The following is a 111,065-nucleotide window of genomic DNA, read 5'->3' on the forward strand; positions in this document are numbered from 1 at the left end:
AGATGGGTGCGGTGAGCACAACTATGAGCCAAATATTGTGGGGCGGGTACATTTTGTATGGGAAGAGCCCTGGAGTCAAAAGAGACAGGAAACTGCAGCGGGCATTTCAGAGATGCCAGACCTAAGGGTTCCATTACCTTGACTCAATGTGCCACAGTCATGTGGTTTAAAAGTGGATAATAAAACGCTGCGTTGTTTTTCTTTCCTTTCTGGTTTCTTGACTCAAGAACTGCCACAATCCTTTTCAAACTTTCCTCTGCAACAAAGAGCGCGCTTCAAGCTGAACTCCACATTTCTGTTATCGAGGGCGTTGGCCTTTTGTTTCAAACGCCCACCTAAGAGCCTGAACTCCGAAAGAACTGCCTGCCTAATTCCCCGGGCCCTCAGGGGCGGTTGGCCGTGGCCCGTCCTTTGGCCGGGACAGGCAACGAGGACCGGGGCTCAGTTGCCCTTGGCGAAATCTTTATACCCTCCTCCCTCCCTCCCGCCGCCTGGCGCCCAAGGAGACACGAGCGCCGCGGGACGCTTGAAGCGCAGTTTCAGGCGGGAGGCGGCCCCGCCGCGCGCGGCTCCCGCCTCGGAGTCGGGCAGCGTCCTGCCGCGCTGTACCCGTGCGCCGGCCCTCCCTCGGCGGGGAACTGACGCCGCCTTCGCCTCTCTTTCCTCACCTCCCCATCCCCGCTTCAGCGCGCTCTGCGGGCGCCCCCTTCGTCGTGCGGAAGGGACAGGAAAAGAGGCACAGCCTCCCTCCGCCAGAGGGTGGAGGCAGGAGGAGGGTCGAATCCGAAGAGCGCCCCAGGATGGAAGAGGGAGTCGCCTCGGCGGCGGGTAGGTGCTGCGCTACGCCCCGGCCGCCTCAGACACCGACGGCCCCTGTTTATTATTCGCTGCTCCCAGCTAACTGAATTAGAAAGTGAGGCAGAAAAGGCGGCCGGCCGCGGTCTGACTGGAAACCATGCTGCGTTTTAGATGGGGCAGGGGGCGGAGAGAGCTTAGAAGGGGACGAGGGAGCGGCTGGGGACGAAGTAAGAGGCACCTCAGGAATGTCTAACGCGGTTAGCAGCTACTGGGGACAGCTGAGGCGCCCATGTCCACAGAGAGAACGGGTGACACAGCCGAGGCTCAGCGGGGGCACCAGAGCTGCTTCTGCCTCGTAGCGCGGCGGCGGCGGCAAGGGGCGGGGGAGGGTCGGTTTGCCCCTCGGTCTATTTATTTCTGGGTTCAGCTGCCCCAGATGACCGTCGCCCGCAATTTCACCTCACTTCTGCCCGACTTTGTAGACTTTATATAGACAGTTACTGCAGTTGCTGAAGTTAAGTTACGGTCAAATACCCCGCCTTTCCCCTTAGGGAACTTGGGCAGAAGTGGTGTGCCACCCGCCTGAAATATCTTCTGAGTCACTTGTAGCAGCACGAATCTCTCCATGCCACAGAATTAACGAGTTAATGCTAGCAGTTCCTTGATGCTTGTGACTTGAATAAACGATGCAAGCCCTCTTGTCAGAGACCCAGTTGACTGTCTTGCTGGAGTGGGTCGCAATAAGCAGGCCATGGGCTTCTCTTGTTTTCCAGGCCTTAAGTGCTACTAGAGTGAGACAGAAAAGTGCTAGGTGCTGTACAGTAACAGGGGTAGGCAGAAGATACATCTCCAGATGTTTGGGACTTCAACTCCCAGCATTCCTGATTGTTGGCCTTGCTGCCAGGGGCTTATGGGAGTTGAAGTCCAAAAAATCTGGAGATCTACATTGTGCCCACCCCTGCTGTACAGGACACAGTAGCCCGGATGGAGAGGACAGGTGAGCCATCAGAGGCAGCAGCAACCATCACTTGCCCAGTCCTTGCTGTGCTTGGAAAAAGAAAGGCAGAGCAATTGTGCAGAGACGTCTGCTTCTACAAGGAGAATTGCTTACTCTCATTTACTGGGCAGCCTGGTGGGAAGGATTGGTCCTATAGTGCTTCCTAGAGAGAAAGTGCAAGAAGCTGCTTATACTCACCCTCTCTCTCTGGGTGATGCAGCACAGAAAGTTACTCATAAAAGGAGTAGTTATCTCATCCTCTCACCTGCTCACCTGCATTTTCCTTCTGGGTGGTGCAGTAGTGGGGCCCAATAAACCCAGTGCTCCCCACTATGCTAACCAATGAAAGAGGGCAAGTCAGCGAGTAATTTTCTTTACAGGAGTAGCCACTACCTCCTTGAAATTACTCAGCACTGCCTTCAGAGGGGATTTCCTGCAGATTGGGAGTGTTCTGAGGTCATTCATGGCACATGACGTCGTGGCCATTGAGCTGCCAACCAGCAGCTTCCATCTTGAAAAGCTGCATTATTGGAAAGTCATTTTAGTCCATTTTTTTAAGTTAAAACAGCTTCTAGGCGGTTCCACTGCAGTGTACTGCATTTCTCCACAGTAACTCCTGGGCATGCCTTTGTGACCTGACTGTGGCTTGGCAGTGACATGGTCAAGGGGTGGGGCTGCCCCTTCTCCCCCTTCACTCATTTTCCCCGTTGGCACTACTATCCCCAGGGAGAGTAGCTAGAGTAACTAGCCTGATTTTCCGACTCATCAAAACACTACTGTGCTCTTTCGAGCCTTCAGAATTGTGCTGCACTTCCTTTTTGCCAGTGGGAGTAACTAGCCTCCGTTTCCTCATTGAAAGCCATGATTATGTTCTTCTCTGATGTTTGCATTTCTTTGCTTCTCTAATGTTGTGTTAATTTGCTTCTCCGATGCCGTGTTACTTAGCTTCTCTGATATTTGCTTTACTTCTGCACTTGTCTGATCCTTGCATTACTTCGTCATTTCTCTGATGTTTGTGTTACTTTGCTTCTCTGATGCTTGCAGTAAAAATGGCTTGGAAGCTATAACTCGGTAACTTTGCTGGAATGGGGCAAAATTGGGGTGGTGGGATGCTCTCATGGGGAGCCTTCAGATGCTGCACTGGATAATGTGGGATTTTGGCTTCTCCATGGAAAAGCGAGCAAACAGGGAGCTTATACTCTTTCCTTTGGTGTTAAGCAAATGAACATTGGCACTTTATAAAAGTAGCAACCTATCGTGGTATCAGGATCACGAGAGCAGAGAAGCCTGTCATTCTGAGCAGGTAGAAGTGGCCAGAGAAGGAGAAAGGGGGGTTAGAGCTATAACTACCTGACTGTTTGGTAGTATGGGGCTTATTTGTGCTGGTAGGGTACTCTCATGGGGAGCAAGTATCTAGCCTGCCTTTTGTCATTCATAAAAGTGCTACAGCACTGTTTTTAGCCTTCAGAATTGTTAATTAGTTACTCTTCATTCATAATAATGTAGTAGCAGGGGGGAGCCTGGACAGGGACGACAACAAGCCTCTCTCATTGGTTGAGCAGCCCCTGCTGGGTTGATGACCTTCAGTTCTATTCTGCCCACTTGACCCGGAAGTATGTTGATCCCAAGTGCTGTGTGACCCATGAAAAGTAGAGTTTTAGGTACAGTATACTCCACTTGTCTGGCTTCGTGTGTCCCTAACGGAACAAAGCTGATTTCCTGAAAATGCATAGAATACCCTGATGTGCTTCTCCTTCTGTTGTTGTGTAGATGGCCCATTGGCAACAAGGATTTTGAAGTGATGGTTGATGGCAATGCACTGCCTCTGATACCTCATTAGTCCCCTCCCTCTAGAAGGCTCTACCTGTTTGCACACCTTCTCTCTTTGGGTGGTGCAGCAAAAAGGATTAGGACATTCAGAGGGAGCAAGTGAGCAAAAGGAGGCAGCGACTGCACCTTGGAGAAACGGGCACCTCGTTCTCTTACTTGCTCACTCGTTTGCTCTCACAAGGCAACATGATTGGGAGGACTGGTCATGTTGGGCCCAATCTTCAGCCCTGCACCACCAAGAGAAAAAGAGTGCAGGCAAGCAACTGGGAAGATGAAGTGGCTGTTTCTTCCTTGACCAACTTTCTATGCTGCACTGCCCAGAGAGAGAAGGCAAGTGAGCTGGCAGAGAAGGCAGCACCATGGGCCCAGTTCCAAAGAGGATGAGCAAGAGGGAGGGAGGAGCAGCTACACTCTTCTCTTGCTTGCACACTCCCCCCACAAGTAGCAGAGCTCAGTGTCCTAGGAGGTTTACTCGGGGGGGGGGGGGGCTTCCAGCCTCTGATACAGGACAGGTGAAGGGAGGAGAAGTTACTATTTACTGTTTGTGATTAACTTTCCATACCAGCAACGGTTGCTGATTGGATGCTCTTCCTTCAAAATAAAAGTCATAGTGTTCAGCATACTTTTCTAATAGTGGTGCTTAACATAATGTGTAGTTTAGTAGGACGGACCTAGCTAGCAGTGGGAGATGACATAGGGCAGAACCAGCTGTATGTGTCTTGCATACTCCACTATCAAATAAAGGCAGTTCCAGAATAAAACACATACACAAAATTGTGCTAGAGAGAGCTGGATCCAGATCCAGGAGACAAGTTGGTTAAAGTGTACCGCTTCCATGGACTCATTTAAAGGCTCTGGAGAATTGTTTTTCAGCTTTTAAGGACCTACCTGACCAGGTTCTTGTGAGGAGATTTTAATAAAAACCATATATTAAAATTGCAAATTAAAAGTGATCCATTACTGGAACTGTATTTTTAATTGTATTATATGTGAGCCATCCTGGAATATTTTTTCAATGAAGGGTGGTATTCAAATATTTTAAATTACATAAATAAGTACTAACCCTATACCAACCTCCCAGGGCACTGCAACCTTCTGGGGAGGCCCTGCTGTCTGTGCTGCAGCCTACAGATTTCTGTTTGGAAGCAACACAGAGATGGGCCTTCTCTGTGGTGGTGCCCACCCTGTGGAATGATTTCCCCCCTGGTCAGGCCTCAATGCTGGTATGTTTTAGGTATTTACTTGAAACCGGATATTTTTATTTTAGCTTTTCCCTAGTCATCACTTGTCTTTGAATCAGTGTCTAATATGGTGCTATTTATTGTTTCCTTTTGTAAAATGCCTTGGGATTTGTGAAACTTAGAAGTGGTAAAGATATATTGCTAACAACAACAACAAGTGGCTGTGGTGGTAGTAGTAGTAAAAAAAAAGTAGTAGCTGTCATTCTGGTGCGAGAGGCATTTAGTTACTCAGTGGGGGACATGGAACAGCAGCATATGTTTACGGTATGTTCCAGGAGAGGGAAGCATTAAGATGCCACACTCATTTCATTTTAAAACATAAGTTCACAATATAAGCGTCATTGTAAGACCTGCTGTGTAGTCAGCAACAGCATTTCTTATGGTAATGGCTTTTGACAAAACAGTTTAAAAGTGAAAATGTCTTGTGGCTGCAATGACCTCCTGTCTACATATTCTGAGTCAGAGATTATTAGTAGACAAGCATACCTCACTGCTGATCTCAGCATTTTCTTGTACCACTCAGTGTTATATTTTGTGCAATTTTCAGCTTTGGACATGGACTGAAAAATGACTGGGATTCCATGCTGTAATATAGGTTGCCTAGTAGCTTGATGCAATTGCTATATGGGGTAGGGCTTTTAGGCCTATACTGTGCTTTTTTCACAAATGCATGATGGATTTTAAATTATTTAGCTACATCAATGCAAACCTGCAGAGGAAGGGAAATTTGGTAATTTTCCTCTAAATGTATTCTGTTAAAATGTGAACTGTAATATGGCATTAAAAATGTAATCTGAGATTCTAGGGAACAGAAAATGGTAGTGTCACAGAAGTGCAAATATCCTGGGCAGGTGTACAACAGCTGTTTTACATCCTTGTGTCTTGTATAAATGCTTAGGTAAAGTTATAGGGAACTGACTTAAATTAAACCAGTTTAATATGCTTAAACTAATTTTAAATGCATTTGGTTAAATTGATTTACCTGTTAACTGATTATATTTGTAGCCTACCCTATTTCATGGTTACTACTGCAGAGAGGATTATAGAACTGTATGCAATGAGAAAAGTTCTTAGCCATAGCCTTCCACATAATTTACCTGATTGGAGAGCATGTGGTAGCAGTAAGTGGTGTACTTTTCAACACTCGTAAAATTTTGTGTGAGACAGGAAATCAGTTGTTTGAATTATTTCCCACATATTTTGTTACAGTACAGATGAGTAAGGAATGGCATGTCCTAAATGTGTATTTCTCCCATGAACTATAGTAACTGATAACATGATGGAATTGTAGTGTTTGAAGGGACCTAATGGTCGATAGTTTGTTTAATCAATAGAATGCTGAGTTTGTATGTTGCTTGTATAAATACCCTGATATTACACAAAGGACTATTTATTCTTCTTTCAACTTCCTGTGATAGTTCTTAATGAAGGTAACAAAAACTGGATCTATAAACCCAGTGTACAAAGCACTTCCTTTGAAACATGTATCTTATATCATAGTTTCTGTTATCATATAGCATCTGTCTGAATCCCATAATTTCTGCTTCCCCCAAAAAGAGCTGCTTTTTAATTAAATACAAAATATAACATTAAAATAGTGTTATAGGAAACAAAGTACTGCATGGGGAAATCAAGGAGGGGAACAGAATTAAAGCTGTCCATGTCACTGTAATTCACCTGCCTTAGTGAATTATAATAGTTGTTCTCTCCCCACCCTGGGTTTGGACATATGCCTCATCCAATTGTAACTAAATTAATCAGGTTGATGTTAAGGAGTTCCGTGTGCTGAGGTTTTGTGTTGAATATAACTATCGTGTCTGGAACTTGTGTTTGGTATGTTATAGAACTGGGAAGATATGAAGCAAATTGGGCAAGGGTGTACTGAGAGAGTGGTGTCTGGGTTCAGATCAGGAAGAATAGGTCATTTGTTCTGAGTCTGGAAAGAAGTGCTTGAGTCAAGCTTGGGAAATTAGGAGTTGTGTCACACGTCAAGGACCCAGTGTTCACACAGCACAGTGGTTTTTAAACAGTGCTTCTATAAAGTCTGGTATTCCTTGGAAGCTTACTTGGTGGTTCTTTGATGAGAAGATGTGTAATGACAGCAAAGCTGCCCAAAAGTCAGTTTATCCTCTATTACCTGTCTTTCTCTGAAATGTTTAGCTGCCAGTGAAAAATGTGTCTCCCAAGGAAAAAGGAATTTATATATCCCAAAAGGTATGCATGCATTCCTGCCTAGAGCCTTAGAACAAAGGGTTGAGCCAAGTGTTCCTTAGGAATTTTCAGACTGCTAGTTTGCATGGGGCCATGCTAGGGATGTCCGGCTCAAGTTCAGTGACCGCACTATCTGGCTATCAGGGACATTAAGATCTTTCCTGTATAGTTCTTCTGTGTATTCTTTCCACCTCTTCTTAATCTCAAAGTGGGCCTTAGGAAGCATTAGTAACAACAAAGCTAGTGGAGATGACAGTATTCCAGCTGAGCTATTTAAAATCCTAAAAGATGATGCTGTTAAAGTGCTGCATTCAATATGCCAACAAATTTGGAACACTCAACAATGGCCGCAAGACTGGAAAAGGTCAGTTTACATTCCAATTCCAAAGAAGGGCAACGCCAAAGAGTGTTCAAACTACCGCACAATTGCGCTCATTTCACATGCCAGCAAGGTGATGCTCAAAATCCTACAAGCTAGGCTTCAGCAGTATGCGAACCAAGAACTACCGGAAGTACAAGCGGGGTTTAGAAGAGGCAGAGGAACTAGAGATCAAATTGCCAACATTCGCTGCATCATGGAGAAAGCAAGAGAATTCCAGAAAAACGTCTATTTCTGCTTCATTGACTACGCTAAATCCTTTGATTGTGTGGATCACAACAAACTGTGGCAAATTCTTAAAGTGATGGGAGTACCAGACCACCTTACCTGTCTCCTGAGAAACCTGTACGAGGGTCAAGAAGCAACAGTAAGAACCAGACATGGAACAACCGAGTGGTAAAAAATTGGGAAAGGAGTACGACAAGGCTGCATATTGTCACCCTGCTTATTTAACTTATATGCAGAGTACATCATGAGAAATGCCGGGTTGGATGAATCAGAGGTCGGAATTAAGATTGCTGGGAGAATTATCAACAACCTCCGATACGCAGACGATACCACCCTAATGGCAGAAAGCGAAGAGGATCTCAAGAGCCTCTTGTTGAGGGTGAAAAAGGAGAGTGCAAAAGCTGGTTTGAAACTCAACATTAAAAAAACGAAGACCATGGCATCTGGCCCCATCACTTCCTGGCATATAGAAGGGGAAGAAATGGAAGCAGTGACAGATTTTACTTTCTTGGGCTCCAAGATCACCACAGATGGTGACTGTAGTCATGAAATTAAAAGACGCTTGCTCCTTGGGAGGAAAGCTATGGCAAACGTAGACAGCATAGTAAGAAGCAGAGACATCACCTTGTCGACAAAGGTCCGTCTAATCAAAGCTATGGTTTTCCCAGTAGTAACGTATGGCTGTGAGAGCTGGACTATAAGGAAGGCTGAGCACCGAAGAATTGATGCTTTCGAACTGTGGTGCAGGAGAAGACTCTTACGAGTCCCCTGGACTGCAAGGAGGTCAAATCAGTCCATCCTAAAGGAAATCAACCCTGAGTGCTCATTGGAAGGACAGATACTGAAGCTGAAGCTCAAATATTTTGGCCACCTAATGCGAAGAGAAAACTCCCTGGAAAAGACCCTGATGCTGGGAAAGACTGAAGGCAAAAGTAGAAGGGGACGGCAGAGGATGAGATGGCTAGATAGCATCACCGATGCAATGAATATGAACTTGAGCACGCTCCGGGAGAGAGCGCAGGACAGGAAGGCCTGGCGTGCTATGGTCCATGTGGTCATGAAGAGTCGGACATGATTGAACGACTGAACAGCAACAACAACAAAATGCTAGGGATGTCCGAGAATTCCGCCATGGACTCCATTGAGGCCAGATTCTTTTGAATCCAGCCTCCGGAGTCCGTGGTGGAACAGGTCCGCCTACCTCCGCCTCCCGCTGGACCTGCGTGGAGCTGGATCCTCCTCGCCGGCTGGCTCTCTATAGCACGCGATACGGCTTCCATTTCCGTGCCGTATCGCTGAGCACTCACTGCAGGAAGGGATCTGGATGCAAATGGCATCCGCTATGCCATTTGCAGCTGTAAAGGTCTTAGATTAAGCTAAATGCAGCAGTAAATGGCTGCATTTAGGTCAATCTAACAGCTTTACGGCTGCAAATGACATCCACTACACCATGGGCATCCCTGTGTTTTCATGCGATAGGGTACGCATTTGTATTTACATAGATATTTGCGTAGCCTATTGCGTGAAAAAACAGGGACGCAAATGGCGTAGCAGACACCATTTGCATCCAGATCCCTTCCTGCAGTGAGTGCTCAGCGATATGGCACGGCAATGGCAGCTGTACCGCTTGCTGTATGGAGCTGGCCAGCAGCTCCGCAGAGTCGCTGTAGTGCTGGCCAGCAAGGATTCCGGGGGGGGATCGCCTCCCCGCCCCCCCGGACTGGCAGGTAGGGAATTCGTACATCCCTAGCCATGCTTGCTTATACAAATGTGGTCTAGTGGTTTATTTTCATATTTTCAAGTTACTTTACCAGAATGTCTAAAATCCACATGTCAACACTACCAGCTAATAAGGCAAATTTGGTGTCTCAGCATGCAAGGAAGACATGTGTTCACATCAATAAATTCCCAAACTCATATCTCAATTTCTTGACTTGGATAGCATACCACCTCTGCTTCTTTCTCTTGCTCTCTGCCTAGAAAAAGGTAGCACACTTGAGTCTGCCTACAGAGAAAAAATTAAGGGTGATCTTTGTACATTTTAGTGGTTATATTGAGGGCTGGAGAGGTATATACGTAATCCAGGCTTGTATTTAAGCACTAACCAGAAAGCCATAGGTGACCAACAATTCCATACAGATGTGTGTAAAGAATTCAGGGCAGGCTACTGAGTGGGACTGAAGACTAGGGACACATCTCTCCATTCCTCCTCCACCAGTCTGGAGGAACCCCATCCCCTTGGCTCTGTCCCTCCTTACATGACGCTGTGATCCTCCAAGATGTCTCCTGCACTAAATGCCCTTTGTTCCATTTTTAAATAGATTGCAGATCATAAGCTATCAAATTGCCCCGTTGTGTTCCGCTTCAGTTTCCTCCATGAAAAGAGCAAAAGTGGCAAGAAGAGGAGCGAGATCAATGAAAGATAATGGAAGACTCAGATACAGGGAGAAGGAGGGGGAAGGGGAAAAGGAAGCAAGTGAAAAAGGGAGTCGTTGGGCATTTCTACACCAGCCTAAAATCCTGCATTTAAAACGGGGCTTTCTGCTTTCGTTTTAAATGCAGGATCACCACTGACTCCCTTTACACGCGCTTCCTTCCCCTCCCTTCCCCCTCCTTCTCCCTGTATCTGAGTCTTCCATGATCTTTCATTGATCTCGCTCCTCTTCTTGCCGTTTTAAGTCATAGAATCATAGAATAGTAGGGTTGGAAGGGGCCTACAAGGCCATCGAGCCCAACCCCCTGCTCAATGCCTGACAGATGGCTGTCCAGCCTCCATGAAGCAATTATTTGCATTGGGAGGAAATCCCCCATTGGCACTATGTGTATTAGCTGTGATTATCTATACATTGATTCATGTCCACACTAGGAAGTAGCAACTGCTATTGTGGTCCACTGAGATCAATCAAACATAGGTCTGTGGTCTTTGTAACCTGCTCCAGATTTTGGAGGATGTGTTTTAAAACTGTACTTTATCATTATTTTGACTGCACAGGCTTTTCCATAAATACAAATGCTCTTTGTATTTCTTGTAAGCACCTTCATGTCACAGGGTTCCACAGGGTCCCAGTCCTATTAATGTTAGACATTTGTTGGACAGTTTCAGTTCAAGGTATGGCAGTATAAAGCTCTAGTTTTATTTTTCATAGATATTTTTATATTGATGTGTGCTTGGTGGATTTTATCAGCTTGGCCCCAGATTGACAAAATAGGACAAGTTAGTTCCAACTTTTTAAAGACATATTAATTTCATTGGGACTCATGCTGTGTAGCCATGCTGTATACATTTTAATTTTATTTTAAAATGTTTAAATAGACACATAGACTCTTGTTATTTATTGCAGAAATAGTTGCTTTAATATTTTGGGATAAATAATGTATTGTTTTTGTAGGGTCATTAGATGCAGCAAAATGTGAAAGACTTATGATTTAACAATATCTCTAACATGTGAAAACCACATCATAGTCATCAGAAAGGCTACAGAGATTACTTATGGAGTTTTAAAGGAACTGAGGCTGCAATCATAAATGCACTTACTAGGGAGTAAGTCCCATTGAACACAACGGGACTTCTGAGTAAACATGGACAGGATTGCACTGAGATAATCTCTGCATAAAACATAAAGTAATAGCTGAAGTCTGAGTTGAAAATGATTTTACTAACTCTATTTGTAATTGCAGGTATCTTCCACATCAATGGAAGAGTTGGATCACTCAAGAACACTACATGCCTTTTCCTTCTCAATGGTATCTGACACTCAAAGCAGCAAATCTGGACACAGTATTCAAGAGAAAATGATTCCTTCCTTTTTCTTCAAGTTGATTGATGTTCTATAATTCTGACTCTAATATTCATTAAAATTAAGAGAAGGGGCAATCTTTCATCAGTATGGCACTCTTGGTGTGGGATACAACTTTTCAATATTTCAGTAAATAAAATATAACAAGTGTACCTTAAAGCAGCCTTACACATTACACTGGTCATGTTAACTTTCTCATAGATACCTATACTAGACTTGTTGACTGTAGAATTTAGCCAGCGCATTGCTTTTATCATGTTGTAAGATTTTCTTAGACAACAGAATCACCCAGGAACGTACGTGTGTGATTTGAAGGGTGGTAATGTGATTGCTAATAGTGCAGCCAATTAAAATTCACATTATGGCAGCAACATATAGGCGTGTGGTAACAACAGTGAATTGTTACAGCAGTGTTGTGATAGATCGTAGACTTCAGCATGCTGTGCATTATTGCACTGGAGCATGTCGGGTATTTAAGCAAGGCGTTATGTGCATAGTGGCCCACCACAGTGTTTGTGCAGCTCTAATTAAGGTCCCCACACCAAATCTTAGAAATTCAGACCTGACTCACAGGCTTTCAATGCCTGAAAATTCCTTTGTTTTGTCTGGGGATGAAGATTTTAACCAAATCCTTCCTAGTAATCCAAGATTCAAAAAGGGGTCTTCCGTTCAAAGCACTGGAAGTCTGAAAGATATCACTGGAGAAGCCATAAACCTTGCTAGCGGGAAAATAAAAGAATTTTCATTTGAAAAACTCAGAAACTCTTCCAGTCAAGTGAGCTATAGGAAGGGAAGAAAAGTTAAGTCAGACCCATTCAACAGAAGGTCACTAGACTTTGACTTGATCTATGGGCATTTCAGCAACGATGAAAATTCCCCCCCTCCCTTTGGCCTGTCACATCATTCCTCACCTGAGGAGAAATGGCAGGTCAGCAGCACCTCAGCAGAGGGAAATGTGAATTCTACAGTTCCCTTACCTATGCAGACTTTCTCTGAAGATAGTTTTATCGCACAGATTTTGGAAAAGCACAAGCTGGATGGTTCTTCCAGTGGAGATATTAAGGTGTGCTTGGACATCTTGCTGAAATGCTCAGAGGACTTGAAGAAGTGTACTGATATAATAAAGCAGTGCATCAGGAAGAAATCTTCAGGTAGTGTCAGTGGAGGAAATGGTAATGACCCCTTGGCCAATTCTGAAATGATTTATATGAATTTAATGACAAGATTTTCTTCTTACCTTAAAAAACTGCCTTTTGAATTTAGACAGCCTGGGCTTACTGAACCTGGTGATATGGTAGAACTGATTAACAGTTTGTCTGCTTTGCAGCAGTCTCATTTCTCCCCAATATTTGGCAATGAACAGCCACCTAGATATGAGGATGTTGTATCCTCCCCATCCTCTATGACAAGGCAGTCTCTCACTATAGACTTACAAGGTAGCCAGAATAGTGTTGATACAAATACCTCAGAAAATCCAACCCAAACCCCCACTGTAATTTTTTCTTCAAATGCTTTGCATGTCAACAACCAGCAGGACAATTTAGGATCTAGAAATGATGCTTGTGCACTACCTCGGTTACTATCTTTAAATCCGTCAGACTGCATTTCTCCCACAGAAACTCTGTACATTGTGGAAGAATCAGACAGAGAAAAGGAATTAGGCAGTGTATTGAGTGCTAAGAATAGAGGAATATGGGAGAATTCAGAAAGCAGCCAGCAGAGAGCTGAAAGGGCAGATCCTGCTGTAGATCGTATTAAAATATCACCTACTGTAGTACATCCTGTAACACTGGCCCAAACCTTCACCCCAGCAACCTCCGGCAGTCAAGGCTTTGATGGTCCTGTTCATCTTTCTAAAGGAGATACCAGAAAAAACAATCAAGAAGAGATAGACAAACTTCTGTTGGATTTGGAGCATTTTTCACAGAAAATGGAGACTACTCTGAGAGAGACTTCCACTAAGCAAAGTGATCCTGCAAGTTTGAAGGATATTAGTCTAACTCTTGAAAATAAAGGTAAAGCTTGTTCACCTGCAGAGAAAAGTGCTTCTTCCTCTTTATCAAAACTCATAGAATCCAATGGTCATAAAATAGAGGAAGAAGACAAAACCCTTTTATTACGTATCCTGGAGAGTATTGAAGATTTTGCTCAAGAACTAGTAGAATTCCAAATGGGCAAAGGACGCTTATCAAAAGAGAAGGAAGTGATGCACATTCTTCAAGAAACTTTGTCTACTCCATCCAACACCGCTACCAAAGAATCTGTCCCCGGGCAAATTCAGCAGATGCCAGAGGCTATCAAGGTAAGATTGCAGAACTTTTCACAACAGATAGGGACCATTCGCACATGATGAATTTCCTACCTGATTATTACTTTTGCATAAAACACTATACCCTATGTGTATGCTTTTATCTTTCACTCCATAACATATACTGTGGGAATTTGCCACCAGTTCAGACTTCCCATTGTGTATTTACATGGCAAAATAGACATACATTTGTCATGCATGAAAGTGTAGAGGCTGTCTACAGATAATAGTTTTTAAGATACTTGGAGGTGGTATTGTAGAGCTCTCATTGTCCATAAAGTACATGTTCACTGTTTATTGTCCTGCCACAGTCCTAGTAAAACCAAATTTGTAGGTTTTTGTAGTGTTTCAAGGCAGATCTTGGAAAACTTGAAATGGCTTCCAGAAGCGTCAGCATTGCTACAATAGATGTATGTTCAGTTTGGTATGTTTATTGCGAGCTTCAGTAGAATAATGTCTGTTACGAGTGCCCATGTCCTCTGTGACCAGAGCACTTTTGGAATGGTTTTAAAATACATTTTTAATTATTTTAGCACATGCAAAAGCAAATGCATAACCACGTATGAGCACAAATTTTTAAAAAGAAAAATGCAGTTCTTTAGGGTTGAAACTGACTAGACTAGAAGTTGCTTACTAGGTTCTGGTGTAGTCCATTTAACATCTCTGTTGAATGGTATGAGAACAAAGGAAGTGGCTGGAATTAGAAAAAATGAGTGAACATGTTTTTTCCCCCTGAAAATTCTTCCCTCATCCTCTCTTCCTCTATTGTGTTTATATAGTCATCAAGCTAGTGGTTCGGAATTAGGATTCACACCTCAAAGCATGATGGGGAAAGTTGCTTCCAGAGCTCAATAATAATTGCCTGAATACAGTCACAATTTCCTATATGGAAATAATGGATTTTGGAAATTAATCACATGTGGTGTAGCTGTTCCAAAACACAGGGATGTTTTTAAAACACATGAAATGGAAGTGGTATGTATGAAGAATAAAAGAAGTCATAATTCAGTTTTTATTTCTAAAAATGGATGTAATATAGTGTTCATTTGAAACTAAATTTGCTTCTCATATTTGCCTCCTGTTCTTGGTGAGGTCCTTGCTAGCAGTATCAGTATTTCCTCTGACTCCTGTTGTGGGAACCTTTTTTTAACAGGAAAGGAAACAAAATCCTATTGACGAATATGATATTTAGGATTTCTAGAATGAACACTTGCAAAATCTGCACTTTGCCAGTCTTATATGAACCTAAATAAATTATCTGAATACCAAAGCCTCAACTGTTGATATTTCCATTCCTGATCTGATTGAGAAACCACATGCCTTTATCATCCTGCCCACACATTCTTGGAGCAAGTGTTTTGGCACCAACTCTACTATCCTTCCTGGAACAGTTAAATAATAACATGTGGGAATGAGTTTTCTGTCTTCTCCCAGATCAGGGTGCCAGTATGATAGAGTCTAGAATCTCAGTTTGCTCTGGGACTCATGCAATCTGTAATTACAGGCAGTCAAATTCCTTGTGAGTTGTAAAACACAGCTTTGATATATACAGTAGCAGCAATAGCTGTTAATCTGTGGGGTTTCAGCAAAGCTTATTTTTAGGGTTAAAGGTCAAGTTTTGAGAAGAGTATCTACAGTTAACACTTTCCAAACTGTTTCACCTTCTTGAGGATTTTCATAATCTGATGATTTATTGATGTCATACAGAGAGGGGTTAGGTTTTTATCTGCTGTTATTAGCATAATTATCAGCTTTTGCTTGAAAATTTAAAGGTACAGCAAATATAAACACAAGTAATGAAATATTTAGATGTTTTCAAAACATGCTTAAAGAACTGTGCTATTATGCTTGAATCAATTATCCAAGACTGTCTGGTACTTGTAAAAATAGCCATGTGCAGCACAATCTTAATCACATTTATTAAGTAGCAAGTCCCATTGAACTCAATACAATTTATTTCTGAGTAAACAAGTTTGGAATTCACAGTTAATGAATGTGTATGGAAAATACTTCATAACCAGCCAATTATTTTTTTCCTAGTATACATCCTTTGACTTTAAGGAAACGGCTAATTTTTCCCTAATAAGAAAGAAAAGCAAACAATTAAAGGAGCCCCAACTATTTTAGTGCATAGTTCAAATTAGAGAAATATGTGCTCTTATAATGGACATATAACCCAATTCTTCACACAGGTCTGAGCTACAGCATATGTCTTTACTTGCAGCTGAAGCTAGTGGCTGTAAGTTTGCACCTCAAATTTCACCTCTGAAGCTCATAAAATAAGAACTATCTGGGAAGGTGATATATTTAGCTACTTCTGCAGTATGTCTAACTTTAGCACCACCGGTCGTAGTGGAGGGTACTTCCCTTCCCACAATACCTCTGCTCGATTACAAGCCAAGGACAGATTGTCTGACTGTCATGTAGCCAGAAGGGACATAGATTCTGGTGTAGATCATGCCTCTTGATAAAGAATTGCAAAGAGGCATCCAGAGATATTCATGCTCAGGGATTATTTGAATGTCAGAAAAAAAGGGTTCTCTGGCATTGGGGTGAGGTACAGTGATCTAACAATTTTTGCTGTGAATAAGAAGGTGACAAGGTATGTTTCACTTAGAACTTCTTGGCCATAAAAAACCCAAACCAAGAGAATAGCTCATTGTGGCTGAAGTGATCTCCTGGAGGGACTTTATACCTCTGCTGGGAAGACAAAAGTTTGCTCAGGAACTAAGCAAGATGATGATCAAGGAAACATCTCTGCGAAGGGACCCAGATTTACGAGGAGAGTTAGCTTTCCTTGCAAAAGGCTGTGATTTTGTTCTTCCATCCCGATTCAAGAAGAGGTTGAAGTCATTCCAGCAGGCCCAGGTTTGAATGTGCTTTGCTTTTTCTTCCTCTTTGTATCTTTTTATTGGATCAGGGCTTGGAACTGTGTCTCCCTTAGGCTTTTCTATTTTCAGAAGGTTATTTGCACCAGATAGTCATAGGTTTAAAAATAGGTCTTCCGGGCTTAGCACACAAATGCCCTATTGGTAAACAAGAAGAAAAGGCCCAAAGGTATTTTCTTCTTGAGGATAAGAATATTAACATTAATAAAGATTATTCATTGAAAATAATTACAACTTGCCTCCTATTTGCTGAAGAAAAGAAATGCTCCCATATATTTTATGCTACATTCCTTACTTCCATGACCTTAAATGTCAGCTGCATTGGGGAAGCTCTGTTCTGCTCAACTGCTGAAAATATGCTTTAAAGGTTACAATCAAATGGCTGCAGAAGAGGACATGTGTGATTGTGCTTTACTATTCCATATAATATCTCTGGCTGCTAAAGTGCTTTCTGATAGTAAGTGGAAGAAAAAGTTACTTTAAATTTTGCTAGGGGTATAACTTGACATTCAGTTAGAAAACTGCAAATATAGTTTAAACAGCCAACTTTTAGGATTCATGTGGAACAGCAGTCTTTGATTCAGTCTTTTACCAATAGGCATGCAAAGAGGTTATGCAGCAAGCACTGCATCCCACACCTTATTACTCTTTGTGCACCACTTCCTGGTTTTCTCAGGAAACATTGGCACAAACAGTCTGAAATGAAGTCTTACATTTATTCCTCATCCTGGCACCTCTTCCTCTTCCTCCTTCACAGTCAGAATCTCCTTTTGGTGGGGAGGCAGTGTGTGAATTTGTACCATTTCATACACTCACTTAGCCATCTTGTTAATTTCATCTGCTAGTAGAATCCAAAACTACCTAATGACTTTGGAACTAAGTTACTTTATGACACTGGAACTTGACTACTGCATGAGTCTCAAAGTGTCTTCATCTTTTCTTTTTAAATCATACTGCAACAAATTTAGTGGGATATGAACGAATGCAGGGGTACATTGCTGTAATATTTTGCAAGTTCAGCATTTACTAAGAAAAAAACTACAATTCCAAGAAGAAGAATCAAGTGTGTATGAGAACTGTGGAAAGCTACCTTGAGCACAAGAACAGGTGTGGTAAAGTGTTTTAGATAAATAAGATTAGTTCTAGGATAATGAGGGGAAAGGTGAAATTAAACGTGTGAACTGAACACCACATGTATGGACACTCCCTTGTTAATGTTTTATGTCCTATAGCACAGCTGAAGAGCACGGCCACTGTAAGTATAGATTTGAAATTATTAATTATTCCATCAGTTTCCCTAGTATAGATAAATCTATACTAATACTAAATAGCAAAAAACTTAGTGGACAAGTTGTTAACATACTTACTGGGATTGCACAGGTTTAATTCATAGAAAAACAAAAGTTGGACAAAACATATAATCCACAATCCCCAGTATGGCAAATCACTGTTAGAATTTACTATACTGAAATATATTAGTATGAAATTACTATGTGTGAGTTCTAAGCATGACCACTTGAAGCAAAGATAGAGAGTCCCAAAGTGGAGGAGGGACCAAATATTTACCATTAGAAATGCCAATTGGAAGCAAGATAGTCTCAGAGACTGAAGCTGGTTCCCAGCCAAGATCTAGTTAAAAATACAGTTTTTTTTAAAGTCTAAAAGAAGCTCCTAAAGGAGGGGGAACCCCTCAAATCAAGGGAAAGCACTTTCCACTGCCCATTGCCAGGCATTTACCTATACAATATAGATGGGAAAGAGAAGGAAACAGGGACATGGGCAGGACACAGCTTGACTGGTAAGCAGAAGCCAGCCTGGCTGAGGGGTAAGGCGAATGGAGCCCTAAGAGAAATGGGCACTCCAAGCAGCAGCACCTTAATAATAGGGCTCTGGAGCCAGAACGTGGGATAGTAATCTAAATAAATATTATATATTCTCTCATCAGCTCATTAATACTACTACTACTACTAAATTTATTTATTTATTTATAGCCCACCTTTTCCCCAACACTGGGACTCAAGGCAGTTTTACAGCATTAAAAACTTATACAATTAAAACATATAAATAGAAATATACAAACGGTAAAAATATAATTAAATCAATAATATTAAAATTGTATAGAATATCAGAATTTTAAAAGACAACAAGTGGATTTAGTGTCTGCCAGAAGCCTGCCCACTTCTTTGGAGAGCTTTGAATGAATGCTGCTTTAGGAACTTAGAAAGGTGCAGTAGTGCAAGAAATACAGTGTTAACAAAAAGTTACACACAATACGATGTAGAAAAACTTCATTATTTGACAGTTGTTAATTATATTCTGTTCATTTGATGGGCTAATTTTTCTTACATTTTTCTTTCACATTTGACTGTAGAAAAACTAATTTCATGCATTACCTTTCTAGGTACAAAATAAACAAGAGAAGAAACCTGTGACTCCATCCCCAGCTCCTGCAAATTTGATAGTCAACCCACAGTCACTTCTGCCTCCAAATAAAATAACTGTTGCTGCCCCTTTATCCATAAACATTCCACGCTTCTACTTCCCCAATGGACTCCCTAATGTCTGCAACAGCCATGAAGAGACCATTGCCAAGATTGAGGGAGCTTTTTCAGAGTTTGAAGATGACAGAGCCCCCCTTAATGAAATGGGGAAAATTGCTAAGGTAAGCATTGTTATTCCCTGGCTTTTAGTAGTCAAAGCTAGAATCTCATTACAATATCAGCAAGTAATCATTTACAAAGAAAAATCATACTTTCAAATGGAGTATTTTTTAAGTTTAAGGTGGTAACAAGATGAAACTATGAACAAATGCAAAAGTAAAACTTTTACAGCTGGTGTTCAGAGGTACCAGACATTAATGCGTGAGGGCAACACAGAAGTGCTGGCCACTGAGCAAATATTGGAAGAATCTCTGCAGGAGCTGCATTGTTTTATTAGCTAGATTGCTACTGTTTGTTTAGGCTAGGGCTCTGAGAAAAATCAGGAAAGCAATGTCTTTCAGATGTCAGCTAGGAGGTATTCGCTTGGAAGGGTACTTCTCTGCTGGTGAGAGCAGCAAAAGAACCAATGGGTTTTGGTGGGCCCTGTTGGGTAAGTGACAAAAATGGTATATGAGGCTAGAGTCCCTAGATTGAGTTGCTTTTGCCTTGGTTCTGTGTTTAGCCAGGACTGTGGAGGTTTAGGCTGTGGTCGGACCTCCAAGTGCCAGCCTTTGTACCTTCTGCAAAACAACAACAACAAATACACAAAGTGCTTTTTGTTTAGGCTGGCTTTTAGTAACAGGATAAATCTGGGGTGGCTGGGTGCTGTCTATTTGTTCTCATTCTGTTTTTTTCCTACTTTATATTCACTGGTTATTGGGGTTGTTTTGATATTTTAAAAATGTTTGATATTTTAACATGCACCTCCACCACAACAGGTTTTGTATTTGATTTTATAATTACATTTATTATCTTATATGTTGAGCCCTTTTGTAACTACCAAACTAAACCTCCACCAAGAGATATGTACTGGCTTCCTAGTACAGGTTTGTTATCTCCCTTTGTGCTAAACTCTGATTCATCCACAGTCACTGCTACATTACTTTTAGAGGAGGGACCAGATGTTCTCCCCACAGCACCTGAGTTCCAGCTCTTAGAATACAAAGCAATTCCCTTGTATAAGACAAACATACCTGTCAATTTTACTTCTATAGTGCCTTGTCGCTTTATCTTTTAATTTTAAAAAAATTATGTGCACTCCATCATTAGTGCATATACATATTTATGCTTCAGCAAAGGAGATCGTTACCTTGTCGTGGTGCTGGAGCTTGAGCACCTCAATGATGTCATGAGCTAAACCGTGAAGGGACACCCAAGAAGGGAAGGTCATGGCAGAGAGGTCAGACTAAATATGATCCCTGGGGAAGGAAACAGCAACCCACCCCAGTATTCTTGCCATGAAAACTAAATGGATCAGTACAACCAGAGATATGTCGGTATACCATCGGAAGATGGGACTCCCAGGTCAGAAGATGGTCAAAATGCTACTGGGGAGGAACAAAGGATAAGTTCAACTAGCCCCAGATGTGATGGTGCAGCTAGCTCAAAGCCGAAAGGACGGCTAGCAGCCGATGGTGCTGGTGGTGAACGACGAATCCGATGTTCTAAAGATCAACACACCATAGGAACCTGGAATGTAAGATGTATGAGCCAGGGCAAATTGGATGTGGTTATTGGGAGATGTCAAGATTAAATATAGACATTTTGGGTGTCAGTGAACTGAAATGGACTGGAATGGACCACTTCACATCAAATGACCACCAGATCTACTACTGTGGACAAGAGGACCACAGAAGAAATGGAGTAGCCTTCATAATTAATAAAGTGGCTAAAGCAGTGCTGGGATACAATCAAAAAAATGACAGAATTATCTCAATTCGAATTCAGGGTAAGCCATTTAACATCACAGTGATCCAAATATACGCCCCAACCACAGATGCTGAAGAAGCAGAAGCAGATCAGTTCAATGAGGATCTGCAGCACCTACTGGATAGTACACCAAACAAAGATGTTATTTTCATTACAGGAGACTGGAATGCTAAGGTGGGTAGTCAAACAACACCTGGAATTACAGGCAAGCATGGTTTGGGAGAACAAAATGAAGCAGGACATAGGCTGATAGAATTTTGCCAAGACAACTCACTGTGCATAACAAACACTCTCTTCCAACAACCTAAGAGATGACTTTATACATGGACTTCACCAGATGGTCGACACCGAAATCAGACTGACTACATCCTTTGTAGCCAAAGGTGGCAGACATCTATGCAGTTGGTAAAAACAAGACCTGGAGCTGATTGTAGTTCAGATCACAAACTTCTTATTGCACAATTTAGAATCAGACTAAAGAGAATAGGGAAGACCCACAGTTCACTTAGATATGAGCTCACTAATATTCCTCATGAATATGCAGTGGAGGTGAAGAATAGTTTGAAGGGACTAGATTTAGTAGACAGGGTCCCGGAAGAACTATGGACAGAAGTTCGCAACATTGTTCAGGAGGCGGCAACAAAAAACGTCCCAAAGAAAAAGAAAACCAAGAAGGCAAGATGGCTGTCTGCTGAGACACTGGAAGCAGCCCAAGAAAGAAGGAAAGCAAAAGGCAACAGTGATAGGGGGAGATATGCCCAATTAAATGCAAAATTCCAGAGGTTAACCAGAAGAGATAAGGAATTATTTTTAAACAAGCAATGCGCGGAAGCGGAAGAAGGTAATAGAATAGGAAGGACAAGAGACCTCTTCCAGAAAATTAGGAACATCGGAGGTAAATTCCAGGCAAAAATGGGTATGATCAAAAACAAAGATGGCAAGGACCTAACAGAAGCAGAAGAGATCAAGAAAAGGTGGCAAGAATATGCGGAAGATCTGTATAGGAAGGATAATAATATCGGGGATAGATTTGACGGTGTGGTCAGTGAGCTAGAGCCAGACATCCTAAAGAGTGAGGTTGAATGGGCCTTAAGAAGCATTGCTAATAACAAGGCAGCAGGAGATGACGGTATCCCAGCTGAACTGTTTAAAATCTTGCAAGATGATGCTGTCAAGGTGATGCATGCCATATACCAGCAAATTTGGAAAACACAAGAATGGCCAACAGATTGGAAAAGATCAACTTATATCCCCATACCGAAAAAGGGTAGGGATGGACGAAAGTCACTTACCTGATCCCGAAGCTTGCTTCGCGGTGGGGGGGAGGCGCCCCGTCCCTCCCCCCAAAATTCTGGCAGGGGGGAGGCGCCCCGTCCCTCCCCGCCGAAATTCTGGCCGGGGGGGAGGCACCCCGTCCCTCCAGCCATGAATCTTCTGGTCGTGCCGGGACGCAAATGGCAGCAGCCATAGCCGCCGCCATTTGCGTCCCTGCAGTCAGCTGTGATAGGCTGCGTAAATGTTTACGTAGCCTATCACGGCTGACTTTGAAAAAAAAAAAGCGTGTACGCAAATGGCGGCGCCCATGGGCGCCGCCATTTGCATTCCTTATTTTGGCACATGTAGTCTACGTAAACATTTACGTAGACTACAGCGAAAATAAGGGCAACGCAAATAGTGTTGCCCTTATTTTCGCCGTAGTCTACGTAAATGTTTACGTAGACTACACGTGCCAAAATAAGGAACGCAAATGGCGGCACCCATGGGCGCCGCCATTTGCGTATGCGCTTTTTTTTTTTCCCCCAAAGTCAGCTGTGATAGGCTACATAAACATTTACGTAGCCTATCATGGTGTTTTTTAAAAATCTAGCCGTGATAGGCTACGTAAATCTTTACGTAGCCTATCACGTTTGCTTGTTTTTTTGGTTTTTTTTACTTGGAAATGGCGGCGGCGGCAGCCGGTCAGAAGACCAGCCGCCGCACCGGAGCCGCCGCCGCCGCCGCCAGGGACATTCGACCAAGGTAAGTCCTGTCCCGGGGGGGGCGGGGGGGCAGACCGTTTCTCCACCAATTTTGGGGGGCCGAATGCGCTGGCATTCGGCCTCCCCGAGATTCGTGGAGAAATTCTCTGACATCCCTTAAAAGGGAAGCACCAAAGAATGTTCAAACTATCAAACAGTGGCACTCATTTCACATGCCAGTAAAGTAATGCTCAAGATCTTGCAAGGTAGACCCCAGCAATTCATGGAACGAGAATTGCCAGATGTACAAGCTGGGTTTAGAAAAGGCAGAGGAACTACAGACCAAATTGCCAATATCCGCTGGATAATGGAGAAAGCCAGGCAGTTTCAGAAAAACATCTATTTCTGTTTTATTGACTATTCTAAAGCCTTTGACTGTGTGGATCATCACAAACTGTGGCAAGTTCTTGGTGGTATGGGGATACCAAGTCATCTTGTCTGCCTCCTGAGGAATCTGTATAACGACCAAGTAGCAACAGTAAGAACAGACCATGGAACAACGGACTGGTTTAAGATTGGGAAAGGAGTACGGCAGGGTTGTATACTCTCACCCTACCTATTCAACCTGTACGCAGAACACATCATGCGACGTGCTGGACTTGATGAAGCCAAGGCTGGAGTTAAAATCTCTGGAAGAAACATTAACAATCTCAGATATGCAGATGATACCACTTTGATGGCTGAAAGCGAGGAGGAGCTAAGGAACCTCATGAGGAAGGTGAAAGAAGAAAGTGCAAAAGCTGGTTAAACCTAAAAAAAAGTTAAACCTAAAAAAAACCAAGATGATGGCAACCAGCTTGATTGATAACTGGCAAATAGAGGGAGAAAATGTGGAGGCAGTGACAGACTTTGTCTTTCTAGGTGCAAAGATTACTGCAGACGCTGACTGTAGCCAGGAAATCAGAAGACGTTTACTTCTTGGGAGGAGAGCAATGACAAATCTTGATAAAATAGTGAAAAGCAGAGACATCACACTGACAACAAAGGTCCGCATAGTTAAAGCAATGGTCTTCCCCGTAGTAACCTATGGCTGCGAGAGCTGGACCATAAGGAAGGCTGAGCGAAGGAAGATAGATGCTTTTGAACTGTGGTGCTGGAGGAAAATTCTGAGAGTGCCTTGGACTGCAAGAAGATCAAGCCAGTCCATCCTCCAGGAAATAAAGCCAGACTGCTCACTTATGAAATGCAAAACTGAAGTACTTTGGCGATATAATGAGAAGACAGGATACCCTGAAGAAGATGCTGATGCTAGGGAAAGTGGAAGGCAAAAGGAAGAGGGGCCGACCAAGGGCAAGATGGATGGATGATATTCTGGAGGTGACGGACTCGACCTTGGGGGAGCTGGGGGTGGCGACGGCCAACAGGAAGCTCTGGCGTGGGCTGGTCCATGAAGTCACGAAGAGTCGGAAGCGACTGAACGAATAAACAACAACAACAACAACATATTTATGTGGGTATGAAATCCCAGGAAGGCAAAGCCAACACCGGTGAAGTGAGGTGGCCTCTGCTGCTACTGTGCAACTTTTTTCTTTTCTGAACTAGTACTATTTTTCTTCTCCTCCTTGGCCCTTCCCATGGTGGCATAACTTTAAAACTTCGAAAATATGGCACCTGTTAATAGTGTCCAAAGACACTTCCATATTTGTCACAGAGAAGAAGGCCAGGATCTCTTCTTGATCATCCCAGAGTGCAGGACACGGAATAATGGGCTCAAGTTACAGGAAACCAGATTCCGACTGAACATCAGGAAAAACTTCCTGAGTGTCAGAGCAATACGGCAATGGAACCAATTACCTGGGGAGGTGGTGGGCTCTCCCACACTGGAGGCCTTCAAGACGAGGCTGGACAGCCATTTGTCAGGGATGCTCTGACTTGGATTCCTGCATTGAGCAGGGGGTTGGACTCGATGGCCTTGTAGGCCCCTTCCAACCCTACTATTCTATGATTCTATGATTTGTTCAGTCGTTCAGTCGTGTCCGACTCTTCGTGACCCCATGGACCATAGTACGCCAGGCCTTCCTGTCCTGCGCTCTCTCCCGGAGCGTGCTCAAGTTCATATTCATTGCATCCGTGATGCTGTCTAGCCATCTCATCCTCTGCCGTCCCCTTCTCCTTTTGCCTTCAGTCTTTCCCAGCATCAGGGTCTTTTCCAGAGAGTTTTCTCTTCGCATTAGGTGGCCAAAATATTTCAGCTTCAGCTTCAGTATCTGTCCTTCCAATGAGCACTCAGGGTTGATTTCCTTTAGGATGGACTGATTTGACCTCCTTGCAGTCCAGGGGACTCGTAAGAGTCTTCTCCAGCACCACAGTTCGAAAGCATCAATTCTTCGGCGCTCAGCCTTCCTTATAGTCCAGCTCTCACAGCCATACATTACTACTGGGAAAACCATAGCTTTGATTAGACGGACCTTTGTCGGCAAGGTGATGTCTCTGCTTCTTACTATGCTGTCTAGGTTGGCCATAGCTTTCCTCCCAAGGAGCAAGCGTCTTTTAATTTCATGGCTACAGTCACCGTCTGCGGTGATCTTGGAGCCCAAGAAAGTAAAATCTGTCACTGCTTCCATTTCTTCCCCTTCTATATGCCAGGAAGTGATGGGGCCAGATGCCATGATCTTCATTTTGTTAATGTTGAGTTTCAAACCAGCTTTTGCACTCTCCTCTTTCACCCTCAACAAGAGGCTCTTGAGATCCTCTTCGCTTTCTGCCATTAGGGTGGTATCGTCTGCCTATCGGAGGTTGTTGATAATTCTCCCAGCAATCTTCTTTCTGACCTCTGATTCATCCAACCCGGCATTTCTCATGATGTACTCTGCATATAAGTTAAATAAGCAGGGTGACCATATGCAGCCTTGTCGTACTCCTTTCCCAATTTTGAACCACTCGGTTGTTCCATGTCTGGTTCTTACTGTTGCTTCTTGACCCTCGTACAGGTTTCTCAGGAGACAGGTAAGGTGGTCTGGTACTCCCATCACTTTAAGAATTTGCCACAGTTTGTTGTGATCCACACAATCAAAGGCTTTAGCGTAGTCAATGAAGCAGAAATAGACATTTTTCTAGAATTCTCTTGCTTTCTCCATGATGCAGTGAATGTTGGCGATTTGATCTCTAGTTCCTCTGCCTCTTCTAAACCCCGCTTGTACTTCCGGTAGTTCTCGGTTCGCATACTGCTGAAGCCTAGCTTGTAGGATTTTGAGCATCACCTTGCTGGCATGTGAAATGAGCGCAATTGTGCGGTAGTTTGAACACTCTTTGGCGTTGTCCTTCTTCGGAATTGGAATGTAAACTGACCTTTTCCAGTCTTGTGGCCACTGTTGAGTGTTCCAAATTTGTTGGCATATTGAATGCAGCACTTTAACAGCATCATCTTTGAGGATTTTAAATAGCTCGGCTGGAATACTGTCATCTCCGCTAGCTTTGTTGTTACTAATGCTTCCTAAGGCCCACTTGACTTCACTCTCTAGGATGTCCGGCTCAAGTTCAGTGACCGCACTATCATGGCTATCAGGGACATTCAGATCTTTCCTGTACAGTTCTTCTGTGTATTCTTGCCACCTCTTCTTAATCTCATCTGCTTCTGTTAGGTCCCTGCCTTCTTTGTCCTTGATCATGCCCGTCTTTGCACAAAACGTTCCCTTGAGATCTCCAATTTTCTTGAAGAGATCTCTAGTCTTTCCCATTCTGTTGTTTTCCTCGATTTCTTTGCATTGTTCATTTAAGAAGGCCTTCTTGTCTCTCCTTGCTATTCTCTGGAACTCTGCATTCAGTTGGATATATCTTCCCCTTTCTCCCTTGCTTTTCGCTTCCCTTCTTTCGTGAGCTACTTGTAAAGCCTCATCAGACAGCCACTTTGCTTTCTTGCATTTCTTTTTCTTTGGGATGGATTTCGTTGCTGCCTCCTGAACAATGTTACGGACCTCCGTCCATAGTTCCTCAGGCACTCTGTCTATCAGGTCTAATCCCTGAAATCTATTCCTCACATCCACTGTATATTCATCAGGGATATGATTTAGGTCATACCTGAACGGTTTAGTGGTTTTCCCGACGTTCTTCAATTTAAGCCGAAATTTTGCAAGAAGCAGCTCATGATCTGAGCCACAGTCAGCTCCAGGTCTTGTTTTTACTGACTGTATGGAGCTTCTCCATCTTTGGCTGCAAAGGACATAATCAATCTGATTTCGATATTGACCATCTGGTGACGTCCATGTGTAGAGTCGCCTCTTGTGCTGTTGGAAAAGAGTGTTTGCTATGATCAGCGTGTTCTCTTGGCAAAACTCTATTAGCCTTTGTCCTGCTTCATTTTGTACACCAAGGCCATGGCTGCCTATTATCCCGGTGATTTCTTGACTTCCTACTTTAGCATTCCAATCCCCTATGATGAAGAGGACATCTTTTTTTGGTGTTAGTTCTAGAAGGTGTTGTAGGTCTTCATAGAACCGATCAACCTCAGCTTCTTCGGCCTCAGTGGTTGGGGCATAGACTTGAATTACTGTGATGTTGAATGGTTTGCCTTGGATTCGTACTGAGATCATTCTATCATTTTTAAGATTGTACCCCAGTACTGCTTTTCCCACCCTTTTGTTGACTATGAGTGCTACTCCATTTCTTCCAAGGGATTCTTGCCCACAATAGTAGATATGATGGTCACCTGAATTAAATTCGCCCATGCCTGTCCATTTTAGTTCGCTGATTCCCAAGATGTCGATGTTCAATCTTGCCATCTCATGTTTGACCACCTCCAGCTTACCTTGATTCATTGATCTGACATTCCAGGTTCCTAAACAATATTGTTCTTTACAGCATCGGATTTTCTTTTCACCACCAGACACATCCACAGCTGAGTGTCCTTTCGGGTTTGGCCCAGCCGCTTCACTCTTTCTGGCACTACTTGGAAATACCCTCTGCTCTTCCCCAGTAGCATATTGGACACCTTCCGACCTGAGGGGCTCATCTTCCGGCGTCATATCTTTTAGCCTTGTGATACGTTCCATGGGGTTTTCTTGGCAAGAATACTGGAGTGGGTTGCCATTTCCTTCTCCAGTGGACCACATTTTGTCAGAACTCTCTGCCATGACCTGTCCGTCTTGGGTGGCCCTGCACGGCATAGCTTATGGCTTCACTGAGTTACGCAAGCCCCTTCGCCACAACAAGGCAGTGATCCATGAAGGGGACACTTCCATATATGGAGAAGTTAAAATCTAAATCAAACAGAAGACCCAAATCTGCGTAACTCTATGGAAAAATGGTGGATGGAGGACTAAATGTGTGCTTTAGATAGAACATTTATGTTCACAGGTGACATATCACACAACACAGGTGGCACAAATATCACAGGAAGTTTGTAAATCCTACATGGCCATCAATTCGTTTAAAAATCCTCACATGTCTTTTACACAATGGCCACTGTCAACGCAATAAATCCCCAAAAGAATGTTAAGCGGCACACATGAAAACAGTCTTACATGGTGGTAGACCCATTGATCTAGAAATATTTACTTCAGAGTAAATAAACATTAGACTCTAAGGGTGCAATCCTATACATGTTTAGACAGGAAGAAGGCCTACAACTCCCAGCATGCTGGGTGACAGGAATGGGCCCAAGCTCCCGGGTTTGGTTTCAGACCCTGATTTGGAGTCAGAGCTAGAAGAAGCCCAACCAAGACAGGGAGCAGGGGAGGAAATTCCCCAAGACTATCCAGGAGTCAAGGATGAATTGTCCCAGGGGCTTATCAAACAGGAGACCCAGGTTCAGAGACCATCATCCCCACTCCCCATGGGACTTCACCCTTTGTCAGTGGGGTAGGGAGCACCAGAATCGACAGACATCCAAATTTAGCGCAGAGTTAAGCAAGCGGAGTTGAGAGGAGGCAGTCTGCCAGATTGGTTGCCCATCAAAAGTTGGGTCAGAAAGACCTGCCCTGAAGGAGGAGCCCGGTAAAAGCCTGGGCACGCGGGTGGGGAAAACCATCCATTTGAGTTGACAGGTAGCCGCTTTGCTTTGTTTAGCTAATTAGATGTAATGCTATAGGTGTGGTGTTACTAACTCAATAAAGGTTTTGCGGATTGCACAGCAAGTCTCTCTTACCTCATTACTCAGCGGGAGGGCTTAGTAATCCCTGACACTGGGAATTGTAGGCTTTTTTCCTGACTAAACATGCATAGGATTGTGCCTTTAATCTATTAGATTCAATTCAGAATTTTAAAATTCCAGTTTGCTTGGGTTTTATTTTTTAAAATCCAGAAGTTGCCTTTTCTTCATTTTATGTTCTGTTAAAATATTATCCTAAGAAGGAAGGTCTTCTGAGGATGCTAGCTACATTCTGTCTTGTTGTGCTGTTTACAGATATGCTGCTGCCCCCTGTACTGGAAAGCGCCCATGTTCAGTGCATCAGGAGGAGAGCGGACAGGATTTGTATCAGTACATTCATTTGTGGCCATGTGGAGAAAGTGAGTACACTGTGTAAAAATATTATTCTAGAAAAAGCAGCCCAGTACACCTTTACTTTGAATGTTTTATTTTTTGTGTTTCAGCTGTGCCCTTTAAAACCTTATTTTTACACTGTCTCCAGTTTTCTTCCTTTTAATATATTGTGGATTTTTTTTAATTGAAATATGCTTTCTATCATTTTATAAATCTCGCATTCATACAAGATTTGCTTATGTATTTATACTTTTCTAGGCCAGAAAGGCCCACAATGGTTCTGACATATCTAGTGGTCCCCTATAAGGCCTTGTCCTGTAGAGGTCATTCAGTCGAGTTTTTGTAGGACTCCCCAAAACACCAGCTGCCACCACCTACTGATTTATATAGAACAGTAGGACTCTCCTCTTATATCCTTAGCATGTGGTGTGAGATATGTCAATCTTTAAATCCACCCAGACCAGAATATAGGTATTTAAAAGAATAAACATGTATTTAACAGGTCAGCCTTCACAATAACTGTTAGATGATGCTGAGGGGTCTCAAAACCTAACATAACTTCTCTCCCTCCCTTCTAATTTACACCTGCCTCTGATTCTATTCACTAACTTAACCTACTCTGGCCCCAATTCCTCTCACTGACCTGTTTGCATGCAATACTAGCCCATGGTATATTTAACCCCTGCTTTGTTGTTTTACCAGGGTTTGTCTGGCATACGATCAAACAAACCAAGGCTTATTTTCTCAAACCCTGAGTTGTTTGTTTCCCTCCTCCTTTGCCTGCTCCCTCCCTGAATACCAGATGCCTTTGTGATGCTGTAGTACTGGCATGAAGGGTGGCTGGTTTTAAATAAAGCATAGGTAAGCATTATGTACAAACCAGGTCACTATCTTTCAATCCTAACTCACAACCTCTCACTAGCTGTCTCTGTCCTCCTTCTAAATGACTTTCTCCAACTGCCCCTAATCGCACCCACCATTCCATTGTAGCCTCAGCTGTCAATCATTCCTCCACTCACTCTTCTGTTTCAATGGTACAGTCAGACCTATACATAACAAAGGTCATAAACTGTTATTCAGTAACTAGTGTAAAGCCCGTGTCACCAGGGGGGCTAGTAATCTGATAATGATTGGATGAAAATATGTTTGGCTGTTTCCCTTGCATCTGGAACAACTTTGAGGGGGCATTTCCTTCTTTCCCTCTCTGCTTTCTAACTATGTCCTGCATCAGCTTCCTTTCAGTGAGCGCCCAAATAATGATCTCTTCCCACTTCATGAAAGCAAGCCTCACCCTGCTATAGCAAATGGGGTGTTCCAGCCTACCTACCTCGCTGTCATTCACCCACACAATTAGCCTCCCTCCTTCCAATAAGAACCCCCTCCCATTACATGAAAGCATAGACAGACCCACCCCTCCTCTGCTGCAGGGAAAGGGGGTGTTCCAAGCCCCCACCCAAGAAGCCCCACTCCACTTTCACCAGGGCCTGAAAAACAAAGTGAGATGGAGGGGGGGAGAAAAATGTTGCCTTTCTCTCACCTGTCCTGAGCCAGAGCCATCCAATGTAGTGCCAGTCTTGCACCCCCCCACATCACCCTCCCCACTAACTCCCCCCCCCACACACACACACACACAGATATACAAACCCCACCTATGTGCAGGACATCACTGGAGAAGTAGCAGCAGTCTGTTCCTCCTCGCTCTGATTGATCCTGTTCAAAATAATACAATTGGAGGGGGGAGCATGGCTGCAGTGCCTAACAGTACCCTGTAAAGCCTGCCTGTGAAGGAAAACAAAGAAAAACAAACCCAAACAGAAAAAGGAAAGCGGGAAGATGCAGGTAATGGTGGTTGAAAACAATTCATGCCAGATCAGGTGCTGTTTGGTGTGGCACAAATAAACCTGCACTGAACCATGGAGCAAAAGGAGACTGTTTAGCATGGAGCAAATAAACAGACTGTTTTGCGATTAAAGCTCATGTTTTAGAGTTTTTAGAGTTTTCAAAATTTTTCTGCATGTCTACACTGCTCAAGCTTCAATTTTATTTTTAAAAAATGAGCAAAATTGGTTCTGGTAGATCTCTAGTAATAAGCGTTACACCACTGTATTCTTTAATATATAGATTCCTCCTTCTGGAATATTGAAATATTCTAGTTTAGTTATAACAGAAACATACCTAGTTTTAATTAAAATACTTCAAGTGATGGGACTGCAATTAAATCAGCACAGTGCTTAACAGTTTTTACTGTTAAAAATATTGGGTCCCAGGTGGAACCATTGAAATTAACAGGGTGTTGACAGTTATTTTAATAGGTGTGGTTTACTCTTGTTATGGAGTGTCTAGTCTGAATTTGTCTTACTTTAACTTTCCGTCAAAATAATGCATGGATGAAATCCACCTGTCCTGCTCTAGATCGAGTCTTGGCTGTTTGCAAGCAAATATAGGGAGCAATGCAATAAAATAGTCAAGTTGGCAAGCAAATGGGCAAGCACACAGATTTCAGTCCAAGGATGTTTAGGTTAAGGCAGGAGTGATCAAAATCCAGGCAGAGGTCAGAACTCAATCAGTCAGTCAGTGAGGATCAGGCAGGAGTATTCAAGGTAACAAGCAAGAGGTCAAACACAGTAAATCAGTCAGGTACATTACACAGTCCAGAAGGTCAGTAAACAGAGCATCAATCACAGGGCACAATTCAGGAGGCAAGGTGCACAGCAGAGGCGGGATCAAATCGTTCCAACAGTGGCTGGGTTTCTAGTGAAGGCTTTTAAGCCCAAAGCCAGCCAGTCCTCACCCAGAGCTCAGCTGCAGTAATCAGAGCTTCCTTTCCAGAGGCTACTCCTGAGGAGACCTTTTCTGGAGGTGAGCACTCCTTCGTCGATGCCCTACGAGCCTGTCACTTCAGGCAACGACGCCCTTGGTGATAAGGGGGTGGCTCAGCCTCTGCCTGAGAGTCCCTTTGTCCTGACAGGGATGGCCCTGCAACCACTTCCCCCAAGGGTTCAGGCTCCTGTAGGTCTGGCAGCAGTCCCTGGTCTGGAGTAATCTGGGCTTCTGGGGCCTCTAGTTCCTCTGAGGAGGACTCCTCCAGTCGGGGCATGACACCACCAAACAATGACATCAGTTACAGAATGCTCACAGATTTTAATGGATCTGTCTAGTACTCAGTGAGGACTGTTTCTCACAGAACAGCTGTGTACATGATTTATTCTTGTATATGAATAAGTATATATATGACGTATAATTAGAATGACCAAAAGAGTGTATATTTTGGTCCCCATACATGCATTGGGAAGCTAATCCATCAGGCATAGCAATCAAAACATTGATTTGCACAACTGCTCTTACATTACTTTATGAATACTTTCTAGTACACAAGTATGAATCTTTATATAGTTCACAATCAGCCCTCAGGGTCAGTCTAGATTTGACACTTAGGGAACAATCCTATGTATGTTTAGACAGAAAAAAAAGCCCTACTACTCCCAGCATGCCCCAGCCAGGCATGTTGGCTGGGGCATGCTGGGAGTTGTAGGACTTTTTTCTGTCTAAACATGCATAGCATTGTGCCCTAAGTGTGTCAGTGGAAGTTGCTTCTCTCTTTTTTACTCTAGATAGCTCCCATGATGGGAGGACTTCTGAATCAAATGTTGTCTTTGTTGGGACTGAAGCAGGGGGGAAAGGTTAACACCCTCCCTGGCAGCCAGTTGGGGGTGGGGGGGAGAGACACTCAGTTTCCAAAAGCACCACCTCTAATTTGGTGGTCTTCGGTGTAATCTCTGTCATCATTTTTCATTATTATTATGAATCCTCAAAATTATTATTACTGCATCAGCAAATGCACATGGTACTTGAAAGAGTTTGAGAAGCAAAAATTAGTCAGGTGCCCAGCCCTCAAGGAGCTTACAGTATAAAATAGATAATGGGGAAGACAAATAGAGTTTAGTGAGGGAGAGACAAGAGTAGCAAGAGATGAATGTGAGCAAATGTAGTTATATGAATTTAAACTGAGAGCTAAGCATTGCTCTTAAGTGCAGTTTCTCTCCCTCCCAAATAGCTAGTATTGGGCCTCCAATACTAGATTGAGAGCCTGGCATGAAGGATAGGGGAATTTAAGACTTTGCCCCTGCTGCCGCCCTTATGGATTCCACCCCACCCCCACCCTCTGGCTATTTGCATAGGGTTAAACGCTCCCATCGGAGCAAATAGCATCTTTCCACCTACACAGATAACCCATATGAAGGCCACGATCTGGACTGGGATTGCAGCAGGGGGGAATTAGTTAAAGCCTCCCTCTCCTTATGCCAGAGCCCCAATCTGGATAGGGTTCCCCATGCTGACCATTTGTGGGTGGGGGAAAACTCCTGCACTTAAGGGCAAAACTCTGTGATTAGTGTGACATGTGGTTTGGCCCTTAGTTATAGCTGGAAATGAGGATTAAGGGGTTGAGCTGAAGGCCTTTCAAAGTAGTATTTTTTTTTTGTACTTTGGAAACTCAAATTCCTTAGAGTACTTTTACAGTCTTATTTCTCTTTTGTAGGATACTGCACAACTGCCATGATGATGCATCGAAATTCATTTGTCTTTTAGCAAAACCCAACTGTAACTATCTGGAACAAGAAGATTTCATCCCATTATTGCAGGTACGTGTGATTGCCCCTCAGGCTTCTCAGCTATGCCAGCCTGGAGCTGGTATTGCAGCAACAACAGAAGGGGCCGGGGGAAGTAAGGGCTCCCATATTCTGCCCTGGCCAACATGAGATGGTGGGACTCATAATGCAGTGGTGGATCTGCTGCTCTGCTCCTCCCTGGCTTCACTTTGAATTGCTCTTCTAGATAATGAAGGCAATGTGGCTTTTAAAATGCTACAGATATGTAGAAGAACTGCTATATAATATCACTGTGTTAACTTCCTAATTTGTATGGATGAAATAATTTGGGTATCTTTCAGGATGTAGTAGAAACTCACCCTGGATTGACATTTCTAAAGGATGCTCCAGAATTCCATTCCCGCTACATTACCACGGTAGGTTGGCTTGAACAATATGTCAGCATTTCTATAAGCAAAGGGTCATGATTCATTTTGAAGGAGAACAAATCAAGTTGTCTAATGGCATTATAACGTTTTGTTTCATTCATTTAATTCTTCATTGCCCTTAGCATCCTGTTTGCTTCTCTACAATGTTTGCTAAGTTGTTCACAATGATAGGAAAGTAAAACCAAGTAATGTAATGCAATGCATTGTAGGTGGGGCTATCTTTGAATACTGCTAGGAAACTGTACTTAGTCCAGACTGTAGCTTCTAGGTTACAAACTAGGACTGGTTGTTAGGAATGTATCTTGCTGGAGCTTAGCTCCTGTCCTGTCCTGTCCTGTCCTGTTCTGTTTCTAAGCACTCTTCAGACTGATGGTACTTCGATTTTAAAGCCCTACACAGCTTGAGACCTGAGTACTTGAAAGAATGAACCAGTTCGCACACCACAATAAGCCAGAATTTTTAAAAATTCTGGTTTACCATGAGGAAGCCAGTGTGTTCGTGCATGCGGCTCTGTTGCTCCTGCTTGGCTTTTCCTGCTAACAGGAGTTCATATACAAGCCAAGGACTCTCCATCCCTGGTTTGTTTAGCACCGAGGTGCAAAAAGCATGGCCTGTGGGCTATAGCAGCCCCCTAAGCCCTGTCTGGTGGCCCCCCAGAACCCTCAGGAAAAAAACACAAAAATTGCTCTAGGAATGGGCCCTGTGGTTCCTGCCATTTCAAAAAATTCTGGCTTACTAACTTGTCTGAGGGCTTCATCACATAGAGCTTTTATCCTGCGATTGAGATTGCTCCTTCATGGAAGTTTGCGGGCTCTTTACATGACGCTATGACCCTGCCATGACCCTCCTGCACTAAATGCCCTTTGTTCGTTTTTAAATAGATCACAGATAATGAGCTATCAAATTACCCTGTTGTGTTCCACTTCAGTTCCCTCCCTCAAAAGAGTTAAAGCGGTAAGAAGAGGAGCGAAATCAATTAAAGATAATGGAAGACACAGATACGGGGAGAAGGGTGCGGGGGCAGGGGGAGAAAGCGCATGTAAAGGGAGTCAGTGGTGATCCTGCATTTAAAACGGAAGCAGAAAGCCCTGTTTTAAATGAAGGATTCTAGGCTGCTGTAGAAATGCCCTGAATGTGGCTACTGTCTACTCCCACATCAACTTGTCTGTGCACTGAATTAATTTTTGAGGTATGGTGGGAGGCAACTGGAGAGAGGTTCTTCTTAGTTGTGGCACCCTGCTTTTGGATTTCTTTTTCCTGGGCAGGCTTGCCTGGTGCCTGCATTAGTGGCCTTCCAGTATTAACTGAATACTGTTTAAAATTTTCCCAGTCCTTTTAACTTGATGAGATATTTTTATGCTGCTATTTTTGTTCGTATTTGTTATTTCATTTTGTATGTGTTTTTATGTTTTGTTTTTACATGACCCAACTTGGAAATACTTATTGAAGGGTGGTATAAAAATTCACTAAGGGCACAGCAGTATCAGTTTGCCATTTGCTAGACAGAAGACTCTTGGAGGCTTCCAGCTGTCCTGTACCCTGCCAGGCAGCTGTGGAGAGGAGTGACAGAGGCAATTTTCACCTCTCCATCCCCCTTTTTTTAACTTTTCCCTCTGGATGCACCTCGGAGCCCGTCTAGAGGAACTGCATTGCTGGGGGCGGAGCTGGGGCTGGGAAAGCCATAGATTTTGCATATCCCAGGCTGTCCCCTCCCCAACCACAGGAATGCCCCCTTTTTGACCTCTGTAAGGTCATCTGTGGTTGCTTCTGCGACCTCAGAAAGCAGATGCTGTGGTTCTTTACAGCTGTGAGGGGGAGGGGGAGGCATTGGATCTAGAAGTCGTAGCACCCCCTCCCGAGGTCATAGCAGTGTCTACAACAGGAGGGGGCATCCAAAATATCCTGTGGTCCCTGGGACACACTCCGGGGGGCATAGGATTGCATCCTAAATAAATAAATGGCATAGACCAAGGGTACGTTAAGGACTGATTTCTCCCATATGATCCTACCCACACATTAAGGGCATCTCTACACCAGCCTAAAATCCTGCATTTAAAACGGGGCTTTCTGCTTCCGTTTTAAATGCAGGATCACAGCAACTCCTTTTTTCACCCGCTTCCTTTTCTCCCACCCCTTTCCCCCTCCTTCTCCCCGTATCTGAGTCTTCTATTATCTTTCATTGATCTCGCTCCTCTTCTTGCTGCTTTTCCTCTTTCATGGAGGAAACTGAAGTGGAACACAATGGGGTAATTTGATAGCTCATTATTTGCGATCTATTTAAAAACGGAACAAAGGGCCTTTAGTGCAGGAGATGACCTGGAAGGACACGGCGTCATGTAAAAAGCCCACAAACTTCTGAGAAGGACCAATCTCAATCATATGATAAAAGCTCCATGTGAAGAAAACCTAAGATCCTCCCCCTGTTCCCTCATCAATACAGCTGGTAATTATTTAGGACATGGCCTTCTCAACTGTTAGAGAAGAGACAGTCTTTGTCTGTTGTATTAGAACCCTTTTTTAGGGAGAATAATTTTGCTTCATTCTTGGTGGTTTTCAAGTGCCAAGCAAAGGTGGTTGCTTTCCAGAGGGGTGATGGGGGGTCGCTTAATGTTTAAGTTGATTTTTTTTTTTGGAGATGATCGTTTTGGTCTTGGTTGTTTAATTAGCTGTAGGTGTTGTGTTTTCATCGATTTTATCATGGTTTTAACTGGTATTGTGGATTTTAACAGAGCCAACCGTCCCATGAGGCAGGGTGAATCCCCTGCTCAGGCGATGGATTGAGAGGAGTGGCAGATTGTGTGCACGCACACACACACCCCTGCCAGGAAAGCCCCTGTGGGTACTACCACCACCACACTGGCTCTGCCTGCCTGCTGCAGCAAATGCCACAGTGGGAGAGCAGCAAGCAGAACTCCTTGGAGCTTGGAGGAGCAGCCATCACCCCACCCCCACCCCAAATCTCTCACTCTGAGCCCTCTCACAAAGCAAGAGATCAGGCAGCTGGGTTCTTTGGAGAGGCCGCCCATCTGATCTCTCGCTTTGGGAGAGTTCCCCAAACAAGAAATCGGGTGGGTGAACAGCCTCTCCAGAGAGTTGGGTCAGCTGCACAAAGCGTCCAACCTGCCTCTCTGGAGAGGCCACCTGCCCAATTTCTCATCTGGGGGTAGTGGAAAGAATGAGGAGGCGCCACTGCTGGATTTTAAGAATGTTCTTAGCTGCCTTGTGGATTTCTAATAAAAAGCAGAATATAAATATTTTAATAAATACCTGTATCTTAGACCACTCTAAGACTCTACACATTTTCTTGTTGCTATTCCTTTTAAATATCGGTTATTGTCAGAAACAGGATGCAAGATTTGTGTGGCTTTGGGGTGTGTGTGTGTGTGTGTTGCTAGTGTGGAATATTCCACACTAGCAATAAGTCCAGTTCTGATTTGCAAATGATTTTGAGACTTGTATTTCATCTTTTCCAGGTTATTCAAAGAATATTTTACACAGTCAATAGATCCTGGAATGGGAAAATATCTCTGACTGAGTTGAGGAAAAGTAACTTTCTGCAAGTAAGTTCATTTTTTTTATTCATATGGGCAGCAAGTATTTCCAAAACACTTTTTGTTCCTAAGGCCAAACAGAAAGTTCAGTTTTGTAGTGGGATTTAGCAGTAAAAGTACAATACGGCGGCAGATTTCTAGTGTTGAAGGATGCTAGATATGCCTCAATAAGGATTGCAGTGACCACATATGTATTGGTGGTGACGAAGTTAAATCAAATACCCCAAAGTTTGTTTTTTCTTCTCCTCTTCCCTTAGCCTCAATACCCAGTCATAGATGCCAGGAGCACAAGCCCTGCAGGAAGAGCCCTGGTCTGGTGGGTCGGGTTGCGTTTTACTTGCAGGAGTCCCAGGTTTGAATCCAGAGTACAACCCCATACCTGGAAAGGTGGGAGGTCTCCCCTCTCCCAGGCACACCTGAGCCAATCAGGAGGAGCACTCTATGGACCACTAGCCTGCCTGCTCCATGGGGCAGCCAAACCTTTAGCTCTCCCTGCCTTCCGCAACATCTTTGACCAACCCACATACCCCTGTTAGTTTGCCTGATAGGCCAGCTCTGGGCAGCATCCCAGCAGAACTCATTGCCTGCCCCTCATCATCCCCCCCATTCCTTCCTCTCCCTTTCCCTTCCCCTCCCATCTCCAACTGACTGCCTCATACACCCTGGCAGCAGCACCCATCCCACTTGTGCATTCTGGGCGAGCTGCCCCCTCACAGCCTAGGGAACCTGAGTGAGCAAAACGGAGTGGCCATTGCGTCTGAGCCCATAGCGTCCCTCCCAACCTTACAGTCCCATCCTGAGGCAAGCTGAAACCAGATCCTACTAAAGTGTGGGAACGGAATCCCTATCTATTACTCCCTAGCAACAAAGAAACAACACATCTGGCAAAATCAATGTCTTTACTGATCAGCATCTAGGATGGAGAAAGTTATAAGAGGGAAAGAAAGGTGTGTGGGGTTTTCAACCAGTAGGGATGGGATAACCTGCAGTTTTCAAGCTTGCCTAAAATTCTCCAAAAATTACTTTGAAGCTTGTTTTGGCTCACTCCCATTTTTTACATGTTTTCCAGCTCGTTTGAATGGGAGAAGTGCACATTTTGAACAGGGAAAGTGTGCATTTCTGTGCATATTTTTCAAAAGTGCACATTTTTCCTCCATTGACTAAAGTGTGAAAACGGGGGTTTTAAATACACATTTCTCAAGCACGATGACGAATTCAGGAATTTGCAAACATTCCTTGAAAGAAAGCACTCCTGCTTGTATTTGAGTTCAGAGTTGCAAATAGAACCTGTTTGCATGATTTGTGAACAGAAATGAAATTATTGTCCATCCCCACCCACCAGTCACCCCAGTAGGGCTTCTGTGCCTTGAGCAATGGCTCAACAGAAAGCAGAGTAACAGTTACAAGGTCCCTCATGGCACCATCTCCATGACAGGTACACTTTCACCCGTTGCATAACTCTCTGTTGTGGAGCTTGCAAGGTTGCTGGAGCCAGTCTGGAACAAGTAGGTTAACAGCCTTATGGAGGAACAGTGCTGTCGGTCATGGGGTTGGCCTCCTACATGGTCTGCATGGAACAGGTTATGGGATGGATCCTGTACCCGCAGAGAGCAAGGGGAGATGCAGAATAACAAGCAATATGAAGCAGCTGGGCTACATTATCTCTGAACCTGGATACCCAAATAGGTATTTGTAAGAGAGAGAGGAGAGTGAGCAGTGCTGCATAAGTGCTCTGGCACTGCTCATGCCTCAGCTCCACCCCCTACCCCTAATGGTGGACGAGAAGACAACAGTGACCGTGAATAAATGTCCCACTTCCCCTTTGGGTTTTTCATGAAACACTGTGTGTTCTGCTCCATGCATCTGGGCTGTGATCCTGAAAGGCAAAAGTGTTGACAATGGTGGCAATGGTTGGAACTGAGTGCCTGCCCTTTGCCAACAGAGAGCTTTCCTACACGTGAAGGGTGAGAGAGTGCCTCCCCTATGTGTGGGAGAGACTGCTCCCTGCTGTTGGGAGGAAGAGTGGCAGAGCAATACAGTTCAGACAAGACAGTATTCACATATAGCAAAGGGGGTAGGGTTACAGCAGTTAAACATCATCGTATGTGTTGGCCCTGGTTTTGCTTATTTGTAATAGATATACTGTCCGGGAACCCCAGTTGTTGGAGTGGGGTTGGCTGTTTGTGTCTGGAGTCCCAAAGCAAGATACTCATTAGGGTTCTAAGCAGAGAAGTATTAGCAACATACTCAACTTCTCCTATGTGGTCTGAGGCCAGGCTGTTTAGCACAAAGTGCTCCCTTTGTGTGCAAAGTGCCCTTTCACCATGACCGGAGTTTGCCTCTGTGAGCTTGAAGTGTGCACAACATGGGGCCAGAGAGATATAACCCCATGCTGCATGCCCAATCATCTGAGTTATAGTCTCTCCATGTGGGGTTTATATGCTGGTGGTGGTGTGCTATTATTGGGTGCTGAATTAATCCATATCCTGTGCTCTGTTGATGCAATGTGGGGATGATGATTGCCAACACAGGGGCACGTTTGTTTTTTGAATCTATTTTTATTTTGTTTTTACAAATAAAATAAACACTACCAACAATATAATCAAAATCTTCAGTTTCCAACAATACAGTATTCTAAAAAAAAGAAAAGAAAGGGAGGATAGCAGGAAGAGAGAAAAAAAGAAAAAAACAGAATTATATTAAACTTCAATAAGAACAAACCAAATATCCAAACAGTCTTATAGCACAGAAATAGAAGCAAACAATTCATTTCCGTTAGCCATAAATTACTATTCAGTTAACACGTATTAGTAAACATTAAAGGTTTAGCCGGCAAGGAACAGCAACAACAATAATCCCATAGTGATATTAATAGTAATAATACTAATGAAAAATGGGGAAAAGAGAAGTTTAAGAGAAATACAAAAACAGGAAGAAATCATTTATATATTTTAAGTAGTATCATATCTAAAGATAGATTTATATGTGTACTCATACATACACAAATATGCACTTTATTACAATATAACATAAAGAAAGAGGAGAAAGAAGAAGAAAAATGCAAACATTTATCTTTGGCCTACTGCCCAACTGCTTATCAGCTAAAACCCAAAAAACACTTTAAAAGAACAGTGAAAATGGCTAAATTCCAACTCCAGAGGCTGAGAGAGTTGGTTCCCTGAATTTAATTTTAAAACCAATTAAAAATGTTTCTGCAGCATCAGGATCCAAGAATCTTTTCATCTGATCTTCAAAAAGAACGCAAAATGTAGCCGGATATTTAATATGATATTGCAGGTTAATTTGCTTTGCCAAATTTCTTGCCTTGGCAAATTGCCTTCTTCTGTCAGCAATTTCTTTAGTATAATCATGAAAGAGCACAATCTTGTCATTTGCTGGCTCCCACCGGAGCTCACCTCATTCTCTTCCCAGACTCATAAGGTAGTTTTTTGTGGAGACTCGTGAAAATTGAACAATAACAGTCCCAGAAGTCCCTTTAGTGCCACACATTGAACCAGGAACACAATATGCATGCTCAATATCAAGTAAAAAATCCAGATGGTAAAGCAAATAGCTCGTGCAGAATGTATCCATAAATTCTGCCAAGCTTATATCAGTAGCCACATCTTTAATACCAAGGATACGTAGATTCGCTCTGCGTGTGAAAGCCTCCAGTTGAGAGATTCGAGCAGACAAAACATTATGAGACACTTTCATAGCCATTTCATGCACAACAATCCGATCTTCAAGATCATTAACCTTCACTTCCATCTTTTGAAAAGAGATATTAATTAAATCTACAGCCCCCTGAAGGGCGGTTATTGAGTCCTGAATTGTTTCAAGTTTCTTTGACTGCTCTCATAGCTGCGAAGACATAGTTTTTATCAAAGCAAACAACTCCTCTTCATCTCTGGCATTTCTAGAAACCTTTGCCAGGGGAGCCACTGGGGGGGGGGGGGTAGGTGGCGTTTTCAAGCCTTTCCTTTTTTCCTTTGGTACTGCCATCCCCCATTTTCCAAAGCACAACAAGCAAGTATAATTGCAGAAACAAGAAAAACAAACTTACACAGATTTAATTACAAGTCCTCAGATATTGCTGGTAGTTTAAATTCAGAGATGTTGTTTGGAGCCGTTTGTCCTTGTGTCTCCTAATTGCTTAGAAGTTTCAAACAGTGTGCAGTAGCTGACACTCAGGCATCTATTCTTAGATTTCAGCCCTTCTGTTTCTTCACAAAAGCAGCTGTTCTTCCAAGATTTCATCCAGGTGGTACTGTAAGCTTCCCCTTTTAATTCCAAGGGAAGATAAAAAGGTTTCTCAACCTTTTCCCCGCTGTTTGAGATAAGCAACCTGGAGAGCTCTGCAAGTCACTGCCAGACGCCATGGCTCCAACCGGATGTCACCCACACAGGGGCGCGTTTGTTGAAAAAGAATGCCCTCCCATTGAAGTCAGTGGGAAGGACGTTCTTGTGCCAGGTCTGGAACGTATGTAACTGGAGCACAGCTGTGAATTGAAGTGGTATAAGATATGGTGTAAGTGTACTCCTCCCCTGTGCTGCCTACATCTTGCCCACATCTCTATCCCTTTTCAGCCATTCCACCAGTGTATCTGGGGTGTACCACTGGTATAAATTTTGTGGTGGTGGTGTACCTTATATTCCATTGGCATAGTGAAGCTTCAGCCAAATTGTAAAGCCCCTCCACTGGCAGAACTCAAGTATGGAATTTGCACCCTAAAAAAAGCTCATTAATTGGTTTTAGTTTGATTTCCATAACTCTTCCGACTTCCTGTCATGTTTTTTGTGGGATAGTACAAACAGATAGTGCTGTTGGGAACTTCCAAGTCGGACAGCAAGTCTCAAACAAAGAGCAATATTAATTAATGGTATGTCTTCGTAATAGGAAGCACAGCTATAAGATACTCTTCCTTCAGCTTTATTTTTGGCAAACATTGTTTTGTCTGGAGGGACATCCAAATCATTCTATATTTCTTCATAATTAAACACTTGTACAAAAACAGGTGTGTTTACCAAAGTAGAGCAGGATGTGATTATCATATGGGAGTCTCAAAATAAGACACACAGAGAAGTTGAAATGATAATTATGCTTGTTTGTGGATTTAAAAAATCTTATTGTAAACTTTTAAGGATTTATACAGCCTTTTTGCAGCTTAACGTGGATAGTGAATAATAATAAAGATTGACACATAAGACATCATTCTAGTCAGAGTATCTGGTACTTGTTCAGCACCTTCTATGTAGAATGAATCCATTCTCATCTTTTCAGACTTTAGCCCTCTTGGAAGAAGAGGAAGACATAAATCAAGTCACTGATTATTTTTCCTATGAGCACTTCTATGTCATTTACTGTAAATTCTGGGAATTGGACACTGACCATGACCTCTACATCAACCAGAAAGATCTAGCTAGTTACAATGATCAAGGTAAGCAGATTCAAGAACAAGAGAAGCATTGGTTACTATTACTAATATAAAATTAAATATTGTCTAATTTATGCCTGAAGGGCATCCCAGATTACCACACTTTGATATATCTTCCTCCCCATTCTTATGGAAGAACTCTAGCATATCTCTTGCTGTTGCTTCAGTCACTTCATTATTATGCAAAGTAAGCATGCATAATGCTAAGCATGCATACAAAGTAAAGCAGCCCATGCTCTAGTGCAAGTTAGAATGGAGGTAGCTTTTCCCTGTTTAGACTGCAAATGCTGAATAAGCTGAAGGCTAGCTAATATCTTAAAGAACTACTTGTTATGCCATAACTTTGCATAGAAAGATGTGTGAAAACATAAAACCATAACCAGGAATCAAATCTGAACAACTTCTTCACCATCCCCAAACTCTGCTATAATTACTCTATAGTAATTTTTGCCCTAATTCTTCAGTTGATTAAAGCACGCAGGTTTTCATTCTTTTAATATTTAACTGAAGACCTCAAATTCTGCAATTTTTATATACTATGTACACACATCCTACAGACTGTTCCGCATAGTCAGGATAATTCTTACAGATTTTAAAGTAAGGAACAGAATGACTAGATGGAAGGTATTCAAAATTCAAACTAGTGAATGGTAATAATCTGATATATAGTAAAAGCATGTCCAATAAGGAAAATCATTTTCATGTTGCATTTCACACAAGATTGGAAAACATTTCATATATGATGATTTTTCTGCACTTAGGTAACTTTTGTATAGGAAAAAGCAGCAGTTGTTAGAATTATAGAAACCACGCTCAAGAATCTAAAATATTCCTAATTCCTGTTTCTTCATCTACAGCTCTGTCAAGCAGGATTATAGAGAGAATATTCACTGGAGCTGTGCTTAGGTAAGAAAGTGGGGAGGAATTAAAACTGGAGAAAGAAACCTAGTTTGGGCAGAAAAAACTGGAATGGGATTCAGAAAGATTAATGTAGGATGTGATCCCTTTGCTTTCTTGTCTAAGGGTGTTTCGATATGTGCAGCCTACATTAGCTTTCTTTAAAATCATTTCCTAATGCAAATGTTAATGTTCAGATTGGCTGCAGTATACATTCAGATTCTCTTCTGAATTTTATCTTCTCTCTCATGAGCAATGCTCAAAAACAAAACAAAAAGCTCAAATGCACTTTTGAGTGTCATGTGAAATTGCCCTGACTCCTGCACAATGCACATCCTGTGTCAGAAAATCTCAGAAAATCTCAAGCAATGATTTCTGCCATAAATCCAGGGAAAAAATATTTTCAGCTAGAGATATCATGGGTTAAACCTTGGACTTGTGCATGCATAGGCGGGAGCAAGGGGGCATGTGTCCACCTTACGGAGGCAGTGGGGGGAGTGCTGGGGGCCAGACTATACCGAGGCTGGGCGGCAGGCGCTGGTGGGGTGTGAGGGGCAGGCCATGCCAGGTAAGGGGAACAAGGGAGAGATGCGTAATATCTGTCCCCTGTTCCAGGCCTGTCCATAACCAAAGGGTAGCTGGGGGAGGCGTGACTCCATCTTCTGGCCTTCGTTTGCTGCTCTGCAATGCCAGGTCTGTTACCCAGAAAACCTCCCTCATCCAGGACATGATCCTGGATGAGGGTGTAGACCTGGCATGTATTACGGAGACCTGGCTGGCTGAGGCTGCTGTCCAACTCTTGCGGCCATGTGTCCAGCTGGATTTTCGTAAGCACAGCAGCCAAGGGCTGGGGATCGGGGAGGGGGAGTGGCTGTTATCTACAAAGAGTCCTTGGTCTTCACCAGACCCCCTCTCCGGGAGACCAAGGTTGCTGAGTGCATGTACTGGAGGTTGGACCTGAGGGGCAGTCTGGGGATTCTGCTCGTGTACCGTCCACCCCACTGCACGACTGACTCCCTGGCCAAGGTGCTTGAGGTGGTCTCTGATGTGCGTGTGCAGTCCCCTAACTTATTGGTGTTGGGGGACTTCAATGTAACATTCAGAGGCTGTCCTCACAGGGGCACCTCGGGACTTCATGGAGACCATGGCTTCCTGGGAGCTGCACCCTATTCCAACTGGTCCCACCCATGTAGCCGGTCAGGCGCTAGACCTTGTGTTTCTTTCTGGGGAAGCAGGGAGTGATCTGAAAGACGGGAGTATATCCACCACCCCTTTGTCATGGTCAGATCACTATCTGGTGACGTTGGACTTCTCGGTTCCACAACCCCTCCGCAGGGGTGGAGGACCCATTAAAATGGTCCGCCCCAGGCGTCTTATGGATCTGAATGGATTCCTGAACGCGCTTGGAGATTCTCTGGAGCACGCCAACAGCCACTCGGTCGAGACCCTGGTGAGTGGCTGGAATGCCGCAATCACTGGGGCATTAGATTGGGTGGCTCCGAAACACCCTCTCCCCCTGAACAGGGCTCGGACTGCATCATGGTTCAATCCGCAGTTACGAGCTCTGAAACAGGAGGTGAGACGGCTAGAGCGCTGGTGGTGGAAGTCTTGCTCCAAAGACAATCAGACACGGGCTAGAGCTGTATCTTCAGCCTATCACGTGGCGGTGAAGGCAGCAAGAAAGGAATGTTATGTTGCCTCTATCACGTCCGTAGAGTGCTGTCCCAGGAGGCTGTTCCAAGTGGTCCAGAGCCTGGTCGGTCCAGTTGCTCTGGAACCGCTGGAGCATTCTAAGGCCTCCTGTGAGGCCTTGACAAGGCACTTTGCGGATAAAATTGATTGGATTAGGAGTGCTATTCCATGCGCTGTGGATACAGTTAGTGAGCAAGAGGCGGTCTGTGGCAAACTAGTTTTGTGGGATCAGTTCCAGCTTCTTCCTTCTGATGAAGTGGACAAGGTGCTTTTATCTGTAAGGCGGACAACCTGCTTACTTGATCCTTGCCCATCTTGGCTCATTATAGGCTGCAGAGAGAGACTGGGTGAGGGGATCAGGGCAGTGGTGAACGCCTCCCTTGAGGAGGGAGTGATGCCATCAGCCCTCAAGGAGGCAGTGATAAGACCACTCTTAAAGAAGCCCTCCTTGGATCCCCAAGTTCTGAACAACTTTTGCCCAGTCTCGATTCTGCCATTTTGGGGCAAGGTGATTGAGCGATGCAGTTGAAGGCACACTTGGAAGAAGCCAATTATCTAGATCCATTTCAGTCGGGCTTCAGGCCTGGGCATGGGACAGAAACGGCTTTGGTCGCCTTGGTGGATGATATGAAGAGGGCTCTGGATAGGGGCAAATGCTCCTTCCTTGTTCTCGACCTCTCAGCAGCTTTTGATGCTCTCCTCAATGTCTCAGCAGTTGACCACGGTATCCTCCTGGACCGCCTGGAGGGGTTGGGCATTGGAGACACTGTATTGCAGTGGTTCCGGTCTTCCTCTCCGGCAGGTACCAGAGGGTAGCACTGGGAGAGGAAGTTGTGGACCTGTGGCCGCTCACTTGTGGGGTGCCACAGGGTTCCATCCTCTCCCCGATGCTATTTAACATCTATGTGAAGCTGCTGGGGGCTATCATTAGCAGGTTTGGGGTGCGGTGTCATCAATATGTGGATGACATGCAGCTCTACCTCTCGTTCAAATCTTCACCAAGGTTGGCTGTAGAATCCCTGTCCAAATGTCTGGAGACGGTGAGTGGCTGGATGGGGAGGGATAAGCTGAAGCTGAAGCTGAAACCTGACAAGACCGAGGTACTTTTGGTGGGAAACAACAGGAGGTTGGGATGTTGACCTGGTGTTGAATGGGGTACGGCTACCCTTGAAAGACCAGGTCCGCAACCTGGGGGTCATTTTAGACTCCCAACTGTCCATGGAGGCTCAGGTGTCAGCTGTGAGCCGGACAGCACTGTACCAACTCCATCTGATATGGCGGCTGCGCCCCTACCTTCCCGACCATCTGCTCCCATCGGTAGTACATTCACTGGTCTCCTCTCGTTTAGACTACTGTAATGCGCTCTACGTGGGGTTACTGTTGAAGACAGTTCGGAAGCTGCAGCTGGTACAGAACGCGGCGGCTCGCCTGATTAAAGGCAGCCGCTGTCGAGATCACATCACTCCAGTGCTGAAGGAGTTGCACTGGTTTTCCAGGCCAAATTCAAGGTGTTGGTTTTGACCTTTAAAACCCTATGTGGTTCCGGCCCAGCCTATCTTAAGGAGCGCCTCCAACAACACCAGACAGGCCGCTTAACAAGATCCGCCTCGGATGGCCTTCTCTCTGTCCCATCAGCCAGGACAGCTAGGCTGGTGAGGACGAGGGAGAGGGCCTTCTCTGTGATGGCCCCCACTCTGTGGAACTCCCTCCCTAGGGAACTCCGTCATGCCCCCTCTTTAATGAGCTTCCGCCATACATTAAAAATGTGGTTGTTCAGGCAAGCATTTGAGGTGGGTTAGGGTATTTTTTATGATGTTTTTAATGTAGAATTTTATTGCTTTAACTGTTTTATTGTTGTACATCGCCCAGAGTGGCTGGGTGACCGGCCAGATGGGGATTAATAAATCAAATAAATAAATAAATAAAATTCATGTCACATGCTCTACCACTGAGCAATACTTGTATCCCTCTCTGTATATTGGGGTACATTCACAAGGAAGCTTTATCATGGAAGCTTGTCAGGGGAGATTATGATGGGTGATTGTCAGGGGAGAGTTGCTACATGGAGACATTTGCTCAGCATAAATCATTATATAAAAACTCCAAGATCCTGATGCTGCGAGAATAAAGATACTTTCATTTAAAAGTTACCTTATCATTAGTATAAGACTCCTGATCTGCTCTCTGAAGTACTACTTCAGGTTAAAACAGCATTGCTGTTCAAAGAATCAGGGAGTGGGTAACCACCAGCTCTAACACATTCCCAGGAATTGACATTTAGAGTGCAGTCCTATACATGTTTAGACAGAAAAAGGTCCTACAATTCCCAGCATGCCCCAGCCAGAATGCCTAGCTGAAGGAATGCTGGGAGTTGTAAGACTTTTCCTGTCTAAACATGCATAACATTGTGCTCTTAATCTCTGATGTGTATTCAAATGTCTAAAAAGTTCCCTTCACATGGTATTTGGTGAGTTTTTGAAATTTGTCTTTGGTTATATTTATTTACATGATTATTTAGGATTTCACTATATATTCCTTGTATATTTTAGAGGAATTCAAACACACAAAGAGAATCAGATGAGCTATGCAGACTTTGTATGGCTTTTGATCTCTGAAGAAGATAAAAGAAGCCCCACAAGGTAAGATAAGAGATCCAAAATGTTAAAGTAGGTGATGTAAAAAAATGTTATAAGAATACCTGTTATTATCAAAATATGTGTAGTTGCAGGTAGTTAAGATACATGTTATATAATTCCAGGGGCAAATAGCAGCTTCTGGGGAGGACTTTTGATGGAAAATAGCATGGCTGAAAGGATTAAACTTCTGCACTGTAGTCCCAATCCAGAAAAGGTTCCCCTCATGGCTGATGTTGGTTGTTTTGATTATTATTTATCATGTATAAAGTGCCTCAAACTTTCTAAGCACTGTACAAAGATTTTTTTAAAGACCCTAACACCCCCCCAATAGGCTTACAATCTGGTAAACACAACACAAAAGGAAAAGGGGAGGGGGAGGGGGAGGGCAGAGCAAAAGAAAGAGGTGTGATCAGATTTAAGCACACTATTTAAAAATTCTATTTAAAAACACAAATTAAGGTAATGTGTACTTTGATCCACAGAGACTGCATTTCACTGAGCAAACTGAATGTATAGAGTTCATGCAATTTGTTTTTGCAATTATTTTAAACACTGGATGAATTGAGTGAAGATCCTTAAAGTTCCATTTGGTCCAGTACTTTCCCCCCTCCACCAATCACTGCCCTCTCCTTTCCCCCACCCCCTTGTTCCACCTAGCCATCACTTTCCTTTGTATGTTGAGGAATTCCTTTGTATGTAGAGAGCTTTGGCTATTGGGCGGTATAGAAATGAAATAAATAAATAGAAATGAAATAAATAAAAATGTTCCTTTTGTATGTCCATCATTGTTTTCTCTTTTCTCTTTTTGCTGCACTCTCACAAGATACCTTCACCTGCGGGCTGTCTTCACAAGCAATTTAATGCAAAGTTAGAGCAGTCTGAGTTCCTTCAGGGGCATTGCTAGGTTCTTAAAAGATCCAGGGCGCAGGCCCATAACACAGATTTTCTCATATATATATATATCCGAGTCTAAGCGCACCTCTAGTGTATGTGTGTGTGTGGTGTGTGCATATGGTGTGCTTGCGTGTGTGTATAGATTACATACAAGTACAAAAAAGGGCCACAGTTGTAGAAACTGTGATAATTACAATTTGTCTAATAATACTAATTTGTATATACCTGTGATTCAGATACTTCTGTTATCTACCAGTATATGTACAATTGTATTCATATGTATAATTATAATGTTCTCACAACAACACTATTCTAAATAGATAACTAACACTCACTACGTCATTGTGTGTGTTTCCATATTGTTACAATATCATATTAGTATAACCTGACCCACTTACAGTTCACTAATTTCCTATAGATTACATACATACATAGATAGATACATAAGAAGTGTGCACTGACCCCTCCACCCCACTTCAACTCACACCCCGATTCAGTGTTTTGGAAAACATCCCGCTTTTGTGCTGAACAATTTATAGTTGGACCATTTCAGCTCAGCACCAAACCTGAGTCAACGTTTGGTAAAATGAGTCTTTATGTTTCTTGCTGACTACCATGGGAAATTGACAAATAGATTTAAGGGATTAGACCTGATAGACAGAGTTACTGAGATACTATGGACAGAGGTCCGTAACATTGTTCAGGAGGCAGCAGCTCAATCCATGCCAAAGAAAAAGAAATGCAAGAAAGCAAAGTGGCTGTCTGATGAGGCTTTACAAGTAGCTGAGAAAAGAAGGGAACCGAAAAGCAAGGGAGAAAGGGGAAGATATATCCAACTGAATGCAGAGTTCCAGAGAATAGCAAGGAGAGACAAGAAGGCCTTCTTAAATGAACAATGCAAAGAAATCAAGGAAAACAATAGAATGGGAAAGACTAGAGATCTAGTCGGAGATCTCAAGGGAATGTTTTGTGCAAAGACGGACATGATCAAGGACAAAGAAGGCAGGGACCTAACAGAAGCAGATGAGATTAAGAAGAGGTGGAAAGAATACACAGAAGAACTATACAGGAAAGATCTTAGTGTCCCTGATAGCCATGATAGTGCGGTCACTGAACTTGAGCCGGACATTCTAGAGAGTGAAATCAAGTGGGCCTTAGGTAGCATTATTAACAACAAAGCTAGTGCAGATGACAGTATTCCAACTGAGCTATTTAAGATCCTAAAAGATGATGCTGTTAAAGTGCTGCACTCAATATGCCAACAAATTTGGAACACTCAACAGTGGCCGGAAGACTGGAAAAGGTCAGTTTACATTCCAGTTCCAAAGAAGGGCAATGCCAAAGAATGTTCAAACTACCGTACAATTGCACTCATTTCACATGCCAGCAAGGTGATGCTCAAAATCCTACAAGCTAGGCTTCAGCAGTATGCGAACTGAGAACTACCGGAAGTACAAGCTGGGTTTTGAAGAGGCAGAGGAACTAGAGATCAAATCGCCAATATTCGCTGGATCATGGAGAAAGCAAGAGAATTCCAGAAAAACGTCTATTTCTGCTTCATTGACTGTGCTAAAGCCTTTGATTGTGTGGATCACAACAAACTGTGGCAAATTCTGAAAGAGATGGGAGTACCAGACCACCTTACCTGTCTCCTGAGAAACCTGTACGAGGGTCAAGAAGCAACAGTAAGAACCGGACATGGAACAACCGATTGGTTCAAAACTGGGAAAGGAGTACGACAAGGCTGTATATTGTCACCCTGGTTATTTAATTTATATGCAGAGAACATCATGAGAAACGCCGGGTTGGATGAATCACAGGTCGGAATTAAGATTGCCAGGAGAATTATCAACAACCCCAGACGATACCACCTTAATGGCAGAAAGCGAAGAGGATCTAAAGAGCCTCTTGTTGAGGGTGAAAGAGGAGAGTGCAAAAGCTGGTTTGAAACTCAACATTAACAAAATGAAGATCATGGCATCTGGCCCCAACACTTCCTGGCATATAGAAGGGGAAGAAATGGAAGCAATGACAGATTTTATTTTCTTGGGCTCCAAGACCACTGCAGACGGTGACTGTAGCCATGAAATTAAAAGATGCTTGCTCCTTGGGAGGAAAGCTATGACAAACCTAGACAGCATAGTAAGAAGCAGAGACATCACCTTGCTGACAAAGGTTCGTCTAATCAAAGCTATGGTTTTCCCAGTAGCAACGTATGGCTGTGAGAGCTGGACTATAAGGAAGGCTGAGAACTGAAGAATTGATGCTTTCGAACTGTGGTTCTGGAGAAGACTCTTACAAGTCCCCTGGACTGCAAGGAGGTCAAATCAGTCAGTCCTAAAGGAAATCAACCCTGAGTGCTCATTGGAAGGACAGATACTGAAGCTGAAACTCAAATATTTTGGCCACCTAATGCGAAGAGAAAACTCCCTGGAAAAGACCGTGATGCTGGGAAAGATTGAAGGCAAAAGGAGAAGGGGAGGGCAGAGGATGAAATGGCTACATAGCATCACTGATGCAATGAATATGAACTTGAGCACACTCCGGGAGACAGCAGAGGACAGGAAGGCCTGGCGTGCTATGGTCCATGGGTGTCAGGGTGGACACTGAGCCCATAGAATCCCAGAGTAGTTCTGATTCTGAGGAAGAGCAGTCGCTCCTGGGAGAGGAGCGCGCTCCTCTTTCCCAGGGCCCACAGCCGACGGAGATTCCTCCCACCAGCATTCCTAGATTAGAAAGCAGTCCAGGGAGTGACCAAGCACAGATAGCAGACTTGGTGGATGCGCGACGCAGATGCAGAGAGCGGCGCCAGATGGAGGGCGCGGAAAGGAGGCGCAGTGCCCGGTTGGCGCGCAAACAACGGCTGCGCCCCAAGGATCCAAGGGAAAAGGGGAGGGACTCTCCCTAGTCCTTAAGTTCAGGGGTCTGCCAGTAATTCCCTTTCAAACGGGGACCAACTGTTTCAACTTAGGGCATAGGTATTCTGCTGCTCAGATCTAGTTGCTACCTGTAGAGTTGTTAAATTGTAAAAGAAGAATAAAGCTTTGAAAGGAATCCCTTTGTCTGTGTCTGGACTTGGTTACTGGATTAGACTGAGAGAGGCCTCCAAGGAGCCCTTGACAATGGGGTCACGAAGAGTTGGACACGACTTAACGACTGAACAACAACAACCATGGGAAATTAGAGAAAAACTGTAACTTTTTTCTCTTGGTCAGAACTGGATTATAATTTCAAGCATAGTAACCCCATAGAAGGGGATTACACCTGCCCAGTGTCAGAAAAATAGGTGCAGGGTTTATATTTTGATTTTCTTTTAAAGGGAACTGCCAATAACATCTTTATTACTTAGAAGAATTGGATAAAATTTTCAGGATTCATTGCCCCGTCAGAGGAGATCATGTCTGCCAAATTTCAGAATGATGGCCACAGGGATTTTTGTGCAAGTGTGGCCTTGACATTTTGAGGTCTCCAAAAGAGAACATACTTATCTCCCTATGTTCCTTGTGGACCATTGTTCTGAAAATTACAGACAGCCTAGAGTTGTCCCTAAGTATGAAACCAGCAAAGTTTCAGAAGGATAGGTGCAGCAGTTCATGTGGAAAGGGAGTTCTCCAATTTGGGGAAGGGAGTGATTTGCTTTCCTTTCCCTTCACCCTTCCCCAATAGTTTTTGGGTAAGTTTGTATGAAAATGCACAGGTCATTAGAGGTGTCCTCCAGGCAAGAAACCTGCATGAAGGATATACATGCATGCACATTTAGAAATACTAGAATTTATTTACATTTCACCAATGTTAGCAGCAGGGGAACATGGGTGGGAAGGTGCTATTGAACTCATGTCCTGCTTGTGGGTTTCCTGTGGGCAACTGGTTGGCCACTGTGTGAACAGAATGCTGGACTAGATGGACCTTGGTCTGATGCAGCATGGCTCTTCTTATGTTCTTAAATAGAGAGTGCCTCTGAGCATATGCAGAATGCTTTTCTTTCACCATTGCACACTTACGTTCTCCCCCTACCAATTCTAGTCCCCTCTATGCAACCATCCCTCCTCATTCTACCATCCTCCAGCATCTCTTCATAAAAACAGATGTCTTGTTTCATGCAACTCTCTTCTACGTCCTCCTTGTTATGCACAAACTCTCATTGTATCATCCTCCCCCTAACTTCATTTGTGTCAAGACTTCACCAGGATTCATCCAATGAGTCTGTTTTCAAAACTAGGGTTAAGTTATGGAGAAGCTCTGAGCATGTACTAAGTGCCTTTCCCTCACCACTGAAGCTAGAGTTCATGCAAAAAAAACAACAACACCCCACTCAAATGACAAAACATGCATTGGACTGAGCTGAAAGGGTAGTAAATTCAGTAGACGGAATTGGATAGGCACTGTATTAAGCCTGCAGTACCATGTTCACAACTCAGGACTTATTTCTGAGTAAACATGCAGAACATCAAGGTGCAAATCTCCCTACAAAAGTAACTTGTGCTGGAATTCCGTACACAGTTCTCTTGAGGAGAAGCCTCATTAAACATAATGGGGTTTCTGAGTAGGCATACACAGGATTATATAAATGAGCAGTATTTATGTCCCCTCCACTTCAAAAACAAAGCCCAAACTTCTATTTTTATTAAAGCTTTCTGTTCATAGTAACATAGGAAGCTGCCTTATACGGAGTCAGACCCTGGGTCCATCTAGCCCAGTATTGTTGACACTGAATGGCAGCAGTGACTTTCCAGGATTTCAGGCCAGATTCTTTCCTAGCCCTACCTGGAGATGCTGGGGATTGAACCTGGAACCTTCTGCATGCCAAGCATATGCTCTACCACTGAGCATATGGCCCTTCCTATTGCTGGATAATGGCAACTGACAAACAAAACAGCCCCAGATTTGTTTCTCTGCAACCATGTGAACCCACTTTTCTCAAAGACTTGAGTGAGAAGGAGAAAAACTAATCCTCTTGTCTGTCAAATGCAGTTCAGAACTTCTCTTGCCCACCGAAGAGAATTCTCTTTAAGAATTCCCCAAGATATGCTCTGGGTGGAATAAAGAAGAGAAAGAAAGAACGGGATAGGGGGAGGAAGAAGAAAAGAAGAATGGTGATTGGAAATGCATTGGGGTGGGGGGTAGAGAAAAAAGAGCCAAGTGGCTCCTTTCAGAGAGGTAGTACTTCAGAAGAATTTGGGAGGCTGTGGAGGGTTTGTAAGGATTACATGTACTTAAATTAACTTTATGAGGTGAGGTGGCTAAGGGCTTTTTGTAGCTTTTTTAAAAACTGTAGAACCTATTAAGTTCTTCGATCATGACGCCACATAGTCCTAACCCTCCTTTTGAGCCCTACAGCTATTTAGGAGAAATTAAAGTGGAGGGGGAGAAAGAAGTTTGTGGAGGCTGATTGGATCATTTGCTGTACTGAAGCTACTAAACTTCTGCAGAAGCCAAAGGTTCCAATCTGAGGGAGTAAAATCAGATACGATGTGAAATACCAGTATTTCACATGGAGCTCTTTCTTCCCTTCCTTCTCCCTCTTCAAAAATTCATTGCAAGCAAGCTCCCAACAATGGGCATGGAAGAGCAGAAAAGTAGGGGGAGAGAGGTTTTTTTGCACCTCAAAAAAAACCTACACCAGAGATTAGGGATAGTGACCTCCTAATGGTCACCTTAAACACCTTCTGATTAGGATCTCTAATCCCCTGTATGGCTTGACAGTTTTTTACTTTTTGTTTTAGTCTTTGAGAAAAGGAAAATTTATGCATGGCTAGCACAAAAGCCACTGGACCTAATTGTCTGAGATTTGGCAGGTTCAGCCAGCTCCATAAGGGCTGCCAGGTCCCCAAATTCCATAAACTTATGTGGAAGCACAAAAAAAATTATAACTCTTTACTTTGATAGATTTTCTAGAAAAACAGATTTTTACCTGTGGCTAGCACAAAAGCCACTGGATCTAACTGTCTGAACTTTGTCAGGCTCAGTCACCTCCATAGGGGCTGCCAGGTCCCCCAATTCTATGCACATATGTGGAAGCATAAAAAAAATAGCTCTTTGCTTTGACAGATTTCCTTGAAAATAGCAAATTTTACCTGTGACTAGCACAAAAGCCACTGGAACAAAGTGCCTGAAATTTGGCAGGTTCAATAAACTCCGTGGGGGCTGTCAGGTCTCCAAATGTCATGTATTTATCATACAAACTAAAAAAGGGTATGGCCGTTTCTGTTTTCCAATGCAAGTCAATGGGAAAATGTTAAAAAAAATGGCAATTAGGACAGCTCAAAAGTTCCAGGGCACAGCTCAAAAAAGATATGGGGCCCGTCCCCAGGTGGGCCCGTTTATAACGACACCCCTGCGTTCCTTCGCGACAGATGACATCACCACCAATCCGCCGCCAACCAGCCACTTCCCTCTTGAAAAGCTGCATTTTCTGAAACTCCTTTTACTCCAACTTTTTTACTGAAAGTGGCTCCCTGGTGGTTTTACCACAGTGTGCCATGTCCTCTCTGCATTAATTCCAGGGTGGCCCTCTATGACTGGCAGTGATGTGGTCAAGGGGGTGGGACACCCCATTCCATCTTGTTTCACCAACTGAAGTAGTTTTTCTCATTGAGAAAATCCCCAGGAGTGCAGCAGCATTACCACAGCAATGGGGACACTCATTCACCTTAGCTAGTCTGCTTTTAATCTTTCATATATCCCCCCTTCTGTGCATGTTTACTCAGAAGTACGAAATAAATCTCACTCCCCTGCAGTGAAAGGGTTAAAGGCCAGCTTTAGTAACTTGTCTTGAAGTGCCCTTTTGCTTTACCATTGCTCTCTTAAATCATTATTGTGATGTTTCGCTTCTTTGATGTTCTGTAGTTTCTCTGTTGTTATGTAAAGTCCCTTTTCTGCTTTGTCACTTTATTGCAGCAATGATATTTTGGGTTTACAGGAGCTTCTCTTTGCGAGCAGAGAGAAGAAGAGAAAGTGGGGGTTGGAAAGGGGGTTGGAAGCAATAGGCAAAAGTGCACATATGGGGAAAAATGGGGTGGGAGAAATAACTCCGCAGCAGATTGCTGGGATGCAGCAAAATTAGGGTGAGGAGCAGTCAGGAGCCTTCAGATGCTGCACTGGAAAACTGGGGATTTGGGTTTCTTCAGAGAAATCTGCGCACACGGGAAACATTAGTTGCTCTCCATTCATAATGTAGTAGCAGCAGGGAGCCTGGACAGGGGCAGGAAGCAAGCTTCTCTCATTGGTTGAGCAGCCTGTCAACCAATGATGATGATGATATTCAGTTCTACTCCCCCCCCCCACCCGGAAGTATGTTCCTCTGAAGCACCGAAAACCAGATTTTAAAGGTACATTACACTCAGCTTATCTTGCTTAGTGTATCCCTGATGGGGATACCTATGAAAATCTGGGTAATACTCCAATGCTCTTCTCATTCCGTTGTTGTGAAGATCCCCCCTGATTTCCCCTGATTCTCACTCCCACTGAAACCTCCCCCTGCCCCACATACCAGACCTTTCCTAAGGGTCCCCAGTCTCTAGGATGGGTTTGGGGGGGGCAGAGGGGTCTGCATGGGGAAGGGGGGCAAGGAATTCCCCTTGTACAACTGCAACACTGGATACCACCCTATGTTGGGTAGAGCTAAAATAATAATTGGAGTGGATATCAAAATGTTGTCATTAAACTTCTGTGAAATAATTAAAATCTGGACTGGGGAACCCCCCAACTCACAGGTTGTATTGAATTTCATTTAGTCCATGGCATTGGAGCAGGCTAGAGATGGTGCCCCTTCATGGATCACTGCCTTGTTGTGGCGAAGGGGCTTGCGTAACTCAGTGAAGCCATAAGCTATGCCGTGCAGGGCCACCCAAGACGGACAGGTCATGGCAGAGGGTTCTGACAAAATGTGGTCCACTGGAGAAGGAAATGGCAACCCACTCCAGTATTCTTGCCAAGAAAACCCCATGGAACGTATCACAAGGCTAAAAGAGATGATGCCGGAAGATGAGCCCCTCAGGTCGGAAGGTGTCCAATATGCTACTGGGGAAGAGCAGAGGGTATTTCCAAGTGGCGCCAGAAAAAGTGAAGCGGCTGGGCCAAACCCGAAAGGACACTCAGCTGTGGATGTGTCTGGCGGTGAAAAGAAAATCCGATGCTGTAAAGAACAATATTGTTTAGGAACCTGGAATGTCAGATCAATGAATCAAGGTAAGCTGGAGGTGGTCAAACATGAGATGGCAAGATTGAACATCGACATCTTGGGAATCAGCGAACTAAAATGGACAGGCATGGGCGAATTTAATTCAGGTGACCATCATATCTACTATTGTGGGCAAGAATCCCTTAGAAGAAATGGAGTAGCACTCATAGTCAACAAAAGGGTGGGAAAAGCAGTACTGGGGTACAATCTTAAAAATGATAGAATGATCTCAGTACGAATCCAAGGCAAACCATTCAACATCACAGTAATTCAAGTCTATGCCCCAACCACTGAGGCCGAAGAAGCTGAGGTTGATCGGTTCTATGAAGACCTACAACACCTTCTAGAACGAACACCCAAAAAAGATGTCCTCTTCATCATAGGGGATTGGAATGCTAAAGTAGGAAGTCAAGAAATCACCGGGATAACAGGCAGGCATGGCCTTGGTGTACAAAATGAAGCAGGACAAAAGCTAATAGAGTTTTGCCAAGAGAACATGCTGATCATAGCAAACACTCTTTTCCAACAGCATAAGAGGCGACTCTACACATGGACGTCACCAGATGGTCAATATCGAAATCAGATTGATTATGTCCTTTGCAGCCAAAGATGGAGAAGCTCCATACAGTCAGTAAAAACAAGACCTGGAGCTGACTGTGGCTCAGATCATGAGCTGCTTCTTGCAAAATTTCGGCTTAAATTGAAGAACGTCGGGAAAACCACTAAACCGTTCAGGTATGACCTCAGTCATATCCCTTCTGAATATACAGTGGAGGTGAGGAATAGATTTCAGGGATTAGACCTGGTAGACAGAGTGCCTGAGGAACTATGGACGGAGGTCCGTAACATTGTTCAGGAGGCAGCAACGAAATCCGTCCCAAAGAAAAAGAAATGCAAGAAAGCCAAGTGGCTGTCTGATGAGGCTTTACAAGTAGCTCACGAAAGAAGGGAAGCGAAAAACAAGGGAGAAAGGGGAAGATATACCCAACTGAATGCAGAGTTCCAGAGAATAGCAAGGAGAGACAAGAAGGCCTTCTTAAATGAACAATGCAAAGAAATCGAGGAAAACAACAGAATGGGAAAGACTAGAGATCTCTTCAAGAAAATTGGAGATCTCAAGGGAACGTTTTGTGCAAAGATGGGCATGATCAAGGACAAAGAAGGCAGGGACCTAACAGAAGCAGATGAGATTAAGAAGAGGTGGCTAGAATACACAGAAGAACTATATAGGAAAGATCTGAATGTCCCTGATAGCCATGAGAGTGCGGTCACTGAACTTGAGCCGGACATCCTAGAGAGTGAAGTCAAGTGGGCCTTAGGAAGCATTAGTAACAACAAAGCTAGCGGAGATGACAGTATTCCAGCCGAGCTATTTAAAATCCTAAAAGATGATGCTGTTAAAGTGCTGCATTCAATATGCCAACAAATCTGGAACACTCAACAGTGGCCACAAGACTGGAAAAGGTCAGTTTACATTCCAATTCCGAAGAAGGGCAACGCCAAAGAGTGTTCAAACTACCGCACAATTGCGCTCATTTCACATGCCAGCAAGGTGATGCTCAAAATCCTACAAGCTAGGCTTCAGCAGTATGCGAACCGAGAACTACCGGAAGTACAAGCTGGGTTTAGAAGAGGCAGAGGAACTAGAGATCAAATCGCCAACATTCGCTGCATCATGGAGAAAGCAAGAGAAGTCCAGAAAAACGTCTATTTCTGCTTCATTGACTACGCTAAAGCCTTTGATTGTGTGGATCACAACAAACTGTGGCAAATTCTGAAAGTGATGGGAGTACCAGACCACCTTACCCGTCTCCTGAGAAACCTGTACGAGGGTCAAGAAGCAACAGTAAGAACCAGACATGGAACAACCAATTGGTTCAAAATTGGGAAAGGGGTACGACAAGGCTGCATATTGTCACCCTGCTTATTTAACTTATATGCAGAGTACATCATGAGAAATGCCGGGTTGGATGAATCAGAGGTCGGAATTAAGATTGCCGGGAGAATTATCAACAACCTCAGATATGCAGACGATACCACCCTAATGGCAGAAAGCGAAGAGGATCTCAAGAGCCTCTTGTTGAGGGTGAAAGAGGAGAGTGCAAAAGCTGGTTTGAAACTCAACATTAACAAAACGAAGATCATGGCATCTGGCCCCATCACTTCCTGGCATATAGAAGGGGAAGAAATGCAAGCAGTGACAGATTTTACTTTCTTGGGCTCCAAGATCACCGCAGACGGTGACTGTAGCCATGAAATTAAAAGACGCTTGCTCCTTGGGAGGAAAGCTATGGCCAACCTAGACAGCATAGTAAGAAGCAGAGACATCACCTTGCCGACAAAGGTCCGTCTAATCAAAGCTATGGTTTTCCCAGTAGTAATGTATGGCTGTGAGAGCTGGACTATAAGGAAGGCTGAGCGCCGAAGAATTGATGCCTTCGAACTGTGGTGCTGGAGAAGACTCTTACGAGTGCCCTGGACTGCAAGGAGGTCAAATCAGTCCATCCTAAAGGAAATCAACCCTGAGTGCTCATTGGAAGGACAGATACTGAAGCTGAAGCTGAAATATTTTGGCCACCTAATGCGAAGAGAAAACTCCCTGGAAAAGACCCTGATGCTGGGAAAGACTGAAGGCAAAAGGAGAAGGGGACGGCAGAGGATGAGATGGCTAGATAGCATCACGGATGCAATGAATATGAACTTGAGCACGCTCCGGGAGAGAGCGCAGGACAGGAAGGCCTGGCGTGCTATGGTCCATGGGGTCACGAAGAGTCGGACACGACTGAACGACTGAACAACAACAACAAAGAGATGGTGGCTGTTCATTCCAGGACTTCAAACTAAACCATTAACTTAGAGAGTAGGGAAAATATTTAAGATAGTGTCTCAGGTGGTGACAATTCTTGCTTCTCTCCTTTCTGCAGTGCCTCTTTAATTTTCACTACCTTCATAACCCCCTCCACTTTTTTACACAGTGGTTCCCCCCACCATCTAATTTTTTCATCACCTTCCTTTTTTTTTCTTTTTTCTTTTTCTGTCTGATAATCTTGTCCAGGGCAGGTGTGTAGGATTTTTTTCCACATAAATTGGAGGTGTGAGGGGCCCAAAGGGTTGAAGTCCCACTACCTCCCATGCCAGTGTCCCAGGGACCATCTACACAATAACAGAAGGAGAAGCGCATCACAGTATTCATGGCATTTTCAGGAAATCGGCTTTGGTCCATCAGGGTCACAATGCGGAGCATACTGTTCCTAAAACCCTGCTTTTCATGGGTCACACAGCAAGATACTTCTGGATTGCATGGGTAGAGTAGAACTGAATGTCATCAACCTGGCAGGTGCTGCTCAACGAATGAGAGAGGCTTGTTTCCAGCCCCTGTCCAGGCTCCCCCCTGCTACTACATTATTATGAATGGAGTGCTTTTATGAATGACAAAGGCAGGCTAGATATTCTCTCCCCATGAGAGCATCCCACTAGTTCAAATTAGCCCCATTCCACCAAACAGTCAGGGAGTTATAGTTCCAACCCCCTTTATCCTTTTCTGTCCACTTCTTCCTGCTATCAATGACAGGTTTCTCTGGTATCAGTGACAGCCACCCACGCTTCTGATACCGCTGTAGATCGCTACTGCAATAAAGTGCTAATGCGCATTTGTTTCATGCCAAAGGAAAGAGTAAAAGCTCCCTGCTCTCAACTCTGAAAATGTGCACATTCAAAAGTGTGCAAATGTGCAAAAAAAAAAAAAAAAGGAATAGCAGTAGCTGCTGAATAGGGGGAAATGGGGGGATAGAGGGGAAAAATACTCCCTTTTCCATGAAAAAAGAAAAATCCTAAATTATCCAGTACACCATCTGAAGGCTCCCTATGAGAGCACCCACCACCACAATTTCACCCCATTCTAACAAACCATTACAGAGTTATAGCTCCCACCCCCTTTTCCCAATTCTGCACACTTTTCCATGAAGAAGCCAGAATCTCAGATTATCCAGTACAGCATCTGAGGGCTCCCCGTGAGAGAACCTCACCACTACAATTTTGCCCCATTCCAGCAAACTGTCATGGAGTTATAGCTTCCATTTTTACTGCAAGCATTGGAAAAGCGAAGTAAAGCAAACATCAGGGAAGCAAAGTAACATGACATCAGAGTAGCGAATTAACACAACATCAGAGAAGTTAATTAATGCATACATCAGAGAAGCACATAATCACATCTCTCAATGGGAAAGCAGAACTTCCCACTGGTGAAAAGGAAGTGCAGTGTGACTCTGAAGGCTCAAAAGAACGCAATAGCATTTTGATGAGTTGGAAAGTCAGGCGAGTTACTCTAGCTACTCTCCCTGGGGATAGTAGTGCCAGTGAGGAAAATGAGTGAAGGGGGGAGGGGAGAGGCAACCCCACTCCTTGACCAGTCACTGCCAGGTCACAGTCAGGTCACAAAGGCATGCCCAGGAGTTAATGCAGAGGAACTCAGCACACTGCCGCAGAACCGCTTGGGAGGCACTTTAATGTAAAAAAATTGAATAAAACAACTTTCTGATAATGCGGCTTTTCAAGACAGAAGCTGGTGGTTGGCAGCATACTGGCCATGATGTCATGTACTGCAAACAACCTCAAAACGCTCCCAATCCGCAGGAAATCCCCCATGAAGACAGCCCCCTGATCTCAGCCTGCAATTTGCACTGATAAAAAAGCTCCTGTTGGACTGCATAGGAGTTTTTCCCCCCAATGCAAATTACATGTGTGGAAGCTCAGATCCAGATCAGAACAAAGGGTTAAATTCCCCCTACCCCATATTCCAGGGTCCCAAAAGGGTGACACCACACTTACCATTTGCATAGGGAAAACAATCTTCCACTGGAGTACATGGCAGCTTTTTTTCCAAAACAGGGGAAAAAAGGAACAAATACTGCTACCATGCAGTGAGATGATGTCTGTCTTCCAATGCTTAGTTTTTCAATTTTTTTAAAGCTTCTTGAAGCAGAAGCTCTTAAAGTGTGTCACAAAAAACTTGGATAAGAAAGAAAAATTGCCTGCATCTTTCCTGAGCTCATAGGATCAAGCAAAGAGGGACTCCAGCCAGATGTAACAAATAAGATAGTGCTTAGGTATGAAGATGGGTCAAGTGAGTTGGAGGGGGACCCCAAAATGTGGTATTGGCAGCCAGGACAGCCTCCAAATGAGCCAGGGTAGTAGTACTAGTGGTCCTGAGACCTCCCCTCCTCTCAGCAACTTGGTTATATTCCGTGGATCCAAATACAATTGTGGCCAAGTTTTAATCCAATACCTGTGTCTGCCTCTTCCTCCCAAACACAAAGCGAGAAAGAAAATTGGATGGTCATGCCTGCTACCAGCATGCGGCCTCCAGCAGATTACCAACAGAATAATGGTGTCTCAGCAGCAAAAAGGTCCTCCATCCCTGATTTAAATGAATAATAACAATTTAAACTTGAATGATCACAAGACAAAGTTTGTTTTCTCCTTTGGGAATTATTTATTATAGGTTGATAATGTAGCATACAATATATCAGGGGTGGGCAACTATTGGACCTTTGAGCTACAACTCCCATCAGCCCTAGCCAGCATAGCCAAAGGTAAGGGATCATGGGATTTGTGGGCCAAAACCTCTGGAAAGCCACAAATTGCCCACCCATGCAATACATTGTCTCCTGTTCTAACATAATTCATACTGACGTAATTTCTGTATCTCAGCTACATATTTTATGACTTAGCTATGGGCATATTTATGTTTGAGGGCTCCTTCTAACATTATACTTTTGGATGGGAGCCCCTGCAATGCCAGCAGCATAGAAGATACTGCAATTTCTTCCCAGTAACTGAGCAGTGCTGCTATAGGAAGGAACCACAGCATGGATCTTCCCATATGGCCTGGACATTACTTCCACAGTGTAGCAGCTCTTGTGTTATGAATTTAACGTGGGAAGGGACCCTAAATAGTGAAGAGCTTTCCTAGGGAAGCAGATTGTTCTAAAAGTTGGTTGTCCTCACTACTAAAGCCTACTTTGATTTTTTTGTACCTTTGACTTCTATAAGCTGGATTTTATCACACCTTTGTACTGAATGTAAAAATCTCTTCCATCAGGAATATCTTCCCAGGACTTTGATAGCTTGCACAGAATGTCACTTTTGGGATGGGGAAAGGGTGCACATTGAGCTACTGAACAACTGAGGGTATTTTCTGTCTTAGCTCATGCTCTGAATTACTAGATACCACTTTCCATTATATGGGAAGAAGCCCAGACAAAGCTTCATTGTGCACATGAAAGCCATCCGAACAAGGGTTCTTTGTTAGAAAATATTGCTTGCCCCAACGAACAAAACTGATTCATTTCTCTCTCTCCCTAGTATTGAATACTGGTTCCGATGCATGGATTTGGATGGGGATGGTTTGCTGTCCATGTATGAACTGGAGTATTTTTATGAGGAACAGTGTGAGAGGATGGAATCCATGGGCATTGAGCCATTGCCATTCCATGACTTACTGTGCCAAATGCTTGATCTAGTAAAGCCAGAAAGTGAGGGTAAGGGCCATTTATATAACACTACTCCTCTACTCTGCTGATCAGTTCTTTGAATGAGGTTATGTGAATCTCTATGATGTTTTTAAAGAGTTGTTGTATTCTGTCTTCATTACTTGTTTGTGTTCGTGGCATTCACAGGCTGTTTCACTGTAAGAAAAAAATCATGTTCTCATGTATATGGGAGACCTAGGGCCAAGCAGTAGTCTTTACAAACCTCCTAGACTTTGCACCCTCAGCCAGTCCCTAGTTAATATTCAAAGTTATCTCTAGAATGGTAGTGATCAACTCCCATTGCCCCAAATAGGCTTAGGTCCCCAGACATTTGGAGGTGCCTCTGCAGGTAGGTGCAGAGGCTCAAATATGTAGGTACATATATTAATGCCATTAATTTAAAAATGGCATAATAAATCCCTCCAACTGTGTAGTGAGCCATAACATGAGCGTGAGATTACCATTCACTTTCCTGTAGATCTGAAACACAATGCAAATCAAGTCAACACACCTCACCACAGTGAAAGAGGTTGTGCAAGAACCTTTCTATCCACACAGACATTTGAGAGGCTTATTTAAACATGTATTGAATATTTGGTCAACTCACTTGAATTCTGCTCCTGGTGACCAACCTCATGACTATGTTCCCTAAGCACTAAAGCCCTCAATGTCTGCAAGCAGTTGTGTTAGGGCCAGTGCATGTAATCACCCTGCTCATTGTGGCTACTTTTTAAACTCCAGACTTAGAGTCCCTTTACTCATAACAGCCATGCGTCATCTGACTTGCTTGGCATATACAGAACTTGGAATTTGCATGCCATCAACTGAGTTGACAAAATAGGCCAGACCCCCTTAAAAGGATTTGTGAAACTGCCCTGAAAGACATGCTCTCCCTCCCCCGCACAAATCTTTAAATACTAGTTGTCACGTGACCTGTGAACCAGAGGCCATACAGCCTCATCCCCACTGAGAAATGCTAGACTGCTAGTAAAATAATGTGTGCTGGTTTTGCAGGAAGGGTAACTCTGCGAGATCTGAAGAGATGCCAAATGGCACCCGTATTTTATAATGCATTCTTTAACCTGGAAAAGTATCTGGACAATGAGCAACGGGATCCCTTTGCTGTGCAAAAGGTACAAAGCAGCTGTGTTTTAAAATAGTGATTACTCTGAAAGAAAGGAAAGTTTTACAGGGAAAAGGGACAAGAGGTAAAAGCCTTCATGAAGTTTCCTGTAGAATTTCTAGTGAACAAATATAGTGGTGATGGCCAGTACTACCAGTCCTAATAAAGTATAATGATTTTCCTAACCATTTGCCTAATAACCTCAGAAAAGACATGTGGAAGAAGAACAGAATAAATTAGGGCAGTGTCTGCTGCAGAATATTTGCCCAAGGAACAAGGGAATGTTGTATTACACCTACTATTTTATTTTATGACCCAGCACCTGGGATAGTTTGCCAGCTTGTAGAGCAATGGCTAGACATTTCTGCACCTCATATGGAGTTTAAATAATTACAGCCTTGCTTGCTTGGTGTTATTAGCCTGTTACACATTCTTCTTCCTCATCCCCTAAAATGGCACTGGCAAATGAACCACACAGAAAAATGGAAGAAAAGTCTACATTTAAATGTTTGTAACAGGTTCTTCAATAGACATTTCGGAGGAACAGAGACATAGGAGTCTATTTCCATTCATCTCAGATGTAATCCCAAGATCAAGACTAAACAACTTTAAGAAAACACCTATATCATTATTATACTGATTTTTAAAAAAATCTAGTGATGTAGTATCTTTCTCTTTATTAAATGTTTTAAATTCAAACAGTTTAACAGAACAGAGCTATAGCTTCTTCTACTTCTGATATAAATGGTCTGAAGACACCTGAATCCAGTGATCTCTTCCAATGTGGAAGTACCATTGAATGCTTCATTTAAAGGGAGGGACCCCAATTTGCCTTCCTCTGTACCTGTGGATCTGGCTCATTAGTAAAAATGAATGAGGATCCCTATCAAGCAAGAAATGTGTGGATTTGAATGAATACATTTGTTCAATTGCACACAGATGTGACATATGAAAAATGCCTTGTTTGCCTTTTTCTGTAGTCTTCATGGGTTTTGCATGCTTGAATGAACTTTGAAGAAGATTCCATATAGAGATAATTAACTGGGACATTTATCATAATTGACTTAAGGCTGCATTTAAATATTTATTTACATTTTATATTAAGGCACCCTAATAATTGCATTGCATATATATATAGTAAATTTTAAAAATACATAAATCACAGTTTTGATATAAGCGTTGGTTCATTTAGTTGTATCTGTTTCCTTCTCATTCGTTTATCATTTGTTTATTTAGGATGTTGAGAATGAGGGTCCTGAGCCCTCTGACTGGGACAGATACGCTGCTGAGGAGTATGAAATTCTTGTTGCTGAAGAGTCTGGCACTGAACAACTACAAGAAGGGTGGGTGCTGATACCTGCAAAACTAGGTTATAATTGCTACTCCCAGAAGCCTCAAAACCTGTATGCTTGAAACTGAAATACGTTATTTTGAAACAAACTAAGATAATGCCTTTTTAAACAGAGAAACATTTTATTAACAATAAAACCTGATGAGTTACAAAATAACCAATCTTGGAATGTCAGTGCAAGCATGTCAATACAAAATGCAAAAGGAAGTGACTATGACACAGTGTCTGGACCAAGTTATTCAGGGTGTTAGTATGTAGCTGATAGCTCGCTACTCTGTTTACAAAATGTCAAAGCAATTATCTGAACAGTTCCTAAACTACACAAGCAGAAATGTTACAATGGGCCCATGGGTTGTTTTAGGATTGTGGATGGTTTGTTAACCACGACAACAACTGCTCTTGCCACAGCTTGCATTTAAAAATGGCAGCTGGCAGGCAACAATAGACCCTGTGGGTAAATTAAACCACAGTAAATTGTCATTACATGCAAACCAGGTCAATCTGTATTTTAACCAAAGGATTTGCCTCTGTGTATTTTTGAAGAATTCGCATTATTAACTCCATGTAATTGAGGCCTCTATGGTTTACTAAAAACAATGAGACCAGCATGCCCTGAGGGAACTCAGCCTTGACAGAAGCTTGCATCCAATGTTAGGCTAGTGGAAAAAGCACAGGAGGTAGTGTTGTTCCACTAGTGGTTGCACAAACACTCACATAAAAACTAACACAACTATTGCAAGCAACACCTAGGTGAATCAAGTTGTAATGAGTTGTGCAATGCCTTGTGGAAGGGTTTGTGCAACAGCTTTCACAAACAGAATCACAGTATTGGATCTTGCACTTGTGGGTTTCCACCAATGGGTTTTATGGGATTAAAATGGGCTTCCATAAGCAGTAGAAGCTTTGTGCTAGCAGAATGACAGCACTGAATATTACCCAGAGAATGGAGAAGAGCCTTCATTTTTAGTGTTTTATTTATTAATACCCTGCCAGTTTTTATATTGAAAATATTATTCCTAAGGTGCAATCCTATGTATGTTTAGACAGAAAAAAGTCCTACAACTCACAGCATGCCCCAGGCATCCATGCTGGCTGGGGCATGCTGGGAAATGTAGGACTTCTTTCTGTCTAAACAGGCATAGGATTGTGCCCTTAACCTTATTATAACTTAACATGCTTATATAACATGCTTACAGTCTGGGTTTCAATCTGGTTACGGGACTGAATCAGCCTTGGTCGCCCTGATGTATGAATTCTATCGAGAGAGGGACATGGGGAGTGCAACCCTGTTAATTCTGCTCGATCTCTCATAGGCTTCTGATACCATTGACCATGGTAGCCTCCTGGATCGACTCCGTGGGATGGGTATCGGAGGCACTGTGCTACAGTGGTTCTGGTCCTACCTATGGGGCCAATTTCAGAGAGTAACATTGGGTGACTTTTCCTCAGCCCCTAGGCAATTGAGCTATGGGGTTCTACAGAGTACCATCTTGTCCCCAATATTGTTTAACATCTATATGAAGCTGCTGGGAGTGGTCATTAGCGGATTTGGAGCTAAATGCCATCAGTATGCTGATGACATGCAGCTGTATCTCCCTGTGACATCTGAATTGGGAGAGGCTGTGCAAATCCTGAATCAGTGCGTAGGCTCAGTAATGGGCTGGATGAGGGCCAATAAACTGAAGCTGAATCCTGGCAAGACTTTGTTGGTTTTGTATTACATCTGTCCACCCATTATAAAATTAATCTAATTGAAAAACTTTGGCTGTAGACACTTACAACCACATGTGTAGATCATCTTCATTTTTATTATTTTTGTTCTTTTCTTGTAGATCCTTTGATGATGACTATGAAACAGATGAACTCTTATCTCTACCTGAAATTGGAGAAAAGTCAGATCAATTAGTTATTTCAGATCTTTCAGCTTAGAAATATTGGAGGTGTGTCCTTAAGGTCTGTCAGTGTTAAATGGAAGAGTCTTCAATTCTTGCATTTCACAATTACTTAATTGTTTCCTTGAAGAAACATCCAACCTTTGAAACAGTAATATGTTTTGTTTATTTAATGAATTGCTTCTGAAGTATGACAACTTCCAAAAATGTGGTGGTGTGTGTGCAAATGTGCAGACATACGCAGAAACTGTAAAGATACAAGAAGGGCTACACCTCACTGTAAAGCACAAAAGGGTGAAAAGTATCTATGTTTGCAGGAAAACAAAGAACTTCAAATAACTTCAGTATGGAGTTTGTTTCCTGCATTATGGATTCTTTCCCCTCCTTTTATATTTAGAAACTGTACCTTCAGTTCCTTATTGTCTTGCTATATAGCTGCAGTAACTCTCAGAACATTTTGATGCATTCAAAAACTGCAGTCTTTTTTTTCCAGAAATATTTCCAGATTGCTTCAGTGCCTTATATGTATCATAGAACATGAACCAACTGAAATATTATAAATTAAAATGGGGTATCAAGAGTATCAAGTTCTTGGGTTGTCATTGTTTTCTAAGTTTATTCTGGAAAAAGACAGGCTATCTGGTTTTCATTGCTGCTCTTCACAGGAGGAGCTTTTAGTTAGGGATTTTGTGCACCAAGTTTGTGAGCCCCTAGTACATGTTTAGCCTTAGTGAGTGTCAATCTCTGTAGAGACACATTGACATTATGCCTTATTCCTGCATAATTTTAATTCATTGTTTAATCAGTTTATAGAACACTTGACTATATCTAAATGATACCTTGAAGTAAAAATGTTAAATGCAAAACATCCACAGTTAAAACATCTAAAACAGAAAATACAAAATATCTCAGTTAAAAACATTTTTAAAAAAATACACAACCTCAATTAAAACATTTAAATCAGAGAACTAGCAATCAATAAACTGGGCAGCGCAATCAGAGAAGGCCTGGGTGGCAAGTTAGGACTTTAACTGGTGCCTAACACATGCCACAGTTAGCACCTCCCACATACCAAGGGGGATGGCAACTCCACAAAGTGGGTGGCACCATGGAGTAAACCAGCTTCTCGGTTGGCACCAAATGGCAATCTGCAGGTATGATCATTAGGGCCTCCTCTGATGATCTTAGTGACTGAATGGATCTATATCGGGAGGGCAATCCACCAGGTAACCTGGCCCCAGGTTGGTAATCAAGCAGGTGCTGCAGGGGAATAACCCAGTATAATCCTGCAAGAGATAGCACAGCTCTTCCCTGCACTGTTAACCCTTATTTTAGTTTTTCAAACTAAAATCCAGTGAATGAGTTCTCTAGTGGTTGAAGTGCACACCGTTCCAGAAATTAAACAAAAAACCCTATACAGCAGCAGTGTTTACTAGACAAGCTCAGAGGACTGCAGTGGACTTAACTGGAGGGGTAGGCAATCTTTATTGGCTGTGGGCACATTTGGCAATTTGAGAAATCATTCTGGGCACCACCACAAAATGGCTACCATGAGCGCCCTGGCAAAAGACAAGTAACCAGCCCCCAAAAGTAAGTACAAGACAGAGGTGGACTCTGAGACCCAACACTCTAAATAATGCCTTTGAACCCACATTTTTCAGCACCAGCAGAACAATATATTTTCATAAAATGGCACAGGCATTGGGAGAGGGTGAGGTGTCACACAACATGATTCATATCACAAGTGGTACCCCAGAGGTGACACTTGTTCAGTGGCACTGAACATGAAAACAGTAAGACCAATGTACTCTTACGTTGGAAATGAGCAGATTTACTAAGTAACATGGCATCCCACCACTAAACAGTTTAAAAAGTTTATCTGCTGCAAATGCTGTTGTATCATCTTGCAGTGCCAGCACACAGGTACATTTTCTAGTGTTCTGATATTACTATTAGTATACTTCTCCCCATTTAGCATTTATATGCTGGCAAATCAGATTTTAGGATTAGGCACTAAATTCCTTTGAAAGCCCTTGAGACTTGCATCCCAGTCTTCAAAGCACTGCCTTGTTCAAGCCTCTTTAATATGAACATAGTTTGTGTAGGCTGAACAGTTTTTAAGGCTTGTAGCTTTGGATTTGTAAGTATCTGGTTTATAAACTGTCAACCCTGTATGTATTCCACAACAAATTCTGTTAAAATGTTAATGATCTGCATTAAATTGCGGGAAATACAGAAATGTACTGTTCCCACTTTTGTTTATATATAAAGTTAAACTTAAGAAATGTACCCAGTTTAACTTACCTTGTTAGAACCAATGTAACATACAGTTAAACTTGACTGACTGACAAATTTAACTTATGCCATTGCAGGACTAGGTTTGCACTATAACACAGCTCCAGAACCTAATTTCAGTGCCAGGGCTCAGCCCTAGAGCACATACAGTACCCATCAGGAAGAGTGTATCTGAGCATTTGTCTAAACTGTTGGTCTAGGACAGGGGTAGACAACCTAGGCTTGTTCCACAGCACCTCCTGTATTTATTTTATTTATTAAATAAATAGTATTTAATAAATAAAATAGTAATCATATTTATTTTAGAAATTAAATACTGCCCTATCGCAGTGATCTATGTAATAATAACCAATTCACATTTTTAATGCTGGTGAGTGCACTTTATACATTTCTCTCCCTCCAAGTGTTACTATTACAGGGCAGACTTGAAAGTAGAGACAATTGTAAAATTCCTGTGGTTTAAAAAAATAACTTCAATAAAGTCTTAATTCCAGGCCAGGTATTATAAATAGAAAAGGTCTAGAATAGAATAGAATAGAATAGAATAGAATAGAATAGAATAGAATAGAATAGAATAGAATAGACATGTCTGTCAGAGGCAGTGGCAAACGTACTTGGAAAGAACAAACTATTATTATCATCTCCTTCTACGGAATGGCAGATAAAGCTTAAGAATCACAGGCTAAAAGCAAAGAATACCATAAAATTGTATATTGCAATTATACTGAATTGACTCTATGAATTATTCAGAGCAATGAGAAATTCCTCTCTCTATAGTCTGATAAATGGTACAAATGATGACCATAAGGGGAATTATTTCTTATTTAAAAGACTGTTTTTGACAAAGGCTGAGGACAAATGACTCCACAGAAGTAATAACATTTTTGTTCCCATGTCACCTATACCATTTCACCACCTCAAAATACTTTATTCATATAGATTAACTCCATTTACATGGATGTAAATGGATTCTCCTCAAAGGAATATGTATATATTTGTGGTTTTGGGAGCCATGGAAGGTCCCATAATTTTGTCCTTGAGTTGTTAGAACAATTATTTAGTTCTCCACCCATTTCCCCAGTATATTGGATTTTAGTTCAGAGCATTTGTGCTAACTTTACAGTTCATTACTAAGGAACTGACAGATTTTATCAGTATCTTTTAACTCCAAATAAATATTTCAGAGGTACATCAGTTGGGTTTATATATTATAGAGCAAACATTAGACAAGGGAATAGATAGAATACTACCTATTTTTAGTGGAACTGACATGCATATGCCATAATAATCTTTTAACAACAAATTATTTTGATTTTAACTACCTGGTTCATTACTCATATTCTCCACCTGTGTCCAGCCTATGTAGTGCTGCTACGCACAGAACTGGGCTTTGGGCAGTATGTCATGCAAGGCTCTAGCTGGGGTTTGCTGCTCCTTGGAAAACTTTACTGTATTGTTAAATTACTGTTCATATTCCACTCAGGATTGATTTGGTTTTTCAATATCTTCCCCATCCTCCATGTAGTCTGTGTGAAGAACTGTGTTCTCTGGAGAATCCAAACATGACATCTTAAAAAGAAAACCCAGCAAACCCCACAGGTTTTTCTTAAACTGTTTTCAAGCCCTTGCATTTTCCAGGGTGTTTTCCATACCATTACTAACTCAAGAAAAAGAGTAGTTCCTACTATGCTGGTGCCCAGGAGGCAACACTCAACATACTCCTTCAGCTCATGCTAAACACAAATGTGTGTTCAGTATCATTCTGGAGAGAAATTGTTAACTAAGCTGCCATATCTTACTTGCCATTGAGTAAATAGCAGAAGCTATTAGCATCATTACACTTGAAGCCAGTGGTGTAGATGTGCAGATAACTTTAGTGAATAATTTTGTTAATCCATTAGTTACCACTTGTATTTGCACTGCATTTGACTAGGAGTGATGTGTTGATAGGTTGCTTGTATGAGACTTTGTATTCAAAAACACTGAAAAAAATGTTGAGTTTTCTGTATTGTAAAAATGCTCTTCTGGGGTATTTTAGCCTAATTGGATCACAACTAGGAGCTAGACACCCTACATTTTATTCCCAATTCTGCAGTGCACCTGCTATGTCTCACTAGTACAGCTTGTTGAACTTTTTGTGTGTGTGCAAAACACCTTTGATTTTGAATGATAGTCTGTACAGATGTTTTCTAGCCAAACTTTGACAGTTTAATTGTTATCTGCTCTTAATGCTGTATATCAGTTTTCTTGTCTGAAGAGTGGAAATAATAACACCTACCTCATATGAAAGGGGTTAAAATAATTCAGTTTGCTATATTATAGAAATTCCTTTCAATATATAGGGCTCAAGCAATACTTGATTGGTAATGCCTGTCCTTTTATGCCTATTGGGACAACATCTCCTTACTCTTCCACTGGTTGAAGTGGAATGAGAGAGAGATGTGGTTAATTTTTTTTTTTAAGTATACTGTAACTCCGGGGTGGGGAACGTGTGGCCCTCCAAATGTTATTCTGCTGCAACTCGCATCAGCCCTCGCTGACATAGCCGGTGGCGAGGGAGTTGCAGTCCAACAACATCCAGAGGGCCATACGTTCCCAGTCCCTGCTATAATTAGTATCAAGTTTTTACCCAGTGATCACTTTTTGAAGGTGTAACCAGCCACTTCGTAATAGCATTTTTCTACTTGATTTGGGCTGCCACAAAGAGGCAGTATTGTGCAAAAGACACTCAGCTGAGCTGAATTCCACCTAGTATCAAGGTTATTGATAAGTGATTGTTTTTCTAGAATTTGACATAACTGTCTGGATTTAATATAAAAACTATTGCAAGACAGCTCCAAGAGCATCTTGTTTAGCTTAAAAGATATAGCCTTAAAAGACCAAAAAAGACCATCCACAGTGCCAAAATAAGTGGGTTTAAGAGTATCTTTAAAAGTCAGTTTGTTAAGTCTATGCAAACATTTTAATGAAGAGCAATAAGACTATCAAAACAAAGCAATTTGGAGCAATCCTTGTAATTAATGTTTATTCATGTATTTTAATGTGCTTTGTTATTGTGTTATGGTTTGCAGGAATTCTAAGATGTACAAAAAGTTGTTAAAGCAACTTGGTTCAGAGATTACTTGTGCTGGGCATGGCTTTGCCTTAACTATTTTACTTTGTATTTTCCTTTTTGCAATTAAAAATATTTTTAAAAGTAGTGGATCTCTTTAATTTTCCCACTCAAGACAAATCAATGCGTTATATCTCAGAAATAGAAATAATGAGAAAGAAAGGCTTTTGAATGGAGTAAAACAATAACAAACTTCATGTGTTACAGAACTTACTGACATTTGGGGAATCAGGATTAAAATCCAAAGTTTTGCAAGTAGACTTCTGCTCATGCAGTGGGGATTTCTCGTCTTCTCGTCTCCTCCTCCCTTCCCATACATGCCAAATCTGCTCTAGAGGGTCCTCCAACCCTCTGGAGCAGATTGGGGTGTGGGGGGGGGACTGCAGGAGTGGGGACAGGGAATTCAATCTGCTAGCAGTATTGGTTCTGGTGGCAGAAGGACACCAGTGGATACAATCCTCACTTTGAATAAAAATTAGTATGCAGAATTTGATAGCAAGTAAGCAACCACATCTGGAATGGTGTCTTGTTCTGATTCTAAAATTTTATGTACTAAATCCAATATATTTCATCATGGCTATATATGAAAAGTTTCCATTACAGTATTTTTCGGCAGGGGTGGGGAGAGACAACAAAAGCTCTAGGTTGCAATTACTAAAGAAAAATGACACCATATATACACATGCTTGTTGTTTTGCAATGCTAATTTATTTATTTACAATATTTATATATACCACTCCATATCCAGAACAGATTTTGAAGCGGTGAACACAAAAGATAAAACAGTAAAAAAATAAAAAGATTAAAATACCACATTAAAATTATACTTGTTTAAAGAACACAATGCCAATACAAACCATAACTGGTCAATTAAGGAATGCATCCTGGAACAGTGCTGTTTTGAGGAGGCACCAGAAACAACACAGTATTGGTGCCTGCCTGACCTCCAGGGGCAGGGAATTCCGAAGAAAGGGGACTACCACGCTAAAGACTCTTCTGGTGGACTCCAATTGGGCCATAGGTCCATGTGGAACTACCAGGAGCAAGCGCTCCAATGACCTCAGTGACTGGGCAGGTTGGTAAGGGAGAAGGCGCTCTCTCGGGTATCCTGGCCCCAAGTTGTTTAGGGCTTTGTACACTAGTACTAAAACCTGAACCCTGGCCCAGTAGCAACTAGGCAGCCAGTGCAGTTCCCTCAGCAAAGGAGTTACATGATGGAAAGGGGCAGCTCCCGACAATAGCCGAGCTGCTGCGTTCTGCACTAGCCCCAACTTCCGGAACATCCTTAAGGGCAGCCTCGTGTTGAGTGCATTGCAGTAATCCAGTCTTGAGGTTACTAGTGCCTGTACCACTGTGGCCAAGCTATCCCTGTCCAGGAGAGGCCATAGTTGGCGAACCAGCCAAAGCTGGTAAAAAGCACTCCGAGCTGCCATGGCCACTTCAGCTTCCAGCAACAATGACAGATCTAAGAGTACCCCCAAACTACAGACCTGATCTTTCAGAGGGAGTACAACCCCATCCAGAACAGGCAATGAGCCTATTTCCTGGACTTGGGAACCACTCACCCACAGGGCTTCTGTCTTGCCAGGATTCAGCTTCAGTTTATTGGCCCTCATCCAGCCCATTATTGAGTTCAGGCACTGGTCCAGTACTTGCATAGCCTCGCCTGATTCAGATGTCACAGGGAGATAGAGTTGCATGTCATCAGCATACTGATGGCACTTGGCTCCAAATCTCCTAATGACCGCTCCCAGCGGCTTCATATAGATGTTAAACAATATTGGGGACAAGATGGTACCCTGCAGAACCTCATAGCTTAATTGCCAAGAGGCCGAGGAATGGTCACCCAATGTTATTCTCTGAAATAGGCCCTGCAGGTAGGACCGGAACCACTGTAACACAGTGCCTCTTATACCCATTGCACAGAATCGAGCTAGGAGGATACCACGGTCAATGGTATCGAAAACCGATGAGAGATCGAGCGGAATTAACAGGGTTGCACTCCCCTGTTCCTCTCTTGATAAAGGTTGTCCATCAGGGCAACCAAGGCTGAGTCAGTCCTGTAACCAGGATAAAACCCAGATTGAAATGGGTCTAGATAATCAGTGCCCTCCAAGAGTGCCTGCAGTTGTTCCACCACTACCCTCTCCAGAACCTTCCCTAAAAAGGGGGTATTTCCAACTGGGTGGTAGTTATCTAATACCATTGGGTCCAGAGTGGGCTTCTTCAGGAGTGGTTGCACTACTGCTTCCTTAAGAACAACAGGGACCACCCCTTCTGAAGGGAAGCATTCACCATACCCTGGACCCAGCCGGTCATACCCTCTCAGCTAGCTTTTATTAGCCAGGAAGGGCAAGGATCGACAGGGCACGTGGTTGGTCGCATTGCTGCAAGCACCTTGTCCATGTCATCGGGCTGCAGCGACTGAAACTAATCACACAAAATTGGGCAGATGGTGGCGTCGGACACCTCAACTGGAACTGCGCTAACAGCAGCATCAAGTTCATTGCAGAGATAAGCGATTTTATCCTCAAAGTGCGATGCAAAAAGGTCACAGTGGGTCCTTGAGGGGACCAGGGCCTCATTCACTGGGTAGAGTGTTAACAGCCCCCGGAACACCCAAAAGAGCTCCACTGGATGCCTACTTGAGGACGCAATGGAGGCCGCAAAGTAAGCCCTCTTTACTGCCTGCACTGCCACACAATAGGCCCGATTATGTGCTCTAGACCATGCTTGGTCATCTTTGCTTCAAGACTTGTGCCATTCACGCTCTAGCCAATGTCCAGCCTGTTTCATTGCCTGTAGCTCCCCAGGAGCAGAATGAGGTCCACAGCACCAGAGAGGGCACTCAGGTGCAATTGAGTCGATGGCCCTCCACATCTCACTGTTCCACAGTGAGGCTAGGGCCTCGGCTGGATCACCAGCTTTCTCCACTGGGAAATCCCCAAGAGCATTCAGAAATCCATCAGATTCCATCAGTCTCTAGGGGTGGACCATCCGAATGGGTCCGCCCACTCCTGCAGGAGGAAAGTAACGCTGTGAGTTCAAATCTCACCAGGAAATGGTCTGACCATGAGAATGGGGTTACTTGGACACCACTACCACCACCACCACCCTGATTTTCAGATTCCTCATCTCACAGCTTGGAGAAAAATCAAATCAAGGGTATACCCAGCTTTATGTGTTGGGCTGATGACAAACTGGGTAGCTCCATGATTGTCATGGAGGCCATGAAGTCCCGAGCTGGAACTCCATAGGGATGTTGGAGAATTCCACCATGGATCTCAGTGAGGCCGAATGCCAGTGCGTTCGGCACCCCGAAATCCGTGGCAGAACCAAGCCCCCCGCCCCACCACCCTGCGAAAGGTGCACGAAATGGAGCACTTACCTGGTACCGTTGGCGCTGCTTTGCGAATGGCGGTCACATCTGCGGCCACCATTCACTTCTTCATTATTGCCGTGATACGCTACGTAAATATTTACGTAGCCTATCACGGCAAAAAAGGGAACGCAAATGGCGGCTGCCATAGCCGCTGGCATTTGTGTTCCTGGTTGTTTTGCCATGATAGGCTACGTAAATATATATGTAGCCTATCACGGCAAAAGACAGGGATGCAAATGGCAGCGGCTACGGCGGCCGCCACTTGCGTCCCTGCGCAGCCCAGCAGGGGCCAGATGTCTGGCTGCGGGCGGCTCCGCGGAGTCACCACAGAGTGGAGCCAGCCGGGGAGAATTTTGGGGAGAGGGACGGAGCACCTCCCCCCGACTGCGGATGTCCCTGGACGAAACCAGGTAAGTGTTTCGTACATCCCTAGAACTCCAGAGACAGCTCCAGAACTACCATCCTGGATTCCTCCAGCATCACTCTCGAGACCACCTCTGCCAGCTTGGTCAGGGAAGCTGCTGGGCTGGGCAACAGGGTGGGCAGTACACCAGCAGCATCTCCAATCTGTCACTATGGCCCAACACCAGGTGCAGCCCCTCAAGGCCTGCTCCAAGGTGGAGTGGTTTCCTGGTGATAGAGATGGAGGTTCCATGAACCACGGTGACTCCCCCACTCTCGGTGGCCAGCCTCTGTTGGTGCTGCACTGAGTACTCAGATGGGCAGAGCTGAGTCAGGTCAACCCCAACCAGGTCACCCCCCCCCCCAGGGCTCAGTAATACACACTAGATCAGCCTTCTCATCCATGATTAGGTTGTGGATGAGTGCAGTCTTATTGCGGACTGACCTGGCATTAAATAGCAGCACCAGAAGACAGGAGGGCACAGTGGATGAGCTACCAGGTACATGAGAGCTAGAGGAGGGAGGTAGAAGTGGAACAGTGTATAAACATCTGTGACCCATTCTATTGTGACTTCCCCTCCTTCTACCATATCTCCTTCTGATCCAAGTCACTGGGATAGAGGCACCATCTCCATGGATCCCTGTATTTTCTAAGCACATCCTTGCCACAGTAGAGCTTCCCATATACTCTCAATACCCATTCACGACTCAGACATACTCATAACCATTCAAAACTCACATACTTCATCCAGTCAATCACCCACAGCCAACCTAACACAGTCACAGATAATAGTTAGTAGAAATAACCAGCCACTGGTCACATAAAGGACATCAGGCTTGCCAACCCACCAGTAAACTTTTTCCCAGTCATTCAGATCTACTTCGGCAGGCTCATGCACACTCCATCTCTCACCTGGAGTATTACAGTCACTTCTCCCCACTGTCTCTCACCCAGAGGGAGACCAGCTTCTAGCCACCACAGGCTCTCATCTTGGGCAGAGGAAGCATTTGTGACACAAAAACTCCCTAACCCCTGTCTCTCACTCGGGGTCTTAGTTTCTAGTAAGCATATTTACTAGAAACTAAACCCCATTAAACAAATTGGGGCGGAGTAGATCCACTGGAAATCAATGTAGAAATCAACAGAAAATAAATTAGTCATGACTAATGGAATCAAAGCTCCATTAATTTCAATGAGACTTCTCTAAGTTTGCCTAAATCTGGATCCAACCCAATGGGATTTATTTCCAAGTACACATGAATAGGATTTCTGAACAAGTCTTTAATATGAATGCCACTTTCACTGTTTCCTGCCCACACAATTTTTTGTTACCATCTCTTGTAAAATAGATTACATTTTAAAATGGGGACAGTTTCAAGAAACACCATGTTGGCTATTGAAGAAGTTAAGGTGGTACATTTCAGTTTTTCATTCTATAGCATTACGCACAAATCCCAGCTATGCCTAGTGCACATTTATTTGCATGAGTCTGTGCACTTGAAATTGCATTTATTTGCATGAGTTGGAAGTATAGAAAAAGTATTATAGAAATATTGTATTTAATAAAGCAAAATAACTGCAATCAAAAGGCATCTCTGTTAAGAAATATGCATTAGTCTTACGTTGGATAAGTAATGCTTTATTTAAAAAATTACACTCTTTTAATAGTTCTCCTCTGCAAATTGTACTCTTCAACTGATGAGATACACCAGTGGCACTGACAAAATGTTATTTATTTTTTCTTAACAAGGCAAGGGTGTGGAAAGTAGAGACAAAAGACATGTACAGTCAAAAGTTCAGTTGGTCCCATGTTGCAGTTTGAAGAGGTAGAAAATACATGCCACTGAAGTTCAGTTGGTCAGACTTTCAGTACACTTTTCTGAAATATAATTATAGATGACATCCATGGAAGAACGTACAGGATCTGTTGGTATTAGAGCCCTGAGGCTTGCCTGTTTCTGCAGTCCTGCTGGATTAAGATGGTTTCTGGAACACTTTAGTGGGAGCTTCCTATTGAACTTCCTGGCACTTTCCCAGTTGATCTATGGCACATGAGGACAATAAATGGGGCTCATGCAGCTCCTGGCTGCCCTGTGTGGCATGTGGAACATCACCCACTTCTCCGTGTGGCCTAGCTGAGATCACTGTTAAAGCCTCTTCCCCACTCCACCCCTCCCCTCAGCAATCCAGACCCAAGATTGTTAACAGCAAGGATCTTGCCTACAGAGAGATCAGTGTGTGTGTGTGTGTACGCACGCACGCGTGTTAAAGCCACTCTCCCCGCAGCAATCCTGATTAGGTTTCACTGCAGGAGGGAGGCTTTAACCTAGAAAGTGAGCGAGTGAGAATGAATGGGTGGGAGTGCATGTCTTGGCCCCACTAACCACTATCCTGCCCACTCATACAGCTGGGTCCCTGAAGGGTTCTGGGGTGAAGGGACAATGTGCCCCCCCACCACAAAAAGTTTGCCTGCCACTTAATATACAGAATGAGTAGTTCTAGTAAACTGGCATTATTGCTCCTGTATGGCCTCCTCCCAGGCCTTGTTGCCAAGCTATGCTATGCCAACCTTGCTTGCTATGCAATTATAGACTCTGAAGCACATGTGCAGAAGACGTGGCTTAAATCCAACCAAAATGGCGCATCCATTCTGGGGCAGAGACAGCCAGTTCTCTGGCAAAGACAGCAGCAGAGAAATGGCTGTGAGAGCTGGAATGATCTAGTGAAAGCACTGATCTAGTGCTTTCCAGTAAAGCCATTTGGATAGGAAGGAGACTTCAACCTGCTGTGATACTTTACTCACACCTGACCTGGATGCTGCTATAACTAATTAGAACTAGTAGCATAAATGTAGGATAAATTTAAGTTGGTTTTGCCTAAAGCAGGGATGAAAAACCATTTTTCTGACAAAGACTATGTTCCCTTGAGATTAATCCGTCAGGCCACGTACCAGCAGTGGGGAGTGATGAAGCTAAAGGTGGGAAGGGCCAGAGTCAAATGTAGGTGGGGCCTTTTTCCCTCTTCCTCCCAACCCAGGGGGCCACTGGAGGGAGTGACAGGTTGCTCTTGCCAGAAGACTGATCGCTTGCGGAGGGCTTTTCAAATTAGGCTGAGGGTCACACATAGTTCTAGGGTTGCAGGCTGACTACCCCAGGCATAAGGACAGGCAAATTGCCTGGAAGGGTTTGGTGACCCCTTGCCATTAAGGGTCATATTCATCATAACTGATTGATGCTGCAATCCTAACTACGCTTCCTAGGGAGTAGGCTCCACTGAACACAGCACGACTTAAATCTAAGCAAACATGTATAGCATCGCGCTGTAAATCCAGCCATGTTGGATTAGTGTGTGTGACTCCTGCAGCTGTTAATGTCCCATTTGTTGTTCAGTCGTTAAGTCATGTCCGACTCTTCGTGACCCCATGGACTATAGCACGCCAGGCCTTCCTGTCCTCCACTCTTTCCCAGAGTGTGCTCAAATTCATATTCATTGCATCGGTGATGCTATCTAGCCGTCTCATCCTCTGCCGTCCCCTTCTCCTTTTGCCTTCAATCTTTCCCAGCATCACGGTCTTTTCCAGGGAGTTTTCTCTTCGCATTAGGTAGCCAAAATATTTTAGCTTCAGCTTCAGTATCTGTCCTTCCAATGAGCACTCAGGGTTGATTTCCTTTAGGATGGACTGATTTGACCTCCTTGCAGTCCAGGGGACTCGTAAGAGTCTTCTCCAGCACCACAGTTCGAAGGCATCAATTCTTCGGCGCTCAGCCTTCCTTATAGTCCAGCTCTCACAGCCATATGTTGCTACTGGGAAAACCATAGCTCTTTAGATCCTCTTCGCTTTCTGCCATTAGGGTGGTGCTGTCTGCGTATCTGAGGTTGTTGATAATTCTCCCGGCAACCTTAATTCCAACCTGTGAGTCATCCAACCCAGCGTTTCTCATGATGTACTCTGCATATAAATTAAATAAGCAGGGCGACAATATACAGCCTTGTCGTACTCCTTTCCCAATTTTAAACCAATCAGTTGTTCCATGTCCGGTTCTTACTGTTGCTTCTTGGCCCTCGTACAGGTTTCTCATCTGGTGATGTCCATGTGTAGAGTCCCCTCTTGTGCTGTTGGAAAAGAATGTTTGCTATGATCAGCGTGTTCTCTTGGCAAAACTCTATTAGCTTTTGTCCTGCTTCATTTTGTACACCAAGGCCACGCTTGCCTGTTATCCCGGTTATTTCTGGACTTCCTACTTTAGCATTCCAATCCCCTATGATGAAGAGGACATCTTTTTTTGGTGTTAGTTCTAGAAGGTGTTGTAGGTCTTCACAGAACCAATCAACCTCAGTTTCTTTGGCCTCAGTGGTTGGGGCATAGACTTGAATTACTGTGATGTTGAATGGTTTGGGGAAAGCCTATATGCCATCAGCATTGAAGAAGGCTATTTCTCTATTAAAGAAATCATGATTAGAAATATTAAGTAGTCAGCCAATACTAAAATATTTAACTTATAAGCAAGGCATTCAAGCACACGATTGCCAACCAACTATAGGCATTTTGGATAAAATCCGTTTTGTAGACCCTTAACAAATTGTGTTCAGAACAGTCAACACTTTAGTCACTGACTGGGTTTGCATGACACGACAACCCATTGTGGGCGACAAGCCACGGTAGGTTTTTGCATCATGCAAACTTGGACTGATTGCCACAGGGTGGCTTGTGCATGGATAACAAGCCACCCCAACAATCCATGGGGTTGTTTAACCCACGATGGGTTGGGGTGTTCTCCGAACCTGGTACTGCCAACCCATTGTGAATTGTGGGCATTGGGCAGTGAGCACTCTTCACAATTACATTAGAGCTGCTTCAAGCACCCCTTGCCAGCCCTACTGTGCCCAAACAGCACTTTGGAGGGGCTGTCACTGGCTCCCCACTGTTTTTTTTTTTTTTTTAATTGTCCCAACATTTGTACATAATGAGGCTGAAATTTATTTTTTTAAATGGCCCCAGGAATTTGTGCAAACGCCCTTGTTTAAAAATATTTATTTATTTATTTTTGGTCAGGTTTTCAGAGTTGCACACTTCTGCAATTCCAGCTATCAAAAATACATAGGCTTGTCTTGTCTGCAGCCTTGTATATTACAGCCATCAAACATACGAGGTAACAGACAATACTAGACTGTATACAGGCTGATTTGACAGCCTTTGACGGTTCACAGCTGGGGAAAGGTGTTCTAGATCACCCCCTTAGCAATGTTGTCCTCAGGGTTTTAAGTACTGCCCTGACCCTTGGGGGTGCTCTGTTTCAAATCCCCACTTGCTCCACTGTGCAGCAATTGTTTTTCAGGGAGATATACACATCACCTCCTTTTTCTCTCCCAATTGCAGTAACTGCAGCTACTTTACAGCTGGCAAAGTAGACATGGTTACTGTGATTGGGGGAGAAAAGGGGGTGGTGTGTCTATCTCTATGAAAGAGTTGCTGCTGCCTTGGGGAGGGATAGACTGGAAGGAGGGCACCCCCAAGGGTTGGGGCAACCCTTTAAACCATGGGGATCCACTAGGTAAGTGGGTGATCGTGAGCCCTTTTCCGCCTTGACAGGAAGTGTGCAACTCCAAAAAACTGACAAAAAATACATTTTAAAACAAATGGGACATTTGTGCACATTCCCCGAGCAAAAAAATGGTTAAAAAATTATTTCAGCCCCGTTTTCTACAAATGTCAGGAAAAGGTCCGAATGCGACTGAGCTCACAATTGGAGCAGGGACTTGGTGGCAGACAAGTTCGGCCAAGTCCCCTGGGATACTGGGCAGAGCTGGCTGGAGGACTGAGGGGAAAAGAGAGGGAGAACTACCCACAGTAAGCCCGATCATCTGTCTGGGTCGCCGTGGGTTGTTTTGATGACAACCCACACTGCATGGCTTATTTGCCAGTGGGAGTCGTCATGTTGTACAAACTCACCCACAGCAGTGGATTATCTGTATCTGGAATTTTTACAGGGGAATGTGATCCTGTTGGTTCCTCCTAAAGCCCAGTTTGAATGTTATGCTAAACCAAATCTGGAAGCAAAGTAAAAAACTAAAAGCAAAGAAATGCATAGTTGTTGTGAACTGCCCAGAGAGCTTTGGCTATTGGGTGGTATGGAGATGTAATAAATAAATAAATGATATTTTTCAGACTTTTAATATAGGATTACTGTTTTTCTACTTGCTTTCCCATTTATATCAAACTAGATTCATCAGTCCCCTTCATGGATCACTGCCTTGTTGTGGCGAAGGGGCTTGCGTAACTCAGTGAAGCCGTAAGCTATGCCGTGCAGGGCCACCCAAGACGGAACTCAGGGCCAAGCTCATGGCAGAGAGTTCTGACAAAATGTGGTCCACTGGAGAAGGAAATGGCAACCCACTCCAGTATTCTTGCCAAGAAAACCCCATGGAACGTATCACAAGGCTAAAAGATATGACGCCGGAAGATGAGCCCCTCAGGTCGGAAGGTGTCCAATATGCTACTGGGGAAGAGCAGAGGGTATTTCCAAGTAGTGCCAGAAAGAGTGAAGCGGCTGGGCCAAACCCGAAAGGACACTCAGCTGTGGATGTGTCTGGTGGTGAAAAGAAAATCCGATGCTGTAAAGAACAATATTGTTTAGGAACCTGGAATGTCAGATCAATGAATCAAGGTAAGCTGGAGGTGGTCAAACATGAGATGGCAAGATTGAACATCAACATCTTGGGAATCAGCGAACTAAAATGGACAGGCATGGGCGAATTTAATTCAGGTGACCATTATATCTACTACTGTGGGCAAGAATCCCTTAGAAGAAATGGAGTAGCACTCATAGTCAACAAAAGGGTGGGAAAAGCAGTACTGGGGTACAATCTTAAAAATGATAGAATGATCTCAGTACGAATCCAAGGCAAACCATTCAACATCACAGTAATTCAAGTCTATGCCCCAACCACTGATGCCGAAGAAGCTGAGGTTGATCGGTTCTATGAAGACCTACAACACCTTCTAGAACTAACACCAAAAAAGATATCCCCTTCATCATAGGGGATTGGAATGCTAAAGTAGGAAGTCAAGAAATCACCGGGATAATAGGCAAGCGTGGCCTTGGTGTACAAAATGAAGCAGGACAAAGGCTAATAGAGTTTTGCCAAGAGAACATGCTGATCATAGCAAGCACTCTTTTCCAACAGCACAAGAGGGGACTCTACACATGGACATCACCAGATGGTCAATATTGAAATCAGATTGATTATGTCCTTTGCAGCCAAAGATGGAGAAGCTCCATACAGTCAGCAAAAACAAGACCTGGAGCTGACTGTGGCTCAGATCATGAGCTTCTTGTTGCAAAATTTCGGCTTAAATTGAAGAACATAGGGAAAACCACTAAACCATTCAGGTATGACCTAAATCATATCCCTTATGAATATACAGTGGAGGTGAGGAACAGATTTCAGGGATTAGACCTGATAGACAGAGTGCCTGAGGAACTATGGACGGAGGTCCGTAACATTGTTCAGGAGGCAGCAACTCAATCCATCCCAAAGAAAAAGAAATGCAAGAAAGCCAAGTGGCTGTCTGAGGAGGCTTTACAAGTAGCTGAGGAAAGAAGGGAAGCGAAAAGCAAGGGAGAAAGGGGAAGATATATCCAACTGAATGCAGAGTTCCAGAGAATAGCAAGGAGAGACAAGAAGGCCTTCTTAAATGAACAATGCAAAGAAATCGAGGAAAACAACAGAATGGGAAAGACTAGAAATCTCTTCAAGAAAATCGGCGATATCAAGGGAACGTTTTGTGCAAAGACGGGCATAATAAAGGACAAAGAAGGCAGGGACCAAACAGAAGCAGATGAGATTAAGAAGAGGTGGAAAGAATACACAGAAGAACTACACAGGAAAGATCTTAATGTCCCTGATAGCCATGATAGTGCGGTCACTGAACTTGAGCCGGACATCCTAGAGAGTGAAGTCAAGTGGGCCTTAGGAAGCATTAGTAACAACAAAGCTAGCGCAGATGACAGTATTCCAACTGAGCTATTTAAAATCCTAAAAGATGATGCTGTTAAAGTGCTGCACTCAATATGCCAACAAATTTGGAACACTCAACAGTGGCCACAAGACTGGAAAAGGTCAGTTTACATTCCAATCCCAAAGAAGGGCAACGCCAAAGAGTGTTCAAACTACCGTACAAATGCGCTCATTTCACATGCCAGCAAGGTGATGCTCAAAATCCTACAAGCTAGGCTTCAGCAGTATGCGAACCGAGAACTACCGGAAGTACAAGCTGGGTTTCAAAGAGGCAGAGGAACTAGAGATCAAATCGCCAACTTTCGCTGGATCATGGGGAAAGCAAGAGAATTCCAGAAAAACGTCTATTTCTGCTTCATTGACTACGCTAAAGCCTTTGATTGCGTGGATCACAACAAACTGTGGCAAATTCTTAAAGAGATGGGGGTACCAGACCACCTTACCCGTCTCCTGAGAAACCTGTACGAGGGTCAAGAAGCAACTGTAAGAACCGGACATGGAACAACCGATTGGTTCAAAATTGGGAAAGGAGTACGATACGGCTGCATATTGTCGCCCTGCTTATTTAACTTATATGCAGAGTACATCATGAGAAACGCCGGGTTGCATGAATCACAGGTCGGAATTAAGATTGCCAGGAGAATTCTCAACAACCTCAGATATGCAGACGATACCACCCTAATGGCAGAAAGTGAAGAGGCTCTAAAGAGCCTCTTGTTGAGGGTGAAAGAGGAGAGTGCAAAAGCTAGTTTGAAAATCAACATTAAAAAAAACGAAGATCATGTCATCTGGCCCCATCACTTCCTGGCATATGGAAGGGGAAGAAATGGAAGCAGTGACACATTTTATTTTCTTGGGCTCCAAGATCACCGCAGACGGTGACTGTAGCCATGAAATTAAAAGACGCTTGCTCCTTGGGAGGAAAGCTATGGCAAACCTAGACAGCATAGTAAGAAGCAGAGACATCACCTTGCTGACAAAGGTCCGTCTAATCAAAGCTATGGTTTTCCCAGTAGTAATGTATGGCTGTGAGAGCTGGACTATAAGGAAGGCTGAGCGCTGAAGAATTGATGCCTTCGAATTGTGGTGCTGGAGAAGACTCTTACGAGTCCCCTGGACTGCAAGGAGGTCAAATCAGTCAATCCTAAAGGAAATCAACCCTGAGTGCTCATTGGAAGGACAGATACTGAAGCTGAAGCTCAAATATTTTGGCCATCTAATGCGAAGAGAAAGCTCTCTGGAAAAGACCCTGAAGCTGGGAAAGACTAAGGGTAAAAGGAGAAGGGGACAGCAGAGGATGAGATGGCTAGATAGCATCACCGATGCAATGAATATGGACTTGAGCACGCTCCGGGAGAGAGTGCAGGACAGGAAGGCCTGGCGTGCTATGGTCCATGTGGTCATGAAGAGTCGGACACGACTGAATGACTGAACAACAAAAGATTCATCAGTGCTCATTTGCCACAAAATTACTCCCTATAGATTAGCCATACCTCCTTAATTACAAAAATGAATTTTGATTGAGCACTGCTCCTAGTGGGTGACAATTTGGTGAAGATATTTACAATCCAGCACAGGGGTACACAACCTTTTTGGCTCTGAGGGCCACATTGAGTGGCACCAGGGGGCTGCACACAGGCATGTAATAAACAGTTCTAGATGGTACAGATATGTGAATACAAAAGTACACATTTATGAAGGCACATGTTTTGGTTATAGCTTTCCCCTTTAAAATATACTTCACATCAACTGGGAAAGGGTCAGGTGTGCTGTTCATAACCAAAAGACTTGTATTTTGTACCTGGATTTCTGTACCGGAGAACAAACTTCTCATAAGCAGCCATCATTTGAAGAGATACAAAGGATCATCTAAAGTAGCCCCATGGAAACTATCAATGGCTGTGAATTTTTTAAAAAATGTATAAAATTTGCCATCCAGCTATCTGTCTATCTAATATACTTCCTCACCCAGATGAAGGCAGGTGTCCTTCTTGGGGTTTGTCCATACTAAAGATATTAGATGAGTTGGTTTTATCCATTAACATCAAGAAGCATATGCAGCAGCAGTGCCACATGGTAAAAGAATTAATAGGGACTGGAAGTTTGCAAACTCTCCCTCCACTAGTTTGTGTTTAGAATGAGCTCTCTACTACTATATTAACAGAGAATCCAGGACTTGGAAAAGATGCAAGCGTGTCTGACCTTACGAAAAGCTGTACGGCTGCAATGTAATATACATTTGTCCTCTATGCTTCTCAACTCTGCATTTGTACCATCTGTTTAGTAATTCTATATAGTTAACTACTGTACTAAAACTCATTGGTCCAAGCTTTTCATTTTAGTTTTCTGCGTTATAAACACTTCATGTTACCATATATTGTGCTGTTCTGATCCTGTATACACATGTACAATTGGACTTATAATATACATGCAATAATCTGAACAAAGAAAAACCATGTTGTTGGTAGCTATGTGCCTAAAGTGACTCTTGCTACATAGTGCACCCTGATGAATAATTAGAGAACACATTTCAGGAAGATTGGAGCACACAAAGTTATTGTACAAACCAAACCATGTGTTACTATCTTGAGGCACGTCACGAATGCTAGGGAAGGGGATCTGGCCTGTATCTCAGCTTTAAAAGGCTGTTGCTTGCCTCTGGGCAAGATTTACAACACTATTCAGCATTACACCATTCAAATTTTGTAAGGAAGAAGCACATACAAGAAATATTGTACTTAAGGTCTCAGTCTATAGTTTTCTGCAGAAAGTCTTAAAGCTCTCTCAGTGGTGCTTCCTCTAACATATCCCCCAGCAATCTTTAAGAGAAAGCCAAAGTGACGATGATGCCAGGGTATGTAAAAAGGTTGCCATGCAGTGGAACTGCTGTCCCATAAAGATACACCGGGACTCGAGACTGAGTTTTCTAGTAAGCAATGCTTGACATTATCTCCTTCACCCCATATCACACTTCATGTCTTTTGGAACATGAACTACAACCCCCCCCCCCCCCCACTGAGCAGATAATCATGTTCTACACATTTGGAAGTACCAATAGGTCAGTAAAACACTGGCCCTTGAGAACCAGATTAGACTGCTTGTTTAATTGGCAAGAGACCTCTGCATATTACTCCCACCAGTATCATTATTCTGCAGTCAGGAATTCTAGATCCTTTTAGGGGACTAGGAGACTAGAACATGCACTAGAGTGTAAATTGTGTCCACCTTGGACACTGAGGCCAGAAATCCAAATTTTCAAAAATCCCAAATCTAAATATCATGGGCTGGATCTAGACTTAGTCATGCTTAGAATAGACTCAATGTAAACAGTGGCACTTTAGTCATGAATAACTTGTCCGGTAGATGTCAGTGGGTCTACTTTAAGCATGAGTAAGTCTTAACCCAACCCAGTATTTCCTTTATTTAATTTAGTGGTTTCTAGGATAGCAGACAAGAACTAGGGAAGAGACACCCCATGAAGGGGATGAGCAGTTTTCAGGATAGAGAACAAGCTGGATGTGCTGTTGCTTCCAATTTCAGAAGGTGGAACATGACCATAAAGAAGAAGTTTGCACAAGGAAATCGCAGAGGCTGTGCAAATTGCAGCTACAATTTGCACTATTTTCCTATGCAGCCTCCTTTTTGGATGTTACAAACCTGTGGTGACACTTGGAACACAGAATTAACCATGCATTAGGCACGTGGAATCAACGTTCATGGCTGCTCCAAAATGCATCTCTCTCTTTCTTCTTGCTCATATGACACCATGCTCAGGTCTCAGCTTCTTGGGATGTTTCACAGAAATTGTCCCACGTGACAGTAATTCCTGTAGTGCAGTGCAAGTAGTTTTTATTCTGTGAGTACCCAGATCAGCCAGCGGCTCTGCAAAAAACACTTGTGTTGTACTTTACAACTGCCAAACATGTTTCTCTACCAAAAACTTGCTTCTGAAAGAAAATTATGAATATGTGAAGCAGCCACAGCAAGAAGCAGATTGACCAAGAACTGCAAAAGAGATCCCTTGTTCCTTCTGGCAAATTATTATAGAAGCACCTGCAACATAGACAAAACTCGCGCTAGATCATAGGGATGATTAGATTTCAGAAAATCCTCACTACCAACATAGTAGGCCTCCCCTTTGCTTTATTAAATTTGTGAATATGCAACTGTAGGAAATAAAGCAACGTTAAGTAATAAAAGGAAAGGAAAATTCTCCTTTAGAAACTGTACCAAAATGTTTCCCTGGGTAGTTTACAAAATAAAATGTAAAAACTTATATTTATTAAACACCTCAATTTTTAATACATAGCTTAAGAATGTGGCAGTGTAGAAGGAAACTAGTTTTTAAAACAAACCTGAATTTACCACCAGCAATACATTAAAGATCCAAAATCTTCAATAAAGAGTTCCAAAGAACATTTGACCTACATCACCAGCTACTGGAATGCTGTTCAGTGCAATTTTAAGATATACTGAAATTATTCCCACATTCCCACAAATGACATGTTGGAGCGCCATATTAACTGTACCAGCAGCAGTCTCACAAAATAACAGTCCTACAGACATTTCCAGGTAGCACCCACGTCATGGTAACAGCACCCCAGGCTTTTTGTTTGTCTGATTAGCCTTCTTACAGGTACTGAAACGATAATCAGATTTACACTTGCAAGTTAAGGTTAGAACACTGAAGTAGATAATGGGAGATCCCATTTGGTCCACACAAAAAATCACATACATATTTAACTAATTATGTTTTAATAGGACATAATAAACCTCAAAATTAAACACAGAATTCAGGAGTTTGGGCTGACCAAAAAAAAGACAAGAATACTAAAGAGCATTTTCCACCATTTACTCTCATTATCAAAAATATTTTTCAACTCTTCTTGCAAAACAGAAACAAAAAGTACATACTGAACACTTACATCACATTCTTCTTCCTATGGCTTTAACCCCCCACCCCACCCTGCCCTACCCACAGAAAAGACAGGGGAAAAACAAACTGGAAAGCCAACAAAAATGCTATTTGACCACATTCACATAAAATGACACCATGGTACACTACAGAACAAAAAAGGAGGCATCATTCAATTGGTGTCCAAAACCTTTTACTTACTTTTCAGACCTAGTAACCATCATTGTACATGCTTTGTGCCAAATCCAAAGTGTCTAACATCATAATTCCCTGGCAATGTCACTCAATGAACAATTAGATGGCAAGTGTAAAGGAGTTTGAAACTGCGGCATTACTTTTCTTTAGACAGGCTATTTTGAAATATTGTTCTAATTTAGGACATTGTTCTAATGCTGCACGAGCAGACTTCTGCTTCTACTTCCTCTCTTCCCTCTGCAGTTCCCCCAAAATGTGCCCCTGAGGGTCCTCCAACCCTCCAGAGCAGATTTTGAGGATGGGGGGATGAGGCTGCAGAGGGGAGAGGGAAGCCTCCCACTCCCCATTCTGCTTGACGGAAGCTGTTCCATCAATGAGAGGGACTAACTGGACACAATTCAATCTTTTCTATTCTAGTCAGCCCATAGTTTATGCAAGGTGACGAAATGAACACCTGTGACACATCCCAACGAATGTAGGATTGATATGAACTGGTATATATTCAACTTTACAGTTTGTTGTCTTTTCTCATGGTATAATTGGAAATAAATGTATGATGAAATCTTGCACACTGAGAAGGATATGGAGCAGCTCCTGTAGGATCCAAGTATAACTGCAATATCCATGCCAATTCCATCCTTGGCACACCACTGCTGTTCCAGACATGGCTGCATTGCAGCATTTCATTCACTCTCAACCAAGACCCTGATGTGCCTCCCCTTTGTGCATCCAGTCCCACTCCCTCCCCTTGTCAAATAAGAGTAGAGCAATGCATGGGGGTGGGCTGGGGGGCTGGGAAAAAATCAAGCTCCAAATCTTAAAGGAGAGACATGAGAGAACCTCAGCTGAAAGACAATGGTTTGACTGTCACATGTCTGTAGCATCAGCAGCATGCCAGGGGAGGTGGGGAGGATGGTTTTTATTCCTGCAATGGCTACAATCTAATGTATAGAATACAATGATGTCTCAGTAACTTTGGCATGAGAATTAAATTGCTTTTATTTTGTAGCCAATTAGCATAACACAGTTCAAAATATACAGTTTCTATTTCATATTGAACTCAGCAATGATATCCTGAAGGTGAATGTTAACAGTATGACACATCATGAAAGAGACTAATGACAATCTGTGAACATTTAGAAAAAAGTGTGAACATAATAGAAGTTAGGAGGCTGCTTCATGACAAAGGAACTCCAATTATTATTTTCAAAATATTACTCAAAATAAGTTCAAATATCTGAGAATCTTGAGTGACATCGACTGAAGGTAGGGCTCAGTTTGATAATTTCTTTGCTTCAGAACAGTATATATGTCTTGGACAATTACAGTAATTTTAACTTTCGAACAAATTTAAGGTGCTAAATTGCTAATTTCCCTATCCACAAATAATGTGGTTATTATGAGACTGGCAGTTGACATTTTTACTAGATTTCTAACATGAGCATGGTGCTGATTTTCTTGCAACATCGACATTAACTATGGATACACCATAAATTGGAACAACTGTGATGGATTGACTAGAAACCATTTCTGTATATTTAACCAATCTCTGATTAAGCACAAAGCATGAACTGGTACACGGTCAATATTTGCCAAAAAGTCATTCTGTATTAAAAATCATTTACATTAGCATTTGATCTGAAACTATGAGGTGCTGTAAGAACTAAAGAGTTTCAGGGTAACTCCGCAATTACCATCAAAACTATTTCCCAGACACTAAAACACAACATAGCAATGAAAAACACTTGATACAAGTGATCTATATGCAGGAGCTCCGGCAAGTTAAACAGAACCATAGCTGCCTTCAAAATTGTAGCACTCCCCTTAGCAAAGGCAGGGGAGAAAGACAAAAAAGAAAAGCAAAAAGAATGACTCAGCAGTCATATCTCATGTCTATAGCTTCATCCAAGTTCTTATCATCGTTTGTACTGGCAGCTAAAAATGTCGTTACTGGTGACCCTGTCACATTAATTACACTGGTACTTGTGCTGGCATTGCGCACAGCAATGCTTGTCACATTAATGCCCAAAGTAAGCCTAGTCTGCTCCAAGGCCTTTTCTGGCACTGCAAATGCCTCCAGTTTCTTCTCCCCATTAGCCATATATGAATTTTGGCAGCCACGACATATGCAGTCTAAGCAGGCTTTACGGTTCGAGTAGCAAGGGCAGCGTTGGCCACGACATGTAAGAACACTTGGATTTTGGGTGGCTCGGCCACATTTGCACCCCTTTTTTTCTTGTGCCTTTTTGTACACAGTTTTTGTTGGACTTCCTGGCATAACATGACTACTAGGATTTTTTTCTTTTGATTTTGTTTTTAGCATTCCTGATTTGGATTTAGGGTGAGATTTCTTGGCAGTATGGTCTAGATTCTTTTTCATGCTTTTACTTGGTATCAGTACAGTTTTGCCTATTTTAGGAGCAGTGCCTCCATTGGGTACAGTTGCTATAGGCTGCAAAGACATCTTTGCTTCCTGTTTCACTGTTACAGGAGCTGAGGCTCCCAACGTTGGACCACAAAGGATCCTGGAAATTGGAAGGGGCTGAACCTTTTCACTATCACTTTCTGATCGTGATCGCTTTCTGTTTAATTTTACTACCTTAGGTGTTGCAGCTGTACATGAAATCCCATGAGGTGAAGCACCCATTGACATGAACATGTTATGGCTAGGAGGTGGGGGAGAAAGCTGCAAATAAGGGCGATTGGATAGATTGGTTTCCAAGCTGTGTTGCAGATTAGGACCGCAGATTTCTGTGTTAGAGTCCAAGCTCCGTAGCACTTCCTCAACACTAAGTAAAAGAGAATCACCAGGCTTGATGTCTTCACTGAAACTGTGGATATCAATGCTTGTTGCACACAAGTCACTAGGGGAAACTATGTCACAGATAGGCTGAAGAGTGCTAGAAATATCTTCAGTTTTTATGTACTGTCCAGGGCTACATACATTAACTGTATTTGTATGTTCAGGGGAAGGAATATTTACTCCAAGTTTATCTACTGGCAGTCCATTACAATTGGGCAACCCATTAACAGCGGAGCCTTTCACATCAGAGTCATATGTGCTTTCAGGTATGGAAGAATTACTCGTTGGAGGCTCATTAGCATGCTCTGAGGTTGAAGGTGATGGGGAATGTGTCAAACACAATGCCAAGGATTCATCAGATGCTTTTTCTGTATCTTCATGGAGTGGGGAGCCATCTTTAAGCAAAGTCAAAAGATCTGGAGAAGTGTCAACAGCTTGTTTAATATCTCGTGCTAGTGGTGTTTGCGTTATGTACTCACATAGTTTTTTATAGCAGTTCACTAGAATGCTTAACTGTTTATTTTCTTCAAACTGCTCATAGTCCTTGCACCAACTACACGATGGTTTCATCATCATCTTCTTGCCTTTACAGCTTTTGCAGACATAATGCTGACATGTGGAGTTGGTGGGTGCAATTGGATCTTGTAGCAGATTTCCTAAAAGGAAAAATAAAGTTATTATATATAGCCTATATTATAAAGACTACAAAGTATCTTATTTTATTATAACCTTTAAAAGGAGCATTTAATGCCACAGCTATATTGTTTTATTTGATAAGGCTAACCACAAAACTGCCATGTGTGTCATCAACATGTAAATTAATATGGTGTTGATCAGTTTAATGTTCTGTTACATAACAAATATTCTCATTCCCACGACTCCATCATGTTCACTTTGCAACTGTTACAATTAGAGTAAGGTGCAGAGTCTATAATTCTGCAATCACTGAAAAATGTTTGACAGTTTTAGAGAATTCTTCCAGCAATCTTCAACTGATAGATCCAAGGCTCTACAATGTGTTTTCCAGTAGTTACCCCACACCAATGCTACCAGATCTCTCAGCAGTATCAGCTCTTGAAGAAAACTAAATCCTTTGGCAAGATAAGGCAAATTCTATGGCAAAAATTGGGTACAATTCAACAAATTAGCATATTTTGGGAATGTTATTATTTATTATTAATTTGATTTCTATACCGCCCAAAAGCTGAGGATCTCTGGGCGGTTCACAACAATTCAATGTAATACCCTAGTAGCACTAATGCCCTTGTGTGGCCTCTGTTGCATAATTTAATCTTCTTTAAGTTTAGAATTCAAAGGGCTTGATTTACAGCACACCTATATTCAAGTGCGAAGGGAAGAACACATAAGAGTCAAATTAGAAGACGCAAAACCAAGGTAAGAAAAATGAATGTCTCTTACTCCATGGCCAGATGGCTTCCATGCCTGTGGGCGTGGAGACAGGGGCAGCCCCTTTCTCCATGCACATATAAAAACAGCACTAACTGGTTGTAGGGAAAGAGACCAGCTCTCTTCTTCCATGGCTAGATCAAAGCACTCTTCTCTGGCCCCACCCAATGCTGGCATACCCCCCCCCCACACACACACGCTTCTGGGGTGCCAAAGAGACCCTTCTGGCAAAATAAATTTCCCACACCTCTGCCTTAACCCATAAAACTGCAATTCTCATTCTCTATCTATAGACATAATTTGTGGAGTCAAAGCAGCTTTGGATAATTTTAGGGAGTTTACTATGGATATAAGAGGAACAAATGAAATATCAATTTAAAGCGTAGGACATGAAGATTTGGATTCTGCCAATTTATGCCAAGCATCAGATAAGTCTGATAAAAGAAAAACTTCATGGTAAATAGACATTTTAATTAATAAATAGCAGCACTGTTTGAAACCTCCATAGCTCTTGGTGTTTCTGTAGCTTAGATGCTGAAGTGTTATGGAATGTTTATGAAAATTCCAACTGCTCAGAAGTTTAACATGCATAAAGCCTATAGAGAGATGGAGCCGTTTGTGGGAAGGGATTCAGCAGAGCACGCAGCAATATCGAAGAGTTTTTTCTCCTTGTTAAGCTATATCATGTATGTACAAATTCTGTGTGGGAGTGCATGTGCATAGAGAGAGAGAGAAAAAAGCAAGTGGCATGTGTGAAAGAGTGAAACAGTGTGTGAGAGAGAATGAAGAACGGGCGCAGATGTTTCACCCTCAAAAGCACATCCACAAGCATGCACTGGCCTCTCCTTGTTAAATATTAAAGTGTTTGACAAAAGCTATTTTCCATAAAGCTGTGTCAATTTGTACTTTTTAAGTCCAGAAGTTTTCAGACGAATTCTGAGATCAACATTCCTCTAACAGTTTAGGTCAATCTGTACCCTAAATAGCGACTGAAGATAGCTAACAACTTGCTAAATTTTCTTTTAGTGCTCTGTATTAACATTAAGCTGGAACTTTAAAGTATAAAAAGCTGAGGATATATACTTACTTACTTACTTATTTATTTCATTTCTATACCGCCCAATAGCCGAAGCTCTCTGGGCAGTTCACAAAAATTAAAACCAAACAACACTACTTCATATAGGAGAGAGGACTACAGCCTCTTTTCACTCCAAAAGATGTATTTCTCACTGCTGCTATTATACTCAGAGTGTGAGGTGTGAGCATAGCAATGTTCCATTCAAGTAGAAGAAAGGGATTTGAGAGTGTTGTGATTATGAACTGGATGAGATGGTATTGGGGAGTTGTCTTGAGAGGGGATTCCTGGAATGGGAAATAGGAAGAGAATTAATTGAAAGGGAGAAAATTGGTTGAATGGAGATGGGTAGAAGAAAAAAAATGTTTTAACTGGTAACAAGATGCAGCACAGGACAATCATATTTAATACCATGAATCTCCTGAAAATATACTGAGTTCCTTGTGTGGGTTTAACCCTTACTCTGCTTGCAATATTTTTGTTTCCAAGTAAGACAATATCACAAGGGCCAGATTTGCAAAGGGCAAGATAGAATGAAATGTGAGAACCACAACGAGCAGGACTAACAGAGATGGAAGTGGCCACACAGGAGTGGGACTTGTACAAGGTACAAAAACCCTTCTGCCTAATTACTGTCCACCCTGTTTTGAAGCCTTCAGCAGTCACAGATCATGCAATATAAGATTTCTCTCTCAAACCACAAGAGCTTGAATCTTTGTAAAAATGAAAAGTGCAATTTTCTATCAGAATTTGCACCAGATTTCATGCTGCTGTGCTCACGGAGCACATATAACCCTACCTATTGACAGCTCATGTAGTACATGTTTTCTTTTAACTTGTGAAGTTTGAAAAATCCAAGCTTTGTTAAAAAAAAAATTAATGCCTATGTGATAGAGACTTTCTCAGATACCACTTGGAAGCTCTTATAAGTACTATGCTATCCTCTAGTTACACTACTTGTACAAAACAGAATCACTACTAATCCCCCACATGTTAGCATAATATGACATGACAACACAGTCATGCTGCAACTAATGTTGGTGCAGACATGTTACAATAACAATATGATAGCATTGCAACAATGAAGTGATTTATGCTATGTTGCTACAATATCACTACCATTGCAAGTGGGAAAGTAAGGAACAAAGGTGCTGCTGGGATCTTACCCACCGTCCAAAGTCATGACTTCGAAGTGCTGGTGCAGTGATACTCACAGGAAAAGGTGTTATATGCACTACACTCCATGGACAGTCATGGACACCAGTTTCCCACTGCCCACACCCACACACATTGGAGGATAAGATTCCAACTAGCGCACTAAACAATTACAGCACAAATCAAGGCTGTGTGACAATATTGGAAAATAGTTTACACATTAAGATGCACAGCACGGGGATACTTCACTCTGTCCTCACACCCATGATAGCTAGGTAGATGAGGAGTGTTACTACATAACTGCAACTAAGCCATTACTCCAAACTAAACTATTAAGTCACTCTGTCTTATTTTCCATTCTGCTCAAACAAACTTTCTTTTTTCTGCAATCAAAACAAATTCCCAAGGTCCTGAACAGAACAACCAGCCATTTAAAAAGTGTGAAGAACACAGATTAACCCAAAAGGAAGCTAGGTCCATTTGTTGCAGACCAGGTGACTGACACAACAACAGAATGATGAGTACATTAGAGGGAAACAATAGAACATAGCAATATAGAGAAATTTAGTAAAAAAAAAAAAAAATGAAAGAAGAAGACATTCCACAACTTACAAAAGATTCCTGCAGAAAACAAAAGAGGTCAGCCAAACAACATCTGTGAGCTCATCCTCATGACAGGTACTCTGCATTGGGACACAGTCACCAGTAATCTCAACACTGCAGCTGCAGTGCGGGTAAAAAGACAGAACACTCCATACAGAAAAGTAAGTACTGTAGAGGGGAACACAAACAGCCCTAATCTCTTCTCTCCCCGCTAAAGCACTACCAGGTCAAATATGAGTGCAAGGAGACAAATGGCCACAGAACACCAATGGCTACAGATTGTTCCCCCATTCAGAAATGTGAAGGGACTGACTGCTGAATAACCCTCCTTTACTCAGCACTGCTAGTAAAAGAGGGTTATTTACTGCTAGTTATGTAGCAGTATCTCACACAAAGATAACACAAATAGTACACACTATGCACAAGTGAAAGTCCATTGGAACAACAAATTCTAAAACCCAGGTAAGCTCCATCGATACACTGGTGAAGGGACCCAGGAGCATAGGTCCATCTGGACTTTCAGTATCTAATAACCAGTTCATTACTACTGTGGTGGACAGCAAAAGAGATTTAAAGATGTTCTTAAAGCTAATCTAAAAAATGTAACATAAGCACTGAGAACTGGGAAGCTCTAACTCATGAGCATTCCAATTGGAGATCAGCCTATATTAAAGGTGCTATGGACTTTGAAGAAGCACGAGTACAGAGCGAAAGGGAGAAACGAGCTCAGCGGAAGGCACGTCAAGCAAACCCTCATCGTGACTGCCTTCCACCTGGAAACCTATGTCCTCACACGGGAGGCTGTGTAGATCCAGAACTGGCCTTCGCAGCCACCTGCAGACCCACTGCTAAAACTCTGTCTCTGGAAGACAATCTTACTTGGTCACGAGTGATTGCCATGATGATAATGATGACTACTGTGGGCAAAACATACCACTCTTCTGCAAATTTTATTAAAGCTTTGCTGCATGTTCAGTCAAGATATGTCCCTTTTCAATGACAATAACATGCCATAACATATCCATAGGGAACTGATGGGACACAGTGGCTATGAATCAGGAACTCCTGGTCTGAATCTCATCTTTAGCATGAATTCTCTAAGTGGCTTTAGGCAAGCCCCTCTCTTTCTTTGCCTCAACTTCCAATCTGCAATGTGGGGATATTAATATTAGAGACAGCAGGATAATATACGTGAAGTACTTTGAACAACACTCTAAAGTGCTATATAAATGCTAAGATTACTGTATATAATAGATCAGGGGCAGGTCAATAGTGGTGGTGTTAGTATCTCCCATACTAGCACCACCACTAGTATCTTCTTTGGCTAAATGTATTCTCCATCACAGCAAAGGAGAGGTTATGGTCTCCATATAAAAATAAAACTCCACAAAAAGTTCACAAAAAGATGGGGTATAACTACAGGGGAAGGGGATTTACTATTTACAAAAAACTATTGCTAGCTCATTGGTGCTTCTTGAATTAAAATTGATGAGGGAGCCTATTAATAGGAAATAATTTTAAGAGTTCTGAAAATGATGTGGGCAGGCTGTGATGCTCTTCAGTAGTTACATCACAAAAATATGCTCTATTTGGAATACCTATGAAACTCTTGCAGTCCCCTTCCACAGAGCAGTCACAAATTTTATTTTCCTAGATACAAAATAGTTCCCTTTGAGTGCTGCAAAAAGAAATTTTCTCTGCTATAGAAAAGCAACCTTAAGACACGCAGTTATGTAGAACTGAGAAATAAATACACATTTATTGCACACAAAAACAGCAAGGACTTTGTGCATATTCTCCAATTCTGTTTCTTTTTCTTTCTATTGTGTTAAGTCAAATTACAGTTCTTTAATACGGACAGCTTTAGAAATTCAGTTTGGGTGTGTCACAAATGCCATTCATGCTTTCCTAAGTCTTAAAACTCTAATTGCATCCAAATCTCCATGTGATATCATGTATCCTAGACAGATGCCTAATGATTAGCACTTCCTGAGCTGCAGTTTGATTTGATGCTTTGTATCATAACAGTCATTCTCTCATCTTGGACTTTGTTCAGTATCAAGTAAGTTATCATCAAAATCTTGAGCGTGTTTGAAAGTCACTGTAAAAGAGATAAGAACTCAACATAGAGTGGTACATCAACACACCCTTTACTCAGTTTTCCCTAAACAGTTACAGCTATCCTACCATGTGAATTATCTGTTGTCTCAGTTCTAAGAACCATGTCCAAATTCATCACATTAATTAAAATTAATGTCTTGCAATTTATTACCTCAATTTCTAGCTCTCATACAAGCAGGCACAAATCTTTTTACCTCACTTGTGTTTCCAACATAATGGCCTAAATCCAACATACCATTAGCAGAAGAAATTACTGTGTGAGCAGAGCTCTGTTGCCTTTTCTCACTGCACACTTGTTAGCGGACCACTTGGTAAATGTAAGATCTGAAACACTTGAATTGTGCCCCACCCATGTTATCTAACAACTTCATCGTAGCATGGCATCGGTTGGGCTACAGATAGCATCATTTAGTTTTAAGCAAGAGATTCTCAGCTGCTCACTTGCCCGTGTTCTTATCTGTGTGGCTAATGCTACTTGTAAGCATGTTCAGATGAAAGCCTAGTTATCACATTACAACTGGGGTCCCCACCATTTTGGACCAAGCACAAATACAAGCCACAGGTGGGAATCTGAGTTCCAAAACACAAAATTACTCTTTTGAACCCCATTTTCTGTTCCACTGCCCATTTCCCAGAAAGCAAACTGATGAAGCTAAGAAACCTGGCCAAGAAATAGGGCAGAGGTAGAGTCCCAAATGCCAAATCACATATTCGCTCCCACAACAAACAAAATACGCTTTTCAAAGAATGCAGACTGGTGAGCTGTGAGAACATAGACAGGCAAAACACACACCTACTCCACATCCCTCCCCCCAACCCCACAGAAAACATACAGGCAAAACACACAGACACACAAAATTCAGGCAAAACACACACCACATAAAACAGTCACCACCATAAGGGGCTGGAGCCACCCGCCATTTTTATTTTCTAAGTATGCTTCTGAGGCCCATGTACAGCCTAGAGGCATTACTGGGAATAAAGATAGCACTGGAGACTGTCATTTTGCTTTGCAGCATGCCAGCCTTCCAATTAGTTAAAAAAAATCAGGAGCAGGGACCCCAAGCATTACAAGCTATTTACTATGTGTGCCATGTATTTCTTTCATTCGAACTGCTTCAGTTATTTTCCAACTATAGTAGCAGCCTTGACAAATAAAGACCTGTATACTATTGGCCACTGCTTAGTAGATTTAACATGCAACTAACTTGAAGTTCCTAAAGTTAACACATCAAGGAATTTTTGGAGGCTGGTGGCATGGGTCAGATCATACCCTTTGAAGAGAGGCAATTTTTACTGCTACAATTTACACTGATGAAATGTTAGGGAACAGAAATACTATACCAATTCCTGATTTGACAAATACAGTTTCAGCCCTACCAATCAGTGACCCCTCTTACTGTTTTTAGCCACTCTCTTTGTTACAAATGATTTTCGGGCTTCACTGTGTAAAATCTGCTGTTAAAAATGTGAAGGCATTGTGCGTAAGGGAATGCACAATTGTATGCCTCTCAGTGATTTAGAACAGTGGTGGGCAGAAGGTTGAGCTCCAGATGTTTTGGACTTCCAACTCCCAGAAGCCCCTGCCAGCATAGCCAATGATCAGGAATACTGGGAGTTGATATCTAAAACATCTGGAGATCTACTTTCTTCCCACCCCTGATTTAGAAAAGTGCTATCTGCAAGAGTGGCAGGCAAACTGCACATATCTGATGAAAAATAAAACATTCAGCAGATTCAAGAACAGGTGAGGTACAACCAACCAAAGACAAATAGCTGCTGAACATTACCCCCTTAGAAGGGAAATGTAACAGAACATGGAAAGGATCTGGGGCATAGATAGATATACATAAGTTTTATCCATATATTCTCGCACTTTTTGGGAATAAAATTCAGTGTTCAGGAAATACAAATTCTTTACATTTTCCCTGAAAAGGATGCAGTGTGTGTGAGTGTGTGCATGTAAGTGTGTGAGGTGGGGAGACAGGAGTGGAAAAGTGGAAATTGGTGGAAATCAGGGAGGCAGCCTCCCACTTGCACAAGCGGCCCTCTAAATCCAAGCCAATTCTTCACAGGCTACTGGAGTATATAAATCAGGGAGGAAGTGTTGTTCTACTTGTAGGGACAGATTTCCAATGTTTCTAGATTAATCTTTTAGTAGCCACAAAGGTACTATTTCACTATAACAATTGTATGTTGTCTAGTTCTCAAACAGAGAATACTCCAAATATTACTTGCATAAAGGAAAACGAATGAACAGAAATATATACCATATTACAACGTGAAAAATGTCTTGCTAGAGTGATTCTATCTGACAAAAATCCTGGCTGAGGAATGCTGGGAGTTGTAAGACTTTTTCTCTCTCTAAACATGCACAGGATTAAGCCTTAACTGTAGAATAAAGCATATTGCCAGAAGGTCTGTCCTTGAATGGTGGTTCCCATTTGTGGTAAAGACCACCTAAAAGAAGTATTTAAAATATTTCTAGGCTACTTTTTATTAAGAATATCGAAAGTAGCTTACAGGAAGTAAAACAATGTAAAAAGCAGCAATAACACTCAGGTCTTTCCCCAGCCCCCGACTCCAATATAAAGGGTAAAATCCATTGTGCAAATGGAAGGCAGCTTGTGCAGCAGATCTTTCCCTTCCCCTCCTCCCACTGCAGTCCCCAAAAAGCCTCTCCACACCTACCTAACATTGTGAGCTGAGTCTTACGGTGCTGGAGTGGGTGGGGGGAATCACAAAAACTGGGACTCTTGTGTGAGCAGTACAATTTCCTGCCGCTTGATTTTGGCCAATTCCCCCCTGCCACTGCAGTCCCATAAGACACAGTCCACAACATTTGGTAGATTCCCCCCCGCCCCAAGAGGATTTTCAGGGGTAAAGGGAGTTGCATGAGGGAGAGGAAGGGAAAGATGGACTGTGCAAGCATGATGTAGGATTTCACCCCCCAAATCTTTATTTCATATTATATCTATACTTCCATTCAGATTGTATAAGGTCCATGAATCAATCCCATGCAGCTCAAAGGATCTCAACTGTTGAGAAAAAGTTCCACCTACAATTTTAGAGACTTGCTGCCACACAAAGAAGACAGTACTGGGTTAGATGGATCAGTGGTCTAACTCTGTATAAAGGCAGATAAATATATGCGACAATTTCATGTGGTGAGGAAGCTGTGACCACACACTTTCACATATTCAGTCCTAGCAAGAAAAAAGTGACCTCATTCGGATGTAACTGTTGTGAACTGCTCAGAGAGCTTTAGCGTGGTATAGAAATTCAATAAATTACACTCACACACTAAACTATGGTTTTGCATCATGTCAATGAGCTCAGGCTTGTGCATTCTCCCATCCTCTTCTACGGCGCAGTCATGAAGAGAGGATTGGAAGCTTCTGCTTCCTTTATTATTTTATTACATTTCTATACCACCTAATAGCCAAAGCTCTCTAGGCAGTTCACAACAATTAATACCATAAAATACAAGATGAGAAAATACAATATAAAAATTTAAAAGTACATAAAAATGCTTCCATTTTCAATTAGCAGCAGTTCAGCTTTACGTCTGAACCAGCAAAGTGTGGCTTGTCTTAACTATGGCTTAGGAAAACATGTTTTGAAGTTGGCATGTTTCCTTAAACCATAGTTAAAACTAGCCACAGTTTGTTCTGGTTCAGATGTACGGCTGAACTACAGTTAATTGAAAACGTATGTGAAAGCGTTCATGTGTGTGTCGCTAAAACATAATTTAGCATTATATCCAAACCAGATCAATGCTTTTATAACCTGAAAACTGATTACTGCAATGTACTCTACATGAAGCTGCCTTTCAGGATTACTAGGAAAGAGCAACTCATCCCTCAATAGCAATAAGTCACTACCAGCAAATTACAAAGGGTACTTGAGACTGCAACTAGACTGTATGACCAACTTAACAGCTTTCCAAATTCTTTTTCTTATGTTTAATTCAAGAAGAGAGTCTGTTGTTGTTTTTTTAAATAATCACTTCTTGTTATTAAGCTTTGCTCCACAACCAGACCTATACCAAAATGTTTACATGAAAAACTGTTACTCTCAACACTTAAAATTTTACACATACTAGCAATAGTAGCAGCAAATGGGAAGTAGAACAGTAGCAACTGATATTTTCCCTCTTCAACAGTTGTTCAGACCTTTGTTGTAAAAAAACACACAAATGTAATCGAAGTTCGAAGTCCCAACTTCCAACACAGGTTTCAGTTTTGGTTCTAAACAGTCAGAATAAGCCAACTACATCAAATTACTCCAGCATTTTTTAATCTAATCCAGTTGCTGTGTCAGATGTAGTCACTGTGGGCAAGATTTCACAGTAAGGTGAAGTATCTTCAGTGCACAAGGAAACCTCTGAACTCCCATTACACACCAAAGACCAAAATAAACCTTACAAAATAAATAAAGGGGGAAAGGAAAGGAAACCGATGTCTCAGAAGGCGGTTCACTTTATTGTGAAAAATAGTACTTGAGATTAAGCTCTACTTGCTACTTCCAGCAGGGGACGGGTCAGGAGAATAGGAGCATCAGGGTACCCCCTTCCTGATAAGTTGTTCCAGAGTTCTGTTTCCTCTAGCTGGTGGGGAAAAGCCACAGGAGAATTTTACTGACATGGGTTCAAATGCTCCCTCACTACACAAACAGTGAAGTGCTTTTCAAATGGAAGAATGCACATCTATGTAATCTAAGATACAGGAAAAGAGTCTCAGGGCCAGTTCACATGACATGACATCCCACTGTGGGTTATTTAACCCACAGTGAAGCTACAGCACATGTGGGGTACATGCAGCTGCCATTTTGTATATCCAACCCCTACTTGGGGGATGTCATGTCATGAGAACCCAGCGAGCATGGGTTATGTGAGGGTTAAAGAACCCTCACATAACCTTAGAGCAGACCATGGTTGTGAACTGCCCAGAGAGCTTTGGCTATTGGCTGGTATAAAAATGAAATAAATAAATAAATAAATAAATAAATAAATGGGTTATGTGAGGGTTGTTTAAACTTGCATAACCTGCACTCACTGGATTTGCATGACACAACAACCCCCAAGCAGGGGTTGGATATACAAAGTGGCACCCACAGGTGTCATGGCTTGTCGTGGGATAAATAACCCACGATGATCCGGATTGTGTCGTCCCATCCAGGTCTCTATGTTAAAAAGACTGTATGAGTTACAAAGTAGGCAACCTACTACTTCAGTGATTTCTTTCTCTCTCTCTCTGGAACCAAAAGGGGGGGGGGGAATCTACTCATGCAATACCTTTTCTACAGAGGCCTACTAAAGTCCTAAGTTACCTGCTTTTTGAAGGCAAATTAAAACTTTGGGGGCCAAGCATACATCATATACATTAATTTACAGATGCTTTATGGAATCTTTGCATTTATCTTTTTTTAAAACTTCTTTCTATTTAAGAAGTCCACTGTCAGGGTGGACACTGAGCCCATAGAATCCCAGAGAAGTTCTGATTCGGAGGAAGAGCAGTCGCTCCTGGGAGAGGAGCGCGCCCCTTTTTCCCAGGGCCCGCAGCTGACAGATTCCTCCCACCCACATTCCTAGATTAGAAAGCAGTCCAGGGAGTGACCCAGCACCGATAGCAGACTGGTTGGATGTGCGGCGCAGACGCAGAGAGCGGCGCCAAATGGAGAGTGCGGAAAGGAGGCGTAGCGCCCGGTTGGCGCTCAAAGAACGGTTGCGCCTAGAGGATCCAAGGGAAAAGGGGAGGGATTCTCCCTAGTCCTTATATTCAGGGGTCTGCCAGTAATTGCTTTTCAAACGGGGACCAACTGTTCTAACTTAGGGCATAGGGATGCTGCTGCTCAGATCTAGTTGCTACCTGTAGAGCTGTTAAGTTGTAAAAGAAGAATAAAGCTTTGAAAAGAATCCCTTTGTCTGTGTCTGGACTTGGCAACTGGATTAGACTGAGAGCCCTCCAAGGAGCCCTTGACATCCACCCTTAAATGTCTAAAACATCCCGGAAAGATTAGGGGAAGTGAGAAAGGCTAGAGTGTAAAGGTTGTAGGGACAGAAAGAAACAAGGAGGCATCAAGCTAAAAAGTCAATTTCTACACTTTGTTCAAAGTGTCAACGTGAGTTTGGGCACAAGAAACAGATTTTTTTTTTTTTACAAAGGCCATTAACAGCACAATCATGTTTACTTGAAAGTAAGCAAATCCTTCTATGTTCAACATGACATTTGCTCTCTAGAAAATATGTTTTAAGACCTCAGCCTAAGATACCAAGAAACAAGAAGTGTATGACCTACCATGAAAAATTGCTATAATTTAGTAAGATTGAGTTAAAGCAATAATGCCCATGGAATGTGTAAGCTAAATGCAGGGAACATTCCTGTAAACATATGGTAGGTAATACCTTTTAAATTTAACCTCCACTTTTTACAGTACACACAATACCGTAACCACAATACAAATAGACTACATAGAAAAAATCTAACCAACAGTCTAAACCATGACCCAGTTAAGTGATGTATTTGACTCAGGATTTATGTCAACTTGCTAACCTACATGCTACATTCACAATATTTTTTTCATCAGCATGTGGTGTACTGGCAAGAGTGTTGGACTGGAAGCTGGGAGATCCGGGTTCTAGTCCCCACTTGGCCATGGAAGCTCACTGGGTGACTTTGGGCCAGTCACACACTCTCAGCCCAACCTACCTCACAGGGTTGTTGTTGTGACGATAAAATGGAGAGGAGGAGGATAATGTAAGCCGCCTTGGGTGCCTTGCAAGAGGAAAAAAGGCGGGATATAAATGCAATAATAAATAAATAAATAAACATATCTATCCCAACATTAGCACATCTAATGTTCAAGGACAGCCCTATGGCAAAGCAGAATGCGGCAACTGCCTTAGAGATCCATGGACACAATGAAAGGGACAGCAAATGATCAGCTATTTAGGGCACAATCTTATCCAGATAGGTGGCTACCTCTAAACTTGGAGGCAACCGCCTATCCAAAGCTGGGCAGGAGAAGAATGAGGGGATTGCTCCCTCCATGCTCCTCCTGCCCTGCATTTGTGGCTAGCCAGCCGACTGTGGCTGTCTAGCTGCGGGAGGACGGAGCAGGGAAGGAGGCTGCTGTATGACACATAGGATGTGTTGTGCAGGCATTTCCACCCTCCCAGCCCAGGAATGCCCCCCAGAATGCCCCTTCAGCCACTTGGTGCTCCTCTTGTGAGCACAGAGGACGGGGCTGTTCTGCGCTGCTTCCGAGGCAGTGCGGGGAGGTCAGTTCTCGGAAAACAACATATCCCATGGCCATCTAGCTGCTGTCTAGTGGCCACAGGATTGCTCTCTTAGTATGTGTGTCCCCATCTCCCTTTTACAATTGAGTTTAAACAGGGGTCTACTTCACTCCATAGTATAAAACATACTTATCTGGGATTGTTAAACTAATGGAGGAGAAATGCAGTGACTAATAGTGTGCTTTGACAATAACAACAAATTGATGCCTGCACACAGTTTTGGGGAGGATTGGTGTGCACTGGAAGGGAATGGTCATTATTGGGATTATCTGCTTGAGGTGCAAACTCTTGGGCCAACTCTAATAATATATTCACAGGGCAGAAGCTTCAAAAACTAGTTTGTTTATTTTTACGTCGATCCTTTCAGTGTAGTAAATGATCTCCCCTTTAAAACAGGAGTATGGGGATAAAGAGGTAAGGGCCTGACAAGAGCAATCTAACACCATTTCCTGTTTCCCTTTTGTCAAACTTAATTCAATATTTCACAAGCTCTTCTCTGTTAGCAGTTAAAAATAATTAATTCTAACTTTTCTAATTTTAAGATGCACAGATCACAAAGTACAATACATTAATATGAGAGAACACAAAACATTTTACAACTCTTCCCTATGCAGTTTAATTCTCTGTTTACATTTTGCAAGTTTGTTGATCACTGGAGTATATAATGCTGATCACTCCCCTACTCTGGCTAGAGTGTGTCTATATATGAAGCTCCCCACTACCAAAACAAACTAAACACCATCAGTACAGGAATTACCTTATCTCTTCCTTCCACTATTCATTTATTTATTTAATTTTTATACCGCCCAATAGCTGAGGCTCTCTGGGCGGTTATCTAACTTTTCTAATTTTAAGATGCACAGATCACAAGATACAATACATTAATATGAGAGAATACAAAATGTTTTACAACTCTTCCCTATGCAGTTTAATTCTTTGTTTACATTTTGCAAGTCTGTTGATCACTGGAGTACAATCTTATAATGCTGATCACTCCCCTACTCTGGCAAGAGTATGTCTATATATGAAGCTCTATGTTATCTCACTACCAAAACAAACTAAACACCATCACTACAGGAATTACCTTATCTCTTCCTTCCACTACGCAATACTTTCCCCCACAGTCTATTACCCTGTTCACCCAAGTCAGCAAACATTCCTTAAAATGTAACATCTCAAATATGTTGTTACACTAAATAAACACATATTAAGTATTTTGCTTCTGAAGTGAATGACTGTCAAAATGTTTTAATCCCATAGGATAACAAGTCTACGATATGCAAAAATAAAGAGTCTTGTGGTACCTTAAAGACTAATAAATTTATTATGGCACAAACTCTTGTGGACTAAGAGTCCACTTATCAGATGCATGGTGTTATCCTAAATTGCAGCTATATGCACATGGCTAAGGAAGATTGTAAACAGTGAGGTCAGAAGAAAACAAAATGCAGAAAGTACAGAAAGTGACATGTTATTAACAGTGATAATTCACAAAATAGTATTAGTAATAATGCAAACATCCTGGAGTGGTAATTAATACATATAGTTTGCAAAAAACCTATTATCCTGATTCAAGTCACAGGTGATAGAACTGAACCTCTTGATAAATTGTAATTCAGCTGTTTCATAGTGCTGTTTCCCTTTGAAGTTCTGATGTTAGAGAACAGCCACCTTAAGGTCAGCGGTAGAGTGTCCTGGGAGGTTGAAATGTTCCTCCACTGATTTTGGAGTACTGCCATTTCTGAAGTCAGATTTGTGTCCATTTATTCTTTTGCATGGAGATTGGCCTCTTTGTCCTACTATATGTGATAGCTTAATATACTCATCCAGAAAACGTATACCACAATAAAGATGTTAGGTGCCATCCTATACACACTTGCCTGGGAATGCCTGACCATAATGGAGCTGATTTCTAAGTAAGGAGACATTTAAGGTGTCACAAGATTTTTTTGTGTTTTCTGTAACAAACTAACATAGGCGATCCTCCAGAACAAAGGCTATTAGCAAAGAATATAACTCAATTAGGAAGGTTTATGAAAAGATTAGCCGTTGTGATTGAAAGTTTTCACAAGCCACAATCGTCTGAGGTGTTTACATGGTGGCAAAGGTACATTTGAGTCGGGTTTTTATTATTGTTTGCGTTCCCCTCCTTCGCAGGCTGTCTGACATTTACGGAATTTGCTCCAACAGGAAACAAGCCCATTTGCGGAGCAGTTTCAAAAAGCAAGTCGCGTGGGGAGGAAAGTTTCAGAACTCCCTTGAGGAAAGAGCGAGCCCTGCGGGGCATGCGCCTCTCCGCTGCCGAGGTCTACCCCAAAGGAAGGCGGCTTTGCTCCCTGCCCATTTCAGTGGGTGTGGAACGAGTGAGGCGAGACCAAACCGGACGGACGGAGAAAAGGAGGGAGGGAAAAAGGAGGGTGCCGGCTCGCCCGCGGCCCAGAACAATAGAAAGCGCCTCACTCACCGCACACACAGCAGGAGAGCGACTGCCGGAAGTAGGGCAGCAGCTTGCCGATCTCGGCCAGGCACTGCGGATCCTCCCCGGGGCCGTAGCTGAGCACCAGGCGACTGGCGGAGATGTACAAGGCTGTAGCATTCACCGGGTTCATCGCAGACGCTGAGGCCGACGGCTTCGGGCTGAGAAGAAAGCACGGCTCCGCGCCCGGGCAGGCCAGGCCGAGGGGCGGCTGCGCTCCTAGCCCCGCATCGAGGCCCCGTCACAGCCAGGGCCGGGGCCAGGGCCTGCTCTTCCCCCCTTGCCTGCCTGCCCACCCCCCGCCGCAGCTCCTCTTCGCTCCGAGCGGCGGCGGCGGCCCAGGCGACTACTCCAGGCGGCCGGCCATACCGGCCTTGCTCCCTCGCCCTCCCGGGGCGCCTCAGGCGGAGGGGAGGCCCCGCATGGGAAGGAGGGGGGGCGGAGGCACGATCCGCGAGCCCAGCGCAGGGCGACGGCCCGGGCCCGGCTCTGGTAGGGGCGGGGGGGAGGCGCCTCCGCCTGGAGTTTCAGCGCGGCCGCATTACCACGGGGCTCCCGGGGCCTCTTCCGCGGAGCCAGCGGCGTCGCTGCTCCTGGCCGCTCTCCGCACAAGAACCATCCACCGCACGCCCAGCCCCAATGTCAATAGCAACCGTTAGATCCAACCGTCACTGCGCAGCCATCACCGCGGCCGCTTGGGCTCACTACTGCGCATGCGCGGCCATTCCCTACCTCATCACGCCCACCCCCTTCGCGTCTTGCTGAGCGCCCCGGCCGACTCTCCCGAGAGGGCGAGCAGGGCGGGGCTCAGGCGGCGTTGCGCCCTCTCTAGGCCCGCGTTGGTATCGGCGTCAGTTCGCCTCAGCGTTGCTCCTCGGAGCGGCGCGCACAGCCCGCCGTACGTACGTACGTGCGTAGCTTATGCTGTCAGAACAGCCCTTCGCGGCCTGCTCCGCTCCTGACCCGGGACTGCAGCCCCAGGCTGTATCGCGCTGCGTTAACAGCCGGAACGTGCTTTGAATCTCAGCGTGGAATGTGTGAAATAGGAATAATGTCCCTGAGCA

The 111,065-nt window shown here is 43.0% G+C and overlaps 2 protein-coding genes across 3 annotated transcripts; one reads left to right on the forward strand and one right to left on the reverse strand.

The window, feature by feature from the left end:
* Positions 1-533: 533 nt before the first annotated feature.
* PPP2R3A (protein phosphatase 2 regulatory subunit B''alpha) lies at positions 534-70,133 on the forward strand. The gene is made up of 14 exons (XM_084846847.1): positions 534-828; positions 11,363-13,783; positions 19,079-19,339; positions 29,445-29,548; positions 34,060-34,162; positions 34,471-34,545; positions 38,031-38,117; positions 43,393-43,549; positions 44,404-44,452; positions 48,685-48,774; positions 64,208-64,383; positions 65,389-65,507; positions 66,734-66,840; positions 68,681-70,133. Exons 2-14 carry the CDS (start codon positions 11,843-11,845, stop codon positions 68,775-68,777), a joined length of 3,366 nt encoding a protein of 1,121 aa, XP_084702973.1. The 5' UTR covers positions 534-828; positions 11,363-11,842; the 3' UTR covers positions 68,778-70,133.
* Positions 70,134-90,789: 20,656 nt separating this feature from the next.
* Positions 90,790-110,716, reverse strand: MSL2 (MSL complex subunit 2). 2 transcript variants are annotated; one of them, XM_084846849.1, is made up of 3 exons: positions 109,990-110,716; positions 106,936-107,001; positions 90,790-94,520 (listed from the first exon to the last, which is right to left on the reverse strand). In XM_084846849.1, the coding sequence occupies exon 3, from the start codon at positions 94,438-94,440 to the stop codon at positions 92,935-92,937; it is 1,506 nt and encodes a 501-aa protein (XP_084702975.1). In that variant the 5' UTR covers positions 94,441-94,520; positions 106,936-107,001; positions 109,990-110,716; the 3' UTR covers positions 90,790-92,934. The 2 variants fall into 2 exon arrangements, with proteins under 2 accessions (XP_084702975.1, XP_084702974.1); XM_084846848.1 differs by lacking the exon at positions 106,936-107,001.
* Positions 110,717-111,065: the final 349 nt, after the last annotated feature.

This window comes from Heloderma suspectum, chromosome 3, assembly GCF_057233095.1.
Source record: "Heloderma suspectum isolate Gila_16-S chromosome 3, 16-S_ref, whole genome shotgun sequence".
NCBI classification, from domain to species: domain Eukaryota; kingdom Metazoa; phylum Chordata; class Lepidosauria; order Squamata; family Helodermatidae; genus Heloderma; species Heloderma suspectum.

Coding starts and splice junctions, on each gene's coding strand:
- MSL2 (XM_084846848.1), bottom strand. CDS start 110,134: ATGAACCCGGTGAATGCTACAGCCTTGTACATCTCCGCCAGTCGCCTG. Junction 94,521..109,989: donor GCTCTCCTGCTGTGTGTGCG/GTGAGTGAGGCG, acceptor TTTTCCTTTTAG/GAAATCTGCTACAAGATCCA.
- PPP2R3A (XM_084846847.1), top strand. CDS start 11,843: ATGGCAGCAACATATAGGCGTGTGGTAACAACAGTGAATTGTTACAGC. Junction 34,163..34,470: donor ATTTCATCCCATTATTGCAG/GTACGTGTGATT, acceptor GGTATCTTTCAG/GATGTAGTAGAAACTCACCC. Junction 65,508..66,733: donor ATCCCTTTGCTGTGCAAAAG/GTACAAAGCAGC, acceptor TTGTTTATTTAG/GATGTTGAGAATGAGGGTCC.